General features: G+C 34.4%; 16 protein-coding genes and 1 long non-coding RNA gene across 33 annotated transcripts; 10 read left to right on the top strand and 7 right to left on the bottom strand.

The window, feature by feature from the left end:
• The first annotated feature begins 4,826 nt into the window (after positions 1–4,826).
• Positions 4,827–9,456, top strand: LOC110630702. Its single transcript, XM_021778249.2, has 7 exons — positions 4,827–5,221; positions 5,310–5,341; positions 6,301–6,398; positions 6,501–6,583; positions 7,251–7,328; positions 7,407–7,505; positions 9,107–9,456. Exons 1-7 carry the CDS (start codon positions 5,138–5,140, stop codon positions 9,386–9,388), a joined length of 756 nt encoding a protein of 251 aa, XP_021633941.1. The 5' UTR covers positions 4,827–5,137; the 3' UTR covers positions 9,389–9,456.
• Positions 9,457–14,214: 4,758 nt separating this feature from the next.
• LOC110631351 lies at positions 14,215–17,383 on the top strand. Of its 2 annotated transcripts, XM_021779150.2 has the most exons (5): positions 14,215–14,470; positions 14,609–14,857; positions 14,939–15,024; positions 15,177–16,322; positions 16,452–17,383. In XM_021779150.2, exons 2-5 carry the CDS (start codon positions 14,638–14,640, stop codon positions 17,232–17,234), a joined length of 2,235 nt encoding a protein of 744 aa, XP_021634842.1. In that variant the 5' UTR covers positions 14,215–14,470; positions 14,609–14,637; the 3' UTR covers positions 17,235–17,383. The 2 variants fall into 2 exon arrangements, with proteins under 2 accessions (XP_021634842.1, XP_043806014.1); XM_043950079.1 differs by having other exon boundaries at positions 14,215–14,857.
• Positions 17,384–17,793: 410 nt separating this feature from the next.
• Positions 17,794–24,756, bottom strand: LOC110631347 (MADS-box protein AGL42). 5 transcript variants are annotated; one of them, XM_021779143.2, is made up of 8 exons: positions 24,261–24,753; positions 23,976–24,160; positions 20,076–20,160; positions 18,789–18,850; positions 18,620–18,719; positions 18,495–18,536; positions 18,372–18,413; positions 17,805–18,234 (listed from the first exon to the last, which is right to left on the bottom strand). In XM_021779143.2, the coding sequence occupies exons 2-8, from the start codon at positions 24,155–24,157 to the stop codon at positions 18,106–18,108; spliced, it is 642 nt and encodes a 213-aa protein (XP_021634835.1). In that variant the 5' UTR covers positions 24,158–24,160; positions 24,261–24,753; the 3' UTR covers positions 17,805–18,105. The 5 variants fall into 5 exon arrangements, with proteins under 5 accessions (XP_021634836.1, XP_021634835.1, XP_043806015.1 ...); XM_043950080.1 differs by having other exon boundaries at positions 23,976–24,453; positions 24,615–24,725; XM_021779142.2 differs by having other exon boundaries at positions 17,808–18,234; positions 24,275–24,752.
• A 2,982-nt stretch (positions 24,757–27,738) lies between these two features.
• LOC110630950 lies at positions 27,739–29,766 on the top strand. 2 transcript variants are annotated; one of them, XM_021778610.2, is made up of 4 exons: positions 27,739–27,942; positions 28,322–28,569; positions 28,875–29,115; positions 29,254–29,766. In XM_021778610.2, the coding sequence occupies exons 1-4, from the start codon at positions 27,757–27,759 to the stop codon at positions 29,374–29,376; spliced, it is 798 nt and encodes a 265-aa protein (XP_021634302.1). In that variant the 5' UTR covers positions 27,739–27,756; the 3' UTR covers positions 29,377–29,766. The 2 variants fall into 2 exon arrangements, with proteins under 2 accessions (XP_021634302.1, XP_021634303.1); XM_021778611.2 differs by having other exon boundaries at positions 27,741–27,942; positions 28,902–29,115.
• A 1,667-nt stretch (positions 29,767–31,433) lies between these two features.
• On the top strand, positions 31,434–40,055 carry LOC110630832 (pentatricopeptide repeat-containing protein At4g38010). 6 transcript variants are annotated; one of them, XR_002490428.2, is made up of 7 exons: positions 31,434–33,628; positions 36,829–36,891; positions 37,576–38,338; positions 38,449–38,643; positions 38,726–38,930; positions 39,063–39,130; positions 39,709–40,055. XR_002490428.2 is itself a non-coding variant. In XM_021778434.2 (2 exons), exon 1 carries the CDS (start codon positions 31,819–31,821, stop codon positions 33,607–33,609), a length of 1,791 nt encoding a protein of 596 aa, XP_021634126.1. In that variant the 5' UTR covers positions 31,434–31,818; the 3' UTR covers positions 33,610–33,628; positions 35,293–36,545. The 6 variants fall into 6 exon arrangements, 2 of the variants coding, with proteins under 2 accessions (XP_021634126.1, XP_021634125.1); XR_002490423.2 differs by having other exon boundaries at positions 38,449–38,930; XR_002490425.2 differs by having other exon boundaries at positions 38,449–38,935.
• On the bottom strand, positions 36,938–38,945 carry LOC110630831. The gene is given in 7 exon segments (XM_021778432.2): positions 36,938–37,486; positions 37,489–37,860; positions 37,863–37,930; positions 37,932–38,069; positions 38,071–38,308; positions 38,311–38,626; positions 38,628–38,945. Coding segments are annotated over 7 exon segments (1,932 nt in total). The 3' UTR covers positions 36,938–37,004.
• A 2,534-nt stretch (positions 40,056–42,589) lies between the features above and the next one.
• Positions 42,590–44,963, bottom strand: LOC110600439 (protein HOTHEAD). The gene is made up of 5 exons (XM_021737302.2): positions 44,854–44,963; positions 44,102–44,749; positions 43,635–44,038; positions 42,923–43,473; positions 42,590–42,816 (listed from the first exon to the last, which is right to left on the bottom strand). Exons 1-5 carry the CDS (start codon positions 44,918–44,920, stop codon positions 42,762–42,764), a joined length of 1,725 nt encoding a protein of 574 aa, XP_021592994.1. The 5' UTR covers positions 44,921–44,963; the 3' UTR covers positions 42,590–42,761.
• Positions 44,964–47,321: 2,358 nt separating this feature from the next.
• Positions 47,322–48,123, bottom strand: LOC110599780. Its single transcript, XM_021736351.1, has 2 exons — positions 47,789–48,123; positions 47,322–47,346 (listed from the first exon to the last, which is right to left on the bottom strand). The coding sequence occupies exons 1-2, from the start codon at positions 48,121–48,123 to the stop codon at positions 47,322–47,324; spliced, it is 360 nt and encodes a 119-aa protein (XP_021592043.1).
• A 6,699-nt stretch (positions 48,124–54,822) lies between these two features.
• Positions 54,823–58,106, top strand: LOC110599923 (calcium-dependent protein kinase 26). The gene is made up of 5 exons (XM_021736545.2): positions 54,823–55,082; positions 55,329–56,226; positions 56,346–56,642; positions 57,017–57,424; positions 57,503–58,106. Exons 2-5 carry the CDS (start codon positions 55,626–55,628, stop codon positions 57,763–57,765), a joined length of 1,569 nt encoding a protein of 522 aa, XP_021592237.1. The 5' UTR covers positions 54,823–55,082; positions 55,329–55,625; the 3' UTR covers positions 57,766–58,106.
• A 1,381-nt stretch (positions 58,107–59,487) lies between these two features.
• On the top strand, positions 59,488–60,823 carry LOC110630856. The gene is made up of 2 exons (XM_021778482.2): positions 59,488–60,113; positions 60,352–60,823. Exons 1-2 carry the CDS (start codon positions 59,679–59,681, stop codon positions 60,625–60,627), a joined length of 711 nt encoding a protein of 236 aa, XP_021634174.1. The 5' UTR covers positions 59,488–59,678; the 3' UTR covers positions 60,628–60,823.
• A 153-nt stretch (positions 60,824–60,976) lies between these two features.
• LOC110630858 lies at positions 60,977–63,084 on the bottom strand. 2 transcript variants are annotated; one of them, XR_002490432.2, is made up of 4 exons: positions 62,750–63,084; positions 62,425–62,643; positions 62,123–62,193; positions 60,977–62,027 (listed from the first exon to the last, which is right to left on the bottom strand). It is a non-coding gene; the product is annotated as an uncharacterized LOC110630858 (long non-coding RNA). The 2 variants fall into 2 exon arrangements; XR_002490431.2 differs by having other exon boundaries at positions 60,977–62,193; positions 62,750–63,079.
• A 193-nt stretch (positions 63,085–63,277) lies between these two features.
• On the top strand, positions 63,278–72,556 carry LOC110630850. Of its 5 annotated transcripts, none has more exons than XR_002490430.2 (4): positions 63,278–63,781; positions 64,601–64,850; positions 71,800–71,914; positions 72,069–72,556. XR_002490430.2 is itself a non-coding variant. In XM_021778461.2 (4 exons), the coding sequence occupies exons 2-4, from the start codon at positions 64,670–64,672 to the stop codon at positions 72,301–72,303; spliced, it is 486 nt and encodes a 161-aa protein (XP_021634153.1). In that variant the 5' UTR covers positions 63,278–63,781; positions 64,601–64,669; the 3' UTR covers positions 72,304–72,556. The 5 variants fall into 5 exon arrangements, 4 of the variants coding, with proteins under 4 accessions (XP_021634153.1, XP_021634150.1, XP_021634151.1 ...); XM_021778461.2 differs by having other exon boundaries at positions 71,845–71,914; XM_021778458.2 differs by having other exon boundaries at positions 71,822–71,914.
• Positions 72,557–73,208: 652 nt separating this feature from the next.
• On the bottom strand, positions 73,209–74,248 carry LOC110631258 (dehydration-responsive element-binding protein 1A). The gene has a single exon (XM_021779023.2). It carries the CDS (start codon positions 74,077–74,079, stop codon positions 73,420–73,422), a length of 660 nt encoding a protein of 219 aa, XP_021634715.1. The 5' UTR covers positions 74,080–74,248; the 3' UTR covers positions 73,209–73,419.
• A 6,495-nt stretch (positions 74,249–80,743) lies between these two features.
• Positions 80,744–82,813, bottom strand: LOC110631040 (ethylene-responsive transcription factor ERF027). Its single transcript, XM_021778743.2, has one exon. The coding sequence runs from the start codon at positions 82,665–82,667 to the stop codon at positions 81,975–81,977; it is 693 nt and encodes a 230-aa protein (XP_021634435.1). The 5' UTR covers positions 82,668–82,813; the 3' UTR covers positions 80,744–81,974.
• A 7,314-nt stretch (positions 82,814–90,127) lies between these two features.
• Positions 90,128–96,377, top strand: LOC110600630 (putative two-component response regulator ARR21). Its single transcript, XM_021737501.2, has 9 exons — positions 90,128–90,294; positions 92,234–92,407; positions 92,493–92,909; positions 93,044–93,120; positions 94,051–95,040; positions 95,145–95,300; positions 95,548–95,631; positions 95,817–95,888; positions 96,018–96,377. Exons 1-9 carry the CDS (start codon positions 90,156–90,158, stop codon positions 96,066–96,068), a joined length of 2,160 nt encoding a protein of 719 aa, XP_021593193.1. The 5' UTR covers positions 90,128–90,155; the 3' UTR covers positions 96,069–96,377.
• An 8,183-nt stretch (positions 96,378–104,560) lies between these two features.
• LOC110599778 (LOB domain-containing protein 24) lies at positions 104,561–105,125 on the top strand. The gene is made up of 2 exons (XM_021736349.2): positions 104,561–104,777; positions 104,869–105,125. Exons 1-2 carry the CDS (start codon positions 104,625–104,627, stop codon positions 105,100–105,102), a joined length of 387 nt encoding a protein of 128 aa, XP_021592041.1. The 5' UTR covers positions 104,561–104,624; the 3' UTR covers positions 105,103–105,125.
• A 24,545-nt stretch (positions 105,126–129,670) lies between these two features.
• LOC110631286 (protein DETOXIFICATION 49) lies at positions 129,671–131,425 on the top strand. The gene has a single exon (XM_021779056.2). It carries the CDS (start codon positions 129,710–129,712, stop codon positions 131,348–131,350), a length of 1,641 nt encoding a protein of 546 aa, XP_021634748.1. The 5' UTR covers positions 129,671–129,709; the 3' UTR covers positions 131,351–131,425.
• The last annotated feature ends 10,867 nt before the right edge of the window (positions 131,426–142,292 follow it).

Below are 142,292 nucleotides of genomic sequence, written 5' to 3'. Positions count from 1 at the left end.
GCAGGTTCTGACACTGGACTCACTGCTGACCTCCCTGATTCCTCTGGTCCGTTCCTACACAGGTGGACTCAAATGAGGGACTAAACTCACTCAAGAACATCTCTACGAAACTCCCCAAAACCCCTCTAACCAATCCTAAACCATCACATACAACATGCAAAAGAAAGCTGGACAGGGCACTTTCGGCGGCAGGTTCGGCGGCCGAAACCCCACTCCAGAGACGAAACTCATGCATGTTCGGCGGCACCTTCGGCGGCCGAAGGTCTCGTCCAGAGACGAAACTCACACACTTTCGGCGGCCGAACTCCCTCTTTTCGGCGGCCGAAAGTCCCTTTCTAAACAGAAAGCCTAGCTTTCGGGGGCAACCTTTGGCAGCCGAACTGCCTCCACAAGGGGTTCGGCGGCCGAACCTTCCTTCGGCGGCCGAACCTGGTTTTGCCCGAAGGGCAGAACCCTGCTCTGTTTCATGCAAACTTTGCCCAAAAACTTACAAACATGCATCTCAACTACTCCCAACTAGCATATACATATAGATATGCACCAAGGGGTCTAAAACTACCCTAAAACCCCAAACAAACAGAGCACATAACACTTAAACATGTTGGAACACCACAAATCACCAAAAACCTCACCTAAACCTAAACATGCATACTACCCATACAAACTTCATAAAACCTTTCAAAATCAACAAAGAAGCTCAGGATCTTCACTTACCTCTTACACAACTTTAGGATGAAGGATCCTAACGTGGAGATATGAAGAAAAGCTCTTCTCAAGCTCCAAGCTTCAAAACTTGGTTCTTTTGCTCAAAACCTTCATAAGGCACCAAAACTCTTAAAACTCTTGAAAGATTGGATGAAAATCATGGAAAACATGAAAGTCAACGTAGGAGAGACTGAAACTCACCTCTGGCTGCAAGTGGAGGAGAAATAACCTCCTTCCACCGACCCTTGGCCCTTTTATAGGTGGCTGGCCAGACCACCTTCGGCAGCTGAACGTGAAGCCGCAACCATGTAATGTTCGGCGGCCGAAAGTGACCTTCGGCGGCCGAACCTTTGCAGTTCTCCCTTGTTACTTTTCTTTCAAAACTCAAGTCTTTTAACACTTCAAAACATGAAAACAAGTGAAAATACCTTGGAAAACATATGTATTATCCTTCTCGAGGGTTCCGACACCCGAGATTCCACCGGACTACAGGAATTCCGATGCCGGACTCGAGCCGGGTATTACAGGTGGTGATTCCTTAATCTTTAGGAGATATCATGCTACACATTTTGTGATAAAATCGTGTGAAGTTGTATATCTTTAAAGGAGAAGATCTGATTTTCTTTCTTTTATAAATCAGTTGCACTTTTTATCGCAGACTAAAAATTTGCTCAAAAGTTTGGACAAAACTTATATCTAATATTAACCGGATCATTCAACAATTTCCGTCTGGAGCTTTTGGGCAAACTTTGATTATGAGCGAATAGAATCAGCTAGCATATTTATCCAAATAGCTAGACAGGACTTATTCATCAATTTTATTAGAATGTTCATTCAATTAGTAGTTTTTATATTTTTTTGGAAAATATGAAAAAATAACATAAAATTAATCATAAAAATATAAAAATATTTATATTAGTGTTAAGGATAGGGTGGAATGTGTACTAAAATCATGCTTTATTAAATTTTTATCGTTAATTATATTATTTTATAATTTTAAGATAATAATAAAAAATGTTATTTACAAAACTTTACACTTATTATAAATTTTAACATTTCTTTATTTTGATATTTTATTCTAATAGTATTAAAATTTTAATTACTTTAAATAAAAAAGTAATACATTAAAATTATTTGAAAATAATAAAATTTGAAAGGCTTAAATTAACTAAATATATTTTATTACTTTCAATTTTAATTGTTATTTTATTTTATTATAATTAGTATTAACGGAAATATATATATATATATATTCCGCTATTATATTGTATATTATATTATAACTTTTTTTTTGAAATAGTTTATATTATAACTTATAAGGTGATTTTTTTAAAATATGAGTGTATATATATATAATTCATAAAAATTAAATTAAATAAAACATTAAATTAAGTTATGGTTTTAAAAAATTATTTATATGATCATATAGTGAATTATGAATTAAAAGTTTAAATTAAGTATTTTTTTGATAAAAAGTTAAATTAAGTATTAATCTAGTTATAAAATGTAAAATTATTAAAAATTTGAATCCCTATAAATTCATTGATTATGTTATTTTTATATCATTAAAAGTAAAATTATTATAGTCTAATAGAATCTTTTATTTTTATATTTATTTATTATAATATTAATAATAAAATTTACATTGATTTATTTTGTCAAGTAAATTTTCGTTGTTAAAATTATTAATAGATTATTTATTGCTAACGTTTTAGCGATGAACTAATATATTTTACCAACAATCTTATTGTCATTGGACCTTATTATTAGTGACAACTTCAAATATTCATAGCTAAAAATACTACTATTTTTTATTATTGAATATGAATTTTTTTAATTTTAGTTAATTATTTTTTATAAAATGTTATTATAAATTATAATAAAATTTGAATTTAAATGCTAAAATAATTATTTATAAAATTTAATTTAAATATAAAAATATAAATTAATCAATCAAATTAAATATTTATAAATAAAATAAAATAAAATATTTGTAATTATTAAAGTTATAAAGGATATTTTACTAATGTTCCTCCTCTTCCATTTTATATATATATTGTAGATAATGATCGGAGAAGATATGCTATAATGTAATTTAGTTATCCGGGGACTTTCATTATAAATTTTCTTATTATATTTCAATTTCTTATAAGATGGCAAAGTTACTCGATGAGAATTATCATTTTTATAAGATATAATAAGTTTGTAAGTAAGATTATTTAAAAAATATTTTTTAATAACATAATTTATTTTTTATTATTTAATTTTAATTTTTAAAATAAAATAAAATAATAAATTTATATATAAAATTTTTTGAGTGTTTTAAATATTAAAAAATATATTTTATAAAATAAACGAAGCCTTGTTAAAAAGTTTCAATAATTTGAAGAGAGAAATCGCGTCCTTATTAAAGAAGGCTATCTCCAGAGAATGAGAAGCATGGAGCTCCACCTCCTCTCCCTGTCTCTATCCGGTGTTACATGTGTTTGAGCAGAGCTTTTCGGCCTGTATTTTTCATGGCTTCTTCTTCCAAGTTTATGTCTTGGATGTGGTTCTTCTTTCTAGAGTTGTTTTTGTTGAGATGGCAAAGTCAATCTTCTGTTCCTTTGTCCTTGTGCTTCGTCGTCTCCAACGAGCGTTGGTTCTACCGGATTTTAGAAGAGACGGGTCGGATGACCAGCTAAAGCTAATAGCTAGGATTTTTTTTTTTCTATTGGACTGTTCAGCCTTGTTTATATTTTGATTATAGGCTTTGTGGGTCTTTTTTATACCCAGTAATCCATTCTTCTAATGTAATGAATTATCGTTGAACAAAGAAATTATACTCTATTCATTTTATACTTTTTTATTTTTTTTAAAATTATTTTAAAATTATTATTTATTTTTTTAAAATTATAATAATTTAATAGTTATAATTTTATTTAACTTTATATTATTTTTAAAAATTTTGTTAAAATATTTTTTAATATTAATAAAATTTAATATATTTAAAAGAGATATAATTAAAAAACAAAAAAATTATTTTTGAATTTTTAAAATATAATATAATTAATGAATTTATCGCTTTATTTTTTAAATTCAATACTTTTGTCCTATTACTCTTTTTAAAATTCAAAACTTTAATCATTAAAATTTAATTTTTATAAATTTATAGGTCTTCCTTCAAAATTAAAGGAAAAAAAATATTTTTATCCATAAAATATTATATAATTAATAAATTTATTTTTTTATTTTTTAAATTTAATAATTTAGTTCCTAAAATTTAATTTTATTAAAATTTAAGAAAAAAAATATCAAATTTAATCTCCATAAATAAATAAAAATTTTAATAAATTTAATATTTAAATTCATAAAAAATAATAAAAATTAAAATATATAAAATTTAAATTATTAAAAATTAAAAATTAAAACTTAATAGAAATTATTTTTCTGCGGAATGTCGATTGCTACTCGCCATTTAAAAAATTTATTAAAACGTTTCTAATATTTAAAAAAGTCTATTAGTTAATCTTTCTATTAATTCTAGTAGTTAAATATTATAAAAAAAATTTAAAATAATGGAAGAATTAATTAATAAATTTTTTAATAATTTAAAGAACCAATTAATAATTTGAAATATCAACTAATAATTTTTTTTAAATTATAGCGATTAAATAATAAAATATTTAATAATAAAATTATTTAAAAAATTAATTAATAGATTTTTTAAAATATTAAAAATATTTTAATATATTTTTTAAAATTAAAAAATTAAAAAATTATTTTTTATATTATAGAGATTAAATAGTAATTTTTTATTTTATTATTAATAAAATTATTTTTAAAATTATATTTATTTCTTTCTTTGACAAAAAGAAAATTATTATTTAACAGAAATTTTTTTAAAAAAATCTTAGATCTTAAAGAAATTAAATATATGAAATTGTTGAATTTTAAAAATAAAAAAATAAATTCATTAATTATATTATATTTTAAAAATTAAAAATAATTTTTTTAAAAAAAATTAAAAATAATAATATAAATAAAAATTATGAAATGAATGAATTATTAAAATTAATTAAAAAATAATATATATTAAAATCATATGGATAAATAAAAACATATTACCTATTGACGAAATATATAAACAAATATATGAACTCGGGTCTCAGGTAAGAAGAAAACTGGCGTTAAGCCGGCCGTCACCCGGAATATCGGTTGCCCAAACGAGATACGCGTGCATATCTCTGAACCGAATTTTAAGTATGAAATCCACGTCAAGTTAAATCGAAATAAAATAGAACGAAACAAAGGCAAGAAGCCGGTAAAGCGCAAGTGATCTGATTGAAGTGAAATCGGTGGATCCTGGTCGAGTCAATTAGAGAGGGAGAGATCATAAGGCATTTAATATTTCCTTTCTGTTCTGGTTCAATTTTCACATTTCGAAACAGAAATGGCTTCAAATCCTTTGCTTCTTCCTGAGATCGGACCCGATGGCCTTGCCAGAGAAGCACCTGTCATTGCCTACACCGAGAAGGTCTCTCTATCATATACATTCGCGTAACTGTTCATTATGGTTGCTGTTTTTGCTGAATCTGATTGTGATTTTGTGTCGGTTATGGCAGATAATCGAGGAAGAGCAGCTTCAATTGAAAAGGTATGTTCTCAGCGTTTTCCCTCTCTATTCTAATTTAGATCTGTTACTTCTGGTGTTAAATAATCTGTTATAGTATTGTCAAGTGCTGTATGTGGTCCATATGAGTCGCCTCCTATAAACTTCCATGTCAATACTCTTAACATATTCAAATAATGTAGAATCGCTGTTCAGTACTGATTTGGCATTTCTTTGATGCCCTTTTTAGCTGTTGAGAACAATAAATTATGGAGATTAGAGCTTCATTGAGTTTGAATTGTGTTAACAGTTTATCATATTTTATACTTAGCTTACTGAATTTAGTGCACCTCTTGTCTTATTCAATAGTTGGCTGCTCAAAGAGACTAAATCTCCGTCTCTTTCAATTTCCCTATATTCTAAGCATCAAAACAGAGCATAAATGAATGCTTGTGACTGGTTGTAGTTTAGATCTAGCGAAAATGTAAAAGTATTGGCATCATGTTAGATTGCCAAATTGAAGGCAAGGCTTCCGTTTGTTAAGTACAATATGCTAAGAGGAGCTGAAATATAATCATCTAGAGATGTTGAAATTCTGTGCACTAGGCAATGATGTTTAGGTGTCTCAAGTTGGCTGAACCCTGGGGTCTACTTTAAGTGTCTTCAAATTTCCTTATCTCAATCCTGCCAGATTATCTATTTAAGTGAGGGAGCATGCTGTAATGTCCCTCCGCTTTCCAAGGGGTGGAACAAAATCCCACATCACTGTGAAAAGAATTATGAAAGAGATTTATATAATCCTAGCTACAATTACTAAAATAACTTCGATCAACTATTTTGGATGAAGTTTTAAAAGGTCTAAAAGTTATCTGAGTTAGTTGGAGCTGGGTTGACACCATATTAGTAATGTCCATTATATTTTTTTTATTGTTCTTGCCGGCTGTACTATAATTTTAGTGTGTGGATATGTGTGAGCTTCCTTTGATACTGATATTTTATTGTAGGTATATTGAGGAAAATTACTCAAAAATACGTGATGTTGAGAGAGAGCTCGCAAATCTTACAATGGAGATGAAACTTACAGCTGGACCTAAAAAAGCAGGTTAGAATGATATTTCCATGCTGCATTTTTTTCTTAACTTCCTTTATTTAATTGTTTGTGGTCAGCTTTGTGATTATTCTCATGTATGATGCATGTCTTAAGCACTTGAACACATGCGAAAGAAAATAGAAATGTCAACTGAAAGAATTCATGCTGCCAAGCTGAAGGAAGAACAAGCACGAAAGGTTTGTCCTCTTAATTGGAAACACAGCTTATTTCCTTGTGACATATGTGGTTTTAACCCTGAATAATATAAGCACAACTTGAAATTATTTAGTGCAGAAATTCATCCTGTCAAGGACCCAAAAAAATTGATAAATAAAGAGGCTAGTCAACCTAGCTGAAAGAAAAGAGAAACTCTCAATAATAATAATAATAATAATAGCAACAACAACAACAATAGTCTATTTTTCCAAATTATGAATAGTCTTTTAGTGACTGATAAAAAGTGGAGCCTTTTTCTTAAATTTAAGAAGGCAAATCCTTAACAACCATAGGCCTTTTATGTATCATTTATCTGGTGAAGATCTTGCAGTATTGCATGTAAGAATTGATAAGCTATAGCATAGAGGGAGATACCCAATATATGTAACTATGTGGCTGCTCCTTCTTGTGTCTGAGTTCTATTTTTCTTAGTCTAGAATGTTGGAGTTTCTTAATAAGCAATATTTTCTATTTACTTCATAACTATTGAATAAATCTGAGCATCATCGCGAGTTACAAGGAACACTAACATAGCATACATGTGGGAACTTTGAGATATGTGTGGTTTTTCTTTATGCATTTAAGTGATGGATCATTTATATCTCCTCCTTAATATGGTGTATTTCTTGTTTTAATGTCTCTTTATAGGTGTGGGAAGCAGCAGCAAAAGCGGTAAAGGATGAGGAAGAAATTAAGCACAAGTTATGTCAAGACTTAAATCAACTGGTACATTTATTCACTGGATAAAATTGCAGAAAGTTTGCCATTTTTTGCAAATATTGTTTGATATGTTAACCTTAATAGGTCCAAGAAAGCAGTAACATTCAGTTTTCAAGACTTGAGGAATTAAAAAGAAGACTAGAGGCATTAAACCCTAGCAGAGCATCCACCTCTTCTCCTCATGTAAGCTTCTTTGCTAATCTATTTATCACACCTTTATGTTTGTGCACTTACTTTCTTGGCAGCACTCCCATCCTATTTGAAATAAAAAAAAATGCATGCTAACAAAAAGCCCTAGAATGGAAGAAATCAAATATATTGCCAGAAGCAAGCCTATGCATTATAAAAGATCAGATAATCTGCCAGAGTGTTTTAGTTTCTTTTTATCTTCAGCAAAAATCCTTATAGAAAAGAAAAATAAAAATGTCTTCGCTTCCCTTCCATTCCCTTCCTATTAGAAGTGGATCCAATTTATATTTATTTCATTAATATTTTATTTCCTTGGTAAAGGAATGCATATGATACTGAAATTGAAGTTTACCATTAGAATGATATGTATGGATTGGGAATCAACTATTAGTTTTGTTCTTACACACTGAATCTTAATTTCTTCTGCAAATGCAATGTAATCATTGACCTCTTCAACTTTTATGGGATGTAGCAAATTCAACATATGGAATAAGAGATCTGTTCTCTTGTATCTTTGGGACTGGAGTATTCTTGGTTGTTTTTCACTAATGAACTTACCCACATGATGGACTTGGAAGGTTCATAAACTAATTGAGACACACATGCACACAATCACACTTGGTGCATGTCTTTCCCTCTGGGCAAATTAGAAAAAAAAAAGGAAAAAAGAAAGGAAGAAAGAAAAAAGTGTGGTAAGCTAACATTCATTTGAACTTCTCCTTTGTGTATGTTTGAGTTTTTAGTAAGTTTGAGGAAGGTCAGGTGAGAAAATAAACTGTAACACGAAACAAGAGAAGATAAATGACAAAGACGAGTTTTAAATAATATGTTATAACTAAGTATCTAATTATACACTTCTCACACATTGCAAGTATATTCCTCCACCTTAACCCAACCCTCCTGGGAGTCAGTGGAAGGAAAAATGATAAACCACTCAAATGGTTATTGAAGTTATCATTGTAGCATACAGATCTCAGTTCTTGCCTCTTGGTCAAGTCTAAGAGTATGAAACTCATAGTGTGAACCAGATCAGTGCATTAATTTTCTAGAGCGGAGGAAGATTTTGTTAAACGGACGTTGGTATAACAGGCTAATTATGGCTTAAGTAAAGGAGTGTAAGAATTTCTTTTAAATGCCAAATGGGGGTGCAACTGACACGCAATTTCTTTGATAATGGCTATTTGTCTTTGAAAGGCTTCTATGCTTTTCAGAGGGCAAAAGATAATGATAGATTGGCTGAGATATGATGTGCCAAACTGGTAGCATGGTTAACTGCAGAAGCATTTGCACACACATGGGTACACAGAAGCTCAATTAAGAATTAAGATTTAGCTTGAAAATGTTAAGTAGTCGCGCAATGGAGAACTATTATTGACACAGAACTGTATTCTGTAATTAAGAACTGTATAACAGAACTGTATTCCGTAATTAAGAAGGCTAATAGAACTGCATGTCTCCATATATTTAACTATCATAATTGGGGAAGATTTTTTGTATATTTATCAAGCTTTTCCTTCGATATACATACTAACTATACACATAGAGATCAGATGCTGTAAAGATTGTTGAAATTTGTACTTTGCCATTATTATTAGGATGGAAAATCAAACAGCACGGCTCTGGCTGCTGCTTCAGTTCCTCTTTCAACAGCACCAGGTGATAGAGCCTCTGATCAAATACCTAATCAAGCAAATAGTGGAAATGTGCAAGTTGTGAACGGGCAAAATCAACAGCCTACTCTTGAAGGAGAAGGAAGAGGGAAAAAGAAAATTCACTTCCAAGGGAGAGGAAGAGGAGTTGGGGCAGTGCCCAAGGGTAGAGGATCTGCAACACCGGGCTGGACTGGGGCTGGGTTTGATGTAGATGGTAGAAGTTAGAACCACCATATCAAAAAATTATGTTCCTTTTCCTAATCAATAAGACTAGTAGTTTTACTTTTGTTCTAGTTGGTATATTATTTGCAGTCTTCGTTGGCAATATTTTTCCATTTGTCCCTTCATTTATTGAGTTGTTGATAGGTTATTGATATAGAAAGTGTCGTTGCACTTTTTCGAAGTTCACATTGCTAATCGACTCATGTCACCAATATCCTCCATCAATCAAGCAATGTTTCAAGAACCTTATGATTACCTTAAATTTTTTTCTAGGATGTTATAATTACCCTTCTTTCTTTTCAATATTACCCATCATTGCGTCGGAGCTGTAAGTTGAAATCTGTGGGCACCCCCCTCCTCACCCCTTTTCCTTGCTTTCTTTTTGGCCTTACGAATGTAATTGAAGATTGACCAGTAGTCATCTCTCTTAAAATGAATCTATCAACTGTCTATATGTGTGGTGTTAAAAGCAGGAAGCAGGATAAGGGTGGTGTTTTTCCATGGGATGCTTCTCGTGAAGGTAAACTAATCTGTTACAAACATTTTCTTATTTCTTCTCAGTAGCAAACTTTTCTGATGGAGAGTCTGCAGAAAGAATAAAAGACAGAAAGTTATGGGTTGAATTTGAGAATTGGCATTTTATGACCGTCTAGGCATGGAGTAATGATTTCCAGGTTCTGAAACTTAGTTTCTTTTGAATGTACTTGTGTAATCATGTAGTTGTTTGACACTGAATATACAGTTTCCAAATGCTTCCTTTACCTTGTTCACTTGGTTTACCGCTATCCAGGTTTGAATGCCCTTTTCAAGGTTTCATAATTTCTAGCTATCTCTTTGCATATCCGTTTGTAATCATGTGTCCATATAATGCATTATTGATACTTCGCATGCTTAAACAGTTCGAGTCTTATAAAATATCATTGTATTTTTTTACTTTCATAAGCCATCCACTGGCAGTTGCAAATTGAAAATTGAGGAATTTTCAGGAGACTTGGGTGACCCAACCGTCCTAGCAAATGTTCCACCGCTACACCGTAGTGCCGTGTCTTTGTTCGCTTCAGTTTGATGGTACCTTGCATTCATGCCCATCTGTTGGCACAATCTGTGACCTTGTGTTATGCCCTCCTTATTCCCTAATTTAGCATCTTTGTACCGACGAGATAGAAAGATTGGAGAAACTTTTTATCTGTTTCAAATTCAAAATTTTGAATGTTACTCCTTTTTTCAAAACTTAGCTGTGTTTGAAAAAAAAAAAGAGAATATTATTTATTAATTGTTGTTTATTGATGGGTCTCTTATTACTGAGGAAGGGAAAATTGCTTTGTTTACAAAATCATATTAAAGTTTAAGAAAATTATACATATTTAGTTAAAGTGGTATTTATTTTTATAAATTAATTATTTCATAGAAAATATGTTAAATTAATAAAAAAGCAAATACAATCCTTTTTCTTAAAAAAAAATATGATAATAATAATAATTAATAACATTATTATTAATTAAAAAATATTTTACTCTACTATTTATAAAAATGCATAATTATATATCTTTAAATTTTGAAGTGTTACTATTTTTTTTTTTTGAAAAAAAAACAACATGCTCGAAGTGTTTTCATCTACGGATTTCTCGGGCCTCAGTATTCCCATTAAAGTATTTTGCTGGTCTTACTAGTTAAATTAAGATGGGGTATGAAATGATATTTTTATTAATTTAATAAATCCTTTTTTCCCCTGCATTCATGTTTAACAATTATTTTCATTGTGCTCCGCCGGGTAACTGAGCGTTCTGAAGGTTGCATTCCTATCTTCTTAATCAGCCCGACTAACCAGACAAATTGAGAATTTGTGTGTATTGATAACACTGATTAGCCAGTCACCTATCTCCTGCATATGATTTCATTTTTGCAATTAAACTCACACCTTCCACCTATAATTGCACCAAATAAGTTCTGGCTTGGCGTCTGAGCAGTAGTGATGGAGTTTTCAAATTTCTTCAGCCATTTATCCAAATCCCAGACCTATTCTTTATGTTTCAAAGCTACGCTTGTACTAGTCCAAAAGAGTAGGACCCTTTTCCTGACTCCTTGGTTTTAGCCTGCAGCTCCTTTTCTGATTTTTCCCATTTAGAGGCTGGACCATTTACATATACAGAATAATACAAGTATTGGGTCGCCGCCGGGTACTTGCCATCGTACCTTCATAACTAGGGTCTATCATCATCTATGGAGGCAACAACTTGCCATTCTACGTTTTTGGACTTGGAAGCTATAGAAGGACAACAATGCACTCAGTATTGTATTGGGACTATGCAGACAAGTGGTGGGTCATTAAGAACTCAGAGTCATCATATAGTTTTCATCTGTTTTCTATTAAAACCTGTTGGCAGCTAACTCCAGTTAAACATATGTCAGCAATTAAGAAGGAAATTAATCATCACAGCCAACAAGCTGCCTACTTATTAATCGCTTGTTGTCACAAAGGAAGTTGACAATCTATCACACAGATATGATGCTCATTTAGTTAAAAAAGTTCAGTTTCAGCTAGCATTGGTACCCCACCAATGTGGCAATCGTTACAACAATTGTTAATTAATTAGAATACTAATAGTTTGGGATTTTGGGACTTGCATATTTGGTAAATGCTAATATAAGCAAATATGTTTATTGTTTAAAGGAGTTCTTGGAAGGAAGAGAGCAGAATGAAAATGCATTAAAACATCCACAGTTGTTCGACTGCAATGTTAGGTATGCGAATCAAATTCATGGTCACATCTGAACATGTAGCTAGTGATGTCGACATTGATATTGATTTATCATCATCCTCTTATGCTTTTCATACTAATATATTAATGTTGGTTTGAAGTTTGAAAAACAGTCATAGTCAATTACACAAAAAGTAAATAAATTAATGATGAAAGAAACTATACATCAATGAAGTGATAATTTACAAGTAATGGTACATTTCTTCTGCAATAATGCCATATGGTGAAAATGGTCCACCTTTTACTAGCAAATATAAAAAAAATAATAAATGTAACTATTGACCATTGAGTTTTAGGTTAGAAGGATAATAAATATAGTTATTAGATTAAAGGGTTAATTATTAGATTAAATTTAAGAAATTAAGAAGTAATTAATAAATATAGTTGTTAGATTAAAGAGTTAATCACTTTAGGTCATAATACACCTCTTCACACTCATAAATTTAACTGGACTAATTGAAGAACATTGTGTTAAACTACTTTTTCACCTTATCCAGGTCAGCCTCAATACGCAGTTTCCCGTACTAACAGTCATCGACAAGAGTGTAATTCAGTCTCTATAAATTTCAAGATTCCACCCTTTTAAGCAATAGATTCCCTTTTATTTGATTATTTGATTTTTTTAATTTTAAGCTTTTTGCTTAAAACAATTTTCATATTACTGCCTTTACATATATGCAGCATGTTCACACACTGTTTATGGCTTCCCCATAATCTGCCCTAATCCCGTCTAGGGCACACTTGACTGAAGGAAACTTATAGCAATCACAGTGAGAAATCAAATAAATTTTAAGGGGAAAAAATAATTTAATTAAAAATAGGAATAGCAAGTGCCAAGTGGTCCTCCCTGTCAGGTGTCAATACAACTGTGGGGTTTGGTTGAGGACTGAGGATACTGTGTTAATCTGCAACCGGACAACGCTTGAATCTGACTGAAAGTGGGATTTTATATTTGTTTCCTTTTTCTTGAAAATTATTATATTTATACATACACGAAATTAAAATATATCACCAACGTGAATTATGCATGAACATAAATATATTTGTGTATGGATTACTAAAAAAAATAATGTAAAATACTTTTAAGAGATTTAATTTTTTAAAATTGTATTTATTCTTAAATATCAATTGATCGGATTCAACCACTTAGGTATTTTCTCATTACCAAAAAAAATTAAAATATTTTTTGATTAGATGAAAATTTGAAATTATTTTTCGGGTAATTGAATTCCTAAGAAAAATATATTTTTTTTTCATAAGAAAAAAATATTTTCTAAAAATTGAAAATTTCATTGAGTAATATGAATTTTTTATATTTAAATTTTATTCACACTTTTTATTTTTTATTAATACTATTGAATAATAAAAGATAAAATAAAAATAATATATTTATAAAATATATTTTATAAAACAAATTAAAGAGAGCGTAACACCCTAACGGGTAGAGACCAGAGAGAGCAATCATGACATTGTTTTCTCTGTACAATGTTTTTGAAAAAAAAAAAAAAAAATACAATGTTCAGGTTTCTGGCACATGATGCTCCACCTTGATTTTTAGATTGCGGTCCCCCGAACGTTAATAATAATAATAATAATCTATTTGTATTATTATTTCAAATTATAAAATAAATAATATTACAATAAGTTAAAAAAAGCAACACTGAGCTGAAACTCATATGAGTTAGTTTTATATAAATCTGAATTTAAATAGTACTTGTTTTAAGTTTTTTTTTAAAAAAATATTAATAGGCTTTAATTTAATGATATTATTTTCGTTTTTGAAACTAAAAAAGCCTCAAACTTAAATTTCATTGGCTATCAATTATGTTAAAGAAAAAAACTTTTTTGAAATAAACGTTTATTAAATGTATTTTGAAATAAACGTTGCACAAAAAAGTTTTTTTCTTGAGAGAAACGTTTATTAGATGTATTTTGAAATAAACGTTTATTAAATGTATCTTTTCGGATATAGTAGAGTTTTCCTGTTGAACCATGGAGAATTAACCACACACCGAATGGCCATGGCCTGATTCAGAAATAGAAAGGTTATATATATATATTTATATTCAAAAATCTAAAACTATTCGTAGAGATGTCGAAATAGAGCGAATCTACCCTCTAACATAGATAATAATTAGAGTTTCGAAAAAGGCAATCCAAATATTTTTTGGAAATATTTAAGGTTTGGTCATATCTCAGATTCAAGAATGAGGATCGTAGAGGTCGAAGGGGAAGCATTGGCAAAACCAGATCCTCGATAAACCCACTTCCGTTTTAAACCCAGGAAGTGCGCAAAGAGAAAATCACTTCGATCGTAGAGATCGAAGTGAGTTTTTATAATTATTTCAGCTTTTCTTACTCAAGAGCACTCGCTACTGCTTTTACGAGTTGTGGTTGTCGCTAATTTTCACATTTTTACAACCTTTCTTTCTTTTTCTTGACTATTTTCTATATCCATAAAAAGCTAAAAAGAGAAGACTTTTACAACTGGAGATGGGAAAGGAATGGTATTGGGGTGGTGGAAAGTCGTCTAAGAGAGGAAGAGGAAGACTAGATAAAGAAAGTGCAACAACTTCTGGTTGCATGTGTTCTGTATTTCAGTTATTTGATTTCCATCAGTTCCAGTTTCCTTCACACAACCACCAGCCTTCATTAAAGCCCGATCAACCTTTCCTTTCTCAGACTGAGCCTGAGGCTGAGTTCATCTCCGAAGGTTTTTATCTACTCTCCCTCGTTTAACTTTCTTCTTGAGAATTATGAAACAGTTTCTTTTTTTATTTCCTTTTTAATTCAGGTGCCGAAGCATCAAGGAATGGCTTGGAACTAGACGAGCCTTCATCAGCAACGACTGTAGAAGCAGATGAAAGTTTAAGCATCCCAGTAAGTTTTAAGTGCTCTGATATTATTACTTTTTTCCTCAGTATTTTAAAATTGTGTTCTTCATAAAGATCCCTGTTTGTGAAAAGTAAGTAATCATGGTGATGATGACAATGTTGTTATTTATTACCCTTTTATTTATGAAAAAAATCTAGATGGGTATTCAAATTAAAACAAATGGACATGCAAGTTCAAGACTACGAGGAGCTACAAATGATTCTTCCTCAGAAATCGCCTCTTCCCCAAGTATGAGGAGCCCAAATTTGGTTGCTAGACTCATGGGTCTTGATCTTGTTCCTGATCAAAGCTATTCTCCAACCTTTTCTTCATCAACTCGTGGGACTCCAAATCCTCTAGGGAAGTCTCAATTACACCACCACTTTCGACATCGGCAGTTTCTACAAAGCAAACAAAGTAGCCACAGAAGTAGTCTGGACTGTGATTTTTCAGGAGCGCTTTCTTTGCCGGAGACTCCGAGAATATCATCAGCTAGAAGATCAGATGTGGAACCCCGCTTGTCTTTTCAAATCAACAAAGAAAACCTGAGCCCTAATGAAGAGCAGGTTCTCTCTCGTATCTCATCGTTGAAACGTAAAGAACTCAAAACTGAAGACGAGAATAGAAGTCCAGGCCACTATGCCAGGCAGATTGTGAAGCAGGCCAAAGAAAGCGTTAGCAGGAAAGTTGGGTTGGACATTACAAACACTGTCAAAAGCAGAGAGCCAGTAAGCAGAGATGAGCTTGTTAGCCAACTGAAGTCCAAGAAAATGAGCAAGGTTCTCACCAAAGTCACTGCTGATTCAAGTCCAGGCAAGCACTCAACAGCTCCTTTCTCACTCAAATCCTTGGAACCCAGGAACAGGCCAATCTTTAGAGCATCATCCACCAAGGACCATAGTATTTCTCAGTCTCTAAAACCATCAACTTCAGCACATTCAAGGGTCAATGTCAGGCTACAAAAGACCAAAGCTCCAACAAAGTCTAAGTTGCTAGCGTTGCAAGAGCAAGAGTACGACCACCAGCATCAACAGAGACCCATTAAGAAGTGCAAGAAAGTTGCTGAAGAGAGGTTTAGTCCACCTCTTAGACTCGCGAAACCTCCGCAAAGTTCGGATATTATCCGAAAAAAGCGGGAAGAACCACTTGTACGTCCAATAATGGCAACCGGAGCAAACATTCCTGAAAAGAAATGCGAGAAATCCCCATTATCAAATGACCTGCTCAACATTACTGTCCCTACCCTCCTCCTTCCAGTCAAGAAAGATCATCCTCCTCAAGCAGTGGAGATTCCTCAAAAACCGGTATTTAACTGTATTTTAGAAGTTACTTTAGCTGAACATCTATTTTTAGTCTATTGTCTTTACCATTCTTGAGTCAGTAATATTCCTTGCTTATTTTTGAAAAGTAAAGTTTGTGAGATGCCGTTATAGGCACCAAATGCTCAAGAAGCGAAACGTAGGTCACAGTTATCTAGTTGTTCGAGCCATTCGTACAAACAACAAGAGGCTCTCAATGCCCGAGGCAGCAACAACGAGGATAGGTCTAACGGAGCAGCTGCCACCACCACCGAAGATGAAGCAGCAGCAGCAGAATTACGGGAGTACGTAACTAGAATACTGAGACACGTTGGCATAGAAAAGGATACTTCAGTGTCGTTTTCTAGGTGGTTCTCTCCGTCCCGTCCTTTAGACCCTTCAATTTTTTACTATCTAGAAAATTTCAGCACTATTTCCCATGCCTCCAGCAACAGTGAAAAGTACGCATATGGTCAACTCAAGCATAGGTGTAACAGAAAGTTGCTGTTTCACCTTGTGGATGAAATGTTGGTGGAGATTTTAAAGCCTTGCATGAACATGAAATCATGGGCTGCCTCATCATCAGGCAGTGGATATAGTAATAATATTGCTGGTAAAAAAGACGTGCGTGGCTCACATTTAATTGATTTGTTATGTTCTAAAGTTAGAAGCTTCCCCTGTACTGATTGTCGCGTTCTTGAAGATATTGATGCTTTGGTAGAAAAAGACATGCCACTACTGAAGCTCCAGAACGATGTGGCTTTCGTCGAAGTAGAAGGGATTGTAACGGAATTAGAGAAGGATTTATTGGACTCGATAATACATGAAACAGCTACGATTTTTTATGGTGATGGGGTTAGTAGCATTGAAACGGCATGGCCTTTTCTGATTGATGATGGGAAAGCAAAGAGGGGTTGAGGTCTGCACGTGGAGATATTTGATATCACCTGGCAAGTGATGTGAGGTTTACTTACGGTTGTTAATTACATTGATGATGAGATGTGAAGGCGAATAGATTTCGTCCTTTCTTGCTAAACACTTCAACTTTTAGTTCTGCTGTTTCCTTTGCATCTTCTCGGTTTTGTTTTCCCTCTGTTTTCATTCTCCCTTTTCATTTATCATTTATATTTTGCAAAAACATAATCACTTATGCTTAATCAGTACACATTTTATTTAACTGAATAGCTTGCATGGACCTCTCTGCTCGTCCATTACATGTGTTTTGCTTGAACAAAAATGGGAAAGAGAGGAGCTTGTGGTGCAGGGCAAGGCAGTGTGTTGTCTTTACATATGCATATGGGTATTGTTATTATGAAAGGTGTAAGGCAGAGAGGACCATTGCCTATGTCCCTAAATCATGCAAATAACCATTATTCACAAAGCTCCATTTCAGTACCCTAGCCCCTTTGACCATCTTGTTTTTGGATTCCAAGGAAAAGGGCACAAGAAATTGAATAAAAAGATTAGAGACTTTTTTTCTTCTAAATTGCATTTAACATTCTGCTAACTTCCATCCATGATTGAGGGGGGAACTCCCGGAAAGGAAAATTAACTCATAATAATCATTGCAGCTTTTACTTAGGTGAATTTGAAATTCGAAATCTCACTGTTACAAAAATATAATAAATGATTGACTTATATATTTAATTTGTAACTATAAATTAAAGCAATGATTTAGAATTATTGCATCCGTTTTCTGCCACTACAATATAATATTATAGATGCTATAATCAGTGCAGCTTACGAGTAACTATTTAATACTTACAGCAACTGGCTAAAGATGCTATAATCAGTGCAGTTTTGGTTTTGGAAAACCAATGGACAATTCAGTCTCCACCTCTGAATTCTTCCTACTTGAGCTTAAGTTTTTCACAGCTTCTTTCTGTTGAGTTGGATGCGGCCATGGCTTCTCACCACACTACATTTATCATGGTGCACCAAATTAATATTAATAAAAAGATATGACCTAACTCGATCAGTTCTCTTTAGGGTTAGGGTTTGCCGCAACTACAACACAATTGTGCTAAAATTTTAAAAACAAGCATAAGTATTTACTTTTTCTCGTAAAATTGTGTTCTCTTCCAACAAGACCCTTTTCTGAAATAGGAATCAGAAAATAAAATATTAGGAACTCAAGAAATCTTTTGTTAATTTAGTATCTAACATTGTACTACTTACCTTCTCTTGTAGTTTCTCCATCTTCTCCTTGAAGAACTCATCCTGATATCGTAAGCCATTTTAAGTTTTGTATTAGCTTTCAGTCACATGCATCAACCAAGTCAGAATAAGACGTTTATAGATACCTTCCTTGCTCTGATGTTGCTTAAGCTTTTCTCTAGTAGATTGTGCATATCTTGGAGTTCTTCCAGAGAACAAGAATTTAAACCTCGTCCCAATAACTTCCTGAAACACACCAATTTCAAATTTTAATTACCAAGACTGAGAGGACAATCTCAAACTAAAAACACGCACCGTTGTGAAATTTCGAGCTGCTCAATCTCATTCACCATCTCCGTGGATTCACTAATTATTTGCTGCATGTAGAATTGGGAATCTTAGCAAATCAGAGTTCTATGAATCATAGCAATAGGAGAAATGATCCAGATCTAGACAAGTACATTACCTTCAAGTTTCGGTACATATGATAACCAACAAAAACAGATACTGTTTTCTTACCCTCTCTTCAGTAATCTTCTTACAAGGATCACATGAAAATAACTCAAAATCATGATTAGTTACTTTATCTTACGTTTAGAATCTTGTAGTGTTTGTTTTAAAGAGGGTTTTGGTGTTTTAGGTAAGCATAAAGCAGTTAATATTCTTTTTAATTGAGGCAACTTTTTTGTGTTTTTATATCATTTTCTTTATAAAAATCTCTTTTATATACTAAATGAAAAATCACAAAACAATAATAATAGATAAAAATGTTTTATTATAGTTTCTTATATGAAAATATAAATTTAAGGCATGCCCGACATTGTCAACATTCCTTGAGCAAAATTTTCTGCAGTAAGCCAAAATAAATATATACAAGAATTAGTCCCACCCGAATATCTTTCACCCAAGTGTGGGAAATATTTTGTCAAACACCACGATTTCAATTCCTTGTAAAATGGTATAATATCAATTCGCTTGACAGACTAAATAGTATAAATTTTTTACTGATCATATAGCTATATAATTCACACTTCACAAATTTACTATGTGTAAAAGTAGAAAATGGTTGTGCATAATTTTATTTTAATTTAATTATGAATATTTTTCACTTTGCTAAAATTATAAGTTTAATATTTAAACTAAAATCTGATCAATTAAATTCAAATTTTTCTATCACAATGATCATCATTATACATTTTCAACATATTTAATGGTGGAAAAAACCATTTGCAATTCTACCTCTTTAAATTTTATGAAAATACATCGTAAAAGTCAGTTGTCTGCTTAAAATTCTATCCAATCGACGGAATATAGAAATTTCAAACTAATACGAAATTATTAAATAATTTGAATTAACCATTTTAGATTTAGTAGAAAGTGGATCTAAAAGTTATTTTGCGTTAATTTGGACTGGACTGTTTCAGTACAGTTGCATTTAAAATACATGAAAATTTTGAAGTAGTAAGAATATAAATTTAACTCGGAATTCATCATTATAATAATAAATGAATTTATTTATTTTTGTATGAAGAATTAATCGATTATAACTAACTCTTAAACAAAGGATATAAAAATAAAGCCACATGAAATGAAAGATCAAACCTGAATGTATTGTTCTTTATCGACGCTGTCAGCTTGAACATGAGCTTTGGGATGTTTACGGTACCGTTCTACGGTCTTTTGCATGCTGAAGCATCCAACCAGAAGATGCAATCAATACCATATCATTTCTATTCTAAGGAAAAAAGAAAAAAAAAAAAAAAACAACTGAAGAGAACCTCACAGTGCAATAGCTTTTGTATCATTACAAACATTAAGCCTAACGCTAACATTTCCTTTCTCATGAGCAGGAGCGAGGGCCAGTAAAAGATTTTCACAAGTGTATTGCAATCTTTGCATATCAAAAGGAAAAGCCAGTATAGGTTTTAGGGAGAAGGAGAAATTTTAAAATTGTATGTATATTTAATAATTTTATTATAACGATTAATCCTAATTCATTTACTAATTAAGAAATGTAATCAACGAATTTGAGTAATATGACTCAGTATCAAAACTATACTTTCTATTTTTGTATTCAAGTGGTGAGACGTGAAGATCACTCGATTTAGGGGCTGACTCAAAATATAATGCTAATTAGGGAGATTAAATGTTCGAATTAAATCAATCATCTGAAGAATTTATAGTTTTATGATGGTGGGTGTATGGGCAGGGCTTGCTGCCCTTGGCTAATTCCTCACTTGGTTTTCCTTTTCCCCTTTCCCTAAACTTCTTATTAAGTAAAAGTATTTACTTATCAAAAACAAATCTTCATATGTCTATTAACATACACCATTATTCACAGTTAAGGGGAAAAAACATAGATTATATCATTTATAGTTTATTTTAAGAAATATTAATTATCCCTTTTTAAATCACAAAAATTATTTGCAAATAATACAATATGCTAAACTTTTTTACTATAACAGTTAGAGATATTTATTTGATTATATTAAACTTTTTTTTTTGTCTTAAATTTTGGGAATATCCAATTAATTGGAATTTAATTTAAAAATTGAAAATCAATTAAATTAAAGTAATATAATAATTATGTATAAATATCTAAAGTTAAAATAAATTAAGTAGTAATAACTCTAGCATATAAGAATTAGCTACTTGCTTAGAGCTGTTTACTTGTACTGTGATTCCACGTTCAAAAATTACGGCAATTTCAAATTATATAATAACTACCACGAAACTACTAAATAACTTGGGTTAATCATTTTGGAAAGTGGAAAATGGATCTAAAAAGTTATTTGGACGGTCGGGCTGATTCAATTGGTATCAGAGCCACCCTGAGTCAGATAAATTGTGTAGAGTTAGTGGACCTGCGAGAAAAGGACTACCCGTGAGAGACGAGGTGGAGCCGCCCGAGATACTAACGAACAACAATACCCAAGGATCCGGTCCTGGTTAACAATTGTATTCGATTCAGTTGCGATGAGGATGTCACAAAATTAGCAAAGTCAAACAAATTGAGGACGTCGCAAAATTAGCAGGGTCAGACAAATTGTGCAGAGCTGGTGGACCTGCGAGGAAAAAGGGCTACCCGTGAGAGACGAGGTGGAGCCGCCTGAGGTACTAGCGAAATACAATACCTAAGGGTCTGGTCCTAGTTAGCAATTGTATCCGATTCAGTTGCGATAAGAACGTCGCAAAATTAGCAGGGTCAGACAAATTGTGCCGAGCTAGTGGACCTGCGAGGAAGGGCTATCCGTAAGAGACGAGGTGGAGCCGCCCGAAATACTAGCGAACCACAATACCTAAGGGTCCGGTCCTGGTTAGCAATTACATCCGATCCAGTTACAATGAGGACGTCGCAAAATTAGCAGCTCATTGAAAAATTGCAAAATTAGTGTGAGAGTGTAAGAATCAGCTACTTGCTTAGAACTGTTTGCTTGTACCGCGTTCCGCATCAAAAAATTATGGCAATTCTGAATTGTATTAATAATTAGCACGAAACTACAAAATAACTGATTTGGATTAACTATTTTGGATTAAGTAGAAAGTTGATTCAAAAAGTTATTTTACCCAGTTTGAACCAGTTATTTGACCCGGTTTGAACCGGACTGTTTCACAGCTTTTCTAATTATAAGCTAAATTTATTGTTAAAAGTAAATGAATGTTTTAGAAATATTTAAAATTTAGTTAATTAAAAGGAAATGTTGAAATAAATTGCAAAAGTTTAAATTAAATCTTGAAGAAAGGAAAATTTTTCAAATTAAGAGCTATGAATAACAAAAATTATGGGTCTAAAGGGGAAAAATATATAGTGTGTGGAATGTAAAAAGAAGAGGGGACATGTGAAAGGGAAGAAAAAAAAAATTGTTAATTTAAATGGAAAAATGTTAAAGGAAGAATATGAAATTTATTTGGGCTGAAAGGATATCGACCAAGCAAATGTAAAGAAAATAAGCATATAACTTCACATAGAAATACACTAGCACATCGCAAAACAAAAGAAACTTCCAAGTATTAAGACGTTTTGATCATGAACACGCTGAAAAATATGCATCTCTTTTGAATGTCCTGCTCATGAATAATTTTAATTAGTATCTGCATCTTCACAGCAAGCGAAAATGTAGAAATTAAATATGTGGCTTCTCATTTCTCAAGGCAAAGTGCATCAACCTAGTGACAGAAAATTCTTTACATATATATAGAGAGAGAAAGAAAATTCTATCTCCTTAATGTCTTTCTATCCCATTTTCCTTTCTCTAGTCTATGAGACTTGGCTCATCACTTCGTTAAACTAACAAAATCCCCACTTGTTAATGAAACCTCCCAATCAAGCTCAAGATCAGAGTCTGAATTTTCTGCCCTTAAAACTAAACTGTTTTCTCCAATCACAAAATACTCAATCTAGTTAACCTCAATTTGTACCAACGTTACTAGATCAAAATCATAAATGAAATGGTTGGCAGATTTCTCAACTACTCAGAACTCAGAAATAACAAACATATTGTAGCATTTCTCAGACATAAATCAGCCATTTATGCCTATTTACAAGTGTTTTTAAGCAAACACATGAAAATACTAAAAAAGTATCCATTTAAATGGCATACAATCCACAATGCGTGAAGCCTTATTCCCAAAGAGGAAGAGTTTATCAAAGAACTGGAGAAAAAGAGGGCAATCCAAAATAGCAGACAAAAACCATAAGCAAAGAAATAAGAGCCTTACCAACAAAAGACAATTCACTATCTTATGAAATGAATTTCAACGAGTACCACATATATAATCAAGCAGCAATGGTGAGAGAGGAACTCATAACTAAAGGAGATAAATAAAGAACAAAACCATAAAAAAATGGAAAGAACAAGATCCATTTTGGTGGTTATTCTGTTTCAAGAAAATACGACGGTTTTAACATGAAAATCCATTGACTAAGACACTAGTACAGCGGTTGCTAGTTCCCAGTGTGACAACTGAAAAACCAACCAGATGACAGTAGCTATGATTCCAGAAGCTGTTGAAACCTCCAATGACATAGTTCTAATTAACTGGAGAATTTGAGCAGAGCTGAAGGGACTAGCTAGGACCGCTAGCTGATATTTCAAGCTGGATAAAACTTAAAGGAGAAAGAAGAAACAATATGATCAGAGAAAGAGAAGGAAGAAAGAAATTTCTTGAAAGGAGGCACTGATAAATATCAAAAACTTCCTCTCTAATTTTTGGGAGCCAAGTAAATCAAACGCAGAAGTGGCACACCAACAATGGATGAGCAAATCTAATTACTGTTTGTAAAATCCCTACGGTACAAATGAAATGGGTCGTAATCACTCTTCTTAGACTCTAAGACTGACTGAAGTGACATAGAAAGCAAGCGCATCAAACAATTTCAAGCCATCAAAACGGCAGCCTGCAGCTTTTCGATTGCAGGTGACCATACAGTGGTCCAATGACCCTCAGTAATTAATTTAATTTAAAACAGAAAATTATTCATTTCATTCTTTAAAAACGTACTCATTGCTTGAGAACTCAAAGAGCCTTCCTTTCTGTGAAAAGATTAGGACAGCAACTTCTGCATCGCATAGAACCGATAGCTCATAAGCTTTCTTTAAAAGCCCGTTTCTACGCTTCGAGAAGGTCACTTGACGGCTTGCAGCATTTTCAATCCTCTTCATCTGAACCTTTCCTCTCCCCATGTCCTGGTTGATCATGTAAATCGACCAGTTACCATTGAGGATTTTCAATAAAACCTTGCAAGTGAAAGTAATTCTCTTGTTGAAATTGATACAAAAATCTCACAGAAGGTCGTAAACCTCAGAATCCTGCGCTTTCGCTGAAGGAATTTCGCTCTACCCGTTCTTTACCAGACCACCAAAGAGGCTCAAACTATCAACATTTGACAAGAATTATACACACCCAGAAAACCCAGAAATGGTTTACACTTGCAGAACTAACCATATACGAAAATCACCAGCCCAGATATGGAAAATTCCTTTACAGTAAAAACAAGAAGAAGAAGAAGAAGAAGAAGAAAATATATCAAAGATTTGAACAACCAATGACAACCTAGGAGATGGGAAGGAAACTAAACACATAGAAGATGGAGCAGTAAAGAAAAACAAGTGACAAAGAGAAAACCCTAGATTCACTTACAAAAACCACACCCTACAGAGATTGACGTACACCAGGATATTTATTTTCATACAACAAAACCCTAAATTATCAAGATCTCATCCCGTCGAGAAGCGGAAAAGTGCGTATATATTCGCAAATTTTAGAAATGCAAAAGTAGACCATTTAATAAGAGAATAATTAACAAGAAGGCATACTGTTTAGCCTGTTTTGGTAAAATAAGTGTAAAAAAATTTCAAAAAAATTAAAAATATATATATAAAAAAGTGGAAAGTAATAAAAAGGTGTCAATTTCATCGTACAATGATGTGCGCAACTAACCAATGGACATCCGACACCGCATCGTCGACGATCACATCCACCAACGGGAAGAGACCGTCTCACGTGCCTCACATTTTATGGCGAGTCAGCTAAACCTCGAGATAATTTTTAGCTTCAGTTAATCACAAAATGAGCCATAGCTTTCTTCATATTATACTTTAATGGGAATTTTATTTGGTTAGATTTTACTTAAAGAAATTATTAAGACTTATTTAATTCAAATGAGTACAAGCTTAATTCAAAAGACTTATTTCATACAAAGTAAATTTTTTATGAAATAATTTAATTAGGATGAAGAAAATATTTTATTCCTTTAAAATAAGAAAAAAAAACATTCCGATTTTGATGGAGTTAAGAAAAATGATTAATTAAATAAATAAAATTTTAATAATTTTTTGTAAACTACACATATCTGAGTAGTTAGACTGATCATGGCACTGAACGGGTTTAATTAATCTGATTTCTTTAAGGTTTTATCAGGTTTTTATTACGTCATGTTTCTTGAATAATCAATATTTATCTTGACGTGGTTGCCTAGTTTATACTTAAAAAAAAATATTCAAATTTCTTAGCTTTATTATACTTTCGAATAATTAAATATCTTGTTATAATATTAAAATCTTGCTGCTCTCAGCAGCCTTACAATGCAATTTAAATTGTAGGTTGAAAAAATGTATGGCTCTCAGTGTGCCTTGATTTGAAACACTTGCACTATAAGCGAAAAAGTGGGAGAAAAAAAATTTATTTTTCATTTATTTTTATTTGGGTGAGGGGAAAATATCAGAAAGAAATAAATTTTATAATTCACTAAAATTGGAGAGAAAATGGGATAGAAAATTTTTAAATTAAAAATATATCTCTAAATTTATTATGTTAATTTTTAATATTTAGAGTTAAAAATGTAATTCTAATATTTAGAAAATATATTTTTTTATATCTTTCTCTGCATATTCTAACACACTAATAAAAGTTTATTTTCATCTGTAATCATTATTTTTCTTTTCTTTTCTTTTTATTTTACTTCTCAATCTAAATATATCATTAGATTGGTCAGCGATAAGGATTAAAATTATAATTTAAAAATACCAGGCAGCCTAACTTGGTTGGTCAACGAAGCATAGTACTTGATCCCAGGGTCCTAGATTCGAGCCACACCCCATCCCCTCTTTATCTATAAAAAGAGATTTAAATGTTATAAATATATGGTTAAAAAAATTATAATTTAAAAATAAAACAGTGTTTTTGAAGAATCAAAATATGATTGGATAACCGCATTAAAAATTCAACCGATAAGTTCAGAATACAACTCAAAGACAGAATGTAAATTTACATATTTAGCCCAGCCCACAATATAATGGATCAAAAATCTAACTCAAAAGCACCACCCAAATCCAACCAAAAAATTTGGACAGTCTTCATACCCAGTCCATCAATTGATGGACACCACCCAACCGACCAACATTGCCCATCATACATCTCACCGGTAACAAAAGCAGGCCAACCAAAGATCTGGAGATAAAGCCATCGCCAAATCGGTCAGTCGTCAATACGTAAACCAACGATTAAAAAAATCAACAAAAATTTGGAAAAATAAATGCAGAGACTATAATAAAATGTACTAAGAGAAATGTAATAAAATTAAAAAAATTTTAATTTTTTAATTAATAATAATAATTATAATAATAAATAATTGTAGAAGAATTAATCCATCATCTTTAAATTATTAATTAAAAAAATATAATTTCTAAATTTACCTTGCATATTTTTTTATGAACAACAAATAGAAATATAAAAAATTAAAATAGAAAAGTGTCTATCGTCCAATGGATAGGACAGATCAATCAAGATCGGCATGCACAAATCGTATAAAAAATTTGTCAAAATCAGCCACTGCAAATAATCAACCAGAAATTTCAACAATCCATCGTGAGCGATCCGAAGAAAAACGATTTGCTTTTGACGTTTTTATCAACAGTATTTTATCAAACACTAATGTCTAAAAATTATCGACCAATATTCGTTCAGTACTATCATATATCGTAAAAATCAAATACAGACCAAACAATAAAAACACAAAAAAAATCTTCATATATAAATAAAAAAAATCCCATATCAAATTCCATCAGCGACTTTTGAAACAGAACCTGCAAAATTGAGATAACGCGGAACGAAAAGAGAAGCCAAAGTTGAGGCTCCAATCGCCAGCGAAAACAAAACCCACGACTTTTTTTGTTTCTTTCGCTTTCTCTCTCTCAATAAAGTAATATTATAAAATTGAGTCAACCATACTGGACAAACCGCCCCGCTAATCGGGTCCAATGATTAGTGATTAGAAGTGGCGGGCAGGGCTTGAGCAGTTCTATAGGCTTTTCTTTTTAAGCATTTTTTGGGATAAAATTTTATGGAGTTATGAAAGATTTATAAAAATTTAAATTAAAAATGTGCGGTTTTCCAAAATAAAAAATTTAAAATATTCAAAAATTGTATTTTATAATCTATCAACATGATTGGTTTATAATTATCTTTTAAAACTTCTATTTTTTTTTTAATGAAGGATTATAGGGAATCACATGGAAAATATCATTTTCAGAGTTATGCTGAAATCACTAAAAATAGAAATTAAAACTAAATTAAACTCTTAAAAAAAACTGAAATTAAACAAACGGATTAAAACCCACTAAAATTATGACAATTTTTTTTTTCAATTTCAGCTAATTTTTTTACTAGACTTTTAAATCGCTGGTTGTGGCCCGAACAGGTGGCCGGGCCTGTAATTGGGAATCGGATTGGCCCAAAAGAGACAAGATTCACAGCTGATCCTCATTCATAACCCAAAACATGGATGGAAAAGAAGATGAAGAAAGGGAAGGTGAGTGCGCCAATGGCGGAGGAAGGAACAAAGAAGAGAAAGATGGGAGAGAGAAGAGAGACAGACAGTGGCAAAAACGCATCATCTAAGAAGTGGCCTCTTATCAAACCCAAGAAAAATCTTCAGATTAATCGTCTCAAAGATACCGATCTTTTCACTGTACGTTTTCCCTTTTTAATTTCCCTTCTGTATATATGTCCTGACGCATAGCTTTTTGTTCCTTTTTCTGCACTAGAATGGATGGGGTTTCTCTATAGATATGATAATTGTCGGTGCTGAGGTTGAGCAGTCTTCAGGAATTTAAACCTGATTCTAAATTTTAACCTTCCTTAGTGCTTCTTTGTCTTCTTTTCATTGTGAATGAGTTGAGGGCTGTTTCAGCATTTAAAATGACTGCCTAGTTAATTATCTGGGCTGTGCCTTCATTTGAGCTTGCAAATGATCAAAGTGTTTACTCCTCGTCTATTATGTTCTTAGGTAGTTAGGGTTAAGAAATTCTTCTGGCTGTAATAGTTTTGCCTTTTTCTAAAATATTCAGGTGCAGAGTTTTCTCACATCTGCTGAATCGAAGTCATTTATCAAAGCTGCAGAATCTGTTGGATTTCTTCACCAAGGGAGTCTTGGTCCAACTAAAGGAGAAGCTTACAGAGATAATGATAGAATATCTGTAAATGATCCTGTTCTTGCAAATATAGTATGGGAGTCTGGACTTAACAAATTGTTTTCTGATATTAAAATTCGGGGAAAGGTTGCTGTTGGCTTGAATCCAAATATCAGATTCTATAGGTTGGATTTCTTGTCTCTGATTTCTGATATGCAGTATTCTTACAGACATTCTCAGTTCTTAATAATGCTCAAATAGCTATTTTATTCAAATTTTTTTAGCAATAATCTGGTGTGTGCAAAAATACTTGGCTTGTGACTAGGTATATATGGAATTGGATAGAACATATTTAGGCTTACCTGAGTTGAGTTCAATACTCAGATCTCTCTATCACTTAAATTTTTAGCTAGCACTGCGTTTGCTTGTTTAAAATAGTATTGACCTAATTCTTTTTGTCCCTTGTACTTTGAAATTAAATACCTTTTAGGGGTTCAATGGGTTTTCTACTTTTCAGGTACAAGGCAGGCCAGCGTTTTGGGCGGCACATTGATGAAAGTGTTGACCTTGGGGATGGGAAGCGTACACATTATACACTGCTAATATATTTAAGTGGTGATTCTAAAGCTAGAACGAAACATGATCCAAATGACTCAAAGGATTCTTCCTTAGAGCCTCTAGTTGGAGGAGAAACTGTCTTCTATGGTTCAAGGAATGGTGTTGTAGCTGAGGTAAATACCTTCTTTTGTATGTTTTTCCCTCATTGTATATGCCTTTTTTGATTTCACAAATTATTCTCCTTCCCCTTGTTGATTAGCTTTGGTTTTCATTTAGCCAATTTGTGTCTGTTGTCAATTTGAACTATGTAGGTGGCTCCAACTGAAGGGATGGCTCTATTACACATTCATGGGGACAAGTGTATGTTGCATGAGGCCCGGAATGTTACCAAAGGTGTCAAATATGTGTTCCGTTCAGATGTGGTTTTTGCTTGAAGAGTGGCTGCCACTTCAAAATGAAGCAAAATCTGTAAGATTGTTTACTTCAAGTCTGTTTCTTTGCCTCCCTTCTGAATCTCTTGTCCTGCAGCGTTTCATCTTCCAATGTGCCAAATGTTATTCAGTTATTTTTTTATGCATCAATGATGTATACTGATTTCACACTGATAATTACCTTGACAACATTATCACCGTTGCCAAATTTTCGTAATTGTAAATGTAGTAGAATAAAGATGTTCTTCAACTAGAAGTTGTTTGTATGTTTTGTTCCGAATGGGATCACAGCTTTCAAGTTCTGATCACCGGTACCATACTTGTATATCCCTTTTAAGGATAATTTTAATTTGGAAAGACCATTTTAGAGCTAATAATGTTTTCTTCATAGTCATGCAATTGCTTCTATCTGCTGCTGTAATGACAATCACATAGAGAAGCTTTTTACCTTCAACTGCCCTGTTAAACAAAGGAAGCAATGAGATATTGTTGAGGCATTGCAGATGTTCATCTTCTAAGATTGCGTAAAAGTACAATGTAGCTATTCAATTTCTTTGCAGCCAGCCTATAACAGACCATCACCATGAAAAGAAAAGGAGATAATTTTAGCAAGCAGCGGGTCAGATCATTTTATCATGTGCGCACTTTATTAAAAATATCGTAAGATTTATTTAATTTTATTTTTAAAAAATTGAAGTGTGAAATAAAATAATTTAAAAGAAAAAAAAGTGCCACCAAATTTTTTTTAATAAAGTTAAAAAGTAAATTTATATATTTAGCTTTTTTTATATTAAAAAAAAAATACTCATAAATGTATCAAGGAAAAAAGGAGGCGCCTGAAATATTTGCATCATGTAGGTCTTAATGGACTTGCTCCTGTCAACCGCAGTGTCACTACAAACCTCCAGCCGTCCAATCTGTGTTGGATCAATCTTACATTTAGTACAAGCGAGGACGAGGACTGCAGTGGAGTCATGGTGTGGGTCTTGTGGGACTTTGCGGGGTGGTTGAGCTTGAAAGGGCGCAGAGAAACTTGCTAGCTGCTACACTTTGAACTCGCTTTTCATTTTCAACTTGTTCCAATTTCATCTCACATATTTTCAAAGCTTGTGAAAATCCCCTTTTTTTAAATTAAATATTACTTTTTAAATAACAAGATTTATTTAATTTTTTTATAAACAACCATCTACTATTTAATCACAAACTTAAAAATAAAACAAAATTTGACAAAATAGAACATATCTATGTAAATTAAGGAATGTATTGATCCTTTTAACACTTTATGCAATAAAATTTTTCTTAACCATAAGGTGGTAATTTAATGACCAAATGTTTACTTTAAAATATAATAATTTAGGAATGTATGAACTTCCTTACAAAATTGGGGAGAAAAAGAGAATTGCACTTTCGTTTTTATTTTAATCAAATGTTATATTAAAGAAAATCTTTTTTTTTATCAATGCCATATTAGCGATATAAATCAATTTTTTTTATAATTGATTTTGTCTGAAATTTGAATTTTAAAACTATATAAGACATGTTATAATATAAATCGATAAATATTTAATAATGGATAAAAGAATAGTTTATATAATTTAAATTAAAATTTAGTGAATTCTATATTATAAGGGAAATTTAAAATATCTTGCTGGTTCATAATCATAAATTTATAAATGCTACAAAAATTTACCACAATGAAAGTGAATTGCATTAGATATTGGACGCTGAGTTCAAAGGAAAATTTAATTTTTAGAGATATAATTGTCATAAAGGGCATATCGATAGGCCATATCACGAGGGCCAAGACAACGATAGTTATATTTATTTGTAAATATAAATTTACATGTTTAAGTAGTAAGTCGTTTTAGAATTGGCAGATATAATCTGCTAGTATATATATTACATTGAATTTGAAAGATCTATTAAATTGAATTTGGGAGATTTTAGATTATTTTTTTATTTTTTATAATTTTAATAATTAATATTATTGATTTGGATAAATAAATTTTAAATACGGATATTATTTAAAGATTATATAAAAAAAAAGGTTAATGAAAAAAAAAAAAGAAGACAACTGCCGTGTGCACAGTCCAACGCTTTGCGAGAACGCCCTTGGGAAAACTCGAGCTTTCAGGAGGTGTCTGGCGGGTGTACTTAACCTCTGTCCCTTCATACGAACTGGACCAACCAAATCAGTCTCCTCACTTCTCAGACCTTACATTTCCCTAGCAAGGTTATGAAGCTTGAGAAAACGCTTCACTTCCTCGCATGTTCTCATTATCTGCTAATGCTAATTCATCGCTTCTCTTCCCTTACTGGTTTAAGTCTCTCTGTTTCACGAAATCATGGAGTTGTGCCTTTCTAGCAATCGCGAATCTACATGTATATATCAAACAACTGACATAGCTTTCTCCTGAAAATGGGAATAGTGCAAGTGCAGCTAATATGAGCAAGATTAGGCCATATCTCGCGAAATCAGTTCTTTTGGAGTGCATTTCTAGATGCAATAACTTGAAATATTTCAAGACGATCCATGCACAATTAGTTACTTCAGGCATTGTTCGTAATGACTTAGTTGTCAACAGAGTTGTTGACTTCTTTGGAAAATCTGGTGATTTTGTTCATTACGCTTGTGGTTTTCTGAAACAATTTGATTGGCGCATAAGCTCATTCCCTTTTAATAGTTTGATTTCTTGCTACGCTAACAGTAGTAGGCCACAAATAGCAATTTTGGGTTATAGACAGATAGTGAGAAATGGGTTTTTACCCGATGTTTACACTTTCCCTGCGGTTCTGAAATCATGCTCAAAGTTTCTGGGGATCGGAGAGGGAAGACAGATTCACGGGGTTGTTTCTAAGATGGGCCTTGTGAACGATATCTATGTGCAAAACTCACTTCTTCATTTACATGGTGTTTGTGGTGATTGTGATGGTGCTGGCAGAGTGTTTGACGAGATGCTCGTGAGAGATGTGGTCTCTTGGACCAGTATCATTTCCGGTTATGTGAGGGCAGGGTTATTTGATGAGGCTGTAACTATGTTTTTGAGGATGGAAGTTGAGCCAAATGTCGCAACATTTGTTAGCGTGTTAGTTGCTTGTGGGAGAAATAGAAATCTGAGTGTTGGGAAGGGAATTCATGGGTTGACTTTTAAGCGTGCCTTAGACGGATGTTTGGAGGCCAGTAATGCACTCATAGATATGTATGTTAAGTGTGAGTGTTTGAATGAAGCCAAGCAAATATTTGACGAGCTTCCTCAGAAAGATATAATTTCTTGGACCAGTATTATAAGCGGATTGGTCCAATATAAACGTTCCAAGGACTCGTTGGAGTTGTTTTATGATATGCAAAACTCAGGCGTTCAGCCTGATAGGATTATACTTACCAGTGTGCTTTCAGCTTGCGCAGCCATTGGAGTTCTTGATTATGGCAGATGGGTACATGAGTACATGGAACGGAGGGCAATCAAATGGGATATTCACATTGGAACTGCTATGGTTGACATGTATGCAAAATGTGGCTGCATAGATATTGCAGTTCAGACCTTCAATGGAATGGCAAGTAAGAATATATTTACATGGAATGCTTTGCTAAATGGGCTGGCAATGCATGGACGTGGCTACGAGGCACAGAAACTTTTTGAAGAAATGGTAAGGATGGGCATGACGCCAAATGAGGTGACATTTCTTGCCATTTTGACAGCTTGTTCCCACTCTGGCTTGGTAGATGAAGGGCGTAAATACTTTTGTCAGATGACAAACTGTCAGTATAATCTTTCTCCAAGGTTAGAACACTATGGGTGCATGATAGATTTGCTTTGCAGGGCTGGACTATTGGATGAAGCTTTACATCTGGTGAAAAGTATGCCTATGCCACCTGATGTGCTTATAGTGGGAGCTCTTCTTAGTGCTTGCAAAGCTAAAGGAATTTCCGATATCTCTCGACGTATACTAGACCACCTCATAGAACTTGAGTCTCAAGATAGTGGGGTTTACGTGCTCCTCTCTAATATATATGCTTCTAACAAAAGATGGACTGATGTGACTAAAGTTAGGAGGTTGATGAATAAGAAAGGAATTAAAAAGTTCCCTGGAATGAGTATTGTAGAGGTGGATGGTAAGGCACATGAGTTTCTTGCTGGGGATATTAGCCATCCTCGAAATGAGGAGGCTTGGATATTGCTGAAGTTCCTCACCAACCAAATCTTCCTTGAAGGGCATCTGCAGGACTATTATTGACAACATAAACACATTTCTTGTAAGTATCGATTTCATATATATATATATATATGCATGTGTGTATGTATGTATGTAATTTATTTTTTTTGGGTTTCACGTTCCCAAATTTTGCTATATGCTTTAAATTTCATGCCTTCTTAAATAACATACTTTTTAAATTCCATTTAGAGACAGTATGAAGACTATTATCTTAGTAGAGTAGTCTCAGATTTCTGTTTATTTGCATAATCAAATAGAAAGATGTGTTCATCAGCATCACAACTTCCCAATACTTGTATGATAGGTCAATTTTTGTTTCTTTGTCTAAGAATTTTTTTGGTAATTGCCCCACTCTCCCTTCTCTCCTTGGTTGGCCGGTCTATCTTTTCCCCCTCTTTTGTCGAGACAGTGTGCTGTCACTTGTTTTTGTCTTGCCATTATGTTTTCCAGTAACATTAGTCAGTCAGAATAGAAGAATACAACTTTCTTTCCTCCATTTCACTTTTTTCCTCTTTTGTTTGACCAAATACTAATGTTATTTGTCACGGCCTGAACGGTCCAACCCCAAAAAGCACTCAAACTGTGTGATACTTAGCTCAATCCGTCGAACTAAGTAAGTCTTACTCTCAATATATGCAGCGGAAATCAAACAAATGATTGTAAAGGGCTTAAACTAGTTTTATGGGTGTGAAGGAAGCTAAACTAGCGAAAACTAGCAAGAAATGAAGAGAATTGGAGAAATAGACTTTATATTACACTTGGTAAAATTTTACAAGGCAAATAATACAAGAAAACTCAACAAAGTCTTTACAAAGTGTTACAAGGTTGTCCCTAGTGCTATTTTGGCGTAGGAGGCTTCCATTCTCCTGCCTGTTTTCTCCAACTGTGCCGGTCACCCCTAGCACCCACGGGCCCGTTCCACCTGCCTACTGGCTAATCTGCCTCAATTAGCATTTTCAGCCTGCAGCCAGCATAATTAGCCCATTGAATCTCATTTGGGCTGCCGAAAGTCAATCTTTCCACGAATTGTGGGGATCCTTGGTCTCAACACCTTTGGACCGTGACATATTGCAGGGGTGGCTCAATAATGCTTTGTTAAGTTATTGTACACTACACCTCAGGCAACAATTCTATGAGGAAAGAACAAAGGCAGGATTAACTTTGCACTTGAGGTTTCTTTGTAAGCTAAGCTTGTTGAATCATGTTCAAGGGTGTCATGCATAATGAGGTGTCTTAGTTTGAATGGAGCTTTGAAGTCTATGCTAGATAGACTAATTGTAAATGGGTGTTAAGTTTTTCTAGCTGGTATTTGAGTATTCAAAGAAGTATTCAAAGGAGGTATTGCTAAAGTGTCTTAGTAAAAAGGATCATGAAATGACTCTATTGTCAATACACCTGGTATTATCTATGGTAGGACGACATTTATGAGAGGCAGTCTGTTATGAATAATGGATAGCCTAAATCCATAATAAATAAATATTATTTATCTAGTAGTTTCTTTTCAAATTTTCCATTATCTTATTTTATCATATTTTTTGTTCTCTTATTCTAGATCTAATAGTTGTTTGTATTAGATTTCTACTTTGATTAGAAGTATTAGAGCACAACTATAAAAGGCTTTTATTTTATTCAATAAAATAAGCAGATTTATTCTAAAAATTATGAGATTGAGACTCTCTCCCTTTTGAATCTTGAGGTGTTAAGAGCTCCCTCTAATGAGCTTCTTTCCTATCAATCATCCCATGACGCGATCTGTGATCCGGAACCATAACAACTTGGTATCAACGACTTGACTCATCAAGTTTCAGAGCTCATTCACGCCTTCAATAGAGGAGCAAACCAAAACCAAGATGGAACGAGGAGCAGTCAATAAAGTTTTGTCTAACCAAATAATGATAGTGTTGAAGGAATGACTAGATATATGAAACTTGATTTTCCCTCATTCGATGGCTCTAACGACCCACTTGGATGGCTTCATCGCTGTGAACAATTTTTTTCAAAATCAATAAATGATTGAAGCATATAAAACCAATCTAGCTGCCTTCTATTTTACTGGTGAGGCTCAATTTTGGTTTTACTGACTTAAACAGGAAGAACCTGGAATGAAATGGCAAGTGTCCAAGGAGAACTGCAACTTGTGATTTGGTCCTCCTTTGAGTAGCAATCTCGTGGGGGAGTTGGTGAATTGGAAGCAAGTTGGATCAGTAGAAAATTATCAGCGCTAATTTCAATCCTTATCGGCAAGAGCGACAATTGGTTGAACCAATCAACCAATTGACTTTTTTATTGCAGGATTGTCTGAAACTATTCGGCTTGAGGTGGAACTACAAAACTCTCCCAATTTAGTTGCAACAATGAATTTTGCTCGAACATTTGAGAAGAAACAACAATTGAATTGGATGATGACAGCTTACGGGTCATTTCAAGCAATGTTGTTAAAGGCGATAAAAGGTGAGAGGCGAGACGAGGTGGCATCCCCTCACTTGACTGAGGCGAGGCGCCTACACAAAGGCAACGTCTTAGTCCACAAAGACGCTAGGCAAGAGGTTCCAAAGGCGACGCCTCTCTAAAGAAAGCCTTTTTATAAAAAAAATGCTTTTAAATAATAAAAAAGAAATTCTAGTCTCTCTTCATCTCTTTTAAACAGCATATAACACTCCTACAGCAGCTAAAATGCAAATTTCTTACTTTTTTTTTTTGCTCCAAATACCATTAACAAGGTATGTCTCTCCTCCTTTCTCTCCTCCTTTCTCTCTTTCTCCCTTCTTCTTCTTCTTCTTCTTCTTTCTCCTCGCTTCTCTCCCTGCTGTAATTGCATAGTAGCATGTCTTCTTTTTTTAATTTTTCTCTCCTCTTCTCCTTTTTTTCCTTCTCTTTCTCATCATCTCTTCTCTCTTTGCTAGACGTGGCACAACAACAAATCCTTTTTTTCTTTTTCTTTTTAAATTTCTCTCTTGCAAATAATATATATATTTCATTTGAACATGTAATTTTTCTTTTAAATATGGGTGTTCATCGAAGTGTTTATATGTATATATATGTATATTTAAAATATATAACAAAATTTTGGCTTTGTTGCCTTCAGGATACATCCTCTCTTCTATATAACATCCTCTCTTCTATTTTGTTTTACTCGATAACTCATTGGCAATTCAGGATACATTGTTGGTAAGATGTGAACAAGGTCAAACATACATTGTTTGTCAAATTGTGCTTAATGGATGTTTTGGTCTAATGCAGGGAAATTAAACAACCAACGGTTTTACTTGAGCAGCTGGCCTGGAAGTATATTCATGTTTCTTGGTATTGTGTACTAGATTTCCACTTCTCATCCACTGTTTTTCTTCTGCTAAAGTGCAAGTGCAAAGTATGCTACTGGGATTGAAACGAAAAATGATATACATAAGATTGTGCACTTAATGCAAGGTCTTGAATTTATCATATGAAAGAACAATAAGGCCTACCTCTTTCTTAACTACTGCTATACCCATATTGGCTTTTTCTTTACTCTTTTTGGTTAATCTTCCTTTTGCTCCATATGTTCTTCTCTCAAGAACTGTTGCCTTTTCTTCTTCATACTTATATGAGAATGAGATGTGGTGCAAGAACCTGCAGCTGAGAGATATGTTGCTTCGATCAGCGACCTTTTGTATGAGAGGAGCCTCAACTTTTTCTCCTTTCCAATCAAACACATTGAATGCCAATGCAGGTCCCCTATCAAACTTTATCTTTGACCCATATATTCTAATGTCAGGGATTTCCTCCATATTTGGATGCTTGAGCTTCATTAAAGCATTCACCAGCCTATTGATCAGGCACCTTGCCCTGTTACTGATCTGTGTCAGTCCCAATAAATCAATTTGATCCAATCCCTTGCATTCGACCTCTGTGGTCCCAGTACTGGTTTTTGAAGTTTCTTGTTCGATTACTTTAGCAGGTTTTCTTAGTCAATAATTTCTGAAGTTTCTGGTTCTTTTCGTCTTGCAGATGCTACTATGGTTTGAGACTTGGAGGCTGGAGTTTCTGGTACTTCCTGTTCTGCAGCTGTTCTTGCTGTTTCAGTCTCAGAGGTTTCTGATGCTTTCTTTTTTCCAGTTTTTACTTTGGTTTGGGACTCGGAGGTTTCTCCTTGTTCCAGTTCTCCAAAATATATCTTTGGGACGGGCATTGGACCTGAAAAAGAGTTTGATGTATCTAATTCATCTTCTAAAACAAATTTATACATCTTTTCAAGTTCTTTATCAGTACCAGAAGAATTGTCCAGGAACCAAACAGCTTCTTTGCTGGGACAAGACTTACCATTCCAGTAATGGTTGATTCTGCCAAGAGGGGAACAGTAGAGGCATCCAAATCCAGATGGGTTTTCCCCAAAAATCTTGTAGAAGGAACAAATGAGGAAGTCTGGGCGAATGAGAGGGAGGCCAAAGCTGTCCATGCCTTTTGGTCCCAATGCACAAGCATCAATCAAGATATGCAGCCATTCTCCTGAGGATACTCAATCACAAATAAGGATATCTGGCTCCAGTCACTCTAGAATGAAGAGGAAAGACAAATAGTCCTCTCTTCATGTTCTTTTTTCTGTTCCTCATTACCATCTTCCTTAAGTTTGCTGAATCAATCCTGAGCCTAGGCCATGAGAACTCGGCTGACATGACTTCGCCTCCTTTTTTCTTAGAACAGTTAATCATGGTTTCTACTGCTTCACTTTCATAGTCATAACAGTCAGAAGCTTCTGACTATATTGGAAAGGGTAAGATTCTGCTACAAGTTTGAAAGCTGATGTTCTTCTGGCAGTGAAAACCATACAATAATCATTTTCAGGTATATTTAGAAAACTCATGATCCGTCTCCTTACTGCAGACTCTAATTCTGATTCTTGGCCACCGTGAAGTAGCTGTGTCTTCAGATTTCCCATCTTGTAGGAGACACTGAATAAGAGAAAATGTGAAATTTGAGGAGGTGAATGTGGAGAAGAAGAGACAATTTGTTTTCTGGAGTCATGTTTTTGTAGCTGGGAATAGGAGAAGAGACCGATGCCCAATATAATCAAGGAAGGTACGGTGGGAGAGTGAGATATGATAGTATTCCTGTTCTCAAATTTGATCAACTTGACAGGTTTCATTATATTGTGGATAAGCTTTGGAGAATTCAGCAAATGTTTCTTGCAAAGATGGGAGAGACTCGGGGTTTGCGAAGACAGAGGAAGCAGCTGTCTCTGCAAAGTTCTGGCGACATGTTGCTATTGTGCTTCTGGTCTTGCCCCTTTGTTTCTGGGGCTCAGGAAAGCCAAGTTGAGGGCTGAGGCAGCGGCAATTGAGGCATGACTGGGAGGTTTCTTTTATGTAAGGTCACTGCATTTTTTTTTTTTGCACTCCTCAACATTTTTGATATTCTATATCTGGTTTCTTTGTTTCTTTCAATCCGCTAGCGGTGGTAAGTTTATTTGAAGCATCTGTATTATAATCTATTCGCAGTAATCACTTGGTTGTAAACGGGATGGGGACGGGGTGCCTCTCACGCTCCACAGGGACATGTTGAACAGGTCAGACTATAAAAATGATTATATGTCTAGCATGTTTCATGCAGTTGACCTTGTTATATGATATTTTAGTGAACAATTAGCACAATGCATCTTTCATGGGTAAAACTGTTGATAATTTGCTTGATAGAAATTAAGTTAAATAGACACATCAAAAGCGAATTCTATATAGAGAGCACCCGTAATGGCTGCACCTTTCCTTTAGGAGGAAAAAAACAAGGAGAAAAGTAAGTAATAATTTGACATTGGCAAATGGCAACTGGAAGCATTTGAGCTTCTTTTTTTTTTTTTTTTTTCCCTTTTGGAGAGTCATTCAACACTTTGGTTTTGGGATGAAGGATATTTGGATAATGGATGTAGGTACGTTAAAATCTAAGAAATTTTGCATACCCTATTGACTGAATCCAAGTAGCATAGCTTATAGATGCACACACCTTTTTTTTTTCTCTAGGGAATTAGTTCTTTCCCGCATTACATCATTGATCATATGGATTTATAGGTTTAGCCTTATATGGACAACAAGTACAAAATTCTTTGGTGGTCATGCCTATTGTTAATGCCTAAATCTCTGTTTCAAATAGTTGGGTATCCGGCAAATGTTCAAAGCAACATATGTAAGCGGACGACAAAACCCATTCTTACCGATAATGACCCTGAAAGCTTCCTTCAAATTTGCTTCCGGTTTAAGGCATTTGATTTCCAGGTAACAAAAAGCCCCACTCCAGCGCTTGGTGAGTGCCTATTTATAGGGGTGCCATGTGTGGTCCTGTAATCATTACTAAGGTTGGTTGTATTGCCTGCTCTAAGTCTCTTCAAAAGTGGTTTTGTGCTTTTCTTATACAAAACTTGGAATGCCAAGTCCAGATCCTCAATATTTATCAAAGGAACAATTCTATCCGAGGACTATCCTTGGATATTATAGCGTAAACTACTATTAAATCCTGAGTTTAAATTCAATAGTTCATCATTATTTGAAAATCACTCAAATATCTATATATTTTATAAAATTTAACTTTTTAGTCATTTTATATAAAAAAATATTAGCTTATCTTGAATATTTATAGTATTTAATTTCTATAATTTTAATTATACATATTATTTAATTCCTTTGACTAAAGTTAAAATAAGTTGATTAATAATTATTTTTATTAAAAAATTAAAAGATTTGGTTTCACAAAATATAAGAATGATTTTACTAATAAATTTTCTGAAAACTTGAATCTCATAATAATAATTCTAATATTTTAATTTGGCTAATAATCGTTGATTATGGCGTAACATTGATTTAGAGAGTTTGGATGGTTTACAAGGGAGAAAGTAAAATAGTTTTTATTTTCTATTCTTTATTTTTATTCATCATGTTTGGATTGATAGAAAAGGGAAAAGGAAAATAAATTTATTTTTTTCTTTTAAAAAGAGAAAACGAGTGAAAAAATATTATTGTTTTTTTGAAATTATTAAGCTACCCTTTATTTGTATATAAAGTTATATAAAGTTAAAAAAAATTAAAGGGTATAAATATAATTTTAATTTGAAATTTCATTATTTTCTCTCTACATTAGAGAAAAAATAATCAAAGTAATTTTTTTTTTTTTTTTGTTATCAAAAAGTAAAAGATATCATTAGCAAGTCAAACATACAAGGCCAACAAGCCCAGTTTAGCAAATTACATCAGGCTTAAAAAATATCAATACAGCCCTGCAAGATTAAGCCCAAAAACAGAAAACCTTAGACTGTAACCGAGTAACCCGAATCCAAGAAATTGGATTCCTCTCTCACGCCGCTCTTCTTGCTGGGGACTGGCCGAAGACGATGGGAGGAGAAAACAAACGCAGGATTGCATGTGCAAACCCCTTGGTACTATCGATTGAAGAACAACAAAACCAGCAAAGCTCTCAAACTCAGAAGAAAAGATTTTTCACCCGTAGCCAGTTAGCCACAAAGAAATACCATTTGTGCACAGAGGAAGCGATGATCGAGCCTAGGGAGTAGGCAACAAATTCAAAGATTTTAGAAAAGGGTGGAGGTGATGTGTTCTTCCGTGACTCACTCGCACCTTCTGGATTCACTCTGGTATCCAACGAACCACCAGCTAAGATTGCCATCTATACTCTCCACCGGAGCTGTACAAAGAAGGATTGAGACTTGTGTCTCCCAAAAGCACAAGCAATAAATTAGATAAAAAATAAAATAAAATAAAATAAAAAAAGCAAAAACCACAAAAACAGAGGTAACAACTCCTCAAAAGGCTCCATGCATGTGCTTTGTTTTGCTTTTTTAACAAAATTACAAGAGGATGGGGGAATTGGGGTAGAACATGATACTTCTAAGATTTGTACTAATGCACATTTGAATTCTGCTGTGAAAGCTTCTTCCATTGTTGCATTGAGCTTCACAAATTTGCGAGAGACAAATCAGCTAAAACTGAAACTCTGATAGTTTGTGACTTTTTGTTAAACTACAAATTTAAATTCACATTGTTTTTCAATTGAACACCTTTCTAACGGTTCTGAATTTATTTATATAATATCCACATTTGTCATATTTCATATACAAATTAGTTATACTTAAACCGATTAAATACGATTATCCACTTTATAAATGTGTGAATCTGTTTCATTTTGTAGAAAATGTATCACATTGTCGTTATTAAATTTCTTTTCTTTATTTATTTACTTGAAGAAATTGCGTTATTGAATTCTAGTTAAAAGTTTATGTATGGGCTTCGTCATCCTTATAGTAAAGGAAATATGAAAAGCTTCCATTTGCAAGCGAACGAAACCCATCCATATCTATCAGTTAGCCTCATCTGATGGAGCCGCCTGCTTTCTAAATTCTAGTTGATATAATTTAAAGAAGGGAGATCCTATATTTTTTAAAAATTTATTAGCTATTTTTTATTTTAAAATTATTCAATTAAAATGTATTTTATTTTTTTATAAAAAAAATAATTATTTTAAATAATAATAGTATTTAGTTCATATAATTTTATTATATATATTATTTTTTCTTTATAATTTTAATTATTCATGTTATTAACCTTAAAATAAGTTGATTGATAATTTTATTTGATAAAAAAATTAAATAATTTAATTTACAAAATAAATTAACGTTTTCACTGAATAATTTTAAAATAAAAATAAATTAATAAATTTTTTAAAGTAAATCTCCTTTAATTTTTTTCTTTTTGGAGAAAAAGAAAGGGTCTAGCACTAAAACATTATGAAATTAATAAAGAAAAGAAGGAAATAGCTGAAGAGAGAAAAAGTACTGCATCAAAATAGTATAAAATTAGTTTAGGTCCCCTTGTCACATAACAAACTAAATATGAATTATACTATTTTTAAATAATTTTTTTCATCTAAAGATTTTATTATTAAATTATTTCTCATATAAAATCAAGGTTATATAAAATTCAAGTTAAAAGTTAATTATAATTTAATATAATAGAAGCCTAAAATTGAAGGGGCTTTAGTTGTAAAAATAACTTGAACAATGCTATATTGAAATGTATTAAATTTTGGCAGCTTTCTCTACCAAATAACAGAAAAGCAAACTTACTACAAAAATTGAAGTAATTAAATTCACTGTATTCCGATACTATATACAACTTAACATCGACTCACAATGATGCTCAATAAGCCTTCCACTTAGTAATTCTCTCACGCATCATCATCCTCCCCATGTATCTGCATCACCACTTTATAAATTAAGTATACTGAAAATTAATAATTTATATGAGCACGTCTTTTCTTTTAGCCTCTTCTGTATAAAGATGATATATTAATGGATTACCTTCCCAGCATCATAACGGTAGCTTGAGGATTAGTCCCAGGCGAGCCAAGAAAAGTAGAGCTATCAATAACCCTTAGTCCATCAACCCCACGAACTCTGTACTTTCGATCAATAACCTTCCCAACTTGGCAACCTCCGTGATAATGCCATATGGTCATCACTGTGTCTATGCAAAATTGTTCCAAGGAAATTGTTGTAGTAGAATGCCGTGGTCTCAAGTTCACTGGTAGGTTTGCCATTAAGCTAATCAGAGCTTGCACTGGTACATGTTTGTATCGAAATTTTGAAAATGCCTTTGTGTTTATTATATTGATAATGGTTTTCATGCCTTGTACACACTTCTTCAAATCTTCTGGGTCTTTGAAGTAGTTGAATTTCACTGATGGGTTGTCGTTTGGATTTGTGGTCCTGAGCTTCAGATCGCCTGTGGAACGTGGACCCGTCACCTTCTCTAGAATAATTCCGCCTTTTAATGTTGCGTTCACAAGGGAATTCACGGTTTCAACAGCTCTTGCCATAGCTTCTGGAGTCAGTATGGATTGTTGGCCTGTCTAAATATGTCATAAATCACGCCATTTGTTAGTTTAATAAAATTATCAAACACATTAAACGCAATTAAATTACTTAGTAACGACGCATGAGTTTGTGGGCCAAAATTTCTCCAAGGACCAATTTCAAACACCAGTAGTGTTTTTGGTGGGTGAGTAAATACCTTATTTAAGGACAATTCATAATCCCTAACGAATCCTTGAGCCCAAGAGTAAGCAAATGTCAAACCACTGGCTGTTTCGATGAAGCTACCAAATTGAGTGATGCCCACAACTTGAATGAGAGAGACCTCAACAGGGACAGGGGAGGGAACAAACAGAAGATTCATTGGGTTATCAGCCATTCCTTGGCCCACCATGGGATGGTCGAGCACAACAGGAATGCCATGGGCTCGAAGATGATAAGCAGGTCCAATACCACTTAGCATTAGCAGTTGTGGGCTTCCTATTGCTCCAGCCGACAAGATTATCTCGCTCCATAAGTTCCTATTCAAGAATGCCGTGTGCCTTGTCCCCGAATCATCTTCAAAGGTCACCCCATAAGCTCTTGGTCTTGCCCATGGTCTCCCTGTATTCGCAATTAGGAGTTATTGGAATATAGATTTGCTAAGATTGTGAGCATGTGTTTTACCTTTTCCTGTAAACAAGATCTTGAGCACAGTGGCGTGCAAGTAGACCAGAATATTTCTTGGCTTAGCATACTCCAGCAGATCAGCAGCAGTGTGCCTGTGACCATCCGCATCAAAGATTGAGCCTCCAATTTTAGTTCCAGAAACATGATCATAAGTAAAACCATTATAAGGAGATACTCCTGCTTCTATCAACCCATTCCTCACTGCTGATTGCCATTGTAACATTGTTGGCTCAAACACAACCTTCTTCTCAATCCATTCATAAGACGCATTAGCCAATTTTTCACTCCATCCAGATTCCTTCACAAAATCAGCGCTGGCGTGAGTATAAAATCCGGCGTTCAGGGAGCTTCCACCGCCAAGAACACGCGCACGAGTGTTGTATACTCCATCCTCGGAGATAAAGGATTGGGAAGGGGAATTGGGAGACGTGTCAGAAATTGAGGCAACGAAGTTTCCGATGTTGGTTATGTTAGTATTGCCATAGGGGGAGCCTCCTCTTTCAAGGACTAGAACAGTTGCATTCTCAGAGAGAGTTGCAGCTAATGGACACCCTGAAGTTCCACCACCGACGATGATGTAGTCATAGTACAACACTGCTGGTGCGGAGGTTGCTTCGTGAACAAATGTGTAATGTAATTCTGAAGCTGCAAAAGATATATAGACACAAAAAACAAGTGTAAGAGAGCGAGGAGAGAGAGAGAAAGCAAATATCAAGACAAATCCATACCTATCTGTGGAAGAGGGTGACAAAAGCCATGAAACAAGAAAATCCCAGAAAGAAGGATTCTAATAAATTTCCAAGAAAGCAAACCCATGCCTCCAACCTTAATACAAATCCTAAATCTATTACAAATCCAACTACAAAGTTGCCTTAAATATACTCGAAAGAAGCTCGTGATCTAAGTGGCTGTGATTTCTTTGGGTGCAAAGATGTCCACTATGCCATGAAAAAGATGCATATTATTCTTTTTAGTTCAACAACATAAATTTACATATAAAGATCCAGTTTCCTTCAACTTCAAACGCATGCATGATGTGTGAAAATAACGTAAATTTGCCTGGAAAAAGCAACTATAATAATAAATTAATCAGACCCTTCTTCTTCATTCTTAAATCTTAAATCTTAATTATATTTAGAAAATTTTAAATTAATTTTTTAAATAGAATGCAATCCTAATATGAAAATCTTTACTACAGGCCACAACAGTGAACCAATGAAATTGTAAGAGAAGACCCATTTATATTGTTGATCCATATTCTCCGGCCCATATTTCAACAATGACTAATCTCCAATGACTTGACTACGAAAAGTTCTTAACTACACCAGGATTTATCAATTATTTTATATCTTCAATCAGTTAAAATTTAATAAATTATATTTTATATTGAAATTCATGATATTTTCTAGTAAGATATAACATTATTTAAATAATTTATTTTATTTTATATCATATTCTATAAAGATTCGTTGTTAGGATTTGAGAAACATGGACCAATTGAAATGATGAGGCAGGTGAGTTACAGATGATACCATACCTAGTTATTCATATGACACTGTATAACACGTGGATGGATGTGAAAGGCTGCCCTTCACCATTTAACGATTCTTGATTTCTTGTGATGATACGGGTCAACAGCAACCTATCCTCCATTACATTAATTAATTCCAATGTTCATGTCCCTTGTGTCAACCTTTAGAAATTGTCTTTTTATTAAGATGGCTTTAAAAAATATTAATTTTTAAATGAAATAATATAAATTAATTTATATTAAAAAAATGTTATCACTTTTATCTTTATCAATTATATTTTTCTAAATTATGTAAAAATAAAAGTAAATTTAATGTTCTGTGTTTTATTATTTTGATTCTCACATTTTATATGCATCTTAGTTTATCATCATTTCACTCCTTTAATTAAAAAATTAGATCAATTTTACGCACGTGATAATTTTAATTCACTTAAAATTAAATTATTCACACTTCAAGTTTACTAAATTGTATTATATTAAAGGAGTATTAATTAGCATTAGCAATTAATAAATCATTTAATAGAAAATTTATTAAATGGTTAAAGTATAAAAAATACATGCTTTTATTGATTTTTCACTTCCACACTTAAAATTTATAATTTAATTTATATTAAAAATATTAACAAATAATAATAGTCAAAATATATAAACTGCTACTAACATAAATGTTTTAACACTTTTTTGAATTGATAAATGTAAATATAATTTAATTTGAATTCAAAATGGATATTTATATTTATAAAAAAATCTAAAAACAATTATTGCAGGAAATAATATTTTTCTCAATAATGAGGGTATCTTTGTGCAGTCATAATATATTTTTCTTATTATGGTTGTGATGTATAATGAATGCAAGCTTTAATCCCAAATGGGGAGGAAGACGGAAGACCCTACATACGTGGTAGTGTCTTTTCTCTGATGAGACTCTACACCGTTGCTTAATTGGATAAGTGAAAAGGGATATGCCGTCCGGCCACCACCACCATCCCATGGATTGGCTTGGCCACCGTAGAAATTCAATTTCTGAACCAACTCTATCTGATTTAAAATTTCTTTTAACTAACCATCACATTTCCTACTAATACCCTTAATTAGATTAATTTTTTAGAACATCCACTAGAAAGAATTATAATTGAAATTTTATTGAATTTGAACACGAATAAATATTTAAGTTCAAGCATTGCTATATAACGAAGGAAAATAAAATAATTTATTTTTGTAAAATTAAATTAAAAGTTGAAAATTTATTGAAATGACTACAGGGGATGGAGTATTAAATTAGTTATCTTAATTTTTTTAATAAACAATTATAAAAGGAAGAAAACCTAATATAATATTTAATTGGAGGTGCATTTAAGAACCGTAAATGCAAAGACATGAAAGTCCAAATCATTTACAACAAGCTCTAGTTTTCATCACCACTGCAACAGTTGAACTAGACAAGTTATACAGTTTCTGTTCTTTCTAAACTGCAACTGCCTGCATTATTTTTTGTTTGTGATTAATTATCTCACTTTTCCTTCTTGTTTCAGAATCCTAAATACTACAATGTCATAATGAAAAAAAAAATCCATATCAAATTAATTATAGAAATTTGGCTCTTTTTTTTTTTTTTTTGTTATAAGAAAAGCATTGTATAAGCTCAAAACAGAGAATAAGAAGCAAACTATAAAATAAATTAAACTTTCACTTAATTCCAAAAGCTTTAATGCTGAGGAACAAGACAAGCTTCATGAAACAGGAATTCTGCATCTTTTGAGACTTTGTGACTTTTTATGTTTGGACGAAAGACCAAAAAATCATGTACGAACTATAGCATAAACACATGTATGGCTAAAACCCCAAAATAAGGAAAAGTTCAAGCAACTGAAAAAGAGTTGAGATTCTCTAGGGGATATTTATTCTCCTTCCTCTACAAACTGGTAGAGGTAAGTATCCCACAAGAAACTAAAGTAATTACAAAACAAAATTAAAGACCTCAACTTCTCTGATCAAACAGTAACCTAAATATATCCCAGACGAAAACTTAAAACGGCCTATCCATCTTAAGGAAGAACATGTCCACTCTAACTAACCATGGCAAAGTTTTTATCTTTGGTGTCCGATGTATATATACATGAACCGAGCATATCCAGTTCTGTTCCGTAAACTACCTCGACAACTTCCTCGGCTTGGAAGGAGTGATCTTGATCACAAGTCCGGGGAAAACATCATCTGGGTCATGTATATGCGGGTTATGCTCAACGATAAACGGGTCGCCACACTTGTCGCTGATGGTGTGCAGGGTCTCCCCTTCTCCAACGACGTATATTTCATCGCAAGGTCGGCCCAGAAGCAGGTTCCCTTTAACAGGCTCACTCGTGGAAGAACTCTCTCTAATAGACGCCAACAATATTAGGCCTAGTATGAATATGGCAAAGTACAACGGCACTGCATCGATTATGGATATTGAGACCTTGATGGTTTGCTTTCTGTAAATCGAAGCCATATCTTTGTATATGAGATAGAAAAGAGAGGTGGGTTTTTGGGTGAGATGGAACAGAGAGGTAATATAGAAACCTGAAAATAGCTAGAAATCGGTGGAGTGCGTATTTGAGTTAAACATACATGTATTTATATATGGGTATTTGTAGAGTCATAGTTGAGATAGAAATAGGTCTTTGAATTTGGAAGTTTGAGACGGGAGGAAGTTGGGTTCAACGACAAGGCGACGTGTGAATTGGCTATTAATGGTTGAAATGTTACAAGAGTCGTCAAATTACCAAGAAGGCCTTTTTATTTTTATATTTTTTATGGTCTACAGATATAATATTTTATTTTATTTTTATAAGAATTAGGTTTTATATTATTGGTTGCGGAAGAGGTGAGCTGATCATTATTTATCAATATATAATATTGTTTTTATTACATGGGAAATCATGGGATCAAAAGTCTAGTATGATCGCTATTTTTGTCTTTCTCATCTTTTTGTCATGATCTTAATTATATTATGAAGATGATCTTGATGTAATTAATTTTTTTGTAATTTTAATTTTTTTTTATCTAAGTTATTTCAGTTAAATGAGGCTAGCAGTATAATTTACTTTAATAGCAATTAAAAAATAAAAATATAATTATAGAAATACGATTTTAAGTGTACATTTGGATTATAATATTCTAATTGGTTAAGTAGATGAGCCTTAATTTGTTTGAGTTTTGTAGGATCTTCTTTTGAATTTTGTTTTGACATTTTTAGCAATTGCAAGTACCTGGTATCTAATAGCTAATTAATGATAAAATTTTGAATTATTTATCAAAAAAAAAACCTTCCCCAATACAGAAAGCCTCCAAAACAAGTGCATGATTTTCCAAGCTCCACTGTTATGCTTTTTTCTGCTTTGGAGATGGTGTACATATACGAGTAAAGATTATTCAAATCACTTGATAAGAAAAGGGCATTTTGGGTAAAAAAAAGTGAGAGTGAGGGGGCAAATAGGAAGTTAGCATGGAGAATGAAAATTAGGAAGGATTACGGTAGGGAGGTGTGAATGCAAAGAGTGGGCTAATTGCGTGAAGAAGTAGCAGCCTTCCCACTCACTACCTTTGAAAAACTGTAACCATCAACACAGCTTAACCACCCAGCCACTCCCACTCCCACTAACCCACCACCTCCCAGCGACTAGCTACCCTATTTTCTTCTCCTCCTCCTTTTGAATGACATTATTATATCTATATCTTATCAAATTAAATCAATCCACTTCACTGTAATTTAATCATTTTTTTTAATTTATTTACATAAAATAATTTATATATAAAAAATATTTTATTCAACAAATATTTTTTTTATTTTTAATGTTTAGTTATTGTAATGTTAAAAAAATAAATATTGATAAATTTATATGTAAAAGGTTTGCTGCATTGATAGTATTGATTTAATTTATTTAGCTTAACTATACAACTAGACTTGTTCAAATTAATTTCAAATCAGGAGGTGGGGTAAACGGAAAAAACAAAAAAGGAGTGAACACTTTTTGCTTTTGAATGCATTGTTAGCATGCCAAAACTATTGCGGAGGGGACCTCTCGCACTTGGAATTTGGACCAGCTGACTGAGTCACTCCTGCAACTATATACAAGCTTGTACTAAGTAAACCTCCTAAAAATCAAAGCTCATAAGGAAGGAAGACAGAAAGATAGAGGGAGATAAAAGGCGCACCCTCGATCGAGGGTTTCATTTGTTTGCCTCGATTTCTGTTTAGAATTTGAATCATTTTGGCTGTCTGTTTATAATTTTTTCTTGAATTTCTATAGTTTAACTCTGCGTGTTATTATCGGTTCGATTTTATTATTTTGATTTTATTTTATTTTAATTTTTATATCTTATTGAGTTTTGTATTTTATGTTTTTAGTTCTTAAATGTCGCTCTCTTCTGTAATTATACCATTAAATCTTTAAATTGCAAATTTATTATATGGTCAAAGAAAGAAAAAAAAACCTCCCGGAGGACCCAGACCACATATCATTTTCCATTCACCGCCACCAGCGTTAAAAGACTGCTTCCAGTTTTCAATTCTCATTCCCATATATCTTCCATGAATAATAATTCTCAATATATATATATATATATATATATATATATATAAATAAGGAAATTATATATTCTATCTTCAAGAAAAAGTCTTAGTTATGTGATGAGGGTTAATTATAAAAACTGAATAAACAGAGTGTGAAGGTTGATATGCAAAGCTTTGAATTTAACTGATCCGAGGAGTAAGGCTGCCAGTGAGCAATATTTTAAGAGTATTAGTTAAGAATTAAGATAACATGCTAAAGTGTGTCAAAGGAATTATGTTCTTTCACCTTTACCAATAATTTTTTTTAACTTTTGATTTATTTAAAATTATCTTTCTGCTTTAAAAAAAGTTAATGAGTATTAATTTGTTTTTTCAATTTTATTTTTATCTCTACTAAATACAATAATAATATTTATAATCAATTTCTTAACACTTATATCATTATTTACTTTTTTTCTCTCTTATTTATTTTACTGTTTTATTGATAAGTAAATGAAAAAAAAAATTAAGATAGGAATAATTAAGTGAGATGAAAAGTAATTTATAATTAAATTAAGTGTTATTTTATTATAATTTATAATATTTAAATATTTTTTAATCATTATATTAAAATTTTAAATGATAAATAAAAATTGTACGAATGTTATAATTAATACGAAAATAAATATTTAAGAAACATTACATTCATTAATATCTCATTCACATGTCATATCAATTTAATTTAATTAATTACAAAACTTAATCCAAGTCAACAATTAAATTAAGTATCTTTTGGACCTGCCTTTTGTTTAATTATCAAGCTTCGGTAAGTACTCCTTAAAAAAAAAGTTTGGCAAGTAATTAATTAATTACGAAGGCCGTAATTAACAACCTTAATTATTTTTGCGAGCTACTTAACCTTCCCCTGCCCTCACCCCACATCCACCAAAGCATAATGGATGAAGGTTGATGATTTAAATTTAATTCTATTAAATGAATTATATATTTTTTATTACTAAATCAAATTAAGTTAGACTAAAAATAATAAATTAAACTTGATTTCATTAAAGATATTCTTATATTATACCACCAAACTTAATGTGATTGAAATTTTGAATTAGTCGGACACTATAGCCAATTGTTAGGTTAAAATTTTTTCTAAAGGAATTGTGAAGTCGAGTATTATCTGGGAAACCAAAAAAAACTGTGTCATGTCAATCTATAATGAGTAAAGAAGATAAAAATCAGTAAAGAATTAGTGACAAATAATGATGGTTTGATTGTGAGTGGGCATCCATGGTTCTTAAATTTAATGATAATCTCTTAAGCCACATTCCACTATAATTGACACCCAACATATTGAATCAAATCAAAACCATCACCAATTATTGTTAATTTATTGGCTGCTAGGAATACACCAAGTGTCATTTTATTATCCAAGTCATTTTGCACCACATTTCTTTTTTTCTATAATGCCTAGAATTATTGGAAGTGAGTGCATACACCATTCTTTTTTTCTGTAGCTAAAATCTATGAGAATCAATGCTCTTTCTCCTAAAACAACATATTCGCATGCTCCTTTTATCTCTCTCTCTTAGAAATTTTTTTATTTACCTATTTTTCTTAATTTTTTTAATTTTTAAAATAAAGAAATAAAAAGCATATTAATCATAATATAATATAAAAAAAAGGAAATGTATTTTTATTTCACAATAAAACTAAGTTGGACTGTAGTTTGCATGCCCATTCTGACGCGTGATTTGAGTATCCATCAGTTACCAAATTTTGACCGATTCTATTTTATTTCTTCTATCATTTTCAGCCTTAGTTAATTATAATAATTTCTCATATCCTCCAGTATATTAGTTCGTACATTGCAAGTCAGAAGGGTCTTGCTAAGGCGAAAAAGAAGACATTTGGTTATTTCATATTAGGAATTAGAAATAAAAAAAAAAAGCACTATACCTATATAAAATTATTATTATTATTTTATTCGATATAAAATACATATATTAAATTTAAATATAAAATTAGACCGTCGTCAAAATCAATCATTTTAATAAAGTCATTGATTCTATATGATTATATATTTCACAATCAATATAAAATCTCGAAAGATTAATCTAGAGTATGCTTCAAAAGAATTAGACTCAAAAATAGAACTGAATTATTTTCAAAACCATAATAATTTTAATAAAATTATTGATTCTATATGAGTTTTGCTCATACACATTCTATATTCAATGTGGGATTCTGAACTATCTATGCTATTATTAAAAAAATTCATACAATAAATACAAAGTATATGATTTAGATATTCAATATCATATAATCACTGTATACACCATTGTATATTTATATTTATAAATTATTTAAAAAAAATAAAATTATCATAATTTGATTTATTTTTTATATGAAATGAGTAATATAAATAAAAGTATTATTCATTAATTTGTAGTAGCGAAGTTAAGTATTGTGAGTCAGCAATCTCAAACATGTACAACATGTAGAATTTTTGAAAATTATTAAATGAATATTGGTGAGTATGGATGTAGTAGTTGTTGTGGGTAATTCATAGACCAAGAGAGTGCATAGGAATGGGGCATTAATTTGATGCCTAATATTGTGAGCCGAAGCATTTTATAGGCCCATTTCTAGATTATTTGCCTCGCTTTTCATATGACTGTGCATGGATTTCTTTTCTATCGGGCCCAAACTGGAATAAGAAAAAAATGGCTTTTCTTGTATACTCAGTCCATATGTCCCATAGCATATAGGAAAGCTATGTCTGCATTTGATGACAGGTTTATAGAGTAGAGCACCAAACTTAAATGGTGTTAATGGGAATGTAAATCCTGTGAACACGGGGATTAGGAAGTGGAATTTCGCATGAATTCATAAAATATAATTACTATAGTTAAAAAGTAATATATTTTAGGTAAAATGCCATTTTGAGCACCTGATAAATTTCATAATCGTCATATAAGTTTTTAGTAAATTTTTTTGTTCAAAAAGTCCCTAATTAGACAGTAAGGTCAGATTAAACCAAATCGTTAAATACCGTTACACTCTATCATTATATAGATGAGATTTTTCTCTTTAAGACGAATTAAAACAGGAGTATTGAAGTAAAAGAAGAAGGGATAAGTTATGTGGTATTTTAAGTGAAAGAATCTTCTTGATTTATCATGATATCATTAGAATAATTTATTGAAAATTGTAAGTAGTGAAAATTGTGGCATTAAATATCATCTTTTGGACTGGTCGCAATGGTAGAATGATTCTAATTCTGATTTTCCTATTCTTGTCGTTCTTGTTTTAGAGTTGTAAGATGAGATTTATGAGTAGATTGTATTTGGAATTCTTCTAGTGACAACTCTTGATGTGTGTTAAGCAAAAATCATGAAAAACAATGATGTAGCAAGATTTTTTTGGCAAAATCAAGAATTAAGTTAATTAGCTGGATAAGAGAGATTATTTAAAGAAAATAAAAATTAAATAATCTTAGATAAAGAGATCCCTAAATAGGTTTTTGTCCATATTTCCTCCAAAACTAAAAATCAAAAGGTGGCGATTCATGCTTTCTCTAATAGTCTTTTGAAATTGTAATAAGAGTTCAATATTGTAAGTTTAATTTTATAATTAAATGATTGAATCTACCAATCTTATAATCCTTAACTTTTCGAGTGAAAAAGAAAGAGAGAGATGATCGAACAACTTTTAAAAAAACTAGAGAAAAAAAAAAAAGAGAATGAGCTAATATTAAATTTACGGCATTAAACATATGTAATTCACATCACATGATTAACAAAATATCTTAATTGCTTTAAATTATCTATATATAATTTAATTCCACACTGTAAGGAACTTTTTTAAACTAAAAAAATTATTAAAAACTTATATGACTATTTAAAAATTTATTATGAATTTATATAACTATTTAAAAATTTATTAAAAATTTATATGTCTATTTTGAAATTTATCAGATTAAAAATCCTTTTACCTAAATTTTATAATGCACTTTTTAATATATTCTCTACTAAAATTGTTCCATTAATAAATTATTTTTAGAATTACTAAATTTTAACTTTTCAAAGGAGTATTTTGAAAGCAAAGTGATGGATAAAAAAAATTTAAAAAAGCAAGCAAATACGAGAGAGTAATAGGTAACTTGATTGCAGAGTTATGAGTTATCAAACATTTTGTAATTAATTATAACTACCAATTGTAAATATCTAAGAATTTTACAGAGATTTGCAATGGCTATGAATCGAGGAAGAAATTAATTGTATTTGTAATTTGAATGAGTTGCAGAGAATTGACTTAGGGTTTAGGGAGTTTTACACGTTTGCAAATAAACACACAAAGATGCAATTTGCTGACCTGAGCTACAAGAAACGACAAAGGGAATATGAAAAAAGGAAGTGAAATTATAGTTGGATGGAAAAATCACTGTTTGAGAAGTTAGAGTTGTTATTGGCAAATTCAAAGGAGGGCGAAAGAAAATCAGTTCGAGTGAGATTGTTTTAGGAAATGGTACTGTGATTCGATGGGGAACAACCAAAAAGAAAAAAACATTCTCAGCACTTGCAGTCAATTTTTATTAATTAAAAAAGGAATAGCCAAAATAAGCCCCGACCAAGCAGCAAAACACAATAAAAGTCCTAATAGTTTTGCCAATGAAGAGAACTATAGGCGATAGAGAGCCCACAGGGAAAGGAGCCTCTGTCTTGGGTAGCTCAATCGCTGCTCCAACGGACTCCTCCTCTCGCCCTCCTCTCTGTCGCTTACCGGGTCATCTCTCTCTACAAGATCATTCCACGTTGGTTTTCGATTTTGGGGATTTGGGATCGCTTGTAATTGGCAATAACCATTGTTTATTGAAAACTTTGTGATCTGGGTGGCCTTGTTTTCAGGTAATTGATTCTTTTCATATTTGGGAGTTTAGCTGATGGGTATGTGAAGGTGATTCATTTTCATTGTTGGCTTGCTTTAGAAAACTGGAATTTTCAATATATTAGCTTGGAGATTTTATTAAACCCACAAAGTTATACAGAAATTATGTATATCTGACACTTTTTGTCGTTTTGTTTGCATCTCGCATAATTTGATTCGAGTTTAATTTTTTTTAAAAAAATAAAATTATAATTTTATGGTTTCAGATCTAGCAGAAATTGGAAGAAATTTCGAGCTGAATTATCAAGCTTCTGCCGCTGTTAAGTTTTTATTTTTCCTCTCTAGTACCAAAATTTCCAGATACATGATATCGGATGTATCACGGTGTTACTGTCTCCTGTCAAAATCGCCCTTGAGAAGCTTCTTTTAGGATTTGGCCTCAAGTAAGTTTTTGGTGATTGGTTACGTGAGCAAAAAATCAAGGCTTTTAACTTGAAATTGTAGATATTTTATTATTTTGTTAGAAAAAGAAACGAGGTCAATAGGGACAGATAGAATTTGGTATGGCTGTTGCACTTGCACTTGCAAATAGAGACAGCAGCCGCGACTTGTCGAAGCAACCGTGCAATTGTTACACATTTTCAAGCTTAACTCAAACCATTTTGGACGCAATTCAGATTTCAAATATGAAGGATAGGTATATTCTTGGAGAGCAGCTGGGCTGGGGACAATTTGGTGTTATTAGAATGTGCACTGATAAATTGACTGGAGAGCTATTTGCGTGCAAATCGATTGCCAAGGATAGATTAGTGACCTCAGATGATGCTAGAAGTGTCAGACTTGAGATTGAGATAATGACTAGGCTATCCGGGCACCCAAATGTCGTAGATCTCAAGGCAGTTTATGAGGATGAGGATTATGTTCATTTGGTAATGGAGCTTTGTGCTGGAGGGGAGCTTTTTCACCAGTTAGAAAAGCATGGACGATTCTCTGAGGTGGAGGCTAGGGTTCTCTTCAGGCATTTGATGCAAGTGGTGCTGCACTGTCATGAAATTGGGGTGGTTCACAGGGATTTGAAGCCAGAGAATATTCTTTTGGCTACAAAAGCCTCATATTCACCTATTAAACTGGCAGATTTTGGTCTTGCAACGTACATAAACCCTGGTATTCTTCCATGTCTCATTCTTTCCCTCTATTCATCATGTAGTTGTTTTTGTTGACTGCTATGTTTTCCAAAGTTTGACTTGTTTGGTCTTTTAAACATCTGGGATATGTTCAAATAGGTCAGAAGTTGCGTGGGACTGTTGGGAGCCCATTTTATATAGCCCCGGAGGTATTGGCAGGGGGCTATAATCAGGCGGCCGATGTTTGGAGTGCAGGGGTGATTCTTTATATTCTTCTCAGTGGGACACCACCCTTTTGGGGCAAGACTAAGTCACAAATATTTGATGCTGTAAGGGCTGCAGATCTGCGATTCCCATCTAATCCTTGGGATCAGATAACTGAATCTGCAAAGGAGTTAGTCAGGGGCATGCTTTGTACAGATCCTTCACAAAGGCTTACTGCTCAGCAGGTTTTAGGTGGGTTTGTCTTTTCATTTGCTGGAAAATTTACCTATTTTCTGTGTTATACTCGGTCATTTTGTTATGTATTCTGGTGCACATACGTATCTGAAGGCTTATGGTATGTGCAGAGCTAGATAATTAACAGGTAACTGATGCTGCTAGCTATTGAAAAATTCAGGACATCATATCATCCACTGAATTTTTAGAATGGACAAGTTCATTTATGTTTTAAATGGTTTTTAGCAAAAGCTGGAGCATCCTGCAGTCAAGAAATTTTCACCACTATGTTTTTCTAATGAGCTAATCTGCATGAGTGTATCCTTTCTTACCTGCTACAAGATAACTGAGCCTCTTTCCAAAGACTTGCCTAAACTTAATTATTTTTGCAGATCATTCCTGGATGAAGGATGATGCAATATGTCCTGTACAACCTAGTCATTTTGAAAAGCAAAGTTGTGAAGAATGGGATTTAGGTGGTGGCTCTTTCTCTACATTGATGGCCAGGAATCAGGACATCAGCATTGGCACTGGATCACCGTTTGTTTGTGATACAGAATCACCTACTTTCACATGCAGATCATCATTTTCTTCTTTCCATGCGGAACCTTCAACACCTTCCTCTGTATCTGGTCAGCTTTCTTTCCATAACGGTGGCAATTCTGATGCCTTGGAATTTCCTTCCCCTGTAGGATCAATGCCAAGCTTTGCTTTCTTTAGCCATAGCCCTGTGACGAAGCAAGGGAGTTGTGCATTGGATTTCTCAAACAATATTTCCAGTTTGAATGCTAGCTATGGAGGTGAGCTATTTTCATTTATTTGACAGCTTATTTATAATGATGTTATAGAATTAAATCTTTTAACATTCTATCATGCAGAGGTCAGCCTGGAAAAGATGCTCATGTTGCCTGAATCTTCTATATTCTGCGCACATGAGGCTAGAGAAATGGAACAGAAGCCAGCGGACGCTAAGAGGTCAGGAGGAGCCATAGAGTCCAGGATGGGCACGCACAGTAAGAGGAACCGTACAATTGGTCTTGGTGAGGGCGAGCAACTCGATTTGATGGTGAGCGAGTCAGTTATCCGACGGGCATCATGCATGCATCTTCCAACTGCTCTTCTCTTGTCTGTTGAAACTTGAAAGAGAGGGCTGGCTGGCTGGCAACCTGAAGCTAGAGTACAGAATGAAACTGGAGGCTCTCTGATGGATGACTGAGATGGAGGAAAATGGCATGCCCACACTTGTTTCTACAAGCCAATGTGTTTTGTTTGCCCTGTTGTGCTGAATCATGATGGCAAGTCCTAGGCAAGCTTCAAAGGGTGGTGTGATTTGAGTGTATATATTTTTGTCCTCTTCAGTTTATGCACTACTAGGTTGGAAGAGCAACAAGTTGCTAGTCATAGGCTTCTGCCTTGTATCTAAGACTGAATTTTCATGATGGTTAACACGCATCTTTTCTGTTCTTGAGCTTTAATAATTAATATTAAGATTTCTATTTTTAAACTAATTAAAATTGATTATATTGCATTAATATTTAAAAATTGTAAATCTTCTTTCACACTTTTATCCGTGTTATTTGAAATCTCATTCTCTCTCTTGTAAAACTGAGCTACTTGAATTTTAATTTAGCATTTCAAATGAATAGAGTTCTCATGTGGATTAGTGAGAAATCGAAAAGGGTGGAGAGGGGCCTTTATCCATGACATGACTAATTGATTTAAATGTTCAATTAACTTTAATTTTAATTCGGTATAAATACATATTTTGGATGAAAATTGCTTGGCTATCCCATCATGGATTTGACGGTGAGGCACTTGGGCTGCCATGGAGGATGAGTTTTCTCTTTCATTAACTATTTGACAAACACGATGCCTCCACGACATGGGGATTGATTATTGAAGTCTGAAAACACGTGTTGGCTGTTGGTAAACGTGCCCGATTCCAAGGGGGCGCTGTAAGAAGTGAACTCGTGTCATGTGGATGGTACACTCTGCATAAGTGGTAGTAGAATTTCAGACGCAACAAGCGCCAATTTCTTTGTTAGAAAGTAATAATAATAACTCCGGTGTATGGCTCTTGGCGAGTAGCCAAATCTTTAATCTATTTACGGAAATTCTCTTTTCTACTCTTTTCTTTTCTTTTTTTTTTTTTTTCTGTACATATGGTGTATTTAGATTTAAATTTAAATTGTTACATTTAAATTTAAAACTTTTCGTATCTTACTAATTTTCACCTAATTATATTCAAATAATAAAATTTTATTTTAATCGAAACCTAAATTTTGAAAGGACTAAATAAAAGTGTTTACTTATTATTTGTATTTCATAATGAATTTTGAAATAATTAATTAAAAAATGTTGCCTCTTTTTTTTTTAAAAAAAATTAAAAATTTTAAATTCTCTTCTTTCTCAAATCCACACATTTTTCTTAAAAAAAATAGACCTAATTTTTCATATTTAAAATTTCCAATTTTGGTGAATTTCTTTGTCGTTTTTATTTTCCTTATTCACTCTTCAAAACTTTCCTTTTCTTTTTAATCTTTATTTTAATATATCAATATATTTTTATCTCTATATTCATAATGAACTTTGAAAAAAATATAATTTTATTGCTTAAATGTTAAATTAATTCCATTAACTTCATTGAAAAGCAAATAATAATAGAGGTATATTTTTGGATTATGGAGAGGGAGTAGGAGAACAGCAGTGTGGAAGGGCAAATAATTATGAGGATTATTTAGTGAAAAACGATATAATTACATGTACGAGACCGCAATGATAACAAATTTTGGGAAATAGCCTTCCACTAAAAATTGCCAATTTTTGGAATAACTATAAATTTTCTTTTCTTCACGGCCAATACGCCACAGTAGTAAAATCACCCCAAATATGAAGATAAGGACCAAATTCAGAAGACATACCAGCCTCTCATCATGTGTACGATTTCTGAAAGACTGGAAGCAGAGCCTCATCTAATACCCCAAGTCTAGTGCCAAAAGCTCGATTCCTCTTCCTCTGCATTTGGGTAGAACTCGAAAGCCAACTTTTCAGAAAATGGGTTGCAGGATACACACTTCAAATCCCCCAATCCTGTGCAAATTTTCTACAAGGAAACCAGCTCTTAGAATTAAAACCATTGCATTATCTTCTATTCCCAACCAACAGGGTTCCATTTCTACCACCACACTCCCAAAAACTGATACTTACACTGTTGATTTCAAAACTTTGGAAGCTTGCAAGCTTGGCATCTCAAGATATCCTGACTTTGAATACGATGCTCAAGGAGGAACAGGATCTGGGACTGCTACCAGAATTAAAAAGGGTGACCTGAAAGATGAGATTTCAGTTTCGTTTGACTTGGAAACTCTGTATATTCCACCACTAACAAGTGCAACTACTAGGTTTCTTGGATTGCCATTGCCACCAGGTTTGAAGATTGATGTGGTGCCTGAACTCTTTCAAGGAAGGATTGAACGAGATTCTGGTAAGGTAAATTCTGATACTCAGCTTCATTCCCAAGGCTTCTTCTTTGAGGAAGTTACATAAAGTGAGCACCTTCCATGACACCACCGGAATCATTCTGATATGCTAAATTCAAAAACAACATCCTTATGCAGAACAGATTGAAACCGCAAGATATATATGTTACTGCTACTTGCTAATCCACTATTCTTGGATTCCAGAAGCCCGCCAATTAATGCCGACTTTTGCTGTCCATGTTTTGTAGGTTGATCTTGAGTTCATGGCCAAGTTCTGGTTTTCTGTTGGGAATATCTACAAAGCTCCTCCCCTGCTAGTGAAGACAGTATTGACATCAGAAGAATCAAATGGAGTGATACGCAGTGGACGAGGAGAAAGGTTGGATAGAGAAGGGAAATGCAGATTGGTTGGGGTGGCAACTGTCCAACCAATTGATGATGTTTTCATGAACACCTTCCTTGGTCTTCCTACTGAATGCCTTGCCAACCTCAAAGCTGAAATTTCCTTTCCTACTTCTCGATGATGCAAGAAATCTCCCTCTCAATACTTGCAAAGACATAAAGCCTGTTATGAAGAAAAAATATAGAAGAATAAAATGTCCTGTAGCATCTCAGCATCAATAACATCTAGGTACAATGTTGATTCACATGCTTATCTTAGATTAAAGATAAAATGGCAAAACAATTATCTATTATAAATAAAAGGCTTTACAGAATTCATATCTTGTTATAAATTAACATTTAAATAAAGAAACACCAGTTGTCTAGAAATTGATAACTATCAATAAAGTAGTATTGTTTCACAAATTTTTGGCTTCAACGGCACATTGGGCAGCATCATGTACTAAATATATATATACACACCTATGAACTGTAATTTAGCAAAAAGAAAGAAAATATTGCTTGGTTTCCACTTGTTTAAATGGTACTCATTAGTGTCTCTGCACAGAGCAAGAGAAGGCAGTGGTCACTCCATGTTTCAATTGTCTTGCATATTGTTACGAAGTTATCCAAAATTATCAAACTTGCTCAGATAATTAGAATAGATGAAAAGTGAACATTAAATGAAACAAGGCAGGAAGAAACAAAAATAGAAAATCTATCTTGAAGAAAAATCATTAAGCAGAGCATCATATGTGCCCCCTTTTGCTTTCAAGGTAATGCTACAAAATTCTAGACAAGTCAACGAAAAAAGTATAAAATGAATGAATTTCCCAAAACATCAAGGAATATAGACCAAAGAACTGAAAGTAGCCGTCTCCCATTTCTTCCTTCCAAGAGCCAGTTTGGCAAGAGAACAACTGGATAGTGTTGTTAATCCCGGATTGGACACGGTTAATCAAGAATCAGAGCGCGGTCTAGTACAGTTTAACAATCCAAACCCTTCTTTAGAATTCAGAGTGAACTGGCATGAACCAGCGGGGTAACTGGTTAACTGACAACCTAGTTGGAGTATAAACAAGGTAATCCAGTTTGGTTACTCGATAAATGTTTGTGAAATGATGACAATAGGAGAAATAATGAACATATACTATAGGCCTTGCTACACCCTGAAATTTATGAGGCTCCAGCATGTGTACAATGTGACAACAAATATATAGTAGTCAAATTAGAATGCTAAAATTATCAATCAAAAACATTTATAAGATAATTTATCATTGTGTAGACTATATTAGATACAGAATAAAGACAGTAGAAGAAGTGATATAAGACGAAATACTAAACCAACTAAAACAGACAAACTCAGAATCTGCAAGTCCAGCATTGATGCCAGTTGGGGCAAGAGCAAAAAATATGCATATATCCAAGACATCAGCAGCTTCCGGCAGTAGAATCATAGATGGAAATCTCATAGGTAGACATATGAAAAGTAATCTTATTGTATCAATACGGGGCAACATTTTTTCAGGTATGTGAATGCCACCTGAACAGAGACCATTAGCAACATGAGTCCCCAATATAAAGCTCACTTTTGCTCCAGAATAGAATGGCTTACCTTGAAAAAAAAAAAAGAAGTACCTTAAACCAGCAATCCCTTTCATCTATAATAGATTCCAAATCAGATGTCATAAAGCACTAAGTTCACCGACCTGCAAAAGATTAATAATCCCAAAGGCCTTAACTCAATGTCAATCATGTACTGGTACGCAAGTTCTTAAGAAATACTACTCTTAAGTTCGCAATTAACGGAGAAAACCTTATATCAATTAAAAACTCTGCCAGCATAAACCCAAAAAGAAACAAGAACACATGCCAAAAAAGCATTTAACTTTAGATTACCATGTTCAGAAAGTTAATTAATTCACTCAATAAGCTTCTACCTTCGGAATCAAAACCCATCTGAAAATATGAGCTTTTAGCATCTTATCTCCAACAGTGAAATCACAGAGAAAAATTGGTTCCAATGACTTTAAAAATCCAACCTTGCCAAGCAGCCTCCACCGAGAGTTAAAAATCCAACCTTGCCAAGCAGCCTCCACCGAGAGTCTGGCCTTACGCCTATAAGCACTTCAAAATATCGGGGTGGCACCAAAGAAGGACTAAATTAAAGCAATAGTAAAGTAATTAAAACATTACACGATATTCTGCTGATTAGCATAATAAACAAGAGAGTAATAACACCAGTTTTCAACTTTTAAATCGTACCGTCAAATAAGGGCGTCGAAAAGGTACAAATATTGCAACAAACGAGATAAGAAGCGAAACCCCAAGCCTCAGCTTATGCTCAAGCAAAAGCCCCAACTTATGAATTTCCATGACTACTATTCCTCGCCGCGGCCTTTTCTTCGGGCTCCATAAAAATCGGTACCCGGACATGCAAGAGCACGAAATTGTGAGATTTTGGAGCTCCATCACCTCACAGAAGATAGTGAAAATGGCGGGAAAAGACATGATTGGCAGAAAGAGTGAAACTGGTTAGAGCAGCACTTTTCGTGCTATTAGTGGAAGGGTTTAATAATTAATTCAATTAAAAAAGAGAAAATAATAATTAATATTAAATTGTTAATAAAAATATTAAATTTTATTCAAATTAAAAAAATATTTTGAAATTTTTTTAAAAAAAATAAATTAAAATTAAAAAAAATATAATTACCGTAAGAAAAAACAAACAATATTTTAAAGACACTTAAAAAGGCAGAGACGAACGAAAATTACGAGAGTATGTACATTTCAAAGGGACGAAGACTATTGAATAGTCACTGCTGCGCATTTCGGTAAATCAATCACAAGAAAATACATCTACGTGTCTCCTCGTGAATCGCCCCAAGGATCAACTTGTCACGAAAGTCTGGTGTCAGCCCGATCAGCCATCGATAATCCGTAGCTCGTTTTTCGTCCCCTCCTCTTCTGTCCGCTTGTCTATCCCCCACGCCAACTGTGCCGTCGTGCCGAGTGCCCGAGTCCAAATATAGATCGACTCGATACTAGCTCATGTGCTCCGCTTATTTGATTCCAACTCAAACTTGCTCGCGCTGACACCCTCATCCTAGTCTGTTTTCTTGTCTTTATGATTCCATGGAAGCCTATCCATGACATCCTGATCCGAAGCTCCGTGGCTACCGTTTATTTTTTAATGAATCGGATGGCTGTGTATCATTGGATTGTGCTTTCTTTTTCGCTCGTCTGTTTAGTCCGTGCGCTTGACGCTAGTGCTGGTGATGCTGATCCGCTTTACAAGTAAACTAGCTCTCTTTTTCTTACTTCATCTTTGGTTTCCCGTTTTCATGTCGTTTTCCCCACTTTTTTGTGATCTTTTTGGTTCTAAATTTGATGTATTTGCATCCGTAATTAAAGCTTAATACGCTTTTTGGAATGTAAGTTAAGTTTTAGAAGGATGCTACTGTTTGATTGACGAATTGAACATTGTCTTCCTGCATTTCTGGTGTAAACACAAGTTCTTAAATTACCTAAAAAATAGACGTGGAAAGGAAATGCCTGCTAAATTTAGCTGTCTTTTTTTAAGTTGGTGGATTAGAAAGGCTCACTAGTTTGATTTGTGCGTAAATGTAAACCGTGAGAATTAATTACGAATTTGAATTATAAAATGTGAATGTAGATGGGCTGGAACATGAAGTTGACGGACAGTCTGTGAATCGAGAAATTTAGGCATTTCAGTTGACTTGGTTGTGGCTTCTTATGTAGATTCCGTTGAAGTTCGTGGTTTCTGTATTTAATATGGGGAAGAAATCTTGTTATCAGATTTTTCTGGATAGTTTCACTTTATAGAAACCCTTAGTTTTAATGCATTGTCGTTGAATGGCCATACAACCAGGAGATTAGTTTAATCTAGTAGAAATTCAAAGCTTGAAGCTTTGCTTGTGGATTGACAAATCAACTGTTTTTAGCTATTCCTTTTGGGAGTAATGATGAAATAACCACTTAGCAAGGGTGTGTTAGACGATTGACTAATTTAGGAGATGTTATTGGTTCTGATCATAGCTGTTTGATTTTGTTACCTGTTATTATTCTATCATTTTAATGGTTACTCGTTTATAGGCATGGAGCAGTGTTACAAAACTGGATGTGTGGGTCAGAAATCCTTCCAACATTGTCAATTCTTATCTAATGCAAAACCTATTGATGGACCATGGTATCTTCAAGAACCACTCTATCTGCAATGGAAACAGTGGGACTGTCACAGTGGTTGTCCATACAATTGCTTGGTTGCTGGAAGAAGACAGGAACTTGGTGATAAGCCTATCATGTATCGTGGGAATGGGCATCTCAATGTGTTTATGGAATTCAGGTTTATATTTATAATTTTTGAAGTCATTATTTTATCAATGTACCCCACAACATAACGGTCAGCTGGCTGCTTTCGATGCGGAAGCCGTACCGCATCGAAAGATTGATAGAAAATTAGAATTGTATATAATAGTTAACACGAAACTACTAAATAATTTGAGCTAATCATTTTAGGCCAAGTGTAAAGTGGGCCCAAAAGTTATTTGGGCTAGTTTGGACCCGACTGTTTCAATTGATATCAGAGTCACTCTGGGTCAGACAAATTGTGCGGAGCGAGTGGGCCTGCGAGGAAAGGGCTACCCGTGAGGGACGAGGTGGAGCCCTGAGGTACTAGCGAACCACAATATCCGAGGGTTCGGTCTTGGTTGGCAATTATAACCGATTCAGTTGCGATGAAGACGTCGCAAATTTAGCGGGACCGAGTGTAACAGTCAGCTGCCTGCTTGTGCAGAGCTAGTGGGCCTGTGAGGAAAGGGCTACCCGTGAGAGACGAGGTGGAGCCGCCTAAAGTACTAGCGAACCACAATATCCGAAGGTTCGGTCTTGGTTAGCAATTGTAACTGATTTAATTGCGATGAAGACGTCGCAAATTTAGTGGACCGAGTGTAACGGTCAGTTGCCTGCTTCCGGTGCGGAAGATGATGGAAAATTGGAATTATATATAATAGCTAGCGCAAACTACTAAATAACTTGGGTTAACCATTTTGGGCCCAATGGAAAGTGGGTCCAAAAGTTATTTGGGCTAGTTTGGGTCCGGCTGTTTCAATTGGTATCAGAGCCACCTTGGGTCAGACAAATTATGTGGAGCTAGTGGGCTTGCAAGGAAAGGGCTACCCGTGAGAGACGAAGTGGAGCCGCCCGAGATACTAGCGAACCACAATACCCGAGGGTCCGGTCCTGGTTAGCAATTGTAATCGATTCAGTTGTGATGAGAACGTCACAAATTTAGCGGGACCGAGTGTAACGGTCAGCCTGCTTGCAGTGCGGAAGATGATGAAAAATTGGAATTGTATATAATAGCTATCACGAAACTACTAAATAATTTGGATTAACCATTTTGTACCGAGTGAAAAGTGGGTCCAAAAGTTATTTGGGCTAGTTTGGCAGCTGCCTGCTTCCGATGCGGAAACTGTCCCACATCGGAAGATGATGGAGAATTGGAATTGTATATAATAGCTAGCACGAAACTACTAAATAACTTGGGCTAACTATTTTGAGCCAAATGGAAAGTTGATCCAAAAGTTATTTGGGTCAGTTTGGGTTCGGCTGTTTCAATTGGTATCAGAGCCACCCTGCTATTGAGATTATAGGAAGAAATTTGCTTCTATTTTCTTACCTCTTGTGTAGTAAGTTACAGAGTTTATATAGTACATAATATGAACAATTAGACCTTTGATTGTGCCCTCAATTATGTCCTAGAATCGTGCTATACTAAACATGGTAAGATTTGATCACTGATTGATTTACAATAATGGCAGAGGATTCTTTCCAACACTGATTGATTTACAATCATGGCAGAGGATTCTTTCCAACACTCCCCCTCAAGTTGGTTCATGTGGATCTAGCATACCCAACTTGCCCAAAACCTCATGGAATATTCGTCCAGCTACTGCTTTGGTTAGGATGTCCGCCCATTGATCCTTTGATTGAACAAACGGTAAAGATATCAGACCACTGTCCAACTTTTCTTTGATGAAATGTTGGTCTATTTCAACATGTTTTGTTCGATCATGTTGAACTGGATTTTCAGAAATGCTTATTGCCGCCTTGTTGTCACAACGGAGTTCAGCTGCATCCTTTTGTATCCATTCTGAGCAAATGTTTTTCTGTAGGTTGACCAACTGAGGTGATAGTCTTTCTCCTCTGGTAACGTTTGCCACAGGGTATCTGGACCTGGCTGCCTCGAATTCTGGATCATATCTCCTGGGTGGAATTCCTCTATTATTTCGAGGGGGTAGGACATATTGGCCTGTTTCAGGAACCTCAAAGGAAATGGGTTCAGTGGTAAGGTTATTAGAACTAGGGGAAAGTTCAGATTCACATACCTCAGTTGTGTGTTCCTCAGGATATTCTACGGTGTCAGGTTCTGGTTGTGACGTTGAGACCGAGGACTGTACTAGATGGTCAGTGTCTCCCAGTTCTGGTGTAGACTCAGGAAGAGAAGAATGATCAAGTTCTGGCTCCCCCTGACTAAGCCAATTTGGCAGTGGTGGTGATTGTGCCGTTGTCTCCCTCTCACTACTAGTTGGCGAAGGAAAAAAATATTCCTCTTCCAGAAAAGTGCAGTCCATGGTAGTGAAGAGCCGTTTAGAGATTGGGTCAAAACACCGATAGCCCTTTTTATGGACACCATAACCAAAGAAAACACACTTAAGAGCACATGGATCAAGTTTAGTGCGGTGTGTTTTAGGAATGTGAACATAAACTGTGCAGCCAAAGATTTTAGGTGGAAGGTTGAGATGGGAAGGGATGGTGTGATGAGAGGACAAGGTATGCAAGGGAGATTGGAAATTAAGGACGCGAGACGGAAGTCGATTGATGAGGTAAATGGATGTGGCAACTGCTTCAAACCAAAACTTAGGAGGAACTTGGGCTTCATACAATAAGGCTCGGGCAGTCTCAAGGATATGTCGATTTTTCCTTTCAGCAACCCCATTTTGCTGTGGTGTATAAGGACAAGTAGTTTGGTGAAGGATCCCATTATCCCGGAAAAAGGTTTGGAGATGGTTATTTAAAAATTCCCCCCCATTGTCAGAGCGGAGGACTTGAATGGTCCTGTGAAATTGGGTTTTAATCATGCGGAAAAAATCACAGAATTTCTCAGCCACTTCACCTTTTTGTTTTAACAGATAAACCCAAGTAACACGAGTGTAATAATCAATAAAAGTCACAAAGTATCTATAATCAGGGGAGATAGATTCCGGGGCAGGCCCCCATACATCATAGTGTATTATTGAGAAGGGAGTATCAGATTTATTTGTGGATATATGATAAGTACTCTTATGACTCTTAGCAAGCACGCATGAAGTACAAACTGGAATGTCAATGGATTTAAACTCAGGAAACAAAGTACGAAGATAATCACTTGAGGGATGGCCGTAGCGCCGGTGCCAGAGCCATAACTATCGGGTTGAGGACCCTTGAGCTAAATGAGCTGACCCAGTACTTGAGACCTCCTCCACATAGTACAGTCCATCTTTCTCAGTACCACGGCCCAGTACCGTGCTCGTATGAATATCCTGCAAAACACAAAAATGAGGATACATAAGTACTCTGCAATTTAACTGTTTGGTGATCTGACTGACAGAGAGTAATTTGCAAGATAAGGAAGGTACATAGAGGCTATTGGAGACATTTAAAGTGGGGTTTATAGAAACGGTACCACCACCGATGACCGGGAAGGAGCCACCGGTAGCGTTTAGAATATTGGATTTTGGGGGTGGGGCTGACACAACAAAATCTGAAGAATCATTAGTCATAGTGTCTGTGGCTCCTGAATCAAATACCCACCCACTAGCATTTTGTACCTTGTGAGCATGACCGATAGAGTTAAGGGCTAACGATTCAGACTTATCTAAAACATCCGGGACCAGTGATTTAATTTTACAAGAATTAAAACAAGCAGGGGCACATTTAGATTTATTTAAAGAGACAGGGGTAGAAAGGTCATTGTCCCTCCTTTCTAACCCTAAAATACCTCCTTCTCGATCATAAGGGACACCCGTGCCTCCTCCTTTCTTGGCTCCTTGTAGCGCCGCTGCAACCCCTGAGCCCTGTCCGTTGCCCGAGTTTTCCTCCGTTTGTCCGATCAGGTTATTGTCGCAGGCAGCCTTTTTGGTGCCGCTGGTAGTGACCGTGGCCGTATTCCCTGCGCCTTGTCCCTTTCCTTTATTCTTACGGATATTGTTTTCCTCCCACCACTCCGGATACCCTATGATCTTAAAGCATCCGTCCCGGGTATGTTGAGATCCGCTGCAATGGGTGCATTTTAAGCCTGATTTATCATCCCGGAGTGATGACTTGTCTGTGTCTGACCGGTTTTTAGCCAATAGACCGGCCCCCCAAGGTCGGAACCTGCTGTCGCTGGTGATGGAAGAGGAAGGTGGATGGCACGGCGCAACTTCTCACCTCGGAGCCGAGAGTAGGCGTTGTCCAAGGTCGGCAATGGCTCCTCGTTGAGAATTTCTCGACGGACTGGATCGAGGTCCGACTGTACTCCGGCCAAAAATAGGTACAGACGTTCCTCTTGGATTTCCCGGTTCCGGATAATGATATTGTTGTCTCCTTCGATTCTGGTCGGTTGTCTTTCATCGATCTCGGCCCAGATGGCCTGAAGATCGTTGTATAAATCTTCCAGATTGCTTCCTTGTTGTGTTAATTTGTATGCTTTAGACTGTAACTCGTAAATGATAAGTTTGTTGCTACCTGTATTGAATATGATCTTGAGGGCATCCCATAGTCCTTTGCTTGTCTTGTGCTGCAATAAATTTGGACGGAGCTTCTGTTCTACCGTCTGGATTAACCATCCTCGGACAATGTTGTCATTAGTTTGCCACAGGTAAATTGCGGGGTCTGTTTCTGTCGGAGGGGAGGGAGTCCCAGTCAGATGGTTTGATTTCCCTCGCCCTGTGATAAACATCTCCATCATCTTTGCCCAGACAACATAATTGGAATCATTCAATTTTATGTCGGACGGTGGCTGTGCTGAATCAAGATTGAATTGGTTTGCTGATTTCTGATTTCCATTTTGGCTATTCTGAATTAACTGGAATAGTTTTTGTGACAAGTCTGCTATTGGATCAATTATTGCCTGGGATTGGTCAGCCGGGCTGGGGTGGTCGGCCATTGTTGTTTCGGTGAGAGAAAGAAGTTGGGAAAGGTATCTGGTAGGTTGGTTTAGTGAGAGAAGGTCGGGAAAAATATCTGGTAACGGATGGTTGCAGGACGGCTATAATTCCAGGATCGGAACCCGCTCTGATACCATATTGAGATTATAGGAAGAAATTTGCTTCTATTTTCTTACCTCTTGTGTAGTAAGTTACAGAGTTTATATAGTACATAATATGAACAATTAGACCTTTGATTGTGCCCTCAATTATGTCCTAGAATCGTGCTATACTAAACATGGTAAGATTTGATCACTGATTGATTTACAATCATGGCAGAGGATTCTTTCCAACACTGATTGATTTACAATCATGGCAGAGGATTCTTTCCAACACCTGCCACCTGGGTCAGACAAATTGTGCAGAGCTAGTGGACCTGCGAGGAAAGGGTTACCCGTAAAAGACGAGGTTAGTAATTGTAACCGATTTAGTTGCAACGAGGACATCGTAAATTTAGCGGGACCGAGTGTAATGGTCAGCTGCCTGTTTCCGGTGCGGAAGCCATCCCACATCGGAAGATCATGAAAAATTGGAATTGTATATAATAACTAGTACAAACCTACTAAATAATTTGGGTTAAAAGTTATTTGGTTCAGTTTGGGTCGGCCTGTTTCAATATAATTGAATACATTACCCAATTATTTCAAGTAAATGTGTTTGTGCTTCTCAGGAACCTGTTTCTGTTGCTGTCTCTGCTTTACCTATCGCCATTCAGTTTCATGGTTTTGTGTCCTTTTTCATCCTTATATAGTAAATGCTGCTGTTGTGGCCAAATAAGTAGACATTTTGAATTTACTGGCTTGTGGCATGTCTATGAGATCCTATCAATGAATTCTTGGTTTTGGAGTGCTTTCCACAGTCGGTAAGCTGTATTAGTAGACAAAAATTGGAAGGGGTAAATTTTCTTCCCGACATCATGACAAGATAATGCCTTACCAGTAATGGTTATGTTCTTGAATTTTCAAGAATTTGGTTTACATTGTATAATGCTTCCACACCTAACAACCAAATGACCAATTTTGATGTCCTCTATCCAAATGAAAAACGTTATAGTGGAGAGAGTTAATAGAAATGAATGTTGGCTCTGCTATCCATGATATTGAATGTTATGATGGACAATAAGTTAGGAGAAACGGATTTTGACCCTGCTTGACTGTTCATCATAGTTGTGATTGGTGACATTCTTCTGGAGAGGATCAAGCGTTTATTTAAACTTACAACTCTAGTATATAAAATGATAAATGCACATAATTTTTCTTATATAATATGTGCACTTATAGTTACAAATACATTAACTGTACATCTACAGAAGTAGAGGTCATTATCCCGTTATGGTCTTAAAACAGGGTTCTGAGTGGAAAATTTTAGCACACTCATGCAATATCATTTTTACGTTTAAGACTTTAAGTTACTGCTCTGAGGACTTCAAATTTCTCTCCTACAATTGGAAGCTCTAACTTGTAGCACTGCAGTAAGCAGTGGCCTCTGCATACACACATATCTTTTTATTATATTTTTCATCTTTTGCTAGTGCCTTCTATGTCATTTTCTAAGTTAATTAATTGCAGAGATTTTGAGTTGACAGAGAAGCTAGAATATTCCTCTGCTGTCTTTACTTGCAACTACCCTAATTTTAGTGATACTGCAAGCTTTCAACGTGAGAATTGAGGCTGCAAGTATCATGGTTGCAGCTCCTTTAATTGCATCTCTTGCAACACATATTATGTATCTGAACGTCTATGATCTTGACTGTGGTAATTATTTCTCTAGTAATTTTCATGTCGTGTGATGCCTCAAAATCTACCTTAGACTATTCTGGAGTTCCATTAGAATGCTACTGTTAAAAATGTGTTTAATCAAATCTGTTTTTCCTTCAGCTATTTTGAACTGCGCTGCTAATTTTCTTGCTATTCTGTCTTTATCCCTGTTGTCTGATTTAGACTTGGTTTGTCTCGTATGCACATCACATGCAATTACTGTTTCTGTACTTTGTATAACAAATATAATCTATAACTTGAAATTCCCAATTTTCTAAGATTGCTTTAACTGAGTTATCTAATATAGGGGATCTATAATGCCCATTCAGTATCTTATTCGGTGATCACAAAGAAGCAAGGAATTTTTTTGTTCATGGACAAGTTGAAGTTTCTGCAAAATGGGGGAATACAATAAAGCATGCGTAAGTCAAACATCCTCACACCCTTTCCCCCTTCAAAAACTTAAAATTAAATTAGAATAAAAGAAAAATATTGAGAGAAGTTGCAAATGCTTAGTTGTTACTGCACGTGTGCCTCTCTTGTGATATGGTTTTACATTGGTCGATTCTTTTGCAGGCCTAAATATGAAAGTATGTGGGGCTATGGGTTTAACTCAGCTGCTTATTTGGGCAAGTGTTACTCATCATGCATCCCGGTGCAAGTTGTGGATGGTGGTTGTGGGTGGAGGTCTCGCTATGCTCTTGGATACCATACGACTTCCCACCATATCACGGATTTGTTGATGCTCACGGTCTTTGGTTGTGGAGCTTTGTCAGGGATGATGCGAAGTTTAGTACTTCAAGTCTCCTGAAGAAAATCAAATAGCATTCTATAACACATTCGTCTACCCAATTCTCCAAATAGATTTTGATTTTTGTCAAGCACATTGCAGGCTCAAATATGCCTCGAACAACCAAAAGGCGTTGTTTTCCCGTGCATGCATTTGTCCCTCATGCTTACCGCGGCTGATCCTTTCACTTAGTATTTAATTTAGTGTTGATCTATTATTTCCATTGAAAATGAAAATGTGGTATACGATCTTTAATGAAACTCAGGTTTTGAGATTTTCTTCTCCATATGATGAAACTGGGCTGAAGAATTTGAATTGTCGAATATGTTTCTACTGTGTGATTATTGAATCACATGGATTGAATTGAACACAGCTACATCCGTTAATTATAGGATAATCCGAATGCTTGTAGTTTTAGCCCATCATCTCCCAAAATTGTCTCGGAAGCGGCGTGCAAAATTTGGTTGCTCCAAATTGCAGGCACGGGATCAAAAAAGAGCAGAAGGAAATAGAGCCAAGCTTCCGAAGTATTCGGAAATAAGGGATCGACCCTACTGTCTTTTTTGGAAAGGAGATCAAATATTACAGACAAATGAGTGCGCTTTAGCCGCCAGACAAACTTCCACGCATGATTATTATATGTACATCCACATTAAGATATGGATCATAATTACCAGCGAAGTACAAAGCTCCATCGGTAATGTACTCACGGCATATCATGCCCACATGACTAAACACTAAACCTCCTCGATAACGTCTTTTTATGAAACATCCACATTGATTTCTTAAAAAATTTGAAATTGTATATATTAATTAGTTAAAAATTTATTAAATAATTTAAATTAAATAAAAAATAAATTTAAAAATTATTTTCATCAATTTAAACTGAAGTGTTACATTTTCAATCTTAACACACAAGTTCGCCCTTTTGTCAAATTCAACCTTTCCATTTCTTACCGTACTAGTAAAAAATATTAAGTACGGAGGATTTTCTCTTTTTTTTTTTTCTTTTTTGCTTTTTATGGGTTTACAATGAAGCTAGCACCAAATACACTCGACCTTAGTGATGCACTGAATATCAAGCTACATTTGTATATACTATATCTAATAAAACACTAAGTTTATTTTCTTAATAAATTATACAGAAAAACTCCATAATGGCACATCAGCTGCATCCGTTTCTATGTCTTCCCCGCTCTGTGCAACGCATTGCGGTGGAGGCAATAGCATCCCTTCTGCCATATATGCCAGTAGTCCTGGCATCCCAAAAACCGCCTCTTCATCCATATAAAATACTTCCTCTGTAGCTGCCTCCGTCGTTGTCTTATTTTCTAGTTTTACTTCTTCACAAAACCCTTCTGTCCCCACCGGTTGGAATGCCATTGCTGCCTCTGCTGCCGCCTTCTGAATGTCCTTCGCTTCACTGGATGCAGGTACAGGAAGTCGCCATGACGAGTCCGCAAAATTCAAGCAGGCAGATCGTCCTCTCAGAGCTAGCGCAGCCACGTCGTGAGCTCGGGCAGCCATTTCAGCCGTGGGGAAAGTCCCTAACCATATTCTTGATTTCTTGTTCGGTTCTCTAACTTCACAAACCCACTTCCCGGAGTTCCTCTGGCGGACCCCACGGTAAACAGGATGGCGCGTCTCCCGGAACTTCTTTCGGCCTGCCCGCTTCTTGGGATAGCTGGAAGCTAGCAAGATGTCCTCATCGGAAAAGTTTGCAGCACTGCAGGTATCAGGCGACCAAGAATGAGAGGCAAAAGGGAGTGAGTCAGAGTACTGAGAGAAAACATCCATTGTAGAAAGTAAGGGTTGGGTTTAAGCTAGAAGTAGAGAGTGTGAGTGTGTAAGAAAAGGATTAAGGAATTGTTTGGGCGCATAAAAATTGGAAAATGATGAGTTGATTTTATACGACGAAGTGATATGTAGTTTATAAGCCTGCAAAAGTGAGAGTTTAGCATTTTCTGAAGAAACACGAACACGGAGTGTGATAAGGAGCCAGGCTGGTTATCTTGAGGATTGGAGATGGACTGTGTCCTGATAAACTTGCTTAGGTGGCACGTAGAATCAGAAGCTTCTGGGGGCGAGGTCACACACTTTTCAAAACACGGTTGACAGTTAATCCAACTGCCTTGAGACTTGAGTGGCTCACAGACACAGTCTCTTGCTCACTGGGTCTAGCCGCGGAAACGCGTGGACCACGTGCCCACAAAATGTTATATTATTAGCTGCCCCAACTATCGCTTTCAGGGTCCCACATCAAAATCTAAATTCCAAATTTTATAGTTGGAAGTAACTGAAGGAAGTTAGATAGGAAACTGGGACTGTTTACATCATCACCCACTGCTTGACCACCGTACGTATTGGATTGCACAGAGAAAGAGTCCGAATTCCCTGTTTTAAATAATACACTTTCTTATTTCTCTGGTTATTTTTCCTTCATTTTCTTTGCTTCCAAACATATATGGATGTGGGCCACAGACATGACCCAGCTGAGAATTTTCCACGCCAAAACTGCGTATAATTGGTCCTCGTAGCCAGGCTGGACAAGCCATGTTTGGTGTCGTGCGATTCTACCTTATGGAATAGGGGACCAGTACTGGGTCATGTCATGGGTCCATAGCCTAGCTCAACTTCTCGTACCTACGTCAGGAGTCAGGATCAACATTCACTTTCAAACGCCAAATAATTACAGCTTTAAAGTTTAGGGTACCCATAAAAATAATTGAGGTACCATGAAAGGCACCTTGTCTGTAATGAAGTCGAAATATACTTTGACCTAAATTATTATACTGGAGGCATATCTGAATCAAGGCTTGCAGTTGTGTGTGTTATATATATATATTTTTTCCATTGTGTTAGGGTTGGTACAATTGGATTAAGTGACATGATAAAACGCAATTTCACAATTGGATTATACATGAAATCTTATCTTAAATTGCAAATAAAAAACACATCAGCCTCATCTCAAAGAATTGGATCATCATTATTATCTCTTGTCCCAGAGATTTAAACCCGGCCCCTTGGTATCCCATTGCCAACTCATTTCAGAAACATTAGTTAAAATTGGCTTAAACCCTGGATGGACTTCCTGATAAGTCTAAGATAGTTATCATTTGTTCTTGGTCCAAACATTCAAGAAAACATAGTCCTACCACATTAAGTTTTTTCATGAACTTAGATATCCTTAAATAATAACAAAAATATGTAAGCTGAATTGAGTAAGCCTTCTAACAGATAATATTCCATTTATGGAGCAAGCTTTTATAAGAGTAGCAGAAGTTATAGGTTATGTTGTCCAAAAATATTATAGTAGAGCATCGCGTTATTAGTAAATTGTAAGAGGTCAAGAATCGCTCATTTAATTTGTCCAATCTGGAATTAAAAAAGAAAATTCAATCCCATATTTAAAAATCTATGAAATTCAAATAAAACATCAAATTGAAAAATAATAATGACACAGTATGCCCATAATTCCCAAAAACTGAGTATTTGATTATGTCCCAAAACTCAATCTTTTCATCTTCAAGCTTTATTAGACTATTGGGGGGAAGGTAGAACCCGGCAAGGGTTGGCTACAATTCAATTTTGAGCGTAAATTGGTGAGTTGTGTTTAAAATTCCAGGGGATGAAATCAGTTCTATAGAGTTCCCTTGGTTTCTAATTTTACGGAAAACATTAAATATTTTATATGATATATGTTTTTTTTTAATAAATTTAAGCTTTTTTTTTTCAAAAAAAGCTTTGTAAGAATTAGAATTCAATCAAAACTGATTATATATATAAAAGTGTTAACCAAATTTTCAATATACATAAAAATGATTTTTCTAATTAGAAAAATATTTTTATTAAATAATTTTTTTGGATGCTCTAAAATTACCATCACTAAATATAGGGGTAGAACAAGTAGTGGGACAAGATTAAAATAGGGAAGGACATAAACAACAAGAAAGGAGTGAGTGCAAGCAGAAAGAGATTTAAAAAAAAAAAAATGAAATGAACGAGGAGGAGGACGACACCAAAAATAAAATAAAAGAGAAGAACTAGTCAGTAATAAAAGCTAAATTATCTGAATTTTTTTAAATTAATAATAAAATAGATGTTGTTCAAATTAGATTATTGATGCGGTGAAAATGAAACTATAGTATAATTAATTAAAAATGCGTGAGACAATAGTTATTATTCATCGCGGTCATTTTGACGCTCAATTTTATTTTGAAGAATGAAAAATATAATAGATTATTTAAAATTTAAGTAGTTTTAGAGATAATATACGTTTATTTTTATTATTATTTTTATTTTATACCATAAAAAAATAAAAATTAATATAATATTTTTTAAAATTCGATAATAATCTCATTCAATTAGAGATATCGCTAACTAATAAATTAGTGATTTCGTGATTATAGACGATATGAGTGTATACTCGGTAATGAAAATTATGTATTAAGACTCAATTTACCGAACAAGCGTAAGTTTTCACAGTAAATCAAATATTATTATTTATTAAATTTTTATTGCGTTATGATTAATTTTATATAACATAAAAAAATAAATTAAAGTTTATAAACTAAAAATTATCAAATTCAATGTTTTAACCATATTGAAATTCTTGACTTGCATTAAAAAAAAAAAAGAAAAACACCTTTCCGGATGTGACAGTCGTTGACTCATAAATCCATGGCCCTTTGTTTGTTTTCTCCTATAAACACTGTCCATAGTTGGGTAGTTCCATTGATCTCGATTTAACCCTCTCATATATGAAACCTAGTACAACGTCAAACTAGAGTGGGAAAGCATTTATATTAGCTTATAAATGGGTTTAAATTAATTTTTTTTATATAAAATTAAGTTGATTTGTTTATTTATAATTTTTTAATTTATAAATTAAAAAATAAACTAAAAGAACTAGTTTATTATTTTAATATTTATAAACATTAAATTTATAAATCAAGTTAATTTTAAATTTTAGAATAACTTTATTTAATAGTTTTTAGTAATTTTAATAATAAATTTGTTCTGTTTAGAGTATTTTAATAAAAAATGTAATTATTTAGAATATTAATCTTATAAAATTTAAGTAAGTATAAATTTTTTATAAATTAAGGTAAATATTCTCCAAGTTTGAAATATATACTATTTAGCAGAGCAGTATTCGGTTTAAATCGAAAAAATTGATCGAATCGAATTGAAATTTTGATTTGATTTTTTATATATTTCAGTTCGATTTGATTTTTAATTTCAAAAATTTCGATTATTTTGTTCAATAATATAGAGAAATTAAATTATATTAAAATTAAAATATTTTAATTAAATTTTAAAATATTAAAAATAAAGTGTAAAAAATAAAAAAATTATTAAAAATTGAAATCGATAAAATCGAATCGAAACCGATCAAATCGAATCGAATCGAATCAGACCGATTCGATTCAATTCGGTTTTTAATCAAAATCAATTTGATTCAATTTTTATAAATATTAAAATTTTAATTTTTAATTTATTTGGGTTAATTTAAATTTAAACCGAACTGATCGAATGCTCACCCCTGCTATTTAGTTGCTGGCCATTAATTTTATATATCGAAAATAATGTGAATAAAATTATAATAATTATGTTGGAGTAAGGAATCCAAGCAACGCCTAAAAGTTTAGTAATAAAGGCAAGGCATATCATGGTAGGCCAGAGTTGTGATGTAATAGAGAACTTGTCTAGTATAGCCGTAGTTTGAACAGTCGTTAAAAACTAAGTGAAATGAATCTCTTAAAAATATCTGAGAGCCTCGCCGAGCCTCTGTGGAGTTGGTGGATGTGATCTTCTCATCCTCTAAAATATTACTGAATTGACCATCGACTTTTTCCCTGCCCCCTTTTTCCTTTTTCATGATCTTATAGGATCGTCTTGTTTTTGGAGACGAATCACAATCATTTCCCTTTATAGAAATTGACCATTTTATATTGCAATTGCAACTGTAACTTCATACAATTCAACTTTATACTTAAATATAGAAAATTACATTAAATATTCCATCTATTTTATAAAAAATTTGGCTTTCTAAATTATTGCTTGAAAAAAAAAATGATAATATTGTTAAATAATCTCAGAAAACTTGCTAATTGATAGTGTGGTCGTTAGATAATAATCACATGATTAAGTTAATAGAAAATAATGTTGATTTGCTTAATGAATCTTAGAAGATTGAGGGCAAAATCTTGGGAGAATTTTGAGAGTAGCAAAGTCCGAATCAATTATCATGTATGAGACCCACTGGACATTGTTCACATTGCAAATTGGCAGTAGCAAGTACACAAAACCACATCATGGAGTGAAATTGAAGCGCAGAAGGTATTGACCAAATAGGTATATTCTTTCGAAATCTGAGCCTTGAAATTAATCTAGACTGCTACCTCTCTTGGAGATGCGAATTGTGTCTCTAGATTTACACCAATAAATATGTCGACCATTTGAATTGATTGTCATTCAAAAAGAAAAATCAAAGAACAGAACAGTCGGTAATCCCCTTTTAGTCGGTTTAAGATTTTAACAGTTTGGGCCATTAAACTAGGCCCCACTTGCTTTACCTTTTTTCAACAAATTAGTCATCAAGCATCAATTTGCGACAAATTCCATTGCCGACTCCCTGCAGGTTTAACTTTCTTTTCTTTTCTTTTCTTTTCTTTTTTCAAATTTGCACAACACAGTTCGTTCTTTCCCTCTATTTCCATTTCTTAAAAGACAACTGACACAAATCTTCCTTACAAAATGTTGTCCAGGTGCACTTCTTCAAAACAGTTCACAAATCAGTAAGCGTAATACTCAAATACAAGCAATCCAGATAATGGTTTAATTTGCATATCTATGTAACTCTACTTCATGCATTATATCATACTCTATCAAAGTTTTTTCCGATCCAAATTTGCTAGCAAAGGCAGTTTTACATTGTAATTTCCACAATCTTAACAATATAAGGCTCTCTTTTTTCCTCAAAGCGTGAGTATATGACTACAGAATTTGATGAACACCACACCAGACAGTAGAAACTCCAAGTTTCTTTATTCTTCTCTAAATATTCACTACTTTACTTTGTCCTCAAATGAAATGATTAGCAAATTCCCATTAATATTTTTTCTGTAAGTTTTCTGAAACTTGCTGAGATTTTTCTTCCCCTTTAGATAGGAAACTTTCTGAGATGCATAACCAAATCCGCTAATGTTAAAAATAGCAACACGTCATTTTATTGTTATTTAAAATACCAATAATCAGTTAACAACAAGATTGTCCCCATGGTTTTTAATTTCTTACATATCATTGACCTGCAGTAATATACTCGATTAGCGAGCTTTTCATTAATTTTGCAGCAACCTTTCTCTGAAAGTTTCAGAGAAATATAAATATAACCCTTAAAATGTTAGTTAACATGAATTATAGGTTGAAATTGATGTTACACAATGATAGTTATCGCTACAAAACAGTCGTATGGTATGTATTTGATAATTTAAAATACAATTCTTCTATTTAAGAAAAAAAAGATTCGATATCGCGTCTCATATTATTCGCTTATAAAAAAATAATTTTACTATGAAACTTCATAATTTAGATTAATCACGGTAGAAAAAATGGAATTATATATAATATCTCGTATAAAATTATAAAATAATTTGAATTAATTATTTTGAACCAAGTAAAGAATGAATTTAAAAGTTATTTGAATTAGTTTGAACTGAAATGTTACAATTGATACCAGAGTCATCCTAAATCAAAAAAATTATGTGGAATTAGTGGATTGTAAGAAAAATTATGCGAAGTTAGTGGATCGTAAGGAAAGAGTTACCAATGGGACGAGGTCGAGCCACCTTTAGATACTAGCGAATCACAATACTCAAGAGTCTGATCCTATATAAAATTGTACCTAATTCAACACAATAAAATTGTAACGTGACATTGCAAAATTGAACGAGAGAGAATTATCACGTCTCATATCGTCCGTTTACAAAAAGAAAAATTGAAATTATACATAATAACCAGTACGAAACTACTAAATAATTTGATTTTACCATTTTGGATCAAGTGAAAAATGAATTCAAAACTTTTTAACTTTTTTTTAGTCTGTTTAAATTAAGCTATTACATTCAAACATCACAGCAAAACTCGCCCCCTCATAAATAGGTCGAGTTTTAATATAAAATTACCGCTACAAGACATATGCGAACATTTCCCTGTTATGGTTATGATTGCGAGATCACTTATAAATTAACCGATGAAATTCTTATTAATGAAATTCTTATTATCCTAAAGGCAATTCGCTTAAACAATTACTCTCAAATTATCATTGAGATCACCGATCGATTAGCTAATGAAATTCTTATTATGCTAAAAGTAGACAATTTACTTCCTACTCTCAAATTCTAAATTTATTCTATTGTCGGATTCACACTGCCGTAGAGATTTAACCGATCACAATGTAGCTTTAAAAACAAAATAAAGCTTTCGTTGGGTCGATCTTCCATTCAAAAAGTTAGGGCAAAGCGTTATGTGCCTGCCTGGTGAAGCAGTACAGATTTTACTCTTTTTTTTTTTTGTTCATTTGATATCTAAAGCGCTAGAGTTTGCACCCCATTACATATGAACTTTACAAGGCCAGAACACAACACGAAAAGCAATCATTTAATAAGAAAAATCTCGGCTTACCTTTACAAATATCTTCTTTTTGCGGTGATGCATGGTGTTCATTTTAGTAGAACATCGAAGAAACTAAAACGGTTCAACCATAAACATCGTTTGCACAAACATGACGCTTAGGCCCTAAAGGAAGATGTGAGCTTGGAGCTACAAATGGGCAAAGATGTGATGAGAAAGCAAATCGTTTCCCTCTATTATATGCGCACAAATTGTACCAGTGCATGCTCACATTTGTGGTGGAGTAGCAGCAAAACAAGAGATGTGATGAGAATACCAGCATTAAGTGAAAACCTAAGAACAAGAGATCCCAAGGCATAAAACTTGTAATATATAGAGAACAAGAATTGATCTGTCTCAATCCCCGACATCTGCAGCTGCTATGAGTTGTATCATTATCATTATTTGGCCTCTTGATAACTGAACCACAGGCATCAACCCGTTTCTGATTATTTGCACCAGTATCTGGGTTTATACAACCTTCATCTTCATGTGACTTAAAAGTTAAAAACACCATTGTCAAAACTCCAATTCCAGTGCGGAAGAGGAAAAGCTAAAAAACCCATTTGAAGAAAAGTACAAATCATGTTGCGTAAGTTAGCCATGTTCATCAAGAAAGTTTAAATATGTCTTAAGACCCAAAACGGGGAAAAAATTGAAAAAAGAAAGTGTGCGGATGAGAGACTCTCCGTACCATAAAATATATATCAGACTCATCTCATTGAGAATGACACAAGTAATCTTTTTTGCCAAACAAAGATGAATGAGACGTCCCCTTCCCTAGCTGTCCCCAGCCCTGGCATGTACATATACAGCTAATTAACGATAAGTGGCAGCAAAGTCACCTACCTGTTTTTTCTGCTACTTTTCTTTGCAGTGATAGTGATACACACCCTTCAATCTAGCAATCTATAGTCTAAGCAAATCCAAGCTTCGAAATAAGAAGAAAACACCTTAAATTACCCATCCAAATCACTCCTCTTTTCCTTCTACACTGCAGCTGAAGCAAAGGGATTGGTTTACTGGTAGGACCATAGGCCTTCAGCATCGGAACCACCCGGCGAATCATCAGACGACGGCGTGTTTATCCTTGGAGGGCTCACCATCATTGCTCCTGCCATGTCCACCAGCAAATTTGGCAAGTTTAGAAACATTTCCTCGTCAATAAATTCTTGACCTGACTCAACGCGGCTCGTACTGGAAGACGTGACCTCAGCAATGGGCTGACCCGCATCCGGATTTGACCCGGTTTCTACCTTGGGCTGTCTGGCTGCAGCTGCACTTGCAGCCGCGGCCCTTATGTCGTTGGCTGACGTGGATGTTGGTATAGGGTAAGAAAGAATAGATTCCGGAAAGTTCAAGGGCGTGTCGGGACCTTTGAGAGCGAGAGCTGCGACGTCGTAGGCGGCGGCTGCCATTTCAGGGGTAGGGTACGTGCCCAGCCATATACGCGTAGTTTTACGTGGCTCCCGGATCTCCGACACCCATTTCCCGCTCCGGCTTCGAATTCCCCTATAACTCGGATGCCTGCCGCTACTGGGATGACTGGAAGAGCCACCCGGAGATCGAATGGGTCTGGGCGACTGATTTGATGACGTGGAGCGCGGTGATTGGTCATCGGGCAGCAGAAGAGGTTCAGCTGGAACTTGTATCGAAGCATTGGATGGCGGTTGATCGTCTTGGGGCGGCGCATTAGACTGCGGATCGGCCATATTAAAATATGCAATAAGTAAATGGATCGTACGTTCCTTTCTATAAATAACAAAAATAGTATATTGAATGTGGGAGATATTGTTCTCTCAAATGACAAGTTGATGGGCAAATGGATGAGGCTTGCTTATATGGGGAAATGAAACAATGGGCTGAAGCGCGGGGAATTCGCGGACTTTCTCTACAGCTCAAACGCTTTTAATTTTATTGGGCTTTTCTTTTATTATATAAATTTGTGTTTGATGTGACTGATTGGCCTGGCTGTGATGAAAGGTTACAGTGCGCACACGTTTTGATATTAGCCACACACAACTCCATTAGCTGTTGCTTACCTGCTCTTCTTAAACCATTTCCTTCTTCTTCTCTTTCTAAATGCATACTTACACAACACAAACCAACAAAACTAATTCAAATAATTAAAAGTGATATTATAAAAAAAAAATAAATTTAATATTTTAATGGCATTACTGATTTAAAATTAAAGATTGCCACTCTTCTTTTATCAGTGTGCTTTTAATATCTTGATATTTAATTTGCTGGTTGGTTGTGGTGATCATTTGGATGGCATTGTATAAAAAGATTGGTCCAGTTTTTGAATTAATGAGACTGACTCACTGGTCCTCTCCCTTGTCTTGTGCTTATTTAATTTGTTTCCCATCAATCAATCAATGATCTCTGGGATCTTGCCTTAACACCCTCTTCGAAACATTGGATCGATAAGCCATCATTGTTAACGATAGTGAAACTTGTTCAATTACTATTCCGTTTCTGCTACTAATTAATTTAACTTAAATTACACTACAGTCACACTATTGATTTTACGGTTTTTTTGTTTTTGAGTGTGAGTGCAAATATATACTTATTAAAATTAATATAGAAGATTAGGTTGGTTTTATAATTAACACCGTCTTCATTTTTTGAATGTTCAGACTGTTGTCACTAAATTGTTTATAAATCAAGCAATTTATCTTTTTCCTTTTTCCTAGAATATAATTGGCATTACAAGGACAGAAAAAACCTGTTTACACCAATCACTAGGTCGTAGTCATTAATGTTTAGCAGGCAGGGTCAGGGCTTAGGTGGGTAAAAATGGAACTGCAAATTACATAACTTGTCTCGTAAAAATTGAGGTCAATCGAGAAGGTCTAGGAAATTTCTATATGGTGTCTTTTAATAGGTATGACCGACCTCTCTTTGTTTTTTCGTTTTTTTTTTTTATGCAATTATATTATTTGATTGATACATATTATTTTATTTAAGGTAAATTATTTTATATTTTAATTTAAACTATTAAATTTTAAATAAATTATTTAATATTTACATTTAATGTAACTTTAATTAATTCTTAAAAATTAAAATATAAAAATATAAATAGAATGTCAAATATAATATATTATATATGAAAATAATATTAATTTATATTTAATTATAATTAATAATAAATTTAATTATAAAAGTAATATAATTTAATTATTAAATACTTAATAGATATATTTTATTTGGTATTAATAATTATAAAAATTTTATAATAAATATGTTATTTTAATCATTTTGTATATACTATTAGTTTGTATTAAATAATATATTTTTTTATAAAATATTTATAATATTATTATAAAATAAAATATATTATTATTTAAGGCGTAAACGAAATATTTAACTATTAAATTATTTATTTTTATTTTTAATTTTAAAAATTAATTAAAATTATATTTTAAATATAAATATTAAGCTAATTTTTTCAAAATTAAAATATAAAATAATATAAATATTAAATTTTTTCGATCAATTTTATTTATTATATAACCTCTGACAAAAAAATTATTATATAATTAATTCATGTTTTTTTAATATATATTAATATACTGTAAAAGAAATGTACTTTACTCCTATATCTTGAACTAAATTACATCCGAATGAGAAATCAAGCAAAAATTTTTTTGCTACGGCATTGAGAAACTCGATTCCCGTTCCTTTTGATCCAAGAGAAGTGAACTTGCACAAACCAATTTGAGAGCTTCATAATATTCAAGATCTTATTATGAATGGCTAGTTGGGGAGCTTTCTCTTGACAAGCTTCGATGATAACGATAGAATCATCCGTGATGGTATATAATATCTGAACAAAATAAATTATGAGTTATTATTATAAAATAAGAGTACATGGTAGGAATTTTACAAGTAGAAAAAATTTAATAAGTGAGAAATGCAGTTTCGTTATAAAAATGAGATTCAGACACTTCAACATTTGGATCATTGTCAAGACTCGCCTTTTTTTGATAGGTCGAATCGTGACACATAGTTATAATTATTAAGTAATATCATAGAGTAATTTATAGTTGATAGTTAATTATTTATAACAAATTGGAGGCTGAAAAAAAAATATCTCATGATTAATGATGATTTTTAATTGTATCGTAAAATCATCTTTGAATTTATAGTTCAAAATTATATTTGATTGAAATTGAATTAGATTAATTTAATTTATTTGCGGATAAAAATTAGATTTATAATTATTTATTTTTAATTTAAAAAGGCAAAAGTGATTAATAAAATTTGAAATATTTAGTTTAATATCTGCTGTCTAATTTTGCGATTCATGCTTCTATAGGAATGCAAATATTATTGGAGGTAAGTGTGTTTTTGTAGCCGTCAAAGATTTAACTGTAGAAGATCATAAGATTTCAGAGTAACTAGACTTTAATATTCATAATTTCTACGTGACTTTATAGAGCACATGCTCCATCTCTGTGGCGTGAATTCACTGGAGATGTAAGTGGTGCCCACCAGCCAGATTGCCCCCGGTTCAACAAACTCGGTCCTCCAGGCCGGTGGCAGACTTAAAAGCAGCTTCTCAATCAGCCAAGACTAGACGTTGTGGATGGGTGGTGTTATCAACTTATCATATCTGGGAAAACTGAATGATTGTGCACATACAGACAGAGGATACCAACTGTATTGTAAAATTTGACTAGTATAAGAGTGAGAATGCTGTGTTGACTTTCTAATCTGAGTTTGTGTGCTCGGGATTTAGGTAAGATAAGTTCCTTCCTCCAACTGGCAAATCTCTCTTTCTGTTTTTGTATAATTTTTTTCCCTTTTTATTGTTTCAGAAAATGCAGATCCAGAGATGGCATGCATTATCATTTCTTCCTGGAACAGGTCAAGAGAATCTCCATTTCTGACACCAAACTTTGACTCAAACTACTCTCAAGGGTAGTTACTGTTTTGTTTTGTTTTTTTTTTTTTTTTTCATATAGAGTAGGAGTGTACCGTATACCCAAACACAACCCTTATACCTAACAGGAACCACCCTAGGTTTTTTTTTTTGGGCATTTGGCTGTATGGCCTTGGGCTTTGCCGGTTATAGGCTCTTTTAATGGATGGACCTATCTTCATAGAAGGAACGCAAAAAAAAAAAAAAAAAAAACTGAGTGGCACGAAGTGTATCCTCATATATTAATAATTTTCATTTACACATTTTTTGGTATAGAAAAAGAGAAATTTACATTTAATCAATAGTGCATATACAAAGCATCATCATATATTTAATAACGTTCACTTACGTATTTTTTTGGTATAAAAAGAGAGAATTTTACATTTAAACATCACCAAAAGCGTATATGCAAAAGATCTTCATATATTAACAATTTTTATTTATATATTTTTTTTAATAAAAAGAGAGAAATTTACGTTTATACCTTATCAAAAGTGCATATACAAAATATCTTCATAGGTTAATAATTATATTTATTATTATTAAAAAATGATAAAAATAATTGTTTGTCAAATCTTAAATTAATTTGTGATAATAAATATAATTATTAATGTTATATAATAATGATAATTTTATCAAATAAAAAATCATAATATAAAATAAATCTCTTAATATATGAGGATCATATACACATTTTGATAATGTCTAAATGCAAACTTCTTTCCTTTTAGACTAAAAAAATGTGTAAATGAAAAATTCAAATTTCCTTGGACTATTAATTTGTTATAATTTCAGTTTTAGACTGTTTATTTGCAATTTCTGTTTATTAAAAATAATTGATAATTATTGAGCTTTTATACATAAATATAAATGTTAATGTTTTTTTTTTTAAATATTTATTTTTATTGTTCCCAATTCTACAGTGCAAATGCTAAACGTTGAATTGTGGTCCGAGAAAAATAAGAGGAAACTAAAAAAAGGTAGGAATATAAAAAATAATCCAAATAAAATTATTAATATTGGTGTTATTTTTAAAATTATGAAATTTCAAATTAAAATCTGACTGAAAAAGAAAATTAAGTCCTGTAAAATTCCATGTTGAGAGTGTTTTTTTCAGCACTGAAAAAGTAATAAAGCAAGAATAGCCATCTATCTATTTTTTTCTATCATTGAAAATTTGGTATAAAAAAAAAATCCTTGGAAAATTGGTGACAATTTATCATTAAATTTTTCATTGCATACTTATGAGAACGGATCGAGTTTTTTGATATTTGATCTAATCGAATCTTAATAACATGAGTTTAGATAATTATAATCGAATTTAAAATGAATATGAATTAAAAAGGGTCGATTTTTTTTGATATTTGATCTAATTGAATCCTAATAGAATAAGTTTATATAATTATAATCGAATTTGAAATAAATTTAAATTAAAATATAATATGTTGATATAAATAATTAATTTAATATAAAAAATATATTTTATAATAATATTTATATATATTTTGATTTAAAAATTAAAAATTAAATATTTTTTATAAATATTGAATTTTTTAAATGAGAATCATTAATAAAAAATATTTTTTATATAAATTATTAATAAAAATATATAAAACTAAATAAATTCAAATTTTATTTAATAATAATAATTGAAATGAATTAAATAGTTTAAATTAATTTTTAATTAAATTTATAATAAATTTAAATATTATTAATATAAATTAAATTTAAATTTAAATAATTTAATTTTTACAGATTTCATATTCATTTAAATAGCTAATTATTAATACTTCAATAGATATTAAGAAGAAAAAAAAAATCTTAATTACTTAAAAATTGATCTTATCTAAACCAGGGCTTCAGATTCTGGCGTGTACACGTCATGGCTTTTCATTAATGTGACAGATTAGCAAGACTTAAAAGGGCAAGAGCCAATTTCAATTTCCACAATCTCTCTTAAACCAAATTTTGGCAAGTAGGGCAAATTTGTCATGTAGAAATGAACTAGTGGCAATCCAAAATCGGTGGTTTTGTAAACCATGGGCAGAAGCAGAGCCCAGTTTCCAACAGCGGTTTTCAGAATTACACAACATAGACGTACCTAGTCACATTTATTTTTACTACAAACTTCCATTTATTACCACTGAACACAAGATAAGAAGGTAAAAAAACTCCATTTTTACTGCAAGTTTTATTTGATATCTAAAGGTAGATTTTGTTGATGAAGGTTAAAGCATGTGCATGCAATCCAAGTGGATTCTTAATCTTTTTCTTCTATAAGTGCAGGTTGCTGCATCCACCAAAAGCCCGACATGCGAGACCAACAAATGCCACCAATTCGTTTGCACACCTTATATTGCCTTTGTAACTAAAATAACTGTTGAGTTTTTCTTAATGTATTAGTTATAAAGAGCATTATAAATTAATTGAAAAATAAACTAAAATATTTTAATTATAAAATAATATTTTAACTAATTCTAAAATGATAATCTATTTTAGAAAAATGCATTTTAGATTTTGAAAATTAATATGGAACGGGTTTAAAGATTTTCTGTATGAGTGCCGAATAATATTAATTGGACTCTCTTTTTATTAAAATATTCTCTATATATGTGTTTAAATTTATTCAGAATTCTTTTTATATTTAAATGCATATTTAAAAAAAAAAAACTTCTAACGAAACTTGTAACAATTTTAAAATTTAAATAAAAGCTAAATGTTACATAAAAGCTATATTTTTACAATGCACAATTTTTTATATACGTTACTTCAACATTTTTGTTTTTATTATCTCCAACTGCATAGCCAAAATTAAAATGTTTAGACATTTTACGTCATGCAAATAGAATTATTAAAATTTTAATATCAATATATCTGCATAAATTGAATTATATATTTAAATATGTTTTCAATATTAAATTTATACATAATTTACCTCCAAATAGTGAGATTAGTGGAGTGCAGCTAATATACTAATTAATAGTAAATATTTATATATTAATTTTATTATTTAAACTAATTTAATTTCATAAGCCACCTTAGTTTTCAACAGCCGTCTTAGAAACTTATAGTTTTATTTTTATGTTTTATTTTTCCCGGATGTTTTAATGGTTAAATTATAGGTGGTACATGAAATAAGTAAAGTTTCAATCTCCAGCTAGCTAGACTTGCGATGTTAAAAATTCGAATGAAATTGTCATTTTTATGTGAATATCCTTAAATATGGATTAATCTTAAATTAATTAATTTAATACAATAAACCACCTCATTATTCAATCGGCATGTGGTTAAAGCCCGATGATTCTCCCACTGTCTGGAAACTTATAGTTTCATTTTTTATTTCTCCCAAATAGTTGCAAATTGTTGGATGTTTTAATAGATAAATCGCACATGGTATATAAAATAAATAACGTAAAGTTTCAATATTCAGCTGGATTTGTGATGTTAAAAGTTCGAATCTCAAACCTTTCATCACTGGAAAGGTTTAATGCAAATAACACTTACACCTGAAATATGGATTATTAGCCTTATCCTTATGCATGGAAAGATAATATATACTTCATATTAAAGGTTAGAATGCAAATAGACGTTTATTATTGAATTCACCATTTATTTTATTTTGAAAACATTTAGTTCTAAACTTATTGAATGGATAAATCACTAATCCTAAAAAATTATACACAATTGATTTAAAATTTCAAACTAATAAAATATACGTATAATATATATTGGTTTTAAAAATTATTTTTTCAGTGAGTTATGTAATAAATAAAAAAAAATCAGTCAACTATTAAAAAAAATATTAACAGCAGGTAATTGAAAAAAAATCATTCATTTCTTAACAAGGAAAATAAAAACCTAAGAAAAAAAGAAAACTTGACAAGAAAGATTGTGAAATCTTCCATAGAAGGAACTCTTAGTGAGAACATCTCAATTAAGGTAAAATGCATTAAATGCTGATTTCACACTAGATTTTTAACATTTATTAATTTGAAATTCAGTGGGCGAAAGCAGAAAATTAATATGGTTTTTCTATGATTTTTTATTTTATTTTATTTAACAATATAAGCTGTGAAAAACCACCCGAAATAAGTAGAGGAAAAGAAATGGAAAACGTGAGTTTTCTATAAAGGCACCTTTGGTCTAATGGTCTTACACTATATAATCAGTGGGACTGACAAGTGTAAGACATTCTTCAAGTCCTCTATTTTGCAGTTTGAGAGGTACATTCAATTATAAGTTGTTTTCTTCCAAGTTGCCCAATCTTGAAAACATGAGCAATGGGGGAATTGCATCCTCTCAATCTCTCAAGAAAAAAACTTCTCTTTTCAAAATCCAAATTTTGGTTGTGGATGATGACTCTACCTCTCTTGCTATTGTCTCTTCAATGCTTAAAAAATGCAGTCTCCAAGGTATATGAATTGGAGATCTCATAGCTATCTACCTCATAATTTCTTTACCAATAATCTCTGGATTTTCTTGTATGTTTTTGATTTGATAGGTTTTGTGTGCTTGTTTTCCTAATCAAATCCTAGAGGGCGATTTTTGTTTACTGTGTTTGTTCATTGGTAAAGGTGAAAATATCATATCTATGCATGATTGTTGAAATTGAAGTCCTGCCATCCAAAATTCCATAATCATCTTCAATCTTAGTTGGATTTTGAATATGTTTATCCTATACCTCTTGAGGATTCTTTTGTATTTCTTTGCTAATTTTATTACTTTTATTTTGCTCAATTTTTGTTTTATTGCTTGTTAGAAGGGAACTACAATAGATCTTCAACTGGTCAGTGTTTTGACAAGGCTTTGATCGGAAATGTTTTGACTTGATGCAATAGATGTCTTCCATTTGAGTCAATTTTGACTAAGAAATTGAGGTTTTCGATCAAGCAACTGTTTGAATTACAAACTACCACCTCCCAATTCTTCCCTCATCTTTATCTAACAGATCAAAATTTAAGATCTCACTAATTCCTCTTTTGGTTTTACAATACCTAGATTTGAGATTTTCTTTCTTAGGCCTTTGTTAGGATTTTCTCTTTTCTTTTTTCTTTTTTTTTATGATGGTATTTATTCAAAATAGCTCGGTTTTACAATACCTGATATTTTCTTTCTTAGGCCTTTGTTAGGTTTTATTATTATTATTATTTTGTTTTTATGATGGTATTTGCACAAAGTAGCTCTAGGGAGATTGGAATTGCTAACAATTTTATCAAAATTACTTCACACTTATTTTGTAGAAATTTATTAGATGAATATCACGTATATATGATTTAGTGTTTTCAACTAATAAATATATAATACGTGTTATATATCAAATAAATAAAAAAAATATTAGATTGATAAGATAGAAAAAATTTTCGTTCGAAAATTTTAACCGTAATATTTACCTTATAGAAATTTATTAGGTGAATTTATTATATCATATCTATATGATTTAGTGCTTTCAACTAATAAAAATATAATACGTGTTATATATCAAATAAAAAAAATAAAAAATTAAATTGATAAGAAAGAAAAAAGTTTTCGTACGAAAATTTTAACCTAATAGATTAACCGTACTAACATATTATATTTTTATTAGTTAAAGATATTAGATTACATTTCTTACCTGCATCATATTTCTCCCTTATTTTGTATTTGATAAAAGTAATCTTTGTTTTCTTTTTTTAGAAAACCACAATAGCTATAGGGATATTGGAATTGCAACAATTTTATGAAAATTATTTTTACAATTACCTTACGGAAATTTATTAGATGAACATAATATATCATGTCTACATAATTTAGTGTTTTCAACTAATAAAAATATAGAAAAATAAAAAATTAAATTAATGAAAAAGAAAAAATTTCATACAATTTTATAGGAATTTTTACCATAATAGATTAACAGGAAAGTATTATATTTTTATTAATTGGAAGTATTAGATTACATTTCTTACTTGCATCACATTTCTCCCTTATTTTGTATTTGATATTTTCCCCCAAAAGTAATCATTGTTTTCTCTTTTTTAGAAAATATTGATTTTATTTAATTGACCTTAGCTTTCCTAATAATTTTTTGATAATTCCATGAATCACTTTTCATATATATGTATATATATTACCCTTTCTTCCCAGCGTATGAAAGAAATTATTTTGTAAACTTTCTATGTTGATTTATTAATTTTAGTTATGATAAAGAAATGAATTTTTTATCCCCATATATAATATGATTTCATTATGGTTAATGGGGATCTTAGTCTGAAAATGTAGAAGTTGCTAGTTATAGGGAACATATTACTTTTTATTTGCACTATGATATTGTCCTCTCAAATGTCCTAATCAATAATTGTCTTTGTCACTTGATAGATTGCATGATAGATCTTTCAGTTGTCACCGTTAAGAATTCATTGGACGCATTATCAAATCTTCGAGTTCAAAATGGAGCATTTGACTTGGTTATCACTGATCTTCATATGCCTGTAATGAATGGATTGGAACTACAGAAGCAAGTCAAGGAAGAATTCAAGATCCCTGTCATTAGTAAGTTCAGTATTGAGCTATTACTCCTCTTACGATATACATTTAATTTCACTTATTTGAATTCTCAATCATGTTCTTGATGCAGTAATGTCAGCAGATGACAAAGAAAAAGAGATTTTAAAGAGTTTAGAGAGTGAAGCTGCATTCTATATGAAAAAACCAGTGAATCCAGAAGATCTGAAAATAGTTTGGCAGTACGCAGTGGCTTCCAAGAAAGGTAAAAAGGTTGTTATGGAGCAGGAAATTGGAAGTGGCCAAGAGGAAACTTCATCAAATGACAAACTTCATCATATCTCTTCTTCATCAGAGAATGAAGAGAGTGGCCCAAAAAAGAAAAAGGGGAGAAAAAGGGTAAGAGATCAAGGCCAGGAGGAACGAGATGCTGCTCCTGCTCAAGCTGCTGCTGCTCCTGCTCCTGCTCCACCCAAAAAGGCCAAAGTCATTTGGACAAATACACTGCATGATCTGTTTTTGCAGGCTGTAAGCCACATTGGCCTGGAAAGTAAGACAGCATTATATATATATATATTCAATTTTTTTTCCTTTCAAGTGGATTAATTATATACTTAATTTACTTACAAAATTAACCATATTTATCTGCGATGGATTTCTTTGTGGGTTTAATTGATCATGCAGAGGCTGTTCCCAAGAAAATTCTTGAATTCATGAACGTGCCAGGACTAACCAGAGAAAATGTTGCAAGTCATTTACAGGTTTGAATGAACTTTCTTGACGGTTATTGCGTATAATATGAACACTACTTTTCAACGTCACCTTTGGACTAGCTTACGTTACTACTGACACTACGGTCCTAGTTCTCACATTTCCCCCTTTTTTCTGATATCTAGGGATTTAAAAAAACAGCTATTAATAAAAATATTTTATTCATAACAAAAATAAAATTTAAACTTTTATATATAAATCTTATTAAATTTTTTTAACATTACAATAAAATAAATTATTTTATTAAAATATTTTTTATACATAAAAATTATTTCTTTTACTTTATTTACAATTATATATATATATATATATATATACATGTTCAACAAAATCAATTAGCCAAACCACAAATTCAGGTTTCATTATAAAGGAAACCAATAATAAAAAGTATGTCTAGTAAACATAGTAATAAGAGATTATAATATTAGTTAGTCTATACATTCATCCATCCATACATATTTACATATGTATATATTATTAAAAAATCTATTAATTAGTAAATTAATTTTAAATATTATTCATTTAATAATTATCTCATTTAAGATATTGTATATTCAACAAATAACTATATAATATTAAAATTTAAATTCACAAAATAAAAATATCATAAAATCAATGATAGAAAGATTTTTAAATAAATTATATTGAAAATATTTTGATATAAAAAACAATAAATTATTTTTTTATTAAAATAAAACAATTTGAAGTAATATTTTTTTTATATAAAAAAAGTTACAAGCCATCATACATTTTTATGAGTAGCTCTTGGGTTTGAGACTTGGGGCCATGGCTCCCCTTGGGCTCTAGTTCTTAAGTAACTCCCCATCTACATAAAATATTTAAATCAAGGACCTTTTTTTTTTTTGCTTTTTCTGTTGGGAGAAAGATGGTTCTCACGTATACATATGTCAAAATCACAGAAATATCGGATGTTCCTGAAGAAGGTTGCGGAGAAGGGTTTCTGGACATCTCGCAGTCTGGCTGAAAGGGCGTTTAGGTCATCCTTCGCCAATGGATATACCTCCATGTACCAAAATCCCCACAAGCAATTTTCACCTTTTCTTGGACAGCAGCCATCTTTCCAACCAGGATATGGAGGCAATCTCTCTGGTTTCAGAAGCTCCAGCTCCGGCCTCTCGCGCTTTCCTAGTCAGGAAGCTCCAACTAGCAACTCTGTGCCTCAGCTCCACTATGGACAATCTAGTTTATTTGGCAATCCTACTAGTTTCCAGCAGCGACCACTAGTGTTTGCCAACCCATGTCTGGCAAATCGCTCAACATCCAACAATACTGGAATTAATCTGTCCTCGGATACAGCTACTCAACATGGCCTCACCATCGGTGCAACACCAATGCAAATGCAACAGCAACAAAATCAAGCGAATCCTCAGAGCAATATTATTGACACTCCATTCACATTATTATCTACCGGAATCGGCTGTTCCAGCATGGCAACTAGTAACTATGCTGGAATCATATTGACTAGTGACGGCGAGCTCATTGGAACAGGAAAAACGCGATTCAACGGTATTGATTTATCAAGTGGCTCTAATAATGGTGGTAAAGTTTTGATGAATATGACTCATGACAACAGTATGAATAATCCACCAACAGGAAATGGGATCTTTGGGGGTTTGTGTGCTCAAGGTTCCTGTTCTTCTTCAACTGTGCTTGGGAGTACAAACCAATATTCACCAACTTTCATTGCAACTAATCAAGAAAATACTTTAATGCTTCCACCACAGTCTCAGCAACATACCAGTACTGGTCTTAGGAATGCTGGTGGAGAAAATGACTTGATGACTAATGCTTCTACCTTGGGTACCATTTCTGATAATCATCAGCAAGAGCTTGGCGAAGTTGACCTTGATGAGCTCCTTTTCGGGTCCCCCTATACAACTCCTTACCAGGTAGTTTGCACATTTTATAGAATTTAAGAATGTTTCTTCAGCTATATATGTAGATCATCACTGTCAGTTGTTTGTCCACTAATTGTCGGCTTTTGTACATGTAGGACCAAAATTCGGAAGTGTCAATGAACGTGAACTTACATAGCAGCCCATATCAGGCTGAAGTTGGTGGTCCTGTCAATGAATTCCTAAATTCGGAATTTTCTACCTTGTGTACTATTGCAGATCAAACTCCTTGGAGTGAAAAATCCTCTGCCCAGGCATGTCTATTACTTGCTCCCTTTCCTGCTTCATCACCAACCTATAATTAAATAACCTTATAGGAGACATTTTTAAACTTTGTACATTTTTTCTAGCGCAAATGTTTGCAATTTCTTTTCTTTTTTTGAAGGTTGATATCGATTTTTCGTCTCATGTTTGATGTTTCTACTTGTTTTTCATCGGGTGCATTCAAAGAAAATTGAGAATTTTATAGTCAAGCTCGTCCTTAATTGCCATTTTCTGCAGCTTCAAGGCAGGGAAGAAACGGTGAATCCCGACTTTGGTGGCAATGTTAATCCATTGGAGGACTATTATCCAAGCTTTGAGCAGGCAAGTTTACTTGTACTATTTGCTACAAAATACAAACTCCCAAAAAATAAAGAAAAAAAAAATCTGAACTTCGTGTTTTTTTAGCAACCTTGTGTTTAAAAATGCTCCTTTATTTGAACTAAAGTAGCTATAAGAGAAACTAATTTCCTTAGCTTAAAAATCTGTTTCTCGTTATATGATTGCAGCCACAATGCAATAATTTGGAGCATACGCTGAATGGCATGGATCTTGATGAAGCACCAATATCAGGAAATGAGGCATGTTTATATATATATATATATATATATATATATATATATATATTATTTTCTTTTTTATTTATAAGCATTAAAAAGAAAAGGGATATTACAAGGGTGTATACTAAGCCTAGTTTTGGGTTTATGCAGGTTTGGGGAGACGATATCTTGAACTTCCTGCTTGGAGATGAGGTCTACTAAATGGATGACAATCTGGCAAAAATAAACCTAATTCCAGTATCGAAGGCTGGATTATAAGTCTAAACTACTATGTTTATATAGTAGTCTGGGTTCATGTTTTACAGTTTAGCTGACAATAATAATCACCTGGCTGATGGGACAGCTTTAGTTTGGTTTTACAGTATTTGCTTCTAAAAGACTTAATTCGTTTGCTGTTTGTGGTTTGTAGTTTGTAACTACATACACACAGCACCTGTGTAATGGATGCATCAGTATGCATGTTTTTAGCTATGCTAAACTTATCCATTAATTTATATGAATGTATGTATATATGCTTAACCTAAATCTCTCTCTCTTTCATATCCAAAGAAGGAGAAAAAGAAACTTCATCGCCCCACTAAATAAATGATAATTATAGTGTAAAATGTTGATGTTAAACTTGTTTTATTTTTTTTATTTTTATTTTTTGATTGGTACAGCTAGGAGTAGTTGTCTAAATTATTTTTTAATAATCTGTCAAACTCCAAGTGGGAGTATTTGTAGGGATTTTCTGTTATTGATTTGGTCAGCAGACATGGAGAAGTTGCAGGAGCTTAATAAGCCACTTTCTCCTATTTTGTAGTCCCATTACTTTTGATTTTATTATAAAAACAGGTGCGGCATCAGAGTTTTTGTGTAGCACCACAAAAAGAGTGAAATCTGCTGTGTTCTTCATTGTTCTCTTATTTTTTAGTTCTGTTTTCCAGTTAATATTGCAGAACATTGTGTTTGAATATTGCAGCAGAACATTTGGTATCAGAGCCTCTTCGATCAAGGTCTGAAACATGTCTCACCTTGAGATTGAGAGAGCAAGGAGAGAGAGAGAGCAGAAAGAAAGAGAGGGTGCCTCCAGCGATACTTCAAACAAAGAAAGCTTGTCGGGTCAAGAGAAGGAGGGCTCGATTACGCTAAAATATCCCATGTTGACAAAGAGCAATTATGCAGCATGGGCTATTAAAATGGAAGTGTTTATGGTGGCTCAAGGTGTATGGGAGCCAATCGAGTCTGAAGGTCCAGTTGATAAACGAAGAGACAAGATGGCATTGGCGGCCATCTATCAAGGTATAGGTGAAGATACCTTGCTTCAACTAGGGGCCAAGAAAACAGCAAAGGAGGCATGGAATATGCTCAAAGTTATGAACCAAGGCGCAGAAAGGGTGAAGGAGGTCAGAACTCAAACCTTATGGAGTGAATTTGATGCAGTGAAGATGAGTGATTCAGAGACAATAGATGAGTTCTCTGGAAAACGCACCATCATCGTCAATAAATTAAGAAGCCTTGGGAACATTGTTGAAGATGAAAAGGTGATTAAGAAATTGTTACGTTCAACTTCCTCAAAATTTTTGCAGATAGTTTCAGCCATAGAGGAATTTAGTGATCTGAAAACCAAATCGGTAGAGGAGGTAATTGGATCATTAAAGGCTCATGAAGAACGTTTGCTCGGTTATGGAGGCAATTCAGCTGAAACAGTCCTTCTCACGAGAGCTGAATGGAAGGCCAGAGAGGAGGGCAGCACTTCCATAAAAGCTCAGAATAGCAACAGTGGAAAGGGGGGCAGAGGTCGAGGCCGAGGATGCGGCCGCGGTAGGGGAAGAAGCAACAGCGATTTCCGAAAAAACGGTGATGATGAGTCAAAGCCGCAAAAGAAAGATAAGAGCAAGATCAAGTGTTATAGCTATGGTCAAATGGGACATTATGCCTCAGAATGTCCCACGAAAGAGAGAGATGAAAAGGCTAATTTAACACAAGAAGACGAAGGACCATCCTTGCTGCTGCTGGAAACGTGTGTGCCAGAATTGTTACCAGCAGAGGAGTCCGAGATAATTATGCTGCAAGAAAATACCAATGAATCCGAGACAAAAGAAAGTAATTGGTATTTGGATTCTGGTGCAAGTAGCCACATGTCAGGTGAAAAACGCTACTTTGTAGAATTAAACCTTACCATTACAGGAAAAGTAAGATTTGGTGATGGGTCCATGGCTAGCATTTGCGGACAAGGTTCAATTCTATTCCAGTGCAAAAATACTGAATACATAACTCTACAGAATGTTTATTATATTCCAAGGCTTAAGAGTAACATTATAAGTCTTGGACAGTTTGATGAAGCAGGAAACTCAATTGTGATTGGCAGAGGACACCTGAAGTTGTACGACAGGAGGAGCAGGCTAGTGGTGGATGTTGTGAGAGGAACAAATCGGCTTTACATTGCAGCCTTAGAGCTTGCTACACCAATCAATTTGCTGGCAAAGATGGACAATGAATCTTGGGCATGGCATGCTAGATTTGGTCATCTTAATTTTGATTCTTTAAGAAAGGTCAGCAGAAAAGGCATGGTCAAAGGGCTGCCCAGTATTGATCAAGTAAATAAGCTATGTGATGGGTGTCTTGTGGGGAAACAGCACAGAACTTCATTCCCGAAACAAACAGAATTCAGAGCAAGCAGACCCCTGGAGCTCGTTCACAGTGACTTGTGTGGTCCAATATCACCAACAACATGTGGAGGTAATAATTATTTCATGTTATTGGTGGATGATTTTTCCCGATTTATGTGGGTATATATGTTGAAAAGCAAGGATGAGGCTCTAGCTAATTTCAAGAAATTCAAGATATTCGTTGAAACTGAATCTGATAAAAAGCTAAGAGCAATCAGAACCGATCGGGGAGGAGAGTTTACTTCCACAGCGTTCAAATTATTTTGTGAAGAACAGGGAGTTAAACGATTTCTTACTGCTCCATACTCACCGCAGCAAAATGGTGTAGTCGAGCGTAGAAATCAAACCGTCGTAGAGATGGCGAGATGTATGTTAAAAAGCATGGAGGTCCCGTCGAAATTCTGGGCAGAAGCAGTAAAGACGGCAGTTTACATCTTGAACAGAGCTCCTACGCAAAGTGTTTCTGAAGCAACTCCCTATCAAGCTTGGTTTGGTAAGATTACAAATATACATCATTTGCGTGTGTTTGGGTGTGTAGCACACGTAAAAGATGTAACTCCTAATCTTACTAAATTAGCTAATAGAAGCAATCAAGCAATAATGATTGGTTATGAAATTGGGTCAAAAGCTTACAGGTTATTTGATCCAATTCGAAACAAAATAATTGTGAGTCGTGATGTAGCTTTCGAAGAGGGAAGAAAATGGCAATGGAATGATGATTCAGGTGAGAGAATCAAGGAAGCCGGAGAATTTACTGTAAATTTCAAACAAGCAGTAAATCCTCATCCAGAGACTCCTGAAATTGGAACTCCGATCTCCTCATCCAGTACGCAATCTCAAAGCTCGAGCACTAGTTCCAGTTCAAGTGAACCACGGAAATTCAGATCTCTTCAAGAGATTTACGACAATACTCGAGAAATAGAAGAAGCCAGCTTATGTTTTCTTTCTTTAGAGGAACCCACCTCCTTTGAGGAAGCCTCTAAGAATGAGAATTGGAAGAAGGCGATGGAGGAGGAAATCGCGTCAATAAAAAAAAATAGCACATGGGAGCTTACTGATCTTCCAACAGGTCACAAACCGATTGGATTAAAGTGGGTGTACAGGTTAAAAAAGAACCCAGAAGGCAAGATTGTAAAGCACAAAGCTCGATTAGTGGCAAAGGGCTATGTGCAGAGACAAGGCATTGATTTCAATGAGGTGTTTGCTCCGGTTGCGAGACTTGAGACAATAAGAGTTTTGTTGGCGGTTGCAGCTCAAAAAGATTGGGAGGTGCATCACATGGACGTGAAAACAACGTTTTGAATGGAGAGCTTGAAGAAGACGTTTATGTTGCACAGCCAATCGGATATGAAGATAAGAAAAACCCAAATAAAGTTTTAAAGTTACACAAAGCTTTATATGGGTTAAGGCAAGCACCTAGGGCTTGGAATTCAAAGCTTGATGGGTGTTTAAAAGAACTCGGTTTTGAACAGTGCCCTCATGAACATGCACTGTACAAAACGTTTTTTGAAGGTGAAATCATGATTGTTGGAGTGTATGTAGATGATCTTGTCATAACAGGAGGAAATCGGCAGGTCATAAAAAAATTCAAGACAGAGATGCAGCAGAAGTTTGACATGTCTGATCTTGGATTGCTAAGTTTTTATCTTGGTATTGAGGTAAATCAAACTCCTACTTCTATTTCTCTTCATCAAACCAGTTATGCCAGGAAAATATTGGAAAAAATGGGAGTAGGGGAGTGTAATCCATGTAAGCTTCCCATGGACCCAAGAATAAAGTTGAGTAAAGTTGTGGAAGGCGAAACTACTGTAGATGAGACACTATACAGGAGTGTAATTGGCAGTCTTCGGTATCTGGTAAATACAAGACCAGATATCACTTTCTCCGTTGGTGTCTTGAGCAGATTTATGGAAAAACCTACAACTAGTCACATGGCAGCTGTAAAACAGGTCCTTCAGTACATAAAAGGTACCATAAATTTGGGCTGTGTTTATTTGAAGAAACAATCAGATATGGGTCTTATTGGTTACTGTGATAGCGATCTTGCCGGAGATATAGATGACAGGAAAAGTACAACGGGAGTTCTGTATTTTCTTGGAAACAATCCAGTAACTTGGACTTCGCAAAAATAAAGAGTTGTAGCTTTGTCGTCATGCGAAGCCGAATATATTGCTGCCACTGCAGGAACGTGTCAAGGAATTTGGTTGAGCAGAGTTATAGGTACAATTCTTGGAAGAGAAGTGAAAGTAACGCTCAAGGTGGATAACAAATCAGCAATTGCACTTGCAAAAAATTCTGTGTTTCACGATAGGAGCAAGCACATTGATACACGATATCACTTTATTCGTGATTGTGTGCAGGCTGGAAGTATTGATTTGTTATATGTTAACACTGAAATTCAGCTTGCTGATGTGTTAACAAAGTCTTTGGGAAGGCAGAGGTTTGAAGAACTTCGAGAGAAGCTAAGTTTGAAGGCAGTCAGTCAAAAGGAATAAACAAGTTTAAGGGGAGTGAGTGTTGATGTTAAACTTGTTTTATTTTTTTTATTTTTATTTTTTGATTGGTACAGCTAGGAGTAGTTGTCTAAATTATTTTTTAATAATCTGTCAAACTCCAAGTGGGAGTATTTGTAGGGATTTTCTGTTATTGATTTGGTCAGCAGACATGGAGAAGTTGCAGGAGCTTAATAAGCCACTTTCTCCTATTTTGTAATCCCATTACTTTTGATTTTATTATAAAAACAGGTGCGGCATCAGAGTTTTTGTGTAGCACCACAAAAAGAGTGAAATCTGCTGTGTTCTTCATTGTTCTCTTATTTTTTAGTTCTGTTTTCCAGTTAATATTGCAGAACATTGTGTTTGAATATTGCAGCAGAACATAAAACATGTAAGATATATGTCGGTATTTATTTATTGATCGATTATAAACGATGCAATTTTAAGTATATATAGCAAAGTGATTTCCAAATTTGATCTACGTAGTTTGCATTATCAAATTAATGACTCCATGGATTTTCTCCGTATGATCAATGAAAAAGATTCAAAGTTGTTTAGATTTTGTGCAAGACAGAAGAATACTGCTTTTGCTTTCACTTAGACCTACCCCGTCCACTAGCAATGGATAAGCTAAAGAAAGTGAAATTTTCTCAGAACTTAAATTATTGAGAAAAAGATAAGCCTAATAGAATGTCTTACAGTGTGATGTACACTTTATTTGGTACAAGCACAATGACAAAAAAGATCATTTTATTTTTCCTTGGACTAATTAATTTCTCCTCAATAAGTTTTTTTTATAAAAAATATTTATTTTATTCATAAACATATTAATCCCGATCAGCAGATTGATTCAAAACACTCGATCTAAGATGCAGAAATACTAAGAGAAAATTTTTTATGAAAGACAAATATGATACATGGCAAAAGAAAACAAGCAACAAGACCAAGACAAATGTTGCCAAAAAAAATAAAGAAAACAAATAAAATTAAGATTACAAAACTCACTCAAAAATACTATTTTATTAAAGTCTTGCCACAAAATTTCAGTATGATATATATCCTGCTTTGCCAAAAAGTAACGTTTTTTGAAACAGATTCAATAAAAGCTGATCATGTGAGCAGCAATCATTAAGGAAATCTTTTGAAATTTGTAAGGCTTTTAGGTTAGTTATGCATTCAGCTTCATTTGATTCTACTGAAGAAGCATCAACATTCCATGTAAGCCAAGATAAGGAGGGAATGCTCACTGTTTGATTTTCAGTGAGTTCTTGTTTTAACAACGTTTTTCCAGTCATCTGAAGTTGATCTCAAGGAGGATAATCTATTATCTATGAGCCTAAAGACCTCTTTATTCTAGATCTTCAGTTTCTGTCTCAAAAAATTAGGGAGAGAGCCATAGTGCTATAGTGCTATGTGATGTTGTGAAAACTAAATTGATAACGTGGCTAGAATGGAGCGGTATTGTGATTGGCTAATCATGTAACACAGAGAAAGTGAGGTGGTAGTGCAGTCATTCCGACATTCAAGTCAGTATTGAATGAAAAACTTGAAAGTATTTATATAGGAGAATAATATATATTTGCCTCTATAATAGTTTTCCTTTTATAGTGTAAGGAGATAGAAATAAATATAATATTTTCTAATAATCCGGCAATGATATGGCGGACTGCTTGATAAGGAATATTGCCAACTAATAAGTCAGTGATCCCACAATAACAAGCGTAATAGAGATATGTTGGACAACACTTGATAACAATAATTTTATGCCGAGATTTGCTCTATTCAGGGAAAGACAAGTCTTGATGATAAATCGAGTGTTAGAGTGTCTAGATCTTTCTTTCTTTACGTGTTATAAAATTTTGGACGATTTTATTGGACGAGATTTACTCCATTTATCAGATTTTTGCCATGTGAACCTGTTCAGTAACGACAATTTATAACTTATATTGGACGATTGTCATATAGCATCACTATGCAATTCAGACCAAAGGCTTTTGACCATGCCAATAAAATCAGAAAAGATCCACTAAGTGTCTAAGAAATGCACGAGTTTCCACCTCCAATTAAGCTCAGGTATATTAAGAAGAATTAAAACTACTGAAAAGATACAAAAGTTTTATCAATCTTGCTCATTGATGTTCCATTTTGCTAGGTGTATCGTTTGATAACGAGGGTAACTTCTATCACCTCTAAACATATAATAAAAGATTGAAAATTTGTCATTCCTGTTCTTCAGAAATATATGTTTTTCCTCTCTATTGAACACCTAGTTAAAATCACCCATTAAAAGAATAGGTTCATTTATATTGCTAAGTATATTTTTAATTCTTCCCATAAAGCCATCTCATCTCATTCTAGATCATTGCTATGCCACTAGATTGACGTTTGGAGCTAAAAAAAATTAATCTAATTGTTGTTTTAGCCAAACTAAATTAAGAATTTTATAAAAATTTAATTCAATTAAATTTTTTGTTTGTAAAATTTTTGTTTTGAATAAAAGGATTCAGAACTTTTTAATTTTAAAAATTTTTAATTATATATAGTGATAAAATTATGAATGATTTTATAAAAATTTATTTAATTTTTTTTATAAAACTATTCATTGCCAAACGAAAAAAAACAGAGGTGAATTAGAATTTTTTTACCGAATAAACTACAATTTTATTTATTTTTAAAAGCTACTATTTAACATTTTGTAATTTTACAGTTAAGTGAAACATCCACACTAATCATGTATTTTTGAAAGATAATTATTGAGTATTTATAATTTTAAAAAATAAATAAATTAGTTTATACAGATATTATATTATATTTAAAATTAATTAGCTAAATTTAAAGATAGCAATCTATTTTTTCGCTTTTGTATTAAGATAACAGTCTATCTTTTAAAACTATATGCCCATAAAAATCTCTTCCTTTTCTTACTTTAATTCATTTCAGGACATCTCTAGCCACATCAAAGCTTGGGACACTTTAATTTTGGCATATCTTCCCTCATAATTTTTTATACAAATATCTGCAAAATATAAGAAACTTTGAGATTTTAAATTAGTTGAGTTTTTTATGATCAAAATTAAGCTCTTTGAAATTTATGGACTAAATAATAATTTCTCATCGGAAAACGATTTCCTACCAAAATGGGCATGCATAATTTTATGAGAAATTATATTTGCCAAATAACGTTTTAATTCACCTTAAATTGTTAAAAAATATATTTTTTTTATTGAATATGCATAATATTAAATTAAAGTTGTGGGTTGTTATTTTATATTTTCGCTTATTAGCTACCCATGAATGAGAGAAGCTCTCTTCGAATGATAACACATAAAGATCTGTAGAGAATCCTAACTCTCAAAATTTAAGTTCACACTTACCATCCTTAATTCTCTCCAAAAATTGCTTTCTCATCAATCTTTCCTTGTGAAATCTCATTTTTTGAAAAAGTAGCCGTTGCAAAATCTAACAGCTACTTTGGCTCAATGCAAACCCTATATTAACATCTTAAACAATATTTTATTTGTTATACAAGATTCTAAGAATATATCCATTGGATTTCTTGTTCAAGAACAATAAGTTGACAGGATCTTGAGATTCTCTCAGGATTTTAAATAATGAATTCCGATCGTTGTGCTGCTTGCAAATACTTGAGAAGAAGATGCCCTTCAGATTGCATTTTCTCTCCTTATTTTCCTTCCAACGATCCTCAAAGATTTGCATGCGTTCACAAAATCTATGGTGCCAGCAATGTGGGAAAAATGCTCCAGGTAACCCTAATCATCATGTTTATCCTTTATATTATTTAATTAAATGACAATTAATTAATCACTGATTATTTTGATGATTATAATATTCCAGCAACTCCCAACTCACCAACGAGTCCAAGCAGCAAACTCCTTATTTTACGAGGCACAGTGCAGAATACAAGACCCTGTCTATGGGTGTGTTGGGATAATCTCTCTGCTACATCAACAAATACACATTGCACAAAACCAGCTGGCCAAAACCCAAGCGGAAATCGCAGTCCTCAGCACTTCTCACGCACCTGATTCTCAATTTCAACCAAATTTGGCTGCAACAAGGCCACTTTAGCCCTTCCACTCAACCTTCCTCTTGGTTTACATGATTCTTTTCTTTTCTGCAAAGTTGTAGGAGTGTTTTTATATTCTCAATTGAATTTAACTCTAAAATATTCTATTTTAAAGACAATTTTGGTATCATTGGGATTAATTGATTGATAAATAAGATTACATTATCATTAAATTATTATATATTTGGTTTAAAGTTAAGGTTAATTAAAAACTAATGGGATTGGATGATGGGAAATATCCTTTCAAAATGATTTATAAAACTACTTTTATGCATATGGCAAGGAAATTTATTAGAATAGTGAAAAATAAAGTTAATGAAATCTTATTTGTTTCCAAAATTTTAATGGTATAGAAGTAAGAAATATAAACATATCTTAACTTTAATTCATGGATTTAGAACAGATGAATATATGAAAGATAACGAAATGTAAAAAAATAATTAATCTAGCCTTTGTTATGATTTTTAAAAAAACGGTAGAAGATTAACAAATATAAAAATATTTTAGAACTTTGTCACGCACATAAACTTCGATTTATGAATTTGATATGAAAAGCTCATACTTTCACAAAGAAGAGAAGAGAAGATCGAGAACGCTGGCTTAATAATCCATTGAGCTCTAGATGGGACTAGGCTGGTCCAAAAATGTTTATAGCTAAAGATTAAGATATAGGAAAGGGTTTCTAATTATGAATAAATCAAAATAATCAAATAATTGCTAGTAGCAACTTAGTGCCAAGGCCTACTAGCTTTTGGACTATGCTTCCTAAGAAGCGAAGCCTGCTTCGCAATGGCTACCAGTGAATATTTATGTAAAAATAATTATAATTATTTAAAAAAAAATCATTCAAAAAAAATAAATACATTAAGACTTTTAATATGATTAATTATGATGATTATTGAAAATGATTAAACATTCAACACTAAAATGAAGATCACCAACGCAAGTTGCCCTCGTGGGTCTCTGCCGAATTTTTTCCAACCGTTCAAAAGCAAAACCCAACTGTTAAGGCTGGGTCTGGGTTAGGGATGACAATGGATCCGATATTTTCGTTCCGAATCGTAATAGAATGGATTTAGAATGAATTCGAATTTTAAAAATAATATCCGTTGTAGGTTCAGATCGGATTTAAATTGTATGTACATGACACTCATTATCCGAACCCATTTATATAAATAATTAATTTAATATAAAAAATATATTTTATAATAATATTTATAAATTTTTTTTATATATTTTTATTTAAAAATTTAAATTTAAATATTTTTTAGAAATATTAAATTTTTTAAATGAAAATTATTAATAAAAAATATTTTTTATATAAATTATTAATTAAAATATATAAAATTAAATGAATTTAAATTTTATTTGAATAATAATAATTGAGTTTGGAATGAATTTAAATAATTTAAATTAATTTTTAATTAAATTTAAAATAAATTTAAATATTACTGATATAAATTTAATTTTAATTTAAATAATTTAATTTTCGCCGATATCCGAACCAATTGCATCCCTTCCAAATTACAATTTTGCAATTTTGGATTCAAATCACAATGTGGATAAATATGCTGTGTGTACCAATCAAGGCTGTCACGTAAAAAACCAGCATTAAAAAGTGGGACTCACTTCTTTTATTTATGACCGTACAATGTTACTGCTTTTGAATACTTGTCATCATCTCAGACGTTACTGCCCTCGTTCCCTATGAAACAGTGTGCTATCAGCTATTGCTTATCGTTCCCATGTCTGTGTCATCTTTTGACACGTTATGATTTAACAAGTTCTGATTTTGTTTTTTTTTTGTGAAAGATAATATTTTTTCACTGGGCCTAAATAAATTCGGAATAGATTACATTAAAAGGTAGACTCAAATTTATACAGTCCACAAGAAAAGCTTAGCCCAACAAAAGAATCCTGTCTACTAGAAACGAAAGAAGAAAAAACGCCGAAGGCTAGTAGTGTTGTCATCGTGATCTTCTCCTCCATCTCATATCATTAGCTCTTCCTGAATTAAGGTGGCACAAATCGAGAAAACAAGAAAAAGAAACACAAACAGCAAATGATTCTTTTTGAAAGAAAATGACAGAATTAGAGTTAGTCCAAAAGCCACAAAGCAAAAGAAGCTCAAAGAAACCAAAGCAAGTCCAGAGCCAATAAAGTGAAACGGTGATGCAGCAGAGCTCCTTTGCACGATTAGCCCTTTAGAGACTGGATGCTTCAGACAAGATTTCGATAACGTTCTCAGGACAAATCACACCTAATAAAAGGCAACAAGTCATCATTCCAAACTTGTCTGCAGTCGGTGTTAAAGAGCCTCCGCCCTGCAAGCAAGGAAGATGAAGGACAACTAGAAAAAAAAAATCATATTTGCTTTGAAACTTCCACCTGTACTCAGAAGAAACGACATGTAAAAGGCAAAAAAAACATAAACAGAAGAAGAAGAGGTAGATTCTCAATGTGGTCTTTCTCAAATCAAGCTTAAATCTACCCACAAAGAAAACTAAAAAACTATTCACAATCCCCGATAATGAAGAAGGCAAAACCCACCATTAGTAGAAGAAGAAACCCTGCCTTGCTTAAAAAGAATAGAGGAAGCCGAAGAAATCGACAGAAGAAGCTAGACTGGCTCTAAAGCAAAAGGAAAAAAATAGAGGATTTTCTCTCTATTCAAAATAGTGAGAGAACCTCGCCCATCTTGATTTTGTGTGTTAGAAGTTTAATTATTATCAATTTCTTATATTTAAAAGATATTTATTTTTTAAGGAAAATTTTATAATAATTCCTAAATTCTCAAATTAAATTCAAAATGAAAATCTTTACCTCCAAAGGCCTAATATTTTTCAAAATCAGCCCAGAGAAATTATTTTTATAAAAAATATTTTGTTATTTTATGACATTGAATGAGAATAATTGATAAAACAGAAGATATTTTTTCAATTAAATACAAAATTAAGTATTTTATTGACAAAATTGATAATTTATTATAATGTGAATAAATTTATAAATATATATTCATTAGTTTATCATTTCGGCAGTCATCCATCCATCCATCATCCTTGGTGACCGCCAAAAATTTATTATATATTTTTTATATAAGATAATAAAATGATTAAAATATATATATATATATTATAAACATTTTGTTTTTTTTTCTACAAAGATAATGATTTTGCTTCTGGAAGAAAGAAAGCACGTAGGCATTTCCCGATTGTCAACTTGGGAATCAATATTTCTTCAGTTCAAGGGTAATTAATAAATAATATAAAATTGTGATTGAAAAGCAAAGAGGCAAATCCTCATCTTTAATTAATTTTAAAGAGCATATTTTACCTTTTTTCATCTTCTTTTCCTAGATCGCCACTTTCATCTGCCTTCCACTTTCTGCGCAATCCTCATTATTCTTTCCCCATTAGGTAAACTTTCAAAGTGGAATTTTACTGTTGAATGCACTTCTTTTATTACTTTTATAAATATATAAAATCACATTTTTAATTTCCAAGAAAAAAAATCTTTTTATTAAGGGTAAACTGTAATTTAGTCCATCTGATTTAGTGAAATGCAACCTTTTGTCCCCCTGTTTTAAAAAATCTTCAATTTAGTCACTGTGATTTTTAAAAACTATGACATTAGTCCCTCCCGTTAGATTTTCAGTTAAATCACCGTTAATTTTAATTAAAAAGACTAAAATATTCATTCTCTCTCCTTCCTCTTCCTCCTCCTCTTCTTCTTCTTCTTCTTCTCCTTCCCGATCTCCTTCTTCTTCTTCTTCTTCTTCTTCTTCTTCTTCTTCTTCTTCTTCTTCTTCTCTTTTCCGATCTCCTCCTTCTTCTTCTTCTTCTTCTTCTTCTTCTTCTTCTTCTTCTCTTTTCCGATCTCCTTCTTCTTCTTTTTCTTCTTCTTCTTCTTCTCTTTTCTTTTCCGAAGCCAGTGCTTGATGTGATATTCTGCAAAATCAGCAGAGGCAAAGAGAAGTATGGTAATTTGCTGGAAGACCAATCCAGGTCTATCAACATCAGAATTTTACATATTTCTGAAGCTGCCACTCTTATGTAGAGATCTTGACCATATTCAACTACTGGTCTTGTATCAACCAACCCTCTAGCCCAAGTAACACAACCATTGCCAGTACCATTGACATCCAACTTCGCATAAGCCACGCAGAGCAGTTCCTCAAACACTTTTCCTTGCAATCTTGGACACTCGTACTTACACTCACCCAATATTCTGACGCATCTGGCAGTTTTATTCCAGTTAATTTTATGAACTCCTCATTTCCACAAACATGTGGATTCTTTGGAACACATCCACCTGACCAATCTAGCATTTCCCAGACATTGGGATATCTAGGTTTAAAGCCCTTCATGCATTGAAAAATAGTGGTGGAATTGGTGATATTACAAATACCATAAGCACCACAAAGGCCATAATTGTCACAGCGGTCTCCTTGGACTGTGAATATGAGGTTCCAACTAGCACGTCTATTATTAAGAAGAAGAAGAAGAAGAAGAAGAAGAAGAAGAAGAAGAAGAAGAAGAAGAAGAAGAGAGAATGAGTATTTTAGTCTTTTCAACTAAAATTAACGGTGATTTAACTGAAAATCTAACGGGAGGAACTAATGTCATAATTTTTAAAAATCACAGTAACTAAATTAAAGATTTTTTAAAACAGAGGGACAAAAAGTTGCATTTCACTAAATCAGAGAGACTAAATTACAGTTTACCCTTTTATTAATATATCAGATTTAAAAATATAAATAATCAATTTCCTCTCATGTTTCTGATTATATTTTAAATAAATTAAAATATTTGTCCTTTAGAGTTATTTATTAAAAATATATAAAACAACAACTAATCTTTGGCTACAAACAAAATACAAGTAATTAAACTCAAAGGGTGTCTGTAGCGCAGGTAAGAGCCAGATGGGAGTGTGGGTTTTGCTGAAGAAGACAATTACACATATTGGCTTTAAATTAAAATGACAAAAAAAGCTTTTTAAAGGAATCGTTAGGATGTTTCCAAAATTAAGGAAATAGACTGAGACATAGAGAGGACAATAATCTAGATAACATCAATAACCTTTGACCCCAATGCATATTACTGCAGATAATTCGCATGTGAACTTTAAGCTTATCGCTGCCCAATGCAACTACTTAATCTTTATCCATCATCGACTCATAATTAAGAATCTTATGCATGAAACTACCGGCAATTTAAACAATCTGTTTAAACAAGGTTTACTTCTTTGTTACGGGCAAAACTAATCAACGTTTCTAATTAATTAATTTACCTAGAAGATTTTTTTTTTTTATGGGTATAATAAGCTAGCTTAAACTCAGGTACTGCCCTTGTTGTCTCTTCGTTAATATCTTGATATACCAGAAACAAATCATAGTTATAGATGAACTTTCTCTGAAATTCATAAACCAAAAAGACAACGACAACTCTAATAATAAATAATAGTGTTGATTCAAAAAAATAATAATAATAAATAATAGTGACCATATAAATTGTATAATTAATTATTGACGAATTATAGTGTACATTCAGTCTATCACGTTTATGTGCATTTTTAATTATAAAATATTAAATTTTACTTGAGATATGAATGGTGTGTCATTTTTGTGATATTTAAATTCAAAAACTAGTATTCTAATTGAAATTATGCATGATTTCAAAAAAAATAATTTTTTTTTACAAAATTAATCATAGTAAACGAAAAGTGAAAGTTTTGTGATTCTAATTTATAACATACTGATATCATATAAAAAGCAATAATTGTTGAAATCGTGCGTGATTTAAAATAGATGAATTAATCTTTTCACTTATTTGATCGAGTAAAAGAAAGATTGATCTATAAGAGATCAAAAATCAGGCCATTATCATCCCCGACCTCTCTAATATCCGGAATGAGCAAATAAAGACTATCGATTCCAATAAAGATTATGTAGACCGGACACGACCTAACGAAACCAAAGCAAGTTAATCGGACACGACCTGACGAAACCAAAGCAAGTTAACCGGCTTCCATGTTGTAGTCAGCCCCCTCTAACCCATTCCGAGGTACCAAATGCATGTGTAGAAAGGTTGCCCAACCACCTAAAACACCTGCCAAAGAGTATGGGCTCAATGGCTTAACATTGATCAGTCGTCTGCCAGCCACCTGATATAGCTCACGCACCATGCCACCATTCAATCCGATGGGACATAAAGTAGAAAATCGGGATACAAATATCCCAAAACCCACCTCGCCGAAGAAGAGGCTGGATCAGATGGAGACAGCTCTCTCCTCCCTCAAGCGGTGGCAAATTAACGCTCATTGAAATTTAAAAAAAAAAAAAAAGTTATAATAAAACGGGGACTCTCTCTCTAGTACATCACTCACTCTTCTCTAGGAACTAAGACCCAAAAGGAGTTAATCTCCCTTTCATATACTCACATAAGAATTCTCAAAACAAAGGCCCTCTGGAGATTTCTTGAAAATGTTTAACTATTTCTTTTACTTTTATTTTCTCTTTATATTAACAACCTAACTTGAGCGTCGGATGGTCTCTACCGGGGCATTCCTGGTGGACCTCTGACCATCTTTTCTATCTTACAAATCCCCTCCCTTAAGATCAAGTACAGAGGGCCCAACAGAATCAACTCTGGATCAACAATCAACTAATTAGATCGAACCGTTGCCATGTGTTCATATCTTGACACCCCTCAAATATTATCAGTGGCGCCGTCTGTGGAAAACAAAGGAGCCATTGAGATCCACATCAAAAATCAAGAAAAACTAATGGCCAAACAAAAAGAAAAACCAAAAAAAAAGAGAAAGGGTGAAAACACTCAATAATCACCAGTTGCATTTAAAAGCCACACAGCGAAAAATCAGATAGAAAAAGATGCTGATGCGAGAAGAAAGTGCAACTGTGGAAAAAGAGTGACGTGTACGAATTACCCAATTTGTACGGTTACTTTTTTTAACTCAAAGTGTTTTTATTATTACGAACTAGTAAAAAATTTACAATTTTAGATAAAAGTCTTGTGTATGTGAATCCTAATATGATAAGTACACTAAAGAAGTTTAAAAGCTCCCATCTATGATCAATTTTAGCACAAATCTATTGAGAAAAAGATTATCTGTTTAAAGTTTGTTGCATTATGATTTGGAAGGTATGAAGTAATTTATGCATGAGAATGCTTATTAAATTCTTTTGAACCATATAAAATTATATGGTTGCACAAAATTAACGTTTGCAGCAGTTGAACCATGAATCTAAAATATCTTGCTAATCAAATTAATAATAAGCACTCTCATTATGTACACTTTGTGCAAATTTTTATTTTTCATAAAAACCTAAAAACAAGAGAAAGACTAAAGAATCGAGACTAAGAGCCTGGAAACTAAGGAGCAAACCTAAGACTAAAAAAGTCCGAAAATCTGTAACTACCCGAAAATCGGACCGCTACCGGCTCTAGGATCCAGATCGGCTTAAGGCCGCCGAGACCCGTAGCAAGCCTGACATGTAACCTGTAGACCTGTTTAATCCCATACATGATCAACAATCATACATAAAATTTAAAACTTTCCTTTTCATTCATTGCTCATACACCAAGCTCAACCTGTGCATGCACTACACATAGCATATACATAAACATTAATCCCTCTGTGGGATTTCAACAATGCCCCAAAGGCGATATCCATGTGTTGAGTTGGCTAACATATATCATCAAATATCTAAGATCATGTATCAACAAGGGATTTCAATGAACTATGGTCAAGCACAATTTCTAAACTTCAATATCATTACACATAACATAACTATTCAGTTATACATCATCTTACAATTCATCATGTCCACTATCTATCTATTACAAACATAAGACTTTACTCTTCCTGACTTCTCTGTCTAGCCCGTACCTGCAATCCTGGGGGAGTAGGGAAAAGGGGTGAGCTACAAGAGCCCAGTGAGCAGAATAATAGAAAACAATATTTAAAATCTCATGCCATTATGTAATGCAACACATCACAACTAATCACATCTCGGATGGTATTGTCACCAATAGTCCTCTACATAGTCCAACTGTGCCGGGACGTAGAATGGGTACAACCGGTCTTTCTCTTAACATAACATATCATAACATACCAATGTGTCAGGGACGTAGAATGGGTACAACCTGGACTTTCTCTTACATCGTGCCAGGGACGTAGAATGGGTACAACCTGGACTTCCATACCATCTCATGCCGTAGCATCATCATATCATATGAGGACTAAAGGGTCATCCAATAACCAATCCACATCAACATCATAAATGCAATGCAACATATTCGTGAATTCTAATGCAAACAACTTAATTCATCACATGGCATTCATGATGTATGAACATGCTTAACTGTGTAATTCATTTGCTTTAAAACATAAGGTTTATTCTACTCACCTCTGGATAGCTCTGACCAGACACTGGGGCAACAGACTCACTGCTGGGGTCCTCGGTTCCTCGGGTCCGAACCTACACAGGTGGACTCAAATGAGGGACCAAACATACCTGAACATAACTCTAAACTATTTCCTAAAAACCCCCTAAAACATCATGGAATAATCATAGAAAAACATGCAAGAAATGGCTGGACAGGGCACTTTCGGCGGCAGGTTCGGCGGCCGAAAGTCCCTCCAGAGCCGAAAGTCAGGCAGGTTCGGCGGCACCTTCGGCGGCCGAAAGTCCCAGACAGAGACGAAAGTCTCCTTTCGGGGGCAACTTCGGCAGCCGAAAGGCCTGCCTCCCCAGCCATGTTCGGCGGCCGAAAGTGCCTTCGGCTGCCGAACCTGGTTTCTGCCAAAGGGCAGAAACTTGGCTCCTTTATGCACATTTGCCTCCCAGCTCTTTCAACATGCATAAAACTCAACCAAAACATGCATACAAGCTCCTAGGGGTCTCAAACTACCTTAAACCCCAACTACAACACACATACACAAGCATTTGCAAGCCACATTGTCCATAAACTCAAAAATCATCCATAACTCACTAAAAACCTACACATGCATTTCTACACCATAGATCTTGCATAAAACCTATTTAAAACATATAATGAGCTTAAGATCGGCTCTTACCTCTTGAAGATCGAGAGAGAGACGACCTAGAACTCGAAGGTGGGAGAAGTTGGATTCTTGAACCTCCAAGCTCCAAAACTTTGCTCAAAAGCTCAAATCTTCAAAACAAAGTTAAAACACATGAAAAACTTGAAAGATTTAAAGGAAAGAACTCAAGGATGGTGAGGAACGGCGGAAAAGCTCACCTTGGCCGAAAATGGGGAAAAGCTCGCCCGTTTTCGGCTAAGGGACCCTTTTATAGTGGCTGGCCAGGCCACGTTCGGGGGCCGAATGTGCCTCCGCATGCATGCCATGTTCGGCGGCCGAACTTGAGGTTTGGCGGCCGAACCTGGACTTTCCTCACTTATGCTTTCGGGGGCCTAAAGGCGCTCCCGAAGGCATGCATGTTCGGCGGCCGAACTTTGAGTTTCGGCGGCCGAACCTGAGCTTTCCTCCAAGGTTGTTTTTATGCAAAAACTCATTTTCATTTTACTTAAAACCATGAAATACCTTAAAACATTTTATGAAAACATGATTCTACCCTACTAGAGGCTTCCGACATCCGAGATTTCACCGGACGGTAAGAATTCCGATACCGGAGTCTAGCCGGGTATTACAAAATCGACCAGTAAACCAAGGAGCTAGTCAAGCCAGAAGGACAAGATAAAACTAAGTACATCGTAGGCTCAATGTTTATTAACAAATATTACTCAATTAACAAGTATTCTCGCTATATATATGTGCACAGTACAAGTCATTATTTTGCAGATAAATTTCAAAAGTAAAAGAAAGGCTAATAAGCTCAAAATCGCCAGTAAAACCATGAGTCTGAATTTTTAAAATCACTAGTAAAGTCACGAACTTGAATCTCAAAAATCGTCAGTAAGGTCGTGAGCCTGAATTTTTGAAATCGCCAGTAAAGTCACGAGTTTGAATCTCAAAAATCGCTAGTGAGACCACAAGTCTGAATCCTTGATAAAGAAGCCCGAAAGCTAATTGAAAAGCCAAAGGGTTCAGAACAAAAAATCAGGGCTAAAAGCCCAAAAATGGAAAGTATAGAAGCAAAAGAGTTCAGAAGATGCGCAATGAAAAAAATGCTCGGAAGCCAACCAAGGGAAAAAGAGCCTAGAAGATATAAGAGCAAAAATGCTCAAATAAAAATCATGGGTAATAGCCCGGAATCGAAGTCAAGACTAAATGTCCATAAGGAATATAAGAGCAAAAGTGCTCAAATAAAAATCAGGGCTAATAGTCCAAGATCGAAGTAAGGCTAAGTACCGTTTAAGCATCAACAAGCCCAAGAGAAGGAGGAGAAGAGAACAAAGCTATTCTTTCAAAGGAATATAAAGCCCTGATTTGGTAGGAATCCAAGCGAAGCAACTCTTCAGGAATGACTCTTCAAAGGTTGTTCTGGCTGACATTTGAATGCAATCCCTCTACGGGAGAAAATCTTAAGAGAGCCATAAGAAGGAAAGACGTACCTGAAGTAAGAAATTTCGTTAAAGAAGTGTAACGCCCCGGAAATCCGGACCGCTACCGGCGCTAGGATTCAGGTCGGCTTAAGGCCGCCGGAACCCGTAGCAAGCCTACATACATCCTGTTCACCTGTTTAATCCCATACATGATCAACAAACATACATAAGAATTAAAAAAAACTTTTCTTTTTCTTCATTCACCAAACTCAACCTGTGCATGCACTATATTCATCATATATATAAACATTAATCCCTCTGTGGGATTTCATCAAAGCCTCAAGGGCTATACATCATATGGTGAGTTGGTTTACATCAATATCAAAACACAAGATCATGTACATACCAAGGGATTAACATATACTATGGTCAAGCACAACTCTATCCTCAATAACATAATTACATTACATTCTTATCATTTGTCATATCCACATACTCTAGCTATTACATACATATGACTTTTCTCTTCTTTTCTTCTCTATCACTCCCGTACCTGCAAACCTGGGGTTAGGGGAGAGGGGTGAGCTAAAAGCCCAGTGAGCAGAAACTAAAAACATTATATTAAAGTTCATGCTTTCATGAAATGCATCATATCACAGACAATCCACATCAAGGGTGAACCTGTCACCAATTAGTCCCAACATAGTCTCGTGCCAGGCCGTAGCATGGGGTCCTGGTCTTCCTGTCATAACATACATAAAGTCTCGTGCCAGGCCGTAGCATGGGGTCCTGGTCTTCCTGTCATATCATATATAAAGCCTCGTGCCAGGCCGTAGCATGGGGTCCTGGTCTTCCTGTCATATCATATATAAAGCCTCGTGCCAGGCCGTAGCATGGGGTCCTGGTCTTCCTGTCATATCATATATAAAGCCTCGTGCCAGGCCGTAGCATGGGGTCCTGGTCTTCCTGTCATAACATATATAAAGTCTCGTGGACTAATTGGATCATACAGCATTCACCCACAACCACAAAATAAAATGCAATGCGACATATTCGTGAACTAATGCAATCAGCCTATTACATGTCATCATGATGCATGAAACATGCTCAAAACATTTAATTGCTTGATTTAAAACATTAAGCTTGTTTCCACTCACCTCTGGTTAGCTCTGACCAGACACTGAAGCAGCTCACTCACTGCTGGGGTCCTCGGTTCCTCGGGTCCGAACCTACACAGGTGGACTCCAATGAGGGACCAAACATATATAAACACAACTCTAATACATCCCCCAAAAACCCCCTAAAACATCATGAAATCATCACAGAAAATATGCATGAAACGGCTGAACAGGGCACCTTCGGCGGCACCTTCGGCGGCCGAAAGTCCTGGACAGAGACGAAACTCAGCTAGGTTCGGCGGCACCTTCGGCGGCCGAAAGTGCCAGACAGAGACGAAAGTCTCTTTTCGGGGGCACCTTCGGCAGCCGAAAGCTGCCTTCACAAGAGGGGTTCGGCGGCCGAAACTCCCTTCGGCTGCCGAACCTGGTTTCTGCCAAACGGCAGAAACTTGGTTCAAATGAACCTCCTGCCTCCCAAAACCATAGATCATGCATATTTCTCAACCAAAACACACATACAAGTTCCTAGGGGTCTCAAACATGCATATACCCCATCTACAACACTTCATTCACACACAATCAAGCTACATTGCTCAAACATCATCAAAACCCATAAACTCAACATATGTCCTAACATGCATTTCTACCCATAGATCTTACTTAAAACTTGTTTAAAACATATAAAGGGTTCAAGATCGACCCTTACCTCTTGAAGAAACGAGAGGAAAGCGATCCTAGCTTGGAGATGGAGAGATTAAGCTCTTTGAACCTCCAAGCACTCAAAACTTGCTCAAAGCTCACAAATCTTCAAAACAAAGTTATAAACTTGTTAAAACCATGAAAGATCTAGAGGAAACACTCAAGATCGAGGGAGGAACGGTGGAGACTCACCTTGGCCGACAATGGGAGAGAAAAAGCTCGCCCGTGCGGACCAAGGGGACCCTTTTATAGTGGCTGGCCAGGCCACGTTCGGGGGCCGAATGTGCCTCCGCATCCATGCAATGTTCGGCGGCCGAACATGAGGTTCGGCGGCCGAACCTGCACTTCCCTCACTTAGACTTTCGGGGGCCTAACGTGCCTCCCAAAGTCCATGCATGTTCGGCGGCCGAAAGTGAGTTTCGGCGGCCGAACCTGGGTTTTTCCTTAAAGAATTTTCATGCAAAAACTTATTTAAAATCATACTTAAAACATTAAAATACATGCTTTTACCCTTCTAGAGGTTTCCGACACCCAAATTCCACCGGACGGTAGGAATTCCGATACCGGAGTCTAGCCGGGTATTACATTCTCCCCCCCTTAAGAACATTCGTCCCCGAATGTTCCTCAACTAGTACATGCATAGCGAAACAAACATAACATACACACATATAGCACATGGAACACATCTCAACTAACCTTAGAAGAGGTGGGGGTACTGCTGGAGCATGGACTCCCGGGTCTCCCAAGTGCATTCTTCCAAATTGTGGTGGTTCCAAAGGACTTTCACCATCGGGATTTCCTTGTTCCTCAACTTTCTGATCTGAGTGTCAAGAATCCGCACTGGCTGTTCAACATAAGTGAGATCCTCTTGGATCTCCACATCAGGCTCGCTAAGAACCTTGCCCGGATCTGACACGAACTTCCTCAACATGGAAACATGGAAAACCGGATGGATTCTTTCCATAGAAGCAGGCAAGTCCAGCTTGTACGATACATTCCCAATCCTTTGCAGGACTTCAAAGGGTCCAATGTACCGCGGAGCTAGCTTACCCTTTTTACCAAATCGAACCACCCCTTTCATCGGAGACACCTTGAGCAATACTAGATCCCCCTCCTGAAACTCTACCTGTTTCCTGCGGATGTCTGCATAACTTTTCTGCCTGCTGGTGGCAGTCTCTATCCTTTCTCTGATAATGGGCACCACCCTGCTGGTGATCTCAACAAGCTCAGGCCCTGCTAAGGACCTCTCTCCTACCTCTTCCCAACAAACGGGTGACCTGCACTTCCTCCCATATAAAGCTTCATAGGGAGCCATCCCTATGCTAGCATGATAGCTGTTATTGTAGGCAAACTCCACCAAAGGTAGATGTTGCTTCCAAGAACCGCCAAAATCTAGCACACACATTCTGAGCATATCTTCTATGGTCTGGATGGTCCTCTCCGACTGTCCATCAGTCTGGGGGTGGAAGGCAGTACTGAAATCTAACCTGGTACCCATAGCACTCTGCAGACTCCGCCAAAACCTGGAGGTGAACTGGGGCCCTCTATCTGACACTATAGATACCGGGACCCCATGTAGTCTGACGACTTCATCCACATAAACCTGCGCTAACTTATCCACAGAGTAGTTGCTCCTAACTGGAATGAAGTGAGCAGATTTGGTGAGTCTGTCCACAATCACCCATATGGAGTCTAGTCTGTTGGATGTTGCCGGTAACCCCACTACAAAGTCCATAGCTATGTTCTCCCATTTCCATTCTGGAATAGGTAGCGGGTTAAGCATTCCAGCCGGCTTCTGATGTTCCAGCTTCACCCTCTGACATATTTCGCAGGCTGACACGAACTGTGCCACTTCCCTCTTCATAGCTGGCCACCAATACACCCTCTTCAGATCTTGATACATCTTGGTGGCTCCAGGGTGAATGCTGTATCTTGCATTATGAGCCTCTCTCATAATGTCTCCTTTAAGCCCGATGTCATCTGGTACACATAGTCTGTTCCCATAGCGGAGGATCCCCTTATCATCGAATCTGAACTCGCTATCTTTGCCTGACTGAACAGTCCTGGCAATCTTCACCAACTCTGGGTCCTCGTGCTGTTTCTGAGCCACCTGCTCCAGAAACACGGGGGTTACTTTCATCTGTGCAATCAAAGCACCTGTACCAGACAACTCCATCTGTAGACCCTCCTCAATGAGCTTATAAAATTCCTTCACCACCGGTCTCCTCTCTGCCGTGATGTGGGATAGACTGCCAAGTGATTTCCGGCTTAAGGCATCAGCTACTACATTAGCCTTACCCGGATGGTACTGTATCTTACAATCATAGTCACTGAGCAGTTCTACCCATCTCCTCTGCCTCAAGTTCAAATCTCTCTGACTCAAGATGTGCTGCAGGCTCTTATGATCTGTGAAGATCTCACATTTTACCCCATAGAGGTAATGCCTCCACATCTTGAGGGCAAAGATAACTGCTGCCATCTCCAGATCGTGTGTGGGGTAATTCATCTCATGCCTCTTTAGCTGTCTAGAAGCATAAGCGATCACCCTACCATTCTGCATCAACACACAACCCAAGCCTACTCTGGATGCATCACAGAATACTGTGAAGTCCTCATTGCTGGTTGGCAGAGCTAACACTGGTGCTGAAGTCAACCTCTTCTTGAGCTCCTCAAAGCTTTCTTCACATCGATCGGTCCACTCAAACCTCTGATTCTTTCTGGTCAATCTGGTTAAAGGAGCTGCAATTTTGGAGAAGTCCTGTACGAACCTCCTGTAATAACCAGCCAAACCCAAGAAACTTCTGATCTCTGTCACTGAGGTGGGTCTGGGCCAGTTAGTCACAGCCTCTACTTTCTTGGGGTCTACCTCTATTCCATTCTCTGACACTATATGCCCCAAGAATGATATGCTCCTTAACCAGAACTCACACTTGGAGAACTTGGCATACAAGCCATGTTCCCTCAAGGTCTGCAAAACTATCCTCAGATGATGGGCATGCTCCTCTGCATTCCTGGAATACACTAGGATATCATCTATGAAGACAATAACGAAGTGATCCAGGTATGGTCTGAATATTCTGTTCATGAGGTCCATGAATGCTGCAGGGGCGTTAGTTAACCCAAACGGCATTACAAGGAACTCATAGTGCCCATATCTGGTCCTGAAGGCCGTCTTTGGCACGTCCTCCTCTCTGATTCTCAACTGATGGTACCCGGATCTCAGATCTATTTTGGAGAAACAACCCGCTCCTGCTAGCTGGTCGAATAGATCGTCGATCCTTGGCAATGGGTACTTATTCTTGATGGTGACTTTGTTCAACTGCCTGTAGTCGATACAAAGCCTGAGGGATCCATCCTTTTTCTTCACAAAGAGTACTGGAGCACCCCAAGGTGAGGTACTCGGTCGGATGAAACCCTTGTCTACCAGTTCCTGCAACTGTTCTTTTAACTCTTTCATCTCGGCTGGTGCCATCCTGTAGGGAGGGATAGAGATAGGCCTAGTTCCAGGCATTAACTCAATTTCGAACTCTATCTCCCTAGCAGGTGGTAACCCTGGCAGCTCGTCTGGGAAAACGTCTAAGAACTCACTCACCACAGGCACTGAGGCGGGCTCTCTAACATGACTATCCAACTCCCTCACATGAGCTAGAAACCCCTGACATCCCCTCCTAAGCAACCTACGAGCCTGAAGAGCTGAAATTAGACCTCTAGGTGTACCCCTATTGTCTCCTCTGAAGACGACCTCTGACCCATCCTGACATCTGAACTTAACTACTTTGTCCCTGCAGTCCAAGGTAGCACCATGGGTAGATAGCCAATCCATCCCTAGAATGACGTCAAAGTCTGTCAAATCTAGAACCACAAGGTCGGCGGACAAGCATCTTCCCTCTATAAAAACTGGACTACACTGGCAGATTGACTCTGCAACTGACGGGTCACACTTGGGTCCACTGACCCATAGGGGACACTCTAACTCAGAGACCATCAATCCTAACCTCTGAACGGCTCTCGGTGCAATAAAAGAGTGAGATGCACCCGGGTCCATTAATGCATACACATCAGAACACCCAATGATGAGTTTACCTGACACCACGGTGTTGGATGTGTTAGCCTCCTGCTGCGTCATGGTGAAGATCCTGGCTGGAGCTGACGGACCCTCACCTCTGAACCCTGCTGAAGAAGAGGCTGACCCTCTCCCTCTGCCTCTGCCACTGGCCTGTGTAGCAGCTGGAGCTACTGGCTGTGCCACACTTCCTGAAGCTGTCTGCTGTGTCTGTGCCATAGGAACTGCTTTAGGACATTGCCATGACATATGCCCCTCTTGCCCACATCTGTAGCAGGTCGTCGTCCCATACCGGCATAAACCCCTGTGTGGCCTACCACACTTCGCACAAGCTGCATTATCTGCCCCAGAACTAGAACCACTGCCAAACCCCAGACTAGACTTGACCTTGTTCCAGAACTTATTCTTCTTACCCTTGGGCTTACCCCATCTCTTACTGCCTGAAGCTGCTGCACTCAAGGTAGAGGGATCTAACCTTCCCCCTCCCGGAGTTTTAGAACCAGAAGCTTGTGCCACTGTCTGTTTGACTGTCCCCTGAACGATGGCACTAGCCTCCATTCTCCTAGCCATGTCTACTATGGCGTGAAAACTCTCTCTATCTGCTGACTGTACCAAGGAGGAATACCTGGGATGGAGCTTCATGATATACCTCCTCGACTTCTTCTGGTCTGTGCTAAGGTCTTGCCCAGCAAAAGGCAGCAACTCCATAAACCTGTCAGTATACTCGTCTACACTCATGTCATCGGTTTGCCTCAACTGCTCGAATTCTATCATCTTCAATTCCCTTGAACTATCAGGGAAAGCCCATCCTGCAAATTCATTAGCGAACTCCTCCCATGATAGGCTATCCACCCTCGGCTTCACATAGTTTTTGAACCACTCACGGGCCTTTTTGCATTTCAAAGTGAAACCAGCCATCTGAATGGCTCTACTATCATCAGCTCCGATCTCCTCTGTGATCATCTTGACCTTCTCCAAATATACGAACGGGTCATCGCCTGACTCAAACTGGGGAGCACCCAACTTCATGTAATCTGTCATTTTAGCCTTACTTCCCCCAGATGAGCTAGGCTGAGGTATCTGGGTATCTGGGACTGTAGGTGCTGGTGGTGGAGGAGGTACAGCATCCCCTGAGGTAGGGTTTGCTGGATTTGGATGATATGGTGGAGGTGGGTACATTGGGTACTGTGGATACGGAGGGTAGTATGGTGGGTATGGCATCTGTGTGGAGTAAGGGTTAAAACTAGGGTAATCCGATGTACCTCCCATCGAATACCCGGGATTTTGGGTGTAGGGCGGATAGTGAGGTGGCTGAACAAATCCCGAGGCCTGAGTGCCTCCTTGGGATTCTCCCATACCCTCTTCTGACATACTGACGCCCAAACTGCCATCCCTCCTTTGATCAACATCCATCTGATCCCCCATATCCTCTGACATACCTCCCTGCACTGTTCCTCTGACTGATCTGCTTCTTCCCAGATCTAAAGACCTTCTAGGGTCTCTCACTGCTCGGTCCCTGTTGGACCTACTTGACATTGCCCTAGGCAATGTTGAAGGACGGGCACCAATGCCCTCGTCCTGAGGTGGTATTCCAGTCAATCGTGCAGATCGACGGGTTCCTCTCATCCTGTTTTCTGAGAAACAGTAAACATCACATAAACATTAGCATTAAATGGTTCATGTCGGCAAGCATGAACCTCACAGCTACATTACACACATAGCATATCATCATGGTATATCATACAATCATAGCAAGACAGGACTCTACATCCTATCCTAGTGGACATGATTTTTGCCTATTGTGCTTGACCTTCTATAACATCTATGAGCCTGACACTCTAGGTCCGACCATATGAACCTAGGGCTCTGATACCACTCTGTAACGCCCCGGAAATCCGGACCGCTACCGGCGCTAGGATTCAGGTCGGCTTAAGGCCGCCGGAACCCGTAGCAAGCCTACATACATCCTGTTCACCTGTTTAATCCCATACATGATCAACAAACATACATAAGAATTAAAAAAAACTTTTCTTTTTCTTCATTCACCAAACTCAACCTGTGCATGCACTATATTCATCATATATATAAACATTAATCCCTCTGTGGGATTTCATCAAAGCCTCAAGGGCTATACATCATATGGTGAGTTGGTTTACATCAATATCAAAACACAAGATCATGTACATACCAAGGGATTAACATATACTATGGTCAAGCACAACTCTATCCTCAATAACATAATTACATTACATTCTTATCATTTGTCATATCCACATACTCTAGCTATTACATACATATGACTTTTCTCTTCTTTTCTTCTCTATCACTCCCGTACCTACAAACCTGGGGTTAGGGGAGAGGGGTGAGCTAAAAGCCCAGTGAGCAGAAACTAAAAACATTATATTAAAGTTCATGCTTTCATGAAATGCATCATATCACAGACAATCCACATCAAGGGTGAACCTGTCACCAATTAGTCCCAACATAGTCTCGTGCCAGGCCGTAGCATGGGGTCCTGGTCTTCCTGTCATAACATACATAAAGTCTCGTGCCAGGCCGTAGCATGGGGTCCTGGTCTTCCTGTCATATCATATATAAAGCCTCGTGCCAGGCCGTAGCATGGGGTCCTGGTCTTCCTGTCATATCATATATAAAGCCTCGTGCCAGGCCGTAGCATGGGGTCCTGGTCTTCCTGTCATATCATATATAAAGTCTCGTGCCAGGCCGTAGCATGGGGTCCTGGTCTTCCTGTCATAACATATATAAAGTCTCGTGGACTAATTGGATCATACAGCATTCACCCACAACCACAAAATAAAATGCAATGCGACATATTCGTGAACTAATGCAATCAGCCTATTACATGTCATCATGATGCATGAAACATGCTCAAAACATTTAATTGCTTGATTTAAAACATTAAGCTTGTTTCCACTCACCTCTGGTTAGCTCTGACCAGACACTGAAGCAGCTCACTCACTGCTGGGGTCCTCGGTTCCTCGGGTCCGAACCTACACAGGTGGACTCCAATGAGGGACCAAACATATATAAACACAACTCTAATACATCCCCCAAAAACCCCCTAAAACATCATGAAATCATCACAGAAAATATGCATGAAACGGCTGAACAGGGCACCTTCGGCGGCACCTTCGGCGGCCGAAAGTCCTGGACAGAGACGAAACTCAGCTAGGTTCGGCGGCACCTTCGGCGGCCGAAAGTGCCAGACAGAGACGAAAGTCTCTTTTCGGGGGCACCTTCGGCAGCCGAAAGCTGCCTTCACAAGAGGGGTTCGGCGGCCGAAACTCCCTTCGGCTGCCGAACCTGGTTTCTGCCAAACGGCAGAAACTTGGTTCAAATGAACCTCCTGCCTCCCAAAACCATAGATCATGCATATTTCTCAACCAAAACACACATACAAGTTCCTAGGGGTCTCAAACATGCATATACCCCATCTACAACACTTCATTCACACACAATCAAGCTACATTGCTCAAACATCATCAAAACCCATAAACTCAACATATGTCCTAACATGCATTTCTACCCATAGATCTTACTTAAAACTTGTTTAAAACATATAAAGGGTTCAAGATCGACCCTTACCTCTTGAAGAAACGAGAGGAAAGCGATCCTAGCTTGGAGATGGAGAGATTAAGCTCTTTGAACCTCCAAGCACTCAAAACTTGCTCAAAGCTCACAAATCTTCAAAACAAAGTTATAAACTTGTTAAAACCATGAAAGATCTAGAGGAAACACTCAAGATCGAGGGAGGAACGGTGGAGACTCACCTTGGCCGACAATGGGAGAGAAAAAGCTCGCCCGTGCGGACCAAGGGGACCCTTTTATAGTGGCTGGCCAGGCCACGTTCGGGGGCCGAATGTGCCTCCGCATCCATGCAATGTTCGGCGGCCGAACATGAGGTTCGGCGGCCGAACCTGCACTTCCCTCACTTAGACTTTCGGGGGCCTAACGTGCCTCCCAAAGTCCATGCATGTTCGGCGGCCGAAAGTGAGTTTCGGCGGCCGAACCTGGGTTTTTCCTTAAAGAATTTTCATGCAAAAACTTATTTAAAATCATACTTAAAACATTAAAATACATGCTTTTACCCTTCTAGAGGTTTCCGACACCCAAATTCCACCGGACGGTAGGAATTCCGATACCGGAGTCTAGCCGGGTATTACAAGAAGAACTGAGGAAGGAGGAAGTTTGAAGTAGCAGAGAGAAAACTAAAAAATTCCAAAGTCATTCAAAATATTCTGAAGAAGGTTTTTATAGGCCTAAGAGAACTTTGAAATTCAAAAATTGGAGAATTGGTAATGGCGAGGGCGCATTTCTCGGAGGAAAATGAGTCGAAAACTGCTCACAACGGCTCTATAAAAGTAAATTTACTCCTCCAACCATCATAAATAACTCTCAGAGAAGTGAAAGGACATCTCTGATAACATATAAAAAGCAATGACTGTTGAGATTGTGATACGTCTACGCATAATTTAAAAGAGACGAGTTAACCTTTCCACTTGGTTTGACCGAGTAGAAGGAAGATCGATCTATAAGGGACAGAAGATCATACCATTAGCACCCCTGACCTCCCCAATATAACCTCTCCATTGCTCGTACTTCACACTAGAAATAAATATAAAAACCACCGATCCCAATGAAGGTCGTGCAAACCGGGCACGACCTGATGAAACTAGAGCAAGTCAATCGGCCTCCATGTAATAGTTGGGCCCCTCTAGCCCATTCCGGAGTGCTAAATGTGCGTGCATAAAGGTTGTCCAGCCACCTAACATACCTGCCAAAGAGTATGGGCTCAACGGCTCAGCATTAATCAATCGTCTGTCAGCCGTCTGACATACCTACTGCACCATGCCACCATCCAGTCAGATGGAACATAAAGTAGAAAATCGGGATACAAATATCTCAAAACCCACCTCACCAAAGAAGAGGCTAAATCAGAGTGAGACAACTCTCTCCTCCCTCAAGCTCTAGCATATTAACTCTCTCTAAAACAAAAAAGTTCTCTCTCTGGTACATCAACTGAGGAACCCCGTCGGATGGAGGCTCTCTCTTCTCGAGGAACTAAGGCCCAAAAGGAGTTAATCTGCCTCTCATATACTCATAGAAGAATCTCCGATGGACCCTGACCATATTTTCTATCTTTCAGATTTCCTCCCTCAAAATCAGGTGCGGAGGGGCCCAACAGAATCAATCCCGAATCAACGGTCAACTCATTAGATCGAATCGCTGTCAGATATTCACATTTAGACACTCCTCTGGATCTCACATTATTACATACTATAGGACATATATACTGTTGGATCTATATCAAAAATTAAGCCAGATTTAGTCGCTACCAAATCTGGCTACTACATCATTGCGACTTAATACATATATAAGATAAACAAAATTCAAAAGCAATACAAAATAATCATATGTACATTGTCACATGTATAAAATATTGATATATATTTCTTCTACATTCCTTCAGGCAAAAGGATAGAATTTCGGAGTGGAGTGGTCTTTCCGCAGCACAAGGCAATATTTTTAAGTTTTCCCAACTTTGTGTTCCTTTTATGCATATTTCCATTTATTTCAATACGCAAGATGGAATGGTAAAGATATATATATTTTTTATTCATTTAATTTTTTTAAATTTGCGCGAAAGAACGTCCTCTATTAACGAAATTATATTACACGAATTTAAATTAATAAAATAGAAGATTTCGATTACGGTTCATTTTAGCTTTTGTTTTTTTCTTAGTTATCATTATTGTCAATTACGATATTTTTCCAAAGAGCACATCACGATCGATCCATGAGATATGCCACCGAAAGGCCAAGTAAAAGACAAAGATAGCAGTGAAACTAGATGTACCAAGAAAATATATACAAAGTTGGTGGGGAAGAGTCAACATTGTAGTTTCAAAAGGGAGATTTTCAGAAAACGCGAAAATGGAGTGAAGAATCCAATAATGGTATGTAATAGATGATGGAGAAACCATGAATGGAATATTCAGTAAGCATTTTAGTACCTTGTAACATGTTTTTAAGGAAAAATTTTTTTCACACAACAACGATTATATATTATTTTTATCTCATAATATTAAGATTTATTTATATGAAAAATCTAAAATTTTTTATTATTTTATAATTTAATTTAATATTTTAAAAATTGGTAAAATTATTTAAAATTATAAATTTTATTATAACGTAAAACGTGATTTATATATTTTATTATATTTATATATCATATGAAATAAATGCCGTTGATATAAATTTTATTATTTTACAATTAAATTTAAATTTTAAAAAATTGGTGTAATTCTCCCTAATGGGTGTTTGTCTATTCTATAACAAGCGCAATCTCCATCTCCCTCCTGATTACCCAGCATCAGGCATGATATGGGCTCAAATCAATGTCGGGAGATGACGAGGATGTCGACCCTTCGCCCTTCCGTGTAACTTCAAGCCGCTATTGCTAGGCAGAAAATTTAGAAGAGAATTTTATTGTGGATCTAACACAATTGTCCAATCTCCAAACCCATAACTTGCTACTACACATCAAACAAGACATCATGTATGAAAAGAAATGTGAATTTCATGTCATATCACAAAACTTTTAATTGAATTTTGCCATGTATTTGTATTGCCAAGTCATCTAAATCTCATGGTGCTCGTTTTGCAACCAAAAGTGTGAGGAACTGTTGAAATGGCCCACAACACAAAAGAGGGAATTTTTGCCTAAACAGAGAAGAAAAGCAGAAGAAACAGACAACTTGAGAAGAGGAAAATAGCTCTGTTTTCAGCAATAGCTCTGTTTAGAGTTTGAATTCAAAATTTTAAAGTAAAAAATAATTTCAGTGTTATTAAACTGCAGTTGTTTGGTGAGCTAAGCAAGATTTAAAAAAAAAATATTATTATTATTATTTTATATGTCAAGAACCCTTGCTTTCTTCCTCCCCTAAATTCAGCCAGCTAGATTTGGAAACTGAGTGTTTTGGGAACTGAGTGTTTCTTTTTTTTCCTTCTTTTTTTTCTTTTTCCTTGCTCATTATGATCTTTTACTGTGGTTTGGATCCAACGAGCTAAATTTATCATTACACATAGTCAGATTCCAATAGTTAGATTCCAAGAATGCCATTATTTACCCAAAAAATACTATTAGGAATATAAACTGATAAGAAATTTTTGCAATTTGAATTTATTAATAATATTTGAACTCATTTTAAATTTAATTAAAAATTAATTTAAATTATTTTAAATCTGATTATTAGTATCCGAATAAAATTCGTAATCCGTTTAGTTTTATATATTTTAATTAATAATTTATATAAAAAATATTTTTTATTAATAATTTTTATTTAAAAAATCTAATATTTCTAAATAATATTTAAATTTAAAATTTTAAATAAAAATATATAAAAAAAATTATAAATATTATTTAAAATATATTTTTTATATTAAATTAATTATTTATATAAACAAATTCGGATAGTCAATACCTTTACATAAAATGCGAACGAATATTTTTTTAAATTTGAATAGATTTTAAATTCGATTATAACTATATAAATTCATTTTATTAGAATTTTATCGAATTTGAATATCAAAAATATTTAATTCGGTGTCTATGATCAAAATTAAACTTTGCAGAAGTAAATCATAAAATTCCAATGATAACATATTTTGCTATCAAACTAATTAACTTTGGGCCTTAATCTTTAAAAATTTATCTATGAGAGATATTAAAAAATAAAAAAACTATTTCAACTTTAAGAGCAAAATGAAAGAAAATGAGGGAGACCAGAAGAAAGCTTAGAAAGAGAGGATTGCAAATGTCATAAATTTTACAGCTAATATATTTTCATAGTAAGCTTGAAGCTTCTGATGAACTATCGTTTCTGGAGGTCCGGGCATTGAACCCATCATCAGAAATTTAATGAAGCTTTATTGGATTAATGAAGGCCGGGATAACCAACACTGCTTCTTTGGACTGACCATAAACTGGGGTATTAAAAAAATTTGAGTGGCACAATCAACTAAGCCGTCCAGCCACAAGACAACAGGGACAAGTCTTTTGGTGGCAATTCCCAATAATAAATTACTTAATCTTTTCTCATAAAGTTCAAAGCGGGCGTCTCCCGAAATCCTATAAAAACCCCCTGCTACACGTCCATTTTTAAACCCCCCCCAGTTCCTCTTCTCTCTCTCTCAAAACATTTTCCTTGTAATAACAATGTGCCACCGCCAGCCAAACTCCTCTGCCCTCTCCTCTAGATGCCCTTGCCTGCTCTCAATCAAGGACCCAGCAGAGTCTGACATACAAACCTTTTTGATACCCAAAAGCCCAGCACCGAAACAGCAGCAGCAGGAGGAACATGAACTGCCACCAGAATTACAGGAGCTACCACACAAGACCCACATCTCCCTTGCGATCGAAGAAGCCATGTCCATTGCTAAAATAGCCCTTCCTTTGATTCTCACTGGTCTTGTGCTCTACTCTCGCTCGATGATTTCTATGATGTTCCTTGGCCGCCTTGGCGACCTTGCTTTAGCCGGTGGTTCTCTTGCCATAGGCTTTGCTAACATAACTGGCTATTCTGTCTTATCTGGTCTTGCCATGGGAATGGAACCCATTTGTGGTCAATCTTTTGGAGCCCAAAAACACACCCTTCTTGGTCTCACCTTGCAAAGAACTATTCTTTTGCTACTAATGACTTCCTTACCCATTTCTTTTCTATGGCTAAACATGAAAAGAATTCTTCTATTTTGCGGCCAAGATTTGGCCATAGCCACAGAAGCACAGTCATTTCTTCTTTATTCTCTTCCTGACCTCTTAGCTCAATCCCTTCTACACCCATTGAGAATCTATCTCAGAACTCAATCCATAACATTGCCTTTAACATTTTGTGCTATTCTATCAATTCTTCTACACATACCCATAAATTATCTTCTTGTAACACACCTTAACTTAGGGATCAAAGGTGTTGCTCTTAGCGGGGTATGGACTAACTTCAACTTTGTAGGCTCTTTGATCATCTATATCTTTATCTCCGGTGTCCAGGAAAAGACATGGGGCGGATTTTCAAGAGAGTGCCTTAAAGAATGGAAAACTCTCTTGAACTTGGCCATTCCAAGCTGCATCTCAGTATGTCTTGAATGGTGGTGGTATGAAATCATGATTTTGCTATGCGGGCTGTTGTTAAACCCAAGAGCAACAGTTGCCTCTATCGGCATTTTGATTCAGACTACTTCACTAATCTACATATTCCCATCTTCTCTAGGCTTCAGCGTATCCACAAGAGTAAGTAATGAAATGGGTGGTAACCAGCCCAAGAAAGCAAAGCTCGCAGCCATTGTAGGCCTCTCTTGCAGCTTCGTTTTGGGCTTTTCAGCTCTAAGTTTTACAATTACAGTGAGGAAAATATGGGCTAGCATGTTCACACAAGATAAAGAGATAATTGCGTTAACATCACTTGTTTTGCCAATAATAGGATTGTGTGAGCTGGGGAACTGCCCACAAACAACTGGCTGTGGAGTGCTAAGAGGAACTGCTAGACCCAAAGTTGGGGCAAATATCAACTTGGGTTGCTTTTACCTTGTTGGTATGCCAGTAGCAGTGTGGTTAGCATTTTTTGTAGGATTTGATTTTGAAGGACTATGGCTAGGCCTATTGGCTGCGCAAGGCTCCTGTGTCGTGACCATGTTGGTAGTGATCTATTGCACAGATTGGGACTTTCAAGCCCAGAGAGCTAAAAAGCTCACCGGAAATCTGGGCGTTGTTGATGCTGGCAAAGAGATTGAGGAAAACAACTCATCTAAACCTGAAATCAAGGTGGATTCTTTATACTATTTTGGTGATCAGTCACCAGTTTAATTAATGTGTCCTTTTCTCTTTTTGCTGGGAGCATTTACTCTACATCTAATCAAATTCAATTTTGCTTTTTGAAAAGAGGAAAATATTTATCTAATTCACTATGGACCAAATTAATTATAAAATATAAATAAGTGAATTTTTCAAATACTTTTTTTCTTTCTTTTTTTCTAAATATCATGGGAGGCAGCTAAAGCCGCTTTATATATTGCACCGCTGTTTATTAAAGTTATACGTGTATAAACCAGTTCTAATTATTTCAAAGCTTTGATTAATCCACTAATTTTATTTGAATTCAATTCAAATTTAAATATAATCTTTACGTTCAATTTAAAGGAAAAGGAGATGTTCTATTGTGCAAAATTATTAGAGTGAAAGCCGGCAAACCTCTGAAAGCTAAAATGGAAAAAAAAAAAAAATACTACAAGGCTGTATAAGTGAATATTGAAATAAAATATTTAAATGAGTAAAATTAAACATTTTTTTTAACAAATGACCACATTTGAATTTGAAAAACAGGAGAACTTGACGATATATTTCAGTACCGCCATTGGTAAAACATTTATTTAATATTGCCATTGTATTACAAAGATTTTTTTAATGATAAATATTAGTAAAATGTTATTATACTTAATCTTGAGCTTCACTAATTAGTTCCTTCCACAAGGCTTCTGCTTGCATGCCGACAAGCTTTTCAAGAGTTCAAGTTCGACTTGCACATGTATGTGTTGTACATTTTCTTTAATCTTAAAATTGCAGTTTTTGTGGGGAAAATTAACCAAAATGCTACCTACGCATGCAGACAAATGACAAAATATATAATTAGTAGACGTTGATTACTTAAATTAATGGGAGAAAAGATGAAATTTGTCATGGAGCTATAGACCTAACCTAGGTGAAGTTAAAAAAAGATAAAAACTAAAAACAATGCATAGATATGGGTTTAAAATTAGGGTAGCCTGTCGGTTGGTTGAGCTATAACACACGACGTCTCAGCCGTTGCGGGCGGCCGGTTGCTTGATGGCGACCAATTCTCTACTTTTTCTCCCCTGAAATGGGAATCTTTTAATTACTAGTAAAGTAGCGAAAAAGAGAGAATATATGCAGATGCAGATGCATGTGCAAAGTCAATGGGGGGATTACTTAAAGAGTCATACTGAAGACTCCATTAAAGATAATTCCACTTAATAAATTTCTGTCGCTTTTTATGCTTAAGATCTCCAATCTTGGATTAAGGGAATCCGATTAATTGGAATTTTCTACGTGGTTTATATTCCATTAATTATACCTTAATTAATTATATATCTGTTGTAACCTTAAAAATCTTAAGAATAATTAGGTGTTAAGGGTTGACCCTCCATTATTTAATTACTGCCCTATTTAAATTAGGCCCCTCTCTCTTTCTTTCTTTTTAATTATTCATCCAGTTTCAGAATCATAAAACCCTAAAGCTAAAATAATAAAATTTGCTGAACTAGATTCGCTAATGTTTTCCTGGATCGACATTATAAGAAATTGCATTAACAAAAATAATCACCTTCTCAAGTCAACCTCTCTCCCCATGCTCTTCCATAAAATATGGGATACTCTCAACTTCCTTAAGCCAATAATAATATCATCTCCTGCAAGATTACCAGACCTTATTTATAAATTATTATTTATATTACTATTAAATTTTTTTTTTTGAAAAATTTAATTAATATCATCAGTCAATATGCATATTATGAAAAATAGTTCAATTTGAGGATGTCAATTAAATAATATAATCACTAACACTTAATGCCATTTTTTAATTAAGGAATGTATAATAAAACTATATATATGCTAAAACAAATGGAGTAGTCAGAGCCATATGGACTGCAGGATAAAAACTTCCTTTACTTTATGAGGAATAAATTTTTAGAAATACAAATAAATATATTGTCTATGTTTTAAGTAGGGATGTAAATGCACTAAACCATTCATGAGCTACTCGAGATTCGATTCAATAAAAACTCGATCGAGTTCGATTCGATTTCTAAACGAACCAAATTTGAGCTTAATTTTTAAGCTCGTTTAGTAAACGAGCCAAGTTTGAACTTCATAGTATTTGGCTCATTAAGATTTGTAAGTTCAGTTCGTTTCTAAATTCATGAGCAGGCTCGCGAATAGGCTCATGACCAGTCTTGTTAAGTAAGTTGAAATTATTATCATACGATAAATAAACTCAAACCCTACATATATTTTCATGAACCAAACCTAAATTTTTTAAAATTCATCTCTATATAGTTTAGTTACACTCACTTGTATATATTTGAACTATTAAGATTTAAAAATTCATCTTAATAAGTTTACGAGCTAATTTGTAAATATAATTATTTAATTAAATTTATTTTAATTTAAAATTTATTAATTTTAAACTAAAACTCATTATACACGTAAATAAATTGAATTACTCTTAAATAATTTGAGACTAAATTTGATAAAAATCCGACTCGTCTAAGCTCGTTTACTAAACGAGTCAGCTCGAGATTGAAATGAATAAAACTTAAACTTCTTAATATTAGACTCAAGTTAGAAATGAATAAAACTTGAATTCAATTCGAATTTAAAAAAATTTTAACGAATTAAGTTTGAACTTTTTAAAACTCGATTCAGCTCGTTTATATCTCTAATTTTAAAAGGATTTTGATTAAAGTTTAAATTTAAATTTTTTAAATATTTTTGAATTAAAAACTAATCAGCACGCAAAGACAAATCAATTCAAATTTTATTAGAAATTAAAATTAAAAAAAATTGATTTATATATTAGATAAAGACATTAATTACTAGAATAAAGAAAAATATGTATTTATGATTTTTTATATATATAATTAACTCAATGTATAGTTTGAGCTCATAACTTGCGGTTTTAAAATTATTTAAGTTTTATTGAGTTGATCAGTATTTATGATGATTTTTTTTTTTAAAGAAAAAGTTGTAATCCTGGCAATTCATTGTCTGCGGAAAAATACGTGGGAGAGAGAAGGGCAGTCCAGCAAAAATGAATAGGCAAATGGAATTTGACCAAATTTAGTATTGTTGCAGTTAGGGAGGCAAAGGAGCTGCAGTAATGGAGAAACTATTGATAGAGGCTAAAAGAAAACAAAAGTATGGTCATAGTCAAAAGGTAGGCGGAACCCTTTCAAGGAGACAAGACGGCGCACGTAACAAGCCTCCACGCTTGGATAAACCCCACCCCCGACCCTTGTTTTCGGATAACTGGAACTATTTTCTTTAAAAAAGAAAAAGAAAGAGAGTTTACATGGCCCCAGACCCCCAGTTCCGTGTCACTTTGGGCCTCTTGGTGACCATGACGCAGTACTGTGCATAGATGCTTATCAGAATCTTAAAACACACACGTAATGGATCTTCAATTTTTCAATTACACGTTTCAATTCTGATTCTTTTCATTGTTTTTCTTTCGGGGGAACATGTTCTTTATCTTCAAACCATGCATGCATGAACTAAGTATGTTGCAACTTGGAACCAAAATTTCCTTTGTGGAATAAAAAGCGGAAAATATTATTGAATCTGACTCACTCTTTTGAATATTTTTACCTCCGAATATGAAAATAAAATATTATAATAATGCTTGGAACCCACCACATGTTTTATGTGTATTAATCTAATAAAATCTTTTAAAATATTAATTTAATTAAATCCTTTTATCCACTTTGGTTTCATGAATCAATTGCATGCTTATCTGAAGGATTTTCCTATCTTAAGGAGGAATTAAAGTTAACTAACGCCATATCACTTCATGCCTCATACCTATCCACAATATGCAAATATTATGTATAAAAAGATTATGAATATCCTCGAGAGGAATAAAATAAAAAAAAGATATGTGTCTTCAATGTGAATTTCCTTGGCTAAAGCCTGGAATTAGTGTGTAGCAATCACTAGGACCATTTCCTTACAATCTTCAAAGCATACTCCTGTTTCAAAAACACAAGGCAGACTAATGAAATGTGATATTCCTGTGTCAGTTAGAAAATGGTTAACATTGAACTTGAAAGTTGAAAACCGACCAACAGATGCTTTGAAAGTCAAAAAATATTACAAGTGCAACAAACCTAAAACCATTACTATTATATATATATTCTTGTCTCAGGCCTCACTCACCCACCCACCGTTCACGCGCCGACGTTGTGTACTTTTGCAACACCTAAGCTAGCTTTACTGGTGGCTGTGCGTAGGGGCTGCTTAAAGTCTTGGTTATGAATGATTCATCAGACCGAAAGCTTTGTCATCTTCTGTTTTTAACTCGCATATATTCATTCTAAAAGTAACATGTAATATTTATCCTAAGGAGTTTCAATTATATATGTTAAAAAAGCATTCAAAGCAACACGCACCACCTTTACTTTCTGCAATGTTGGAAAACTGGAGACTCCAACTAAATTCAACTTGTCTAGTTCATTGCATCCATATCATCAACCCAATAGCAAGTATCATCAACCCAATAGAATACTTGCTAAAGTAGCAGAAAACAATCTTGCTTAATATCACGGCCGAATATTCTTATCTTATCGAAATATAAAAGGATGATTAAGAATCCATGTCACTGACCACATCAGATTGAGTTCTTAAGAAAGTTATGTACATATGGATTGGTTTTTCTTTTCAGAAAAGAAGGGGAAAAAAAAAGCCTTTAGCTTTCAGATAGAGCAATGGCGTCACACCTCACAAAATCAGTTTCGTGGGAGTTACTCAGTTGGGTCAGATTCAGAAAGATAAAATTTTGAGAGGGACTTGAATGTGATCATTGTCATTGATTATATCTTAGCTTATCTTTAAGGTGATAAATGGCAACAGCTCCCTCTCCCGGGGACATACGATAGGATAAAGAAGAATCATTCTACCTTAAATATTTAAATATAGTATAAAATAATTATAAAGTAATTAAAATTTTTCACATGACAATACTATATAATTTTTTTTGAAGCATGTCTATCATATATGATGCAATTTTTGTAGAATATTCCTCGGACTATGAACAGAGAGAAGAATACATGTCCGAGATCTAGGCTCGGTCGACGGCATACAAGAGACAAGGTTTCGCAGCCTAGGCCCAGGATTCCGTGTCGAAAATTTGCATGTAATTCTTTCAGTCTGCATGCAGTTGGAAATTAACGTCACATAAATACACTGATTCTTTCCTAATTTTAGACAATCTATATTAAGTCAAAAGAATGGGTGAGCTTTCAAATTTGACGGTATTACGCATTGAAATTAATTTTTGAGAATCTAGGCATGGACTTTGCTTGTTGTTTTAACTGTTTTATCAATATATAGGTTTTTTTTTTTTCCTTTTAGAAATAATAAACTATTTTCATTCAGTCATATTAAAATTAATTTTCAAAATTTAAAGATTTTAGATTCAAATTGTATTTCAAAATTAAATGAAAAGATTTCAGCTTACATTCAATAATTGCAACTAAAAATATTCTTGTTTAAGAAGTACATATGCATTACATAGTGCATACGTAGAATTCACGAGAATGATGAAGGGAAATTAAATAATTAAAAGTGGTAATAGTAAGGTGATAAAAGTCTAAACCCACCCACCCAACAGCATAAATTAACATTCAACTTTAAAGTGCTAATTAATCTTTTTGGACAAGTTGGACGTTACGTTAAAGAAGTTAATAAAAATGATGCTGTCTGCATTAAGGCTTTTTTTTTTGTATGTGGCATAAAGTTGGCTGGTAAAGAAGTTGATAAATATATTCTTTACTAGAGATGATATAACAAAAGCCAGTTTTGAGAATAAGATTGAATTGAAGTCCTTGTTGATTTGAGTCTCGCCCTTCGCATTCTGGGCCTTCACAAATTATACAAATACTTGGGCGATAATTGCTTTTGTATGGATGGTGGAAGAGAATTATCGGGCCCCTGGAGCTGGAGGTCATCTGAAAGTCCAAGCAATTTTCATGGGCTTTAAAGGTAGTTGTATAGGCCCAGGTAGGTTATGAACACAACCTGATTATTTAGATCCGTGAATCCATATCTCCTCTTAGGTTTCAAGCAACGTTGGAGGAAAGAGGTAATGTCCTCTCAAATTGGCTGTGGCTGGCTATATCTTGGAGTAGCCCAGGTGTCCACCGACCACTTAGCCATGTTTGACGAGCGTGGTGGGGTCTTGGGCTATACCCCACCTTCAATGACAGTCTTAACAATCAGCATGGATATTTTGATGGAGATTTATATTATCAGCATTTCGATACTTCCAGGGATGATAGTTTCAACATTTTAAGGTGGCTCAATATAGACATAGTGGCAAGCTCTTAACCAAAATTTAGAACATAACCAAGTTGTTTGTTGGATGCCTGATGCTTGCAACATAATAAAAATGAGAGGATTTCTACCCGCACTCACAGGCCAGAGTGGTTCATAAGAATGATTTTTTTTTTTTATTACACCAAGTATTATCAACTTTGCACAGAATTATCTATTAAAGGGTCATTAAAAATAAAATTATTTTTTAATGTTTGATACATGCATATATATATTTATTTTTATTATCTAAATTTTGATAATATGATAATTTATTTCGAATAGTTATAAATTAAAAATTTTTTTTCTCGTTCGACTTGCATATAAAACAAAACTCATGAATTTAAGAAAAGTAAAATGCTGACAAAAAATAAATATCGAAAAGATAGAGATAATGGGATTTTATTCATGGTTGATCCACCTCTCACTAATCTGTGATTGGTAATTATACTAAACCACTTCTTTTCAAAACACTGAATTTTTATATTTGATTATTCTTTGCAAAAATTCTCTCCAAACTTCAAAAGGGAGACTCTTTCAATTATCCTATATTTACTTTTCATTTTTAAGACTGGTTGTTTGAGAAAAATAATTTATATTTAAAAAAATATTTTTCATATGCAAAATATTTTTTCACGTAAATTATTTTAAAAAATAATTTATTTTTTATTATTTAATAATAATACTGAAAATATAAAATATTAAAAATTTATATATAATAGTGTTCATTATATTCTCAAAATTCATAAAAGATTTGAAATTTTTAAAGGATAAAGTTATTCTACTTTTACTTATTAAAATATTTTTTATTACCTAATTAGAATTCACGTTAAAAAATATAAAAATATATGTTTTAGAAAAAATATTTAAATCTAAATTTGCAACCTTTTTGTAAATGTTGTTTACCTTTATACTAATTATTTTTTTCATGACAGAATTTGATGTAAATTATAACACCTTTTATCCTATTAAAATATCTCCTGTAAAGTTTTAGTCATACTTCTTAAAATTTATTTGGTATCGGTATTAATAAATTTTATTCAATAAATAATTAGTTATGGTATAATTAATACACTCTGTTCCGAATGTTTCGAATATACTATTACTGTGTCCAATTTGAATTTACTTGCAATTTACATCATCTCACCTACAGATTCAAAATTTGGTCAATTTATGAAAGTTTAACTCTTTACTTCAACTTTTATTTGGTATATCTTAGACCTAATTTCAATAACTATACGATAAGTTGTGATACTAACACATACTACTCTGTTAAAACTTATCCTGCCAGATTTACATTTTTAACTTTCATGTTTGGTTTTTTTATTTCAAACCTTTAAGATATAAATTAACATAGGTGAAAGAACATCGAAGGGAAAAAAAATAGCTAGAGAGTAGAAATGGAAAAAAAAATTTAAAAAAGATTTAATATTTGTATGATTTTTTATTTCCCTTTAGTCTTCCTATAGTCTTCCTATAGATATGTGAAGTTAGGGATTGATTTTACTTGTCGAAAATATTACTTTGATTGTATAAATATGTTATATGAAAGTTAAAATGGTGATTGATAGGGTAAGGAGTGTTATATAAATATCTTATTAAAATTTTTTTTTTATATTCTTAATTTGACTTTAGAGTTAAAATCACAATTTCCGTCTTGTTTGATTGCTTTTATATTTCTAAAATTACTCAATAAAAGTAAACGTTTACATGTTAAGATAGAGATGCAAATACATTTTTAAATGCTTTTACGGGGTGGCCCATTTGTAGACGCATTATACTTAAAACACATCTCTCAATAAATAGTATAAAAATATGCACTAATTATAACTAATCTCTAGCCCATGTATATATGAAAATCAAGGGTATTTGTTTCATTAATGAAATTAAACTTTTGAATTCATTCAAAAAAAAAATATCAATACAGTATAAATCAATTATGTTTGAATTGATTCTTAACGCACGAAATGCGGGATAGTATATTGTCCAACAATCGAGTTGATTTTCGGATGGTTAAGCCAACTTCTGCTTATTACACTTAGAATAGTTAATTAAAATTTGATTTAGATTATGTAAGTAAAGTTTAAAATAGCAACATGTTTTCATAATTAGAAATAAGTTTAGACATATCTATATATGTTGAATAAGTCTATCTGATATTTTTTTTTTTTTTAATTTTCTAAAGGGAGAATCTCTCTGGGAGTCGAGTCTCTAAACCTCTATCGCTTGTCAATTTTTCCCCATCTCATTGAGTAAAAAAAGCCTCTTTTATTGTCGGAAAAATGAGTTTCTTTTTTATCTCTAGATAGACGATACTTTTATTATTTTTTATATATTCTTTTTATTTTTATTTTTTTTATCGATGGACCGTATTTTTTTAAGGGGTCTTTAATACCTATTTTTTCTAGCCTTGATTTTCTTTTACATGCAGGAAATAATTGTCGCTCTTTAATTTGTGAGCTTATATAGGTAAAAAAAAGTCATATTTAGAGTTTGCCTTAATTAAGTGAAAATCAAGAAGTTCAGGCTAATTTACAATATTGGAGATCTATTGTAAACGAGGCGAGACTTTTGAACTTTGACGGAATAAGTTGGCTGAGCGGACGAAACTTGTAGAAGTTGACGCTAGGCGGGACGACCTGCCAAGCGGGATGAATTGCGGAGTGGACGAGCGTTGTGAAGTACGCGAGGCTGGTTGGGACCAAAGAACGTCCAGAAGCTCAGAGGGGCCACAGAGTGCTCAGGAGCTCGAAATGACTAGAAAGTGCCCAAGAGCTCACAAGATTAAAGATGCTCGAAAGCTCGAATGCTTGCTAAGACAGGAAAGATGCCCGGAAGCTCAAAGGCTTGCCAATGCTGTAGTAGCCAAGAAGCCCGGAACCTCACCAAGCATAAACAGACAAGAGCACGGGTGAAGCACACCGAACATGAAGATCCTACCGTTACACATGGCAGGTCCGTGTAGTCTTCTATTTCTCCGCAAAAGAGTAGATGGGCCATTTTCTATAGAATTCTTGTACCGACATCCTCCTAGCAGCAACCAAAATATTTTAGAGCAATTGGACCAAATGGGAAAATGAAAAAAAAATCATTGAATAACTTATCTCTACCCTTATAAGACTGGGAAATTTTCTATTTTTGATTTTGTTTTTTAAATTAATGATAGCCAAGTATAAAAAAGGTGGGGAAGTCTATAAAACCCCACCTATCCATTCCATTTAAGAACAAAGAGTGAAATGGCTTTACATACACAGCCCGCTGAAACCACTTGCAAGAGAAAGTGTGTAGAAAGAGAGAGTGTGTAAGGAGAGTTCCTGTGCCAAAATTAAATTGTGTCCTTGTAGCCTTGTAAAATTATAATTTAATCATTGTACTTTTATTTAGTAAATTAAAGCCTCCCTTTTGCAACTTTTGTGTACCAACTTTCTTCCTTGTACCCTTTCTTCTTTATGCCCTTGTGACTATTTAGCATTCGTTGTTGCCATTCTTTTGGTTAGTTCAACTTAATTCAAATATTTTGTTGAGCTACTTTTGTTGGTGTGAGGCTGACTTCATTTATCAAGCTAATTTGCAAGAGACTTGACATAATGCGCAGATTGGCGTTGCTTTCACCCTTCTGTTATTCCGATGTTGGTCTACAAGGAGGCTTGTGAAGCAGAACCTTGAATGACGTGTTTTGTATCACTGAAAAGCTCTTCGTTTACCTTCATCGGTGCGATTGCTTGATCTATGGTGGGATCTCCTTTTTGATAAGAAAATAAGTTTGGTTATGCTTTCGTTGTTTTTATAATAGAATCGATTCAACTGCCTCTTTGCCTCTCTCAGCTGTTCTTCTCAGTTTCTCCCTCACCGGCGGCGCTGCAAGCTTCTTTGGTTAGGTTGCTAGGGTTTCGCAGTTCAAGGGCTTGGGGCTGATGTCTCCTTTTGGATTGGTTTGGGCTTTCTTTGTTAGGGGGCGCTGGGGTATTTGTAAGGGGCTTTAGGCTTTTGGGTTAGGCAGCTGGTGGTTTGCAGTAGTTCATAGGCCTATACTGTTTCTTCTCTATACGATGTATTCTTACTTTTGGAAATCTGATCTTAATTTTTTAGCAAAATATATTCAAGTATTAATTTTTTTAATAATAAAATATTATTCTTTTGTAATATTTAAATATTAAATTGTATATAATACTTTTAATAAAAATAAAAATAAATGATAAAAACTAAGAAAAATAGAGATTTAAAGTAGAAATTTATTTTTTTTAAAAGTAAAATTACTGATTGTATTAATAAAATCTTATCAAATAAAGAGGGATATTATTTCAAATAGAGAGACAATTATATCTGATAAATTCTCTAGCCAAAATATGAGCAGTTAGAGTAATATTATGACAAATCCATCCAACAGAAATATCAATTCTAGAGTATAACAAAGATTTATAATTATTCAAAATTAAATTTCTACATAACATAATTTGACAAAAATTATTCTAAGTGACTGTCTAAATCTCTGCATAAGATAATTTGACAAAAATATTTCTCCTTTTTCATCTCTCAAGCATAAATTATTAAAATCTGCCGAATAAAACCACGGAAGAAAGTTTCTACAAGATAAAACTCGAATAAAGTTTCTACAAGATAAAATTCAAATAAAGTTTCAAAACTG

Source organism: Manihot esculenta, chromosome 14 (assembly GCF_001659605.2).
Source record: "Manihot esculenta cultivar AM560-2 chromosome 14, M.esculenta_v8, whole genome shotgun sequence".
Classification (NCBI taxonomy): domain Eukaryota; kingdom Viridiplantae; phylum Streptophyta; class Magnoliopsida; order Malpighiales; family Euphorbiaceae; genus Manihot; species Manihot esculenta.
Note: the sequence above shows the minus strand (reverse complement) of the source record. Positions and strands in the feature narration are given on the sequence as shown.

Coding starts and splice junctions, on each gene's coding strand:
- LOC110630702 (XM_021778249.2), top strand. CDS start 5,138: ATGGCTTCAAATCCTTTGCTTCTTCCTGAGATCGGACCCGATGGCCTT. Junction 5,222..5,309: donor TCATTGCCTACACCGAGAAG/GTCTCTCTATCA, acceptor CGGTTATGGCAG/ATAATCGAGGAAGAGCAGCT. Junction 6,399..6,500: donor AGCTGGACCTAAAAAAGCAG/GTTAGAATGATA, acceptor GCATGTCTTAAG/CACTTGAACACATGCGAAAG.
- LOC110631351 (XM_021779150.2), top strand. CDS start 14,638: ATGGGAAAGGAATGGTATTGGGGTGGTGGAAAGTCGTCTAAGAGAGGA. Junction 15,025..15,176: donor ATGAAAGTTTAAGCATCCCA/GTAAGTTTTAAG, acceptor AAAAAAATCTAG/ATGGGTATTCAAATTAAAAC. Junction 16,323..16,451: donor TGGAGATTCCTCAAAAACCG/GTATTTAACTGT, acceptor ATGCCGTTATAG/GCACCAAATGCTCAAGAAGC.
- LOC110631347 (XM_021779141.2), bottom strand. CDS start 24,172: ATGATCAACCAGGACATGGGGAGAGGAAAGGTTCAGATGAAGAGGATT. Junction 18,851..20,075: donor ATAAAGAACAATACATTCAG/GTTTGATCTTTC, acceptor TTCTACATGCAG/CAAATAATTAGTGAATCCAC. Junction 18,235..18,371: donor ACACAATTTTACGAGAAAAA/GTAAATACTTAT, acceptor TGATAAATGTAG/TGTGGTGAGAAGCCATGGCC.
- LOC110630950 (XM_021778610.2), top strand. CDS start 27,757: ATGGAAAAGAAGATGAAGAAAGGGAAGGTGAGTGCGCCAATGGCGGAG. Junction 28,570..28,874: donor CCAAATATCAGATTCTATAG/GTTGGATTTCTT, acceptor AATACCTTTTAG/GGGTTCAATGGGTTTTCTAC. Junction 29,116..29,253: donor GGAATGGTGTTGTAGCTGAG/GTAAATACCTTC, acceptor TGAACTATGTAG/GTGGCTCCAACTGAAGGGAT.
- LOC110630832 (XM_021778434.2), top strand. CDS start 31,819: ATGAGCAAGATTAGGCCATATCTCGCGAAATCAGTTCTTTTGGAGTGC.
- LOC110600439 (XM_021737302.2), bottom strand. CDS start 44,920: ATGGGTTTGCTTTCTTGGAAATTTATTAGAATCCTTCTTTCTGGGATT. Junction 44,039..44,101: donor GATCTTGTTTACAGGAAAAG/GTAAAACACATG, acceptor TTGCGAATACAG/GGAGACCATGGGCAAGACCA. Junction 42,817..42,922: donor ACCGTTATGATGCTGGGAAG/GTAATCCATTAA, acceptor GTGGTGATGCAG/ATACATGGGGAGGATGATGA.
- LOC110599780 (XM_021736351.1), bottom strand. CDS start 48,123: ATGGCTTCGATTTACAGAAAGCAAACCATCAAGGTCTCAATATCCATA. Junction 47,347..47,788: donor AAGCCGAGGAAGTTGTCGAG/GTAGTTTACGGA, acceptor CTTGTTCCTCAG/CATTAAAGCTTTTGGAATTA.
- LOC110599923 (XM_021736545.2), top strand. CDS start 55,626: ATGGCTGTTGCACTTGCACTTGCAAATAGAGACAGCAGCCGCGACTTG. Junction 56,227..56,345: donor TGCAACGTACATAAACCCTG/GTATTCTTCCAT, acceptor ATGTTCAAATAG/GTCAGAAGTTGCGTGGGACT. Junction 57,425..57,502: donor TTTGAATGCTAGCTATGGAG/GTGAGCTATTTT, acceptor TCTATCATGCAG/AGGTCAGCCTGGAAAAGATG.
- LOC110630856 (XM_021778482.2), top strand. CDS start 59,679: ATGGGTTGCAGGATACACACTTCAAATCCCCCAATCCTGTGCAAATTT. Junction 60,114..60,351: donor TTGAACGAGATTCTGGTAAG/GTAAATTCTGAT, acceptor CATGTTTTGTAG/GTTGATCTTGAGTTCATGGC.
- LOC110630850 (XM_021778458.2), top strand. Junction 64,851..71,821: donor AATGTGTTTATGGAATTCAG/GTTTATATTTAT, acceptor ATGCCCATTCAG/TATCTTATTCGGTGATCACA. Junction 71,915..72,068: donor GGGAATACAATAAAGCATGC/GTAAGTCAAACA, acceptor ATTCTTTTGCAG/GCCTAAATATGAAAGTATGT.
- LOC110631258 (XM_021779023.2), bottom strand. CDS start 74,079: ATGGATGTTTTCTCTCAGTACTCTGACTCACTCCCTTTTGCCTCTCAT.
- LOC110631040 (XM_021778743.2), bottom strand. CDS start 82,667: ATGGCCGATCCGCAGTCTAATGCGCCGCCCCAAGACGATCAACCGCCA.
- LOC110600630 (XM_021737501.2), top strand. CDS start 90,156: ATGAGCAATGGGGGAATTGCATCCTCTCAATCTCTCAAGAAAAAAACT. Junction 90,295..92,233: donor TAAAAAATGCAGTCTCCAAG/GTATATGAATTG, acceptor GTCACTTGATAG/ATTGCATGATAGATCTTTCA. Junction 93,121..94,050: donor ATGTTGCAAGTCATTTACAG/GTTTGAATGAAC, acceptor TCAAAATCACAG/AAATATCGGATGTTCCTGAA.
- LOC110599778 (XM_021736349.2), top strand. CDS start 104,625: ATGAATTCCGATCGTTGTGCTGCTTGCAAATACTTGAGAAGAAGATGC. Junction 104,778..104,868: donor ATGTGGGAAAAATGCTCCAG/GTAACCCTAATC, acceptor ATAATATTCCAG/CAACTCCCAACTCACCAACG.
- LOC110631286 (XM_021779056.2), top strand. CDS start 129,710: ATGTGCCACCGCCAGCCAAACTCCTCTGCCCTCTCCTCTAGATGCCCT.